The 143,486-nt window shown below is 45.8% G+C and overlaps 2 protein-coding genes across 4 annotated transcripts; both read left to right on the top strand.

The window, feature by feature from the left end:
* The first annotated feature begins 23,659 nt into the window (after positions 1-23,659).
* KIRREL2 (kirre like nephrin family adhesion molecule 2) lies at positions 23,660-81,409 on the top strand. Of its 2 annotated transcripts, none has more exons than XM_087939904.1 (15): positions 23,660-24,249; positions 49,216-49,365; positions 50,689-50,838; positions 52,706-52,863; positions 54,350-54,500; positions 56,445-56,550; positions 58,060-58,208; positions 58,979-59,106; positions 61,120-61,246; positions 63,279-63,379; positions 69,935-70,133; positions 72,222-72,332; positions 74,411-74,520; positions 77,763-77,846; positions 79,545-81,409. In XM_087939904.1, exons 1-15 carry the CDS (start codon positions 24,192-24,194, stop codon positions 79,989-79,991), a joined length of 2,229 nt encoding a protein of 742 aa, XP_087796030.1. In that variant the 5' UTR covers positions 23,660-24,191; the 3' UTR covers positions 79,992-81,409. The 2 variants fall into 2 exon arrangements, with proteins under 2 accessions (XP_087796030.1, XP_087796031.1); XM_087939905.1 differs by lacking the exon at positions 23,660-24,249 and adding an exon at positions 47,236-47,256.
* A 13,182-nt stretch (positions 81,410-94,591) lies between these two features.
* APLP1 (amyloid beta precursor like protein 1) lies at positions 94,592-142,994 on the top strand. 2 transcript variants are annotated; one of them, XM_087939896.1, is made up of 17 exons: positions 94,592-95,116; positions 103,155-103,322; positions 104,490-104,619; positions 106,892-107,004; positions 107,817-107,995; positions 109,242-109,531; positions 113,536-113,666; positions 115,085-115,159; positions 116,611-116,769; positions 119,339-119,467; positions 119,634-119,733; positions 120,956-121,090; positions 123,224-123,247; positions 123,392-123,459; positions 125,674-125,742; positions 138,462-138,605; positions 140,286-142,994. In XM_087939896.1, exons 1-17 carry the CDS (start codon positions 94,970-94,972, stop codon positions 140,382-140,384), a joined length of 2,160 nt encoding a protein of 719 aa, XP_087796022.1. In that variant the 5' UTR covers positions 94,592-94,969; the 3' UTR covers positions 140,385-142,994. The 2 variants fall into 2 exon arrangements, with proteins under 2 accessions (XP_087796022.1, XP_026558172.1); XM_026702387.2 differs by lacking the exon at positions 123,224-123,247 and having other exon boundaries at positions 94,599-95,116.
* Positions 142,995-143,486: the final 492 nt, after the last annotated feature.

Here is a 143,486-nt window from a genome sequence, read left to right as displayed (position 1 = left end):
ACAGCCAAAATGTCACCTGGACCTTGCCGGGACACCTTTGCCTGATTCTTGCCCACTCTCTCTTGTGCAATGTCTATTTTTCTCCTTAACCCTCCTCGTTTTAACACCTGGCGATATATTACTGTCGTTTTTTTACATCCGTTTTACGATATAGATAGTCCCGTCTTAATTGGGTGTGAGTGTCTGGGGGGAGGAAGGGGGAGGTCTTGCTTTTTCTCCGTATGGTAAAGCATAAGCAATCGCCTGTCACTTTCGTATCCCACGGCATCCTGCATTGCCTTATGTGCAGCTATAACAATAACCATAAAGATGATTGCAAAGCTGCCCTCGGGGTCCACTTGAACCAAAAGGTTGGGCTGTAAATTGAAAAGAAAGGGAAAGTTGGGGAAAGAGATAAAGAAAAAGGGGGGAAAAAAATCATCCCGGCTCACTCTCTTACTCACCCAGAGTAAGTGTGATGACTCGGGGCATGGCACAGAAGCAACAAAGTCGCAAAAGTAGGTAAAGTCCCGTTAATTCCTCCAACTTGGCCCCCATGTCCAGTTATCATCGGCTGGAGAAAAAAACTCTCCCAAGAACAGTTTTTAAACGGAAGAAATTCGGTCCGAACCCAAAGTTCATCCAAATTATAAATAAAAAACAACACAAACCATGCTGCAGCAATTAACAAGACAGGGCAGGATAAGGAATTGCAGACTTCCAAAAGATAATGAAACGCACACAGTTGGAAGGACACCAGAACCCAGATAAGAGTGACAAACAAAGATAATGGACGCTTTGCTTCCAGCAAGGTGCTGTGCACAAACGCCCTTTATTATTCCTGTTTTCCCAGCTGCAGCCAATGAAGGGAATCAGGGCCTTATTTTCCTCCGTAACCCATGTTGCTCCCTTATCCAACCTCCCTGCATGCCCTAGGATGAAGAGGGGGTGGGCTTGGGTCTTCCTCTGAATGCCCAGCCGGACTGTGCCCTTCCCCAGTTTCCTCCACAGCCACCGGAGCCACACTCCCGCTCCGTGTTATCTGTTCAACCTCCCCCTCAGAATCAGATTCCAACAGGGCCATGACAATAAGCTGGAGAGCCATCCGTCACTGGGTGGAGTGGCCTTTTGCAGGTATGTCAGAAACTTTTCCCTAGTTTTCTCTTCTGTCCTTCCATGACAGTAAGAGAATCAACCTGGAAGTTCTTGCCCCACCAACACCAATCTGCACCCTCTTCCCATCCTGGTGTTCAGCCTTCTAATACAGGTAGCCCTCAATTTATGGCCACAATTGAGCCAACATTTCTGTCGCTAAGTGAGACATTTGCCCCATTTTATGACCTATGGTAAGACCAGACCTAGAGTAGTCCACCCAGTTTTGGTCACCACGCTAGAAAAAAAGAGGTTGAGACTCTAGAAAGAGTGCAGAGAAGAGCAACCAGGATGATTAGGGGATTGGAGGCTAAAACATATGATGAACGGTTGCAGGAACTGGGCGTGGCTAGTCTAGTGAAGAGATGGACCAGGGGAGACATGATAGCCATGTTCCAATATTTGAGGGGATGCCAACCCCCTGCCCAAGTGGGAGACCCTACACCATTTCTGACAGATGGCAGTCCCATCCCTTCTTGAAAGCCTCCAGGGATGAAGCTCCCACAACTTCCAAAGGCAAACTTCTGTTCCATGGGTTGATTGTTCTCACTGTCAGAAAGTTTCTCCTTATTTCCAGGTTAAATCTCTCCTTGATCAGTTTCCATCCATTATTACTTGTCTGGCCGTCGGGTGCTTTAGAAAATGGCTTGACCCCTTCCTCCTCTCTGTGGCAGCCCCTCAAATATTGGAAGACTGCTATCATGTCTCCCCTGGTCCTTCTCTTCACCAGACTAGCCATGCCCAGTTCCTGTAACCGTTCTTCATACGTTTTAGTCTCCAGTCCCCTAATCATCCTGGTTAGGGGACTGGAGACTAAAACGAGTTTGTTTTTATTGTTTGCCCGTGTGTTATTGCGGTTGAAGCTGAAGTAGTCATTGACAGGTAGGACATTGTAGCAGACAATTTTGTGTACTAAACTGGTGGCATAGGTGGCATAGTTCTAGGTTGTCCAGGTCCAAAATTTCAAGCCTGGTAGCACAAGGTATTCTACTGCGAGCAGAGGAGTGGAGTTCTCTTCTCGTGAAATATCTCTGGACTCGCTCAATTGTATTAATGTCCGTTATACAGTGTGGATTGCAGGCAGATAAGCTGTATTCGAGAATTGGTCTGGCAAAGGTTTTGTATGCCTTGGTTTGCAGTACAGTGTTACCGGAGAAGAAGCTTCGCAAAATTAGGTTAACAACTCTTAATTTAGTTTAATTTAGTTCGGTTTAGTTTAGTTCACTTTACTTTATTGTCATTGCACCTCGTACAACGAAATCAAACACCATCTTCAGTGCACATCATGACCATGAAAATAAACACGAACACACATCCTTCACACTCCACACACTGAATTGAAAAACCCTGACACCGCACCAACACAGCACTATACAGTAGTGTCCGGGGATAGAAGCTGTTTTTCAGCCTGATGCCTTTTTGGCAATGCTGTTACAGTGAGCTCTGGGGCTTAGATCTTTTGAAATGAGTACCCCAAGGTCCTTGACAGGGTGAGTGTCGTCTACGAGGTCGTATCCGCCCAGTTTGTATTTAGTGTTCTGATTTTTGTGGCCAATGTGTAGGACAGAGCATTTGTTGGTTATCGCCAGCAGCGATGGCTGCGAGGCCCACGGAGGAGGAGATGTCCCATCTGGAGCAGTGCTGTTGCCCGTTTCCCCCCACAGTGAGGACCGTTCTCAGCCAGGCTGTTCCCGCATGGGAAGCAGATGGGGGAGCCAGGCGGACACCCCGTCCATCACGCCAGCTGTCATCCTCCTACGGAGGCATTCGACAGGGAGCAGGCCACCAGCAAAGTGCACGAGGAGGGAATAAGCCACCTGGATGCCGGAGCAGAGGCCTGGTGTGTGTGTGTGTGTGTGTGTGTGTGTGCGTGCCCTACGGTTTCTTTCTCTTCCGACAATAGCGTGCCTTTGTCTATTCTTTCTCAGAAGGATTGAGAAATTCCTTTCCTCTTTCTTTGAGTGGTGTTTTTGATCCTACTTTATCTGAAAGCGAGCAGATTCCATTTTCTTTTTACGTATAATCTTGTTTAATTGAATTGTCTAAGAACCTGGAACTGGTTAGGAGGCAGTAATTATGCCTTGGTTGTGCATAATTAATAAGTTTAAAGCAGGTGAGGTAAAATTCATATCATAACAGTTATGTCTCTTTCTCTTTCTCCTCCTCTTCCTCCTCCTCTTCCTTCCTCTCCTTCTGCTTCTCTTTCTTATTCTCCTTCTACAGTTCTCCCTTCTTCTCCTTCTCCTTTTTTTTTCCTCCTTCTTCGGCGTTAGCATAACATTTGTGTCTCTTTCTCCTCCCCCTCTTCCTTCTCCTCTTTCTGCTTCTCCTTCTTATTCTCCTTCTACAGTACTCCTTTTTTCTCCTTCATTTTTTCCTCCTTCTTCTCTTTCTATGACTCCTTCTCCTTTTTTTTCTTTAAGTCAATTGAAACTTGGAATGAAGCAATATTGAAGGACCAAGGCCTGTCTAATTCCCTGTTGGCCCACCTATCCATCAGAAGACTACCATTCTTCAGACTAAACAGAACAAGACCCAATGTGGTGTACAGGAAGAAGGCAGCAGAAGAATCACAGAATTGGGAAATGGACCAGAATTCTCACAGCTGAAATCCTCCCAGGGCATCCCTACTTGGACAGCCATTTTGAATTAAGCTCACAACTCCATCCTACGTATCCTTCCCATGTTCTGATCATGTGACCCAGAGAAAAGTCGTTACTAAGTCATTATCCTCCCTATCTTCCACAATCTAGAACAAGTGTTTCTGAACTTTAGCAACTGTTAAGAGGTATGGATCTCAACTCCCAGAATTCCCCAGCCAGTACAGCTGACTGAAGAATTATGGGAGTTGAAATCCATACTTCTTGAAAGTTTCTTCTCCAGAAGCGTAGGAAGAAAACAAGGCTGCTGTGAAAAAAGCAGGACATCCCCACACACTCTTGAGCCACCTGTTTAGTATGTAAGCACCGCATTCCACCTCCCTTTTCCCAAAGAAATTTTTTGGAAAGCAATTTGCTTTCTTCACATGAGAACATTCGGGGAGTGGAGGGCAGAATGCAAGAGAATGATTCCGCCTGGCATGAATGGAAAGCATGCTGAGACATATAAAATAAGTGGCCTTGTCCAAATCAGTGTCACATACAGTTTTTTTCTGCTCCCGAACAATCCTTTCAGGAATGGATCTGGCAACAGAGTGGCCTGCACTGAATTAAATTCATCAATCTGCACCCTTTCCTCACTTTGAAAAATGTCTTCTGATGTGTGAGTAGGAACAGTCCTATCAGTAGGCCATCTTTGTTGGCTATTTGTGCTTCTTATAACAGGTCAGGAAGCATTAGAAAAATCCTGATAGGGTGTGTGTGTGTGTGTGTGTGTGTGTGTGTGTGAGAGAGAGAGAGAGAGAGAGAGAGAGAGAGAGAGAGAGAGAGAGAGAGATTCCACAATATTTTGCCCAGTTTAGGATTTGTTGCATCTTGGATGAGATATTGTAATTAGCAAGCAACTTGGGTCACCAGAAAGAGATAGCTACCCTAGCTGTAGCAGCCATTGCTACCCAACTCCTATTTTAAATTGTGGTGAGGCTTTGCTCACAATGCCTTGTTCTGAGGACCTTTCAAAGACAAATCTTCAAGCAAGTTGAGGGAGATGACAGAGTCCTGGACCTAACCTATTGATCTTCTCAGTTGGTCATTTGAGGAACACACAAGACTTGATCACGCAGCCAAATGTTTTGACCAGCCTATGGTGCTGCATTATAGGTAATCCTTGACTGACAACTATAACCGAACCCAAAAATTTCTGGCTTAATAGCAGTAACTGTGAGAGTCTTGGTGGACAATCAATTAAGCCAGCAGTGTGCAGCGGCAGCCCAAAAAGCCAGTGCAATCCTAAATTGCATTAACAAAAGGATACAGTCAAGATCAAGGGAGGTACTAATACCACTCTGTAAAGCCTGAGTAAAAAACACACTTAGAATACTGCATCCAGTTTTGGTCAAACACACCACACTATAAAAAATTGTTTAGACTCTAGAAAGAATCCAGAGAATAGTAGCAAAGATGATTAGGGGACTGGAATAATAATGAATGGAAACTGATCAAGGAGAGATTCAATCTAGAAATAAGGAGAAATTTTCTGACAGAGGGAACAATCAACCAAAGGAACAGCTTGCCTTCAGAAGTTGTGGGAGCTTCATCCCTGGAGGCTTTCAAGAAGAGACTGGACTGCCATCTATCAGAAATGGTGTAGGGTCTCCTGCTTGGGCAGGGGGTTGGACTAGATGACCTACGAAGTCCCTTCCAACTCTGTTATTCTATTATATTCTTCTCTACTCTATTCTACTCTACTCTACTCTATTCCATCAGCAGGATCTAACTTGACCTCTTCCTCTACTAAAACTGATTGGAGCTAACCCAGAAGAAAGGAGGAAGGAGCACCAGAAAGAGGCCAAATTTCTAGATTTTTTGTGTGCGGTTTTATAAATAACATAAATATATAAATATGGTGGTTTTTTGAAGACTGGGAATGGACTTAGGAAGATTTTTCACCAACGCCCAGATGTTTAAAATCCCACCCCACCAAAATCCAGAAACAAAGAGGACGCATTCCACTGGCATGATTTCATCACACTTCTGGGTAGGGACCCTGTGGAAATTTGAGGGTTGACATGTCTCCCATTTCCATTCCAAATCTATTTTGGCAGAAGTAACCCAAAATCATGCTGCTGAAAAACCAAAAAAACCCCACCAGGTTGCTTCCCATTTGCCATTGCCACAGATTTGCTCCCTGTTGTTTCAATCCTCAGCACCTGCTGAATGATCTTCTTCACCCCTTATGCCAGAAACTATGGGAAATGTCAAGCATTTGACAACATAAAATCATTTATGATCATTCAATCACAGGAGCGCCTTTGATGGATGTTCCTTACCATGTTTTTTAGCCGTTTAACACACGCGTGCATCTGTCACTGAAGCAGCTCATCGTTGCTGTGTTCTTTATCCTTGTTTAATTAGACCGACTTCCCCTTTCTCTTCCCTGATATCTTTTCAAATCCTCAATCGACATTCCTCCTAATTAAAAGATTAAAGAAATGAATGAACAAATGAGACCGGAAGATTTCGCATGTCTGGGCGGCCTGGGCTACTTAGAATGTATTGGTGACCAAACTAGAGGTAGTCCTCGACTTCCAACAGCTTGTTTAGTGACCGTTTGAAGTGACGAAGGGACTTACGACCGTTTTTCACACAACCGTTGCAGCCTGATCAAAATTCAGACGCTTGGCCACTGACTCATATTTATGACGGTTGTAGTGTCCCTGGATCATGGGATCATCTTTTGCGATTTTCTGACCAGCGAAGTCAATAGGGAGGTCAGATTCACTTAACAACCGTAGAAGAAAGGGTTGCAAAATGGGGCAAAATTCACTTAACAAACGTTCCGCTTAGCAACAGAAATTTCAGGGCTCCATTGTGGTCATAAGTCAAGGACTACCGCTAGTCACATCCAGGGAACGTTTAATTGTGTGAAGTTTGAGCAGCCAGTCTATTCAACACGCCTGCAAGAAGCACAATAGCATCCTTTGCAATGGAAAATCTTCTATCCCATGAGGTGCGCAAGTTATTATTGTCTGGAAAATTGAGCTTTAATTAGCAATTCGTTAACATGCTGTTTATTTTTCCATTGCTCGTGCTTTCTCTCTTCCTTCTACAACTGCCGTCCGGCCCAGAACTTCAACTTCATTCATGGCACTAAGATTATATCCCACCGGAGATAATTAATGCCTTGGTTTTACCTGCTTCCTTCCATGAGCTCACCCTACAATTCCACTGAGCTTTGTACAAAGCTGGCAGGTGAAGGTGGGCAGTCGCAACTTAACACCTGCACTCCATTGAAGTGACAGTGATGCCATTCCTTCATCAGCTCACTGGCTTGTTCTGCACCTCCTTGGATCCTGTGATTTCCCTGCCCAACGTTCGAACTTTGGATAATGTTATTGTCCCATGCTTGGTTTTTCATACAAGGCAAATTACTGTATTACGAGCTCATGGCACTCTAGATGAGCACTTTTCATACTATGTTGCTTTTGGGTTGTGAAAAGTAAATGTTGATTTTCACACCAAAATGTGGAGAATGTGCAAAAATTACCAGGAATTTAGGATGGAACTGATGTCCCCTCCTGCCCTCTCTTTCTTTTCCTCCCTTTCTTTCCTTCCTTCATTCTTTCCTTCCTTTGTTTCATCATTCATTCCTCCCTCCTTCCCCTCCCTTCCTTCATCCCTTCCTTCTATCCTTCCTTCCTCCTCCCTTCCCTTCCTTCCTTCCTTCCCCTTCCCACCCTCCCTTCCTTCTTTCCTTTCTTCCTCCTTCCCTTCATTCCTTCCTCCTTCCCTCCCTTCCTCCTTCTCTTCTCCTTCCTATGTCATTCATTCATTCCTCCTCCCACCTGTCCTCCTCCCTCCTTCTTTCCTTCCTTCCTCCTTCCCACCCTCCCTTCCTTCTTTCCTTTCTTCCTCCTTCCCTTCATTCCTTCCTCCCTCCCTTCCTTCCTTCTCTTCTCCTTACTTCCTTATGTCATTCATTCATTCCTCCTCCCTACCTGTTCCTCCCTCCCTTCTTTCCTTCCTTCCTCCTTCCCTTCCCTTTCCTTCCTCCCTTCCTTCCTCCCTTCCCACCCACCCACCCTCCCTTCCTTCTTTCCTTTCTTCCTCCTTCCCTTCATTCCTTCCTCCCTCCCTCCCTTCCTCCTTCTCTTCTCCTTCCTTCCTTATGTCATTCATTCATTCCTCCTCCCTACCTGTCATTCCTCCCTCCCTTCTTTCCTTCCTTCCTCCTTCCCTTCCTTCCTTCCTCCCTCTCTCTCCCCCTCCCTCCCTGCCTTCCCTTCACTCCTCCTTTCCTTTGTTCCTTCCTTCCTTCTCCCCCCTGCCACTCCCCTCCCCTTTCCCTCCCTCCGTTCCTTCTTTTGTCTTTAGTACTTAGCCAAAATGCAATCTCACCACCAGTTTGCAATAATCAAACATGTGCCATCAACAATTTAACACTGCAGAGTAAAAAATCTAGAATAAAAGCATGAAAACAGATGGTGCAACCATTACCAATTAACAGTAATAAATGATGATGATGATGATGATGATACCACCCAGTAAATTTGGACAATCACTCGATGACATTCCAGAATATAATTGGATGTTCTCTACAGTTTTATCTGGCACACATGCTATGTTCTTGCTTGCTGACACGTACATTTCATGAGTTACCAGGCCAAAGACCTACTTCTCGGAAAGGAAGAACATGTAGACCAGTCAGCTTACAAAATCCATGATTGACATTGTCATTATTTGCTTGTGTCTATTCCAACATCACTTAAAAAGCGAAAGCTGTGCATATTAATTTGGCAATGTGTGAATTCCCCTATTCATGCTGTCACTTTACATGCTTTCCCTGCTAAATATATGCACGGTGCATAATTACCCTCTTACACTGGGTTTTACCGTTGCGTTGCTTCCACTCCATGGCTGACATTCACCTACTTTTGAATTGGCCTTTAAAAAAAATAAAAAATAGTGAGGCGGTTGGCTGGGGGCAGCGCACGGGACAGGCTTCGCTTCAGTGGAAGTGCAACATTTGTTGGTCTCTGTTCAATCTTTTTAAATAAGAGTAGAGAGAGTTCCAGCTTCAAAGATTTGGCAAAGGAGAAAAAGATGCCTTAGGATCTCTCTCTCACTACACGCAACACTGCAATCAGCACAAATGCTACAAAATCCCCCCTCCCCCCCCCTTCGTTTCTGTTTTCAACTGTCCTGAAATGCAAGATTACCGCTCTAAAAGGGGCAGCAACATGGAGCCTGGAGTACCAGTTTGATCTGGACTTAACCTTGCTGGGGTTTCTACTCCCCATGCCAACCTAGACTTGTGAGAACAACCAACCCATGGAACAGAAGTTGCCTTCGGAAGCTGCGGGAGCTTCATCGCTGGAGGCTTTCAAGACTGGACTGCCATCTGTTAAAAATGGTGTAGGGCCATGATGGCGAACCTATGGCATGCATGCCACAGGTGGCACTCAGAGCCATCTGTGCTGGCACGCGAGCCGCAGACAGACTTACCTCATTGTGCATGTGCGTGCCTCCCAGTTGATTTCCAGCCTGTTTGAGGCCTTTTTCGGCCTCCTAGAGGCTTGAGGAAAGCCTTTGCAGGCTGAAAAATAGGCCCATTTTGTCACTTCCTGTATTTCCAAAAATACCGGAAGTGATGAAACGGGCCCATTTTTCAGCCTGCAAAGCATGCAGAAGCTTTCCTCAAGCCACTGGGAGACCAAAAAAGGCCTCAAACGGGCCAAAAATCAGCTGGGAGGTGCAGTGCAGGTAAGGAAACGGCAGAGGGGGATCGCGTGCACATGCGCAGGGGGTGGGGGGGGCACATTGCCTTCTGGATGCTGGCACGCACACACAATGTTTGGCACAGGAGCCCCAAAAGGTTAGCCACCACTGCTGTAGGGTCTCCTGCTTGGGCTGGGGGTTGGACTAGATGACCTACAAGTTTCCTTCTACCTCTGTTAATCTGTATATGTATTGTGTAGCCTGACTCAGATACGTTTTATAAGCCTTCCAACGTTCAACCTTTTTTTTTAAAAAAAATAAGGTATTGCCTTTTGGAATTATTATCTTGAGTTTTCTCAAGGTCAACATGACTAACTAGGATGATCTTCTCTGCAACAGATTCCCGCTCCCTCAGATCAAAACTGAAGGGAAGCAAAGTAAGAATTCCACCATTGTCAATTGTTTCGACACATTTTGAAGATCAGGTGGTGGTGGGGGGATTATCAAACTTCAAACAATTGACTCACCAGAATGAGTCTGTTGCATGGGCTTGTGAGAAGTGAGAGGCGAGTGATAAAAGGTCAGAGAGGGTGGGTTGGAATTTCCAGGCTCAAAGCAAAGCAAAGCAAACAAGATTAGCTTAACTCAGAAACCGGAGGCTGATTTCTGAAAATGTTGGCTTTAGCTCTGCTTGCAAAACCAGCTGGGCTCTTCTTTTCTTCTAACCGTTTAAAACATAACCATAGTGTCAGCTTTCATGAAGTTGTGAACATTGCCCAGGAGATGAGACATAGGCAGGGCTCAGAGGTGGTATTCAGCAGGTTCTGACCATTTCTGGAGAATTGGTGGAGGAAATTTTGAATAGTTTGGAGAACTGGAAAATACTGGGACTCAAATTATCTGGGACACATTTTTTTTTTTTTTACATTTACATTTTATTTGATTTGTCAATCGCTTACAAGATACAGGTATAAGAATAAATATAGTTTTGAATACATGAGATAGATACTTATAAGAAAAATAAAAAACAATAGGACAGGGACAGTAGGCACGATTGATAACTGCCTCTCCGTTTTTGACTCTTAAGGTGTGACTCCATCACAGTCTCTCAGGAGTGTTGAAAGAGTTGTGCATGTATTTAAAGATATTTTTTTTAAAAAATGCACCATTTTTTTTTTAAAAAAAGAAACAGAGTGATCCTATGTGTAATGATGGCTAGAGAGGCTTCAAATCCAATTTAGGAAGATCATTTGTACATGTGCCAAGGCTCAGCATGGCTTAAAACCACGGAATAATTTTTATGAAGGCTCAGCCCAGACTGCAACATTGTTTTTATGCTATTGCAGTTGAGCATTAGACGAAATATAGTGCGATGACCCGGGAGTGTGGCACAAAGGCAGCACAGTTAAATAATCAGTAGGAGTCCCTTTCAGGGGTGGGATGCTACCGGTTCTGCCTGGCTCCATAGAACCGGTAGCTTTGCAGACATAGAGCAGCAGACATAGAACCGGTTCTGTGTTTGCTGCTGTTTGGCCCACCCTCCCACCTGGGCTCTTACCTGTCCTTTATTTCCTGCTTTTCCAACCTCAGCTGCTTTGCACAGCATGCGCGCGCAAAATATAAGTACCAAACCGGTAATAACACCGGTTGAATCCCACCCCTGGTCCCTTTATTAGTTCCAACTTTGCCCCCAATGTCCTGGTTACCTTCTGGCTAGAGAAAAACTCTCCCAGGAACAGCCTTTGGTTGCTGAGAATCAAGTCCAAAACGTGGTCAACAAAAACTGTAACTATAAGTCCAATCAAGGCAAAGTGAGGTAATTAGTCTGGCAGGGCAGGAACAAGAATTCCAGATGTGAAGGAATGGCAATAACTCAACACAGTTGGGAAGACACCAGGAACACCGAAAATCAAAGTCAACACAAGATAAACTGACATTTGCTCCCAGAAGCTGCTGCACTCAGCATGCATTTATTTTAAACTCTCTTCCCAACTGTGGCTAATGAAGGGAATCGGGTCCCTTTCCTCCCCCGTAAGCCACGCAACCCACATTGCTCTCTTCTCCGTTCCTCCCTGCGTGCCCTAGGATGAAGAGGGGATGGGCCTGGGTCTTCTTCTGAACTCCCTCTCTCTTGTTCTTCCTCTTCCCTGCTCTGCCCAGCTGGACTTTGCCCTTCCCCAGTTTTCTCCATAGCCAACAGAGCCACACTCCCACTACGTCAGCTGTTCGTCTTCCTCCTCGGATTCAGACTCTGACAGGGGCATGACATATAGCAAGACTTAGGTTTGTATCTCCACACAGCCCAGAACCTCTCTGGTCTATGTTAGGCCAACTACTAGCGGTCTATCTTAACTTAGCCCAGCAAGTTATTGTGACGGTACGAAGAAGAGACCGTGGCCATGCCTACACAGCAGCCTAACCATGCTTACTTCATTTATTTTAAACTTGGTTAAGGTGCTTTGGTTTGCTTTGTAGCTTAGTGGATAAGAAAAACCATCCTGTTTGGTTAAATAATAGTTTTTGTATCCATTAACATTTTTATTGAGTTATAAAGTATTATGAAACACAAAATAAATAGAAGAGCCGTGGGGTGGAAAAGGGGAAAAAGAAGTGAGGAAAGATAAGAAAAGGGGGGGAAAAGAATTGACTTCCGACTGTTACAGTAAAATAAGGCATTAACGTCAAATCACCGCTTCTTGTTTTTCAAAATAATATGAACAAGCCATTTCTATAAAGATCTATCAGTCTCATCAGTGAAAGTCAAATTTTCATTCTTCTCCACATCAAGCATGAAGTTCATGTGGAAACAAAAGCACTTATGTTCTTTTCTATAATCAAAGTGGGTCAATTTTGCCATTTCATCCATCAAATTCTGCAACCATTTTTGTCCATAGTAGGAATCGAACCCTTTGGTTAAGAAATAGTTCAATGCGTGGTGTGAATCTCCCAAATTTGTAAATGCACCAGCCAGATTACTTATGTACAGGTAGTCCTCAATTTACAACTGGTTCCTCAATGACCATCTGAAGTTTCGGCAAACCCGCAAAAGCTACTTACGGACTGTTTTTGAACTTACAATGGCCGATGGTCACCTTTTGGATGCTTGGCAATCATCTCAGCTGTCGTTTGCAGCACTGCAATCAGGTGACTACAATGTACAAAAAAAAAAATATTGCCAGTTTCCAGTGTTTACTTCTGGTTTCCGGCCAAAAAAAAACCCACTGCTGGGGAATATTGAATTGCTTAACTACTGTGGTTTGCTTAATGACTACCACAAAACAATGTCGAAAAATCACATCTATGATGTGTGGTTTTCAGGCCATGGAAAACCATTAGCTGAAGCTGCTTCAAGAGCAAAGGCCTCGTAGCACCTCATAGCATCCTGGGTGGGATGCAGCAGGGTTCTGTCCACAGCAAGACAAACCACCTTAAGGTAGGTAGCCTAGACAGGGGTGGGCTTCAAAACATTTTGCAAAGGGTTCTCTGCCCGGTTGCTGGTGGGCGTGGCCATGGTGGGCGTGGCCTAGTCATCCTCCTGCACCACCAGGTGTATGTGTGCTTTTGCCCTCCCTGGGCTCTGGATGCTTTCCTTGAGCCTCCAGGAGGGCAAAAATGGCCTCCCCAGGCTCCAGAGGCCCCTGGAAGCTGGAAACAGGCCCATTTCCAGCTTTCCCGAAGTTCCAGGACACCCGTTTTTCACCCTTCCTGAGCCTCCACACGCACCCTGCGCTTACCTGCATCCAAACAGGCCACGTGGGGACTTCTGGGAGGCTCAGGGCTGGGTGGGCAGAGCCAGCCAGGAGTGGGAATTGTGGGGAGGGGTTCTCCAAACTGCACAGAATCTTAGCTAGGAGCTCTCCCGAACCCCTGCAGACCCCCCAGCAGCCCACCTCTTGAGCATAGAGGAGCTCCTGGAGAGTACTAACAATCGTGCCCTTCCCCAAAGCCCATGCACCTTGGGGAAGGGCACGAGGTGGCCTTCGTGATTGGAAGCAGTAACACCAGGGCTGAAGGCAAGGCCTCTCCTTCAGTGCAGCAACAGTGCAGCTGTTCAGGCGGTCCAGATGTGGGAGAGACAGAGAATTATTTTTTGTTTGAGGGGTGGGCACGCCAATAGAATCAAGTGAGGCATTTTCCTAATTTGTAACTCGCCAAGTCCAAAAGGTTTGCCATTATTGAGATACCTTAAAATATATTTATTCCAGGATCCAACCCTATTCTATCCTATCCATTCATTCATTCATTCATTCATTTAGCATATGGCTTTGAAAACAGTATAACTCAACGTATATAGAAAGCTAGTTAACTTGATCATCTCCAGATGTTTTGGACTACAATCCCTCGCAGTTATGCACATGGGATGGACTTCTCGCTGTCAGAAAGTTTCTCCTCATTTCCATGTTGAATCTCTCCTTGATCAGTTCCCATCCATTATTCTTTGTGTGGCCTCCGGGTGCTTTGGAAAATAGCTTGACACTCCCCTCTTCTCTGTGGCAGCCCCTCAAATATTGGAAGACTGCTATCCTGTCTCCCCTGGTCCTTCTCTTCACTAGACTAGCCATGCCCAGTTCCTGCAACCGTTCATCGTATGGCTAAGATCTCACGGCATTTAAGTCTCCTCAGTTATGTTTCTTGGCCAGATGGAATTGGCAAAAGAGGAAAAGACTCGACCACATACTGTGTCTGGCCTAGCCTTTCACTTTCCCATCTTAAAAACCATCAAGCAGCTATAAAAAATTTAAAAAAAAAAACACTACTTGGTTGGCTGGACAGGGTTTGATTCATCCTTTGGGGAAAACCACAGCAACTTGTTGACACAGGAGTAGTTGAGAACAATCTTCTCTGGATCATAAATCTCTTGATTTCTGGAAGTTTTTCTTGTTCACTTATAAACCCCTCCGGGCTTTGCGGGAAGGACGTGTCCCTGGGACATAAATAATTAATCATATTCATAATAATATTCTGAGCCACTCCTTCTGCAGACCACACATTCTTCTCAGTCCCCGGGGGAATCGGCAAAAAGGCTCTTCCATTTTCCCAGACCGTGCCTCCCTCGTCTCTTTCTCACTATATAGTTATTTGGAGTAGCCAAACTGGGAGTGTTGAGGGGCAGCGCAAAGACCCCAGCCTCAATCTGACTTAAGTCCAGGTGTTCCTAGTGGAACTAGAGCTGGATTTCTCATCCATCCCCATTCCAAGAAACCTTGATTTTAACCAAAAAAACAACAACACCCACTTCCCCAAAACTACTCACTGCGCCCCTTTCTGCTCTTGTTGCACCGTTTGTTGGCTGCAGCCCAGCAAGACAGACACAGACTTCAAAGAATAATTAGGACTGCAGAAAAAACAATCGCTACCAACCTGCCTTCCATCGAGGACCTGTATACTGCACGAGTCAAAAAGAGGGCTGTAGAAATATCTGCACACCAAGTAGTGGGATTCAAAAAAATTTACTACCGGTTCTGTGGGCGTCGCTTGGTGGGCGTGGCAGCAGAAGGATACTGTAAAATCTCCCTTCCCTCCCCACTCCTGGGGAAAGGTTATTGCAAAATCCCATTTCCTCTCCACCCCACTAACCTGCTTTCCAGCTCCGTTCTCCTGTGCAGAGCAACAAAAGAATTCACAGCCGATCAGCTGGAACTCGGGAGGCAGAGAATAGATGGGGGCGGGGCCAGTCAGAGGTGGGATTTGCTGGTTCTCCGAACAACTCAAAATTTCTGCTACTGGTTCTCCAGAACTGGTCAAAACCTATTGAATACCACCTCTGCTACAGACCCCTCATATCCTGGACCTAAACTATTTCAACTCCTACCCTCAAAACAACACTATAGAGCACTGCAGATCAGAACAACTCGACACAAGGACAGGGTTTTTTCCCGAACGCCATCACTCTGCTAAACAAATAATTCCCTCAACACGCTCCAACTATTTACAAAGTCTGCACTACTATTACTGTTAATCTTCTCATCACTCCTTATCACCCATTCCCTTCCCACTTGTGACCGTATGACTAACTTTGTCACTTGTATCCTTACGATTTATATTGACTGTTTCCTAGTATGATCTGATTGCTTATTGTACCCTATGACTACTATTAAGTGTTGTACCTGATGATTCTTGACTCTTGATGAATGTAACTTTTATGTACAATGAGAGCATTTGCACCAAGACAAATTCCTTGTGTGTCCAATCACACGTGGCCAATAAAGAATTCTATTTGGTAAGAAGGGAGCCCAGCAATTAAAAAAAAAAAAGCCATCTGAAAAATCTGTTGGAATTCCCAGGCCAACCCGTGGCAAGGCTGTGCCCAAGCCTGCTCTCTCCTGCTGGGCTTCTATTGAGAGAATGCAGGATGGAGGGAAAGAGGGAGGGTGGGGGGGAAAGAGACAAAACCACAAAAGGGGTGCGTGAAAAGGCCCAAACTCCACCCTCCTCTTTGCAACCCGTCAGAGGAGGAGGAAAGAAGGCTGGGAGCTGTATCGTGCTTCTAGCCAGCCTTGGCAACATGTGGCTGAGTTCCCACCAGAACCCAGGCCGAATGCTCCGCAGTCCAGCTGCCATCAAACAGCCACTACAGCCATCAGACGGGGTGGCTGGAATGGGAATATCAAAGGCCTGGGGAGGTGGGAGCTGGTCCTACAGGCAGAAGGTTTTGGGGGAGGCTTGGGAATCCAAGCACCTGGGGAAGGGAGGCCCCAACTGCCTCCGCTGACCAGGTGCAAGATCTTCCCTTACTGTCCTGATTGGGGGGCGGGGGTGTAACAACTCAAGAATTTTCTTCAGAGCCAAGCCAAGGGACAAGGCAAGTCAGACATCAAAAGTGAAGGGAATCAAATGACTTCCCCTTGAAAGCAACAGAGCCGTGGGAAAACAAAGTGGGCAATGCTTTTGCTAAAATATCAATATGTACCCAGGTGCATTGCCATTCATATGGATTCGGTCCTGTCCTTTAGGGAATATATAGAGATTAAATTTCTGGCTTTCTGGTTTATGCCCTTCGGTGGATGGACACCTGCAAATACACCTTGCTTGGGTGCACACAGCTATGCACACAGCTACCTCCCCAGAAGCTGAACATTGATGCATGGCTCTGGCTGTCACTATAAATATACCCACATCTATTATGAGATTCAACTTGACGTGGTGCATAAATGCAGCTGCCGGATTAGTAACTGACCCGGTAAAGTGCATTGTGTGAATGGAATCACTTGTTAAAGAGTCTGGAAGAACTCCTGTGGCTGGTTTTCCTTTTCAAAGGAAACAAATACATTTATGAAGACACACTGCCTCCAAAGGCAATGTAGGAACGACTTACAAAGTACTGCAGCCCTTAAAAATCAGCATTTCTCAAACCTGGCCATTTTTAAGATGTGTGGACTTCAACTCCCAGAATTCCCCAGGATCATGCTGGTCAGGGATCCTCTGGGAGCTGAAGTCCACTCATCTTAGAATTGCTACATTTGAGAAACGCTGGTTTAAATAAATGGAACATGCAGCCAATACAAAGAAAGGGGAAGATGAAAGGTCAATCGGATGCTTGGCTTGGAAATAAGCTCAATAGAAAAGGCAAATATAATTGTTATTTTTTTTTCCCAACTGTGAAATACTGGACAGGTTCTCCACTGTTTCCATACTGTAAACCAGAAAAATTAGGTGTGTATGTCTTTAAAATAGGCAGGAAGATTCAATTCTTTGTCAAAGTAGATTCAGAAGCAAAGTGTACTTGTTTATATTTATATTACAAGTAATCCTTGACTTACGACCAATCCTTCAAGTTATAATAAACCCCCAAAAGTTACTCACAACCTATTTTCAAAGTTATGGTGGCTGAGCAGACACCCATCTGCAGTTATGTGATTGGATTTTGGGCACCTGGCAACTGGATCACCTTTTTTGGCCATTTGCAGCAACTCAACATATGACTGCAACATATTTTTTTGCCTGTTTCCAGCATTTACTCATTTACATTAGCAAAAAAAAAAAAACACCCCTTGGGGAAATTGATTCACTTAATAACCATGCTGCAAAAAATGTCCAAAAAAATGGGTTTGGTCAAGTGATGCCTTGATTTACAACTGTAATGACTTACAACTATAATTCCAGGCTTAATGTCGTAAATCAAGGATTACCTGTATTTCTGGAAAGGAGTGAATGGCAGTAGGCAAAATAGGCACTGAGCAAATATTTCATAATGGGATGTCTTTATTTTTCAACCGTCGTCCATCATGAACTTAGGGCAAAATAATGCCTAAAGTCACTTCTTCATCTACTAGGCAGAAATAAACAGCATGAGGGATTTATTGGTGTGTTTACGGACAACACCTTAACACCCAGGATATCTTTCCTTGCCCTACCAGATAGGGTGTATGAATGCATGCAGGATCCTGAATAGCAGACGTGATTGGGGAAAAACTCCCGTCTTTTTGCCTTCTGAAAATAGATAGTTCTGTGATGTTCACCATTTGGTGAGCACATCCTCCACATGCTATCAGAATGTCCAGACCCTGCCCCACCCCACCCCCCAAAAATATTACCTACCCCTAAATATTACCTACCTCTTTACTAGAAGACTACAAATATAGGAGCTGTGGTGGCACAGTGGTTAGAATGCAGTATTGCAGGCTGACTCTGCCCCCTGCCAGTTCGATCCTGACCAGCTCAGGCTTGACTCAGCCTTCCATCCTTCTGGGGTCAGTAAAAGAGGCGCCCAGATTGTTAAGGGCCCATAGGCTGACTCTTTAAACCGCTTAGAGAGGGCTGTAAAGCACTATGAAGTGGTACATACGTCTAAGTGCTATTGCTATAAATCACATATTTTGTTTATTTTCATATGCCACAACTTTTTCACTTGTCTGTTGGAGCAATATTAGAAATTAGAAAAACCATGCCGCTGGTATGCCTGCATATGGCTCAACACTTGTTACTAGCACTTCTTCGGCACTTCTAAGAAGCAAAAGATTTGTGAAAACAGAAGTCCTGCTTTCTGGGCCAACCATGCCAGGCATAATGGAGATACTCCTAAATTAACTTTCAGCTGTTCCTTGGCAGTTTTCTTTTTCTACAGGGAGTCCTCAACTTATAATCTCAATTGGGACCAAAACTTCTTTTGGTAGGTGAGACAGTCATTGATTCGTGCGTGATTTAACAACCAGCCTGGTTATTGCTGAGAATTCTGGGAGCCGAAGTCCTCCTACCTGGAAGTTGCCAGACAAGCAATACCATCTTCAATAAAGGCTTGAATCCACATTCCATTCCTTGCCTGTCATTCATGCTCCAGGTCTGGCAGAGTACAACCCTGCCTGCTCAATGCACATGCCAGTGCCCTCTTGCATGCACGCACGCAAACTTTATTCTCTAAATCTTCAGAATATTCTTTTCAAACCTCTTGGGCTGGATCTGGTGTCTATTTTGTTTCATGTCTTGAAGCTTCCTCACTACTGCCACTCCCAAGCCAGCTGCAATGCTCACTTTGAATTCTTTCTTACATACATAAAAAAATAAATAGAAAAGAAGAATCCTGCATTTACAAACACACACGCACCCATTTATAAATATAGGACCCGCAGTGGTGTGTGTGGCCCACTTTACCTGCCATCTGTCAATGGCTTGTATGTAAATACTGCTCAGTCAGAGGCAAGCTAACACAGGTGGGCGATTTAAGAGGTAAAGATGTTGGAGCTTTCAGCCAATATTGCTGGTCAGTTTACTCTCCAGCGCACAAAAGGAAAACAAAGTGGCAGCAATCCCTTTCAATGTCTTCCTCCCACCCGTTCATCAGCAATCTGCGATCTATTTCGAGGACTTGTGGCATGGACTAATTCCCATGGCATCTGGTTCCCAGTGGCCCTTGGCAAGGAGAAATTGTATTTATTTTTTAATTCTGCCTTTATTACTCCATAAGTCAAGGTGGTGAACATACAAGATACTCCTTCATCCTCTTCTTTTTCCCCAAAACCCTGAGAGGTAGGTTGAGCTGAGGAAGAATGATAGCCCAAGGTCACCCAGCTAAGCTTCATGCCTAAGGCAGGACTAGAACTCACTGTCTCCTGGTGATTGGTCTAATCGTGCAGCCAGCTTTCATGCCTGAGGCGAAACTAGAACTCAAAGGTCTGGTGATTTGGTCCAGTCACCCCACTGGCTTTCATGCCTAAAGCAGGACTAGAACTCAAGAGTTTCCTGGTTTCTAGACCAGTTCCTTAACCACTATACCAGACTGCTTCTAGCAGAACTGCATTTGCCAGAGAGGAGATTAAAAACTCTCCTGCATTCTGAGAGACTAAGGATTTAAGGCCGTGCCGGCTGGGGAATTCTGGGAGTTGAAGTCCACACATCTTCAAGAAGCCACGGTTGAGAAGCACAGGGCTAGACACTCAAGTCAGTTTGATTATGGACTAAATAATCAGGGAGTTGAAGTCCACAGGTCTTAAAGTCGCCAAGTTTGGAGACCTCTGGACTAGAGAGAAGATCTGGGTCCCATTGATGCAAGCTGTTTAAGACGGTGACATTTAAGACGGGTCTGGAGGTCTAGGAAAGTCTGCTGGGCCATCCTGAAGAGACCCCAAAAAGTCGAGGGGCACAGGACTCAATGCAATTATTGTAACACACCGGAGGGGGAAAGTGTCTCCCTACATCAGCCTCACACATAGACACACCGACACACACCCCTCAGCTGCTTAGTGTACACACTTCCAAGAAATAATTGGGAACAGATGCTAGTGGGAAAGGCGTATGGTAAGAAAAGAACTGGGGGGGCCTCTGGAGCCCCACAGCATTTCGGCTTGGTGTTTCAGAAGGTCATCCTACCGGGAACCAGGAAGCAGGTCAGCTGAGGGGCAGCTTCGATTTGGTGCTGTTAGAACAGAAAAGCATTGAAGACAGAAAGGGGAGGACAGGTGGGTGGGGGTGGGGGCTGCCCTGGCCTAAAACCCTCCAGAGATTCCCCCCCCCCCCAAGACCAGTCTCTGCACCAGCCTTCCTCTTTCCTGGGAAAGCAGGTAATCGGTTGAGGGAAATCTGGGAAATCCAACCCCAGACACAGTGTGAACCTAATTTAGAATCGGGGATGTATGCAGGATGCTAATCCCACATTCCTGCATGCTAATCCCTAATGCAGTGCCTAACCAGGAAAGCAACCGATGGGGAGTGAGGAAATAGGAACAGGGAGCAGACAGCGAGGAGTGTATAACATGCCTTCCCAAAGAAGGAAATCGTTGAAGGAAGTTGCCAGCTTGGGCAACCGGACTGGCCTTGCAAAGCATGTCTCTGGGCTGACACGAACAGCCTTTTTTCCCTTTTGCGTGCCCAGGTCCCCCGTCCCAAGCCAAGAGCTCCCACCAATCAGCCCAAACCCTCAACAGATGTAGATCCATCCATTTCCGACAGAAGCAAGGTCTGAAAAAAAACGTCCCACGTGGTTTGCCCTCGTGCATGTGAGAATGCTTCTGGTGCAGGCAAAAAGCAGAGCTATTTTAAGATCGAAGAAATATGATCATTAGATAGGCTCTCTGTTCAAATTCCAGGCACAGGAAATGCCAAAAAAATAAAGAATAACCGTCATTTTTTTTCCCAGAAAAGTATGACTTTCTCCTTTTTCTGAGCCACTCTTCGCTTCGCTGCATTTTCATTATAGAAAATACTTCATACAGCTTACCAGGAATCAGCAGGCAAGCCCCAGTGTCCAATCTCAGATGAAGTCCAGGAATAAAAATAGAATCCTTTCACCACCAGAGCACATCTGTAACTCCACATATGAAGGGAGTTCCTGGCCTCAGTTTTTCCTCATCCCTGCCTGTAATATGGGTATAAACTTATAGTATCCACACACACACCCAAAAGGATGACTAGGATAAGGTGTATGAACTGCTCTGAACACTTTAAAGCAGGGATCTCCAACCTTTTGGACCTCAGGGACCACCAAACTCATAATTTTAAATCCCGCGGACCACTAATATGAATTTTGACTGACGGTGGCTTGCTGATGTTGGTGGGAAAGTCGGTCCCATATTCCAGAGCTGGACCACTAATATGAATTTTGACGGACGGTGGCTTGCTGATATTGGTGGGAAAGTCAGTCCCCATATTCCAGAGCTGCAGTAGCCACAGGACAGGCCCTTTGGTCATCCCAGAGCAGCTGCTCCTCCACCTGGGTGCACAAGCCTGCCATGGACTGGAGGAGCTGCTCCGGGATGACCAAAGGGCCAGTCCTGTGACTCCTGCAGCTCTGGAATATGGGATGGACATTCCCACCAATGTCAGCAAGCCACCCCGAGGCGGATTTTCCTCCCCTGCCATTGGTCTTACCTTCCAGTTCCGGCTCATGTGGCTCTACTCAAGGTAAGGTTTGCGCTCGGCCGAAGGTGGGGCCCGGCAGGGGGCAGGCCATGTGGGCAGCGCAGCCTTGAGTTCCCGCACAGCCTGGATTAATTGCTTTGGGGGGAGTGCTTTTGGGTGGGGGGACATTTCTCTACAGACCACCAAATTTTTCTCGCAGACCACCAGTGGCGACCACTGCTTTAAAGCCCTAAATATATCCGGTTTAGAGATCACATGGCTCTCCTCCCAGAATGCTCCTTTCTCAAATCCCCAGAGATCAGGAATAGATTGCAGTTGCTGTATGAATTCACTGGGTACGTGAGGAGAAATAAAACCACAGGTGGGAGAGAGGTTAAAATCTTGAGCCTTGACCTTGACTGATCTTGAAAAGTTAAGGGGAATCCAATCTAATACTTGAAAGGAGAGCCACCAGGAGATCCAAGAGCTGCCCCAAAGTCCCCAAAAAACATTCCCTCAGAAGACAACTGCACCTTGTTGACACTGACTTCTCCATCCTTAAGCGATTCAAAGAGGAGATGCGCATATTTGTATTAATTAGGCAACCAAGGTAGCAATGCGAACTGGCTCTGCAGGTAATTTAGCTTCTCACAGGATACCGAAGTAAAGGAGGTGCAAAATCAGATGCATGCAAATGGGGAAGCAAGCAACCACCCCTCCTCCCACGGTCAAGAAAGCGCCTTGCTGCTGAGTGGGATTGTGGTGGTTGCATCAAGTTGTGATGCAGCCCGATTCTTCCCGGAGCTTAGGGAGAAATATATATATATATATTCTTTTTCTTGCTCTTCTTTCCCTGCGAAGCGGGTCAAGAAGAGTCTCCCAGCTCCAGTGCCCCAAATAAATAATGCAACTTCCACATTTTGCAGCGCGCAGGAGTCCGGCGCTAGAAACTACGGTAGAAGCGGAAGCCTGGAGGTTGGGGGGGCGGGGGGGGGGGGAGAGACACACACACAGCGGGTTTCAACAAAAGAGCCATTGAGGCAGAAGCAAGTGGAAAAAGGTAGCGAGGTGGAAAGGCGGAATGTCCGGTCAACGGGGCATTATAGGATTTGGGCCAACTTTCACCCCCCACCCCCCCTTCCAAGAGATCCGGCAGGCTGAGGGCAAGCAGCAAAAGCCCCTCCCCCTTATTTCTTCCCCATTCATAAAAGTCCCCCTAGGGCGCTTAGCCACTCATGATTGCAGATCCTAAAGATGCCACCTTTCCTGATTCTTTTTTTCCTTCCTTCCTTTCTTTCCTATTAGAACATAGAATCCCAGGGGCCCTAGAGGTCATCTAGTCCAACCCCCTGCTCAAAAGCCGGAGCAAATTAACTAGCGAATCGCGATCCACAGCAGCGCCCCGCCCCTCTGCCCCGAAGGTTGCAACCTCGTGCTGGTTTTAGGGGGATGATGGACCGGCCCGGGATTAAGTTTGGCGTTTTGCAAACCGGACCGTTTTAAGGAAGCGAATTGGCGGGCCCAAAAGGGACACGGCCACTGAACCCCGGCGGTCTACCTCCCACCCCACCCCGCCCACCCCGCCCCAACAGCCTTGCGAGCGCACACCCAACCCCACCACGCACGCTCTTCTGCAAGCGACGAGTGCTTCTTTCTTCACACAGCCCCTTCCCTCCACGGATTCTAGCCTGGGCGAAAGAAAGCGGAGAAGCGGACGAGCCGCTCCGGCCGCGGGTAGCCCCCGCTGGCCGGCGGCTTTCGAGGTTTGCGAGCGTGCGATTCAGCGCCCCCCACCCCAACCCCCGCCCCTCTTCCCCTCCCCCCCCCCCGCCTCCTCTCGCAGCCCGCAATGAGTGCAGCCTCCCGAGCAGCCAATCCGGAGCCGGGATGGGCGTGGTCACCCTCTGCCCTGCTGAATGAGCACGAGCTCCCTGGAGGTGGAGGGCGACAGTTGTGCCAAGTAGCTGGGGAGCCGCTTGGAGGGTCCCGGGCATCGGGGAGGGGGGAAAGGAGGTGCCCAGCCCGGAGGTTGGTTCTTTGGGACTCTCGGCCGCTTTCAAACCCCCCACACACACACACCTTTTTTATTTTTTTGCCGGGGTGTCTTTTTTTTCTTCCCTTTTTTCCTTTTTTTTTTTTTTCTGCTGCTGCTGCCCTCGGTTGAGCTGCGCTTCACTTTGGGCTTTTCCCACCAGCCCGGACTTCAAGGTCAAGAGTACAGAAGCGGGATCTTCGCATTGGGACTTGCAAAGGACTGTTTGGAGGGGGGGGGCAACCACCACCAACCCCCTCCAACAACCCAGCCCCGCCGGGCAGAGGACTTTGGAAGCCAACCTTTGGGGAAGCAGGGCGAAGGCGGCCGGGGAAAGCGGAGGAAGGGCTCCCGCAGCGAGCCCCCCGTCCCAGCCCGCAACACACGCCCTCACCGACCGGCGCCCTTAACCCGCTTCCTCCCTCCCTCCGTCCCCCCGCATCATGAAGCCGGCGATTTGGCTTCCTTGGACCGTCGCCCTGAGCTACTTAGCGCACGCAGGTACCGTACGGGCTGTTGCTCGGGCTTCTTGTTGCTTTGGGGCGAGCCGAGAAGTTCCTCGGGGGGGGGAGGGAGCGGGAAGAGTGGGTGGGGACGACAACCCCCTCCCTTCGGGGGTTAGGAGCCAGGGCGGAGACCCCCCCCACAAACCACCTCCTCCTCTTCCTCCCGCGATTCGTTCCTGCGTCCTGTTGGTTACCTGAAAGTACCTAGCACGGTGCAAGTTGTTCTAGGAAAGGAATAGTTGTTTTTTTTAGTTTTTTTTTAATGGCTCGGTTGCAAGGACTTTAAAGTGGGGGTGGGGGGGGAGGATCGCAGGGGAGGGTCCGCTGCAAGGGAGAGGAAGGGGGGGGGGGTGGGCTCAAGAGAGAGAACCTCCCAAAGGAAAATTGTTGTGGCTAAGGCTCCCGAACGGTGCGGTCCAGTGGTTAGAGCCAAAGTGTGGTGGGGGGGGCGGAATCGGGGAGTCAGGAGCATCCTGGCATCCTTCCTTTGGGGAGGGAGGGAGGGAGGGATGGACCGACCGAGGGGGTGGGGATTGGGTAGGAGAATGGGGGGGGGGGTGTTCCATCCCAAATTACGCCTGCCAGCCTTGAGTATGCATGTACTGTACGGGTGACCTTGAGGGAAAAAAAAACTCGCTCGAGGTACGGCGTGCTTCCCTCCCTCGCGAGCGTGGAAGGAGGGAGGAGGACGCGGTGGGCTTTCCGCGCCAGCCACTGCAAGAGAGAGGAGCTGTGGTTTTTTTTTCTCTCTTTCCTCCCGCAGCCCGGAGAAAGGAGGTCTTCTTTCCCTTCTCCCACCCCCACCCAACCCTCCACCCCCCCCTCTACTCCCCACCCACCCTCGTAGATGGGAGTTTCATCTCCGCAGAAGAGGGGCTTGGGGTAAGAGAAGGGGAGGGGGCGCGCAGAATTCGCCTCCTGCAAAAGCTCTGCAGGTGAAGAGGAGACTGAGGCGGGGGTCTAACTCAGTTTAGCCGGGGGGAGAGGGGAAAGTCTTGGGGTGGGGAGGGGGGCGTGCATGGGTCAGGGTTGAGCTCGTGGCCTCCCTCCCTCCCTCTCCCTCCCTCTCTCGGATGGACTCCCCCTCGCGGTTAACCTTGAAGACGCTACCTCGAAGGCAGTCGCAGCTCCGGCGCGCCCTTCCCCAGCCGCCTCTTTGCCAGCCCCCACCCCATCTGTAGTTTGGGGTTCCCCCCCCCCCCACACACACCGCGTTGTCATTCCGGGGCCGTTTGAATCGCTTGCCAGGCTCTTTTCCCCCTTAGAAATCTGCAGATGGGGCGGGGAGGAGGAAGTGGTGGTGGTGGTGGGGGCTCCTCTGAGAGAGCCCGATGAAGCCTCACTCTTTCCTGGAAGGGAAGATGTTGACATTGAGCTACGGGTCCCATAACTCTTTCTCTCTCTTGCCACCCCCCCCCCAAGCACACTCTGCTTCAAAGGCCTTAAACACCCCCACACACACACACCCCCACACCCAAACCAGGGCATCAAGGTGTAGAGCAGCCTTCTCCAACCTTGTGCCCCCCCCCATGTGTTGGGATACAGACCCGTTCCCCCCCCCCCCACACACACACACACACAAACCTCCCAGTCCAGGTTGCCTCCAGCCTGGGAATCCCCGGGGGGGGAGGGGGGGGGCAATGTTCTTAGCAATCCTATCAGCCTCCCCTTCCGACCCTTGAAAAATTAGCCCTTTGTTTGCCATTGCACCATCCGTGGGGGGGCGAAGTGCACTCTGCACATGCCCAGAGGCCATACTCTTTATATATTCTTCAGCTGATCCGAACCCAGAGCCATGGGGAGAGGAGGGGGGAGAGGAGGGGGGAGGCAGGCAGCCTCCCTCCATATGCCAATGCCGCTCTCGTTGGTCTGCCTTGACATGGGATGAGTCCCGTAGGTGGGCTGGATGGATGCCTGTGCAACACGGGAGCAGAATCCTGCCTGAGTTGCTCTCCTCTGGCTGTAGAGGAGGATGCAAAATAGGTTCTCGGCCCCCTTTTTTGGGGGCTACTGACCCACAATGTGCTCATTTTGGGAAGCTCTGTTGCAAACCTCCGCCTGTCCCCTTGATTGCAACTGGGTTAAGAGAGAACAATAGTGACTCTGAACTGCAGCCCAAGGGGCCTGGCGGATGGGTGGGGGGGGGTCAGAGAGCTGCCTTCTCTCTCCTATACAGACAAGGCTGCCTTCTCCCCTTGCTTGCAGCCGGCGTGCATGCCAAGGCTGCCCCCACCCCCACCCCGCAGGGTCAGCCTGGCAGAGGAGCCCAGGGAGGAGCCGGGTGGGTGGGGGAGTGATCCCTCCTCGGAGGAGAAGAGAGACCTCCAAAAAGGGGCTTGTCCAGTCGCAGTGCAGCCACCACCAAAGGTGCACCTGCTAAACTTCTCCCTGTCATGCGGACTGCAACTCTTAAAGGCGCAGCAGCCCTTTTAAGCAGGACAGAGAAAGCAAGCGGCACGGAGGGGAGAAAAACTGAACCCCGTCGTTTTTCCTTTTTCCCTAGGCTGGGTACCCCGGTAACTCTGCTGTCAGATGCCTTAGTGACAGAGATGGGAGTGTAGAAAAATGACACCCCCACCCCACCCCGGAAAGAGTTAAGGGGGGGGTCAGGATGTGTGGGGAAAGGAGGACAGAGTTCACACTTACACGCCTGGCTTGCTGTGGCTGCCCTGTGGCTACAAGTTCCTTTGCAGTAACACTAATGCTTGCTGAGTGGCCGTGGTGCTCTCTTATCCTGGGGTGCCTGCGACCCGCTGGAACAAGGGGAGGGAGAAGCAGCCAAGGGAGGGGACGATTCTTTAATGATAATATCTCTGGAGCAACAACTAGAGGCAGCCTCCGGAATAGGGTAGCCTAACAGGGCCCTGATTTTTTTGGGGGGGGGGGAGAGAAGGGAGGAATGGAGGCTGATTTCCAAAGGGTGTCACCTCTTCCAAGTTCTGCACTTACAAAGTGGATTATTACGCAGTTGGATGTGTGCTTTTTGGACCCGCAAAGAGGTCTGTGTCCTCCAAAAAGCCTGCCTAGTAAATGGCACCCTCCTTTGGTTGTTAAGCACATGCTGGTGATGATGTTTACCTTACCCGTTTTCCAGAGTTCACTTTCGGGTTTGGCAGGAGACCGCAAAGGCCACTAATGAAGGAAGTGGTCTACTTTGGTCGCTGGGAATCACCTGCCAATTGAATCTGTGCCGTGAGATTCACTTGACCGCCTGTTGTTCTTCTCCAGTGGTGTTCTTCAGACTTTTCTTGCCAGCTTGACACACAGCCCCCTCTCCCCCCCCCGCAAGGAACATACCGAGTTCACATGACACATTAAATCTAATTACTGGGTTAATCCATTTTCTGAATTTGGAGAATAAGTTGAACGGTCATCTAAACTGTGTTCGTGTATCACACTAAGCTAATCAACACCAACAAGTAAACAAATCTTAAGTTTGGGGCATTGTGCAAATACAGCACCCCCTGTTTTTAATGTACCTGGCATATCCTATGGTGTGAGCGTGGCACTGGTATACTTGGTTCTCTTGTCCGTTTGGCAAAGATTCGGAAAATATTCTAAAGCAGGGAGAATATGACCTAGTAGGTTATTCTTGGTTGGCCTTGAAGGATCTTCTTAGCTCCACACATGTAGAGGGATATGCCTGCATTCTACCCAGAAGGCCTCAACAACCAGTAATTATTTCATTTGATTGGTCTTGTCTTAGCATGTGGTGTGGCTGGAGCCACAGTTCATGACTTAATGCGTTATAAGTAGACTCAGCCGAGTTCGTCTGAAAAAAAGCTGTGATTAAAACGATCTGTAAATTAGCGTAATGGTTTTAATTAAGCCACATTGTCAGCTATATTTTCCCTATCTCATCCTGAGATATATAGATAGATAGATAAAATACTTATTTACTCAGAAGTTTGGATAGGTTTCAGTAAGGCTTATTCGGTGGTGGGGCGTGTCCCAGGATTTCTCTGCTGCCCTCCAGAAGTGCCGGGGTTTGCAATTCCAAAGCTTGGGAATTCTCATAACTCGAATCTCGACAATATCAAGGCTTGGAGAAAACAGGTTAGGAAAGGTTGATCTGCGGAACTGCGGGCTTAGGGTTACTTTGGCCACTGAATCAGAGATGGTCCTAGTAGTAGGTCAGAGTATCTCTCATGGTGCCAAGGTAGAGAGTAATGACGTAGTAGGACATCTGCATGCATTCCAAGGGAGACTTATAACACATTTCCTTTGAAACCTACCCATCCACGATTAGGATGCAGCGGTGGAGTTTCATCTTCACCTGACCGAATGAAATTGCAGCATGGACCCAAAGCTATTTCACAAAAGCTCAACTCTTTGGGTAACCTAGAATCAGGCACGTTGGTTCCTCTCCTTCTCTGTTTTATTTTACCCCCTACACGTCCTTACCCTCCCACCCACCCACCCCCCACACAAAATATCTTCAAGTTCTCCTCAGTTCTTCTCTGCAAAGGATCTCGCACAGGGGTGTCGCAGGAAAGGGAGCCAAAAAAGCCAAACGGCAAACCGCCCCACAATGTCATCAAAGCTTTAGCCTGTGTTAGGTAGACGTGAAGAAAAGGAATGGTGCTTTTTGGTAGCATGGATTGGGCCTTGTCATCTTGGCACGTTTTCCTTCTCCTCACGGACACCCCTGGGCTGGTGCCTATGATGCCCCACAATCTGTTCATGTGGCAGAAAGACAAAATAAATACACTGACTGTTTTGTTGTCGAGCCATTCCTATTCCCACCCCCCCCTCCATCCTGTAGGCTGACCTCCCCCACTTGCTTTAGTTTGCTCAATGTAGACCATGATAGATAGAGAGATAAATAAAGCAAAACAACCCCTTTCTCCTCCCCGCACCCCCCCCCTCATTTTTCCTGGTAAAATCCAGCCAGCTTTACAAATGATAGGAAAGGATTATTCTCTCTGTGTGTGTGTCTCTCTCTCTCTTTATAGATACATATATACAAATAATTTTAAATGCAGCCATCTCATTGAGATGCTGTGTGACTGAAATTTGGCAAGAGCAAAAGCTGGCCTAAGGGATGTGCCTTCTGTTGTCTCAGTGGAAATCCACTCAAATTTGCAGTGATCTCAAGTTGGCAAAGTTGCAAGGAGTGCATTTATGTGAATACTAATGCCCTGCCTTGCCTGTATTAAGCTATGCAAATGACTCTTCCCCATTGCCTATCACTGACACAGGCTGGGGAGGGGGAAGGGGAAGGGAAGGGAAGGGAGGGGAGAGCTGGCCAGCAACACCAGGGATGATGGAGAAAGGAAAGGGGACAACCCCCCCCCCACCCCCTGCAAAAGGCTCCTTGTAGGAAGAGCTGACAAAAAATGATCATCGGTGCAACCAATGAACTAAAAATAAGCCCTAAGCATAGCAGTAACTCAAAGGTGATCTTGTTAACACCTCTCTGGAAGCTGACATTGGGATGATGGGCGCATTGTTTCCCCTGCACACACACACACAAAACACACACACACACACAGAGAGAGAGAGAGAGAGAGAGAGCATCATTTCATCTGAACCAAATAACAAATCATTGAATGGCAGAGAGAAGCTATTCAACCAGCATGGCCCGCCTCAGCTTTGAGAATGAGAAATTCATGGTTCCCGGAGGTGGCACTGCATCCGCTCCCAGCCTCCTAAGCTGGCACAGCCATGGCGGAGAGAGGTTGCATGGGGGTTCCTGGAAGGTCCCTGGGTCCCTTTGACTCCCACTAAGGAGATGGCATGGGGGCCAACGTCTTCCCAAGTTCCCATCAACAATGTTAGGGTGACATTCTCTCTGGGAGTTGGGATCTCCAGATATCGGGGGGCCGGGGGAGATTTAGTGAGAGGGTTCCATAGATCGTCCTTTAGATACCCTGCCAGAAGTATTGGAATCCTGTTGCAAGAGATGTTTCTAATGAATCGAGTTGGAAATCGATGGACAAAAGGCCCCTGCTGGATCAGAACAAATTAGCTTCATCTTATCCAGCCCGCTGCTTTTTTCCCCCTGAAACCAAGAGTACTTATTAATTACATTTTATGCCCTTGCCTTTCTCCAGGAAGTTCAAGATTATCTTCACCAGGGATAGCCAGAAGGTAGATCAAGCTCTATTGTTAGACCTCCATGTGGCTTGCAGAACAGATCGCAGATCATCACGGGAATTCTTACTGCCGACAGTTTAACAACTGTCACAACAGACAGCACCCCCTCCTATAAATTAGGCTGAGGCGATGAAAATAAGCTAGAAAGAAAGAAAGAAAGCGGTTCAAGAGTGGATCAGTTTATTGATCTCTAAATTTGGGGATCCTATCTTTTCTTCACCTAAATGTGCTTCAGTGGTGGGATTCAAATTGTTTTACCACTGGTTCGGTGGGCGTGGCTTGGTGGGCCCACTTTGCGTGCGTGCACAGAGGGTTTCCTATTGTCGTTCTCCTGTAATCCTGAACTCTTCCTGTGTGTTAAACGGCCCAGCAGCTGATCATTGGAGAGAACCAGTTAGCTCACAAATGATCGTCTGAGCTACCGGTTCGACCAAACCAGGCCAAACCGGTAGAATACCACCCCTGATGTGGTTCCTCTCACCCACCCCTCTTTCATGGTCACCACAAACTGGTGAGGCAGAAAGATGGTGGCCGATTCAATGCTCCCAAGGCTAAATTAACACTTCCTCATTGTCGCATAGTCCGAGGTCACTTCTACAATACCTTTTTAGAGTATCTTCGTTGCATCACCCAAGTATTGTTGAAGCGATACAGAAGCTGTCCACATTTACTGCTTAGTTTGGCAGAGTAATGACAGGGAAATTTGAAAAAAAAAATGCTTTAAATCCGTAGTGTAGAAATTACCTTGGTACTCTGGCCATTACATGGCACTGACTTTCAATTCTTGCACTCAAAGCAACTTCTTGAATTAAGGGTGTCCTTTGAGATAACCTTGTTCCCTATTGCATCTGTACTTCTCCCAGATCCAAGGCCTTCTTTAAAACTAGCTCTGGTTAGGGACTCCGAGATAATAGTTGCCCAAAGTGGAGCCCACAGGTTTGTTGTCACTCTTTGTTATTGGCAAACTTGTGAAATAAGGGAAACTGAACGGTTGAGCTCACACAGTGCTATCAAAGTGAGGATGGAAAAATCCAAATAGTCATTAAGTGACAGCAAAAAAAAATAGAGTTAAAATTGTGGCTTTATAGTAGTCATCCAGAATTTGACAGTACAGATACACTAAGAGCACGCATAACCCTAAATTTGGAGTAAGACTGTATAATTACCATATTCATATAACACCAAGGGTGGGATTCACCAGTTTGTACCTATTTGCTAAAACCTGTTGTTAACATTCTAAGCAGTTCGGAGAACCAGTTGTTAGAAGAAATTCTTGGCATAATCCTGTAAGGAAGGCAGGAAGGAAACATTCTGGTGTTGCTTACAGAAACTGCCTCTTCATTAACCCTTATTACATTCTTGGCAGGACTAGACTTCCTGTCTCTGGAACTTCTCTGGAGTTTTTTTCCCCTCCTTTGCTGGTACTTTGCTTGTGTGGAGTGACCATTCAAAGTTACAGTGGCACTGAAACAAGTGACTTATGACCGTTTTTCACACTTATGACTGTTGCAGCATCCCCACCGTCATGAGAGGCCAGGCGAGGAGATGCATGCCTCGATGTGAGTGATATTGAGTTGGCCGTGCCCAGCCAATAACATGACCACCAAGCCATGTCCACCCAGTCACATGATCCTCAAACCACGCCCACCACCTAAGCCACACCCACAGAACCGGTTGTTAAAAAATTTGAATCCCACCCCTGTATAACATGCTATACCTAAACACATCATATTATGCCTGAAAGCAGTCACCAAGTTCACACAGCCTACTACAGCAGGGGTGTGAAACTAGGCCCATGGGCCACATCTGACCATGGGATGCTTAAATTTGGTCCGGGGGAAATAGCAAAGGACTGGCCTGTGATGCCTCTGGCAGCCAAAACGGGACTTGGGCGTCTGCATGTGGCCTCCTACCGGCATATAACAACCAGCTCAGTAATTGCACGCTTTGCTGCGCGTGCGTGCGTGTGTGCGTGTCCTAAGATTAAAGTAAAACCCCTGCACCTCTCAGCTGATTAGCAGGGCAATCCGCTCTGCTGTGCCGAACCGTTGGGAGGATAAAAAGGACATAGGAGCCACAGGCGGGTGGGAGGGCCCAACTGAAGATCTTCGGAGCAAGTCAGACCGAACTGGTTCAATGACAGCTGCTCTTGGGAGCTACCGGTGCGCCTGAACCGGTCCAAACCGGTAGCATCCCACCCCTGCAGCAAAGTGCTACAGGAGGTATCTGTCCCATCTCTCCCTCCGGCCGGCCCACGGAGAGCTACAATGCTGATCCGGCCCTCAGAGAAATCCAGTTTGACACCCCTGGGCTACAGCAGCTCTTTGCTTCTTACAACAGCAAGCTAGAAATCACCCAACTGCTTATAAGTTGAGGTTCAAAAGATAATGCTCTGACTTCCAAACGCGAATTGGAAATACAGGAGGTTCTTGACTTACAGCCATGATTAGGGCCAGATTTTCTCTTGCTAAGCAGGGTGGTGGTAAATGAGTCGCAACTGATTTTATGACCTTTGGTACCGCAGTTGTTAAGTGAATTGTTGCAGTTAACTGAAGTCCTTAAGTAAATCCAGCCTTGCCGGTTGACTTTGCTTATTTTAAATCAACTCTGAAGGTCGCAAATGATGATCAGGTGATCCCAGGAAGTGACCCTAAATTTTGATTGTGTGGCTGTGGGGATGCTACAACGGTTGTAAATGTGAGGATTACATTTATTTCAATGCTACTGAAACTTTGAACGGTTGTTAAATGAACAGTTTTAAGTTGAGGACTACCTATAATCTCTTCTCCTCTTCCTCCTCCTCCTTCTTCTTCTCCTCCTCCTTCTCCTCCTCTTCCTTCTCCTCTTCCTCCTCCTTCTCCTTTTCCTCCTCCTCCTCCTCCTCCTTCTTCTCCTCCTCCTCCTCCTTCTCCTCCTCTTCCTTCTCCTCTTCATCCTCCTCCTTCTTTTCCTCCTCCTCCTCTTCCTCCTCCTCCTTCTGCCATATCCATCATCAGACCTTGGCAATCATGTTGCTACTGAGTTTTATCGAAAGCAGTCCCTTCGATTTTCAAGCCACAATGATAAATATGATATAATCCCTGGCTTTTTAAAAAGAAAAACAAATCTATCATTCTTTCCACGTTGGTATATAAGTGCTTTGGAGAGGGAGCATTATAAAATCTGTCCCCACATAAACATGTTGATCTGAGAATACAGTTTGCAGGTGCCATAGAAGGGGATGGCCTATAGAAGCTGACCTTAGGCTAGAGGCCAAAGGGTAGCTGGTTAGAGTTTCTCCCACTCACCCCAAGATTTTCCTGGCATGCCCTTCTCAAACCCCTTTTTTTTTTAGGTGACTTGGGTTGCAGAGCTGGGTGTGTATCCTCAGATCTTGTTTCATCGCTGCAGCTGGCACGGGAAGTGCGGCATTACGGCAGAGAGGAACCGATGCCCAAGCTAATGAACTGTTAAGTCTTGGGGTGGAAATAGAGAGCACCTGTCTCCTCTCTGGAAAAGTGGAGCTGTTCTAAGTCCATTTACACTATATAAAGCAGGTGTTGCTGCTGGACCAAATAAAGCCTTTATTTCGGAGGCTGTGTGTGCATGTGTATTTTCCAAGCCTCGTTCTCTGTCACAAAGTAATTGTCTGTCCCCTTAATTTCCTGCGGCGGTAAACATTTGGATTGATTTTTAAACACGTCTGGTGAGATGCTTTAAGCTAGCCATTGATTATTACCAAGTAAAATTGTTGCAGGAAACAGAAAGATTGAATTTTCCCAAGAGGAGGGGAGGTGGGGGGTGGGGTGGAGATGCCGAAGACTTCAAAAACTGCAATTATTATATGCTTAATAGCTGCTAGATCGATTGGCAGGAGCCCAAAAGATTGGATGATTGCTGCACATAATTTCACAGGGAGTGAAGGATTCAAAAGGTTGGGTCTCTCTCCTCAGAGCTCCCCTTGTTTTCCAAATCCAGAGATTTTATCAGACATACCTGTAGAAATCTGTTTGACGGATAAAAGCCCGGTCCGGCCCAATAAACACAGACTGGATTAATGACAGCATTTGACATAAGGGGAGACTCTTGCTCCTAAGACATGGTTTATCCCGGGGCAACCCATTATTTTAGAGCAGTGCCTCACAACCTTGTCAGCTTTAAGATATGTGGACCAACTCCCAGAGCTGGCTAGGGAATTCTGGGAGTTGTCAGCATCTGAGAGTTGTCAAAGTTGAGAAACATCGAGTTCAAAAAAACAGGCAGGTCCAGGACAAAGAAAGGGATATTACTAGGACAGTTGCATTTATAGCAAGTCCTCGACTTGTGGCTACCATAGAAGCCAGAATTTCCGTTGCTAAGCCAGGCAGTAATTTGAAGTGATTTTTATCGCCTTTTTCGCCATAGACATGAAGCGAATCACTGCAAATGAATCACATAGTCGTTAAGTGAAACTGGCTTCCACTTTGCTCAAGGAAGTCAGCTGGGGAGGCCATAAAATGAGGATCACGTGAACTCCCCAGAACACATTGCAACTAGCGTAAATACACATCGGTTCCAAGCACCTAGATTTTGATCACGCAACTCTAGAGATACCGCAGCAGTTGTTTAAGTGTGCGGGCCCATCGTAAAGTCACCTTTTCAGTGTCTTGGTTGTAAAGAAACAGTTGTAACTTGTCATTTTTAAAGATAGGGCACGATGGTTGCCTTGTGCATGGATGGCATTGATGATTCCAGAGCTTGGGTGCCATTCCACAGAGTATGGGGTTTGATGTCTTGGCCGAATGTTCAGATTGGGAATCAGGATTTTTGCAGAAGCTCGCAAAATCAGTACTGCGTGCCTGGTAGCCTTAGAGGACCAGAAATTGTACTCGGTAATGAATGGAACTCCGCACAATAGAAAGAGCAAGCAGGTGATAGAGCACGGGGGTCGAACTCAAGGCCCAGGGACCGAATCTGGCCCGCAAGGCAGGGGTGGGATTCTACCAGTTCGGACCAGGTCTGTTGAGCCAGTTGTTACGATTCTGTGCAATTCGGAGAACCGGCAAATCGTGCCACTAGCTGGCCCCTCCCATCCCCTCCTGTCCGATTTCTGCTTTCTAGCTAAGCTAAATCACTGTTGTACTGCTTTGCCTTCACCCAGGAGGCTTCCCTGAGGCCCAGTCAGGGGTGGTATTCAGGGAGTTTGGGGGTGGGGGAGAAGTGGCCTGAGAGCAGAGCTGAACCTTCCTTAGGACTGAAGCTTCTATTTTTCAGTGCAGACTCAGGCAGCAGATTGCAGAAAGGTAGATCTCTGAGTGAATCTGTGGTTCTGCAAGCAACTCAATCTGCTTTGCCTGATTTTGGATAAAAATTGTTCCTTATATATATTATATATTATATAATATAATATTATATATATATGTATGTATGCATGTTTTCTTAAGTTTTTGCGGGTACTTACATGTATGGTATTCAGCTTTGTTCGGGTATTTGCCCACATCATTATAGTTGTGCTTTTAAAGTTGTAGCAACGTTTCGACAGAATCTCATCTGCCATCATCAGGCTTCTGTATTGTGTTCGTCTGTGAATGTCTGTGAAAGTCTGACTCGCAGACAAACACAATACAGAAGCCTGATGATGGCAGATGAGATTCTGCCGAAAAGTTGCTACAACTTTAAAAGCACAACTAGAATGATGTGGGAAAATGCCCGAACAAAGCTGAATACCATTTTCAATATTTACATAAATATTTACAATATTTACATACAAGCCACGCCCAGCCAGTCACGTAACCACCAAGTCACCCCCAGTCAGCAAGCCACACCCACCCTGTCACATGACTACCAAGCCACACCCACAAATTAGGCCGTGCCCACAGAACCAGTTGTTAAGAAATTTGAATCCCACCCCTGCCGCAAGGTGCTTAAGATCTGGGCTGTGAGCCTGCCCTGGAAACAGCCTGTGATGCCTCTGCCAGCAAAAAGGGAGTTTGGGAGGGCTGCGTGCGGCTCTCCCAAGATCTGTTTTGGGCTGTGACGGCCTCCTGCAACCCTCTGCCAGTGAAAACGGAGCTTGGGGAAGCTGTGCATGGCCCTCCCAAGCTCCATTTTCGCTGGCAGAGGACAGCAGGAGGCCGTCGCAGCTAAAACGGAGCCTCGATGAGTGACATCGAACTAGCCATGTCCCCCCTCTCCCCCCCCCCAGTCAAACACAATCCTGATGTGAAATCAAGTGGTAGAGAGATAGATGGTTAAGTATGCTTCCTCTACCTGTGGTTTGATTTGAATGCTAATTAGAGGTATAATGGCAGGAGACTGAAATGGCCTAACCTACCGTTGGTTTTGGCTCTGCCTATAAGTGGGATAGGTCTTGTTAGGATCTAAAGAAATCACTTTTTAAAGGGGGAAAAGGTCCCTCAGTCCCCATTCCTCAACGATAAGGTTGTTGTGCCTCTGACATTGAAATGTGAGACTTGTGGAGCAGAGCTCATGGATATAAGAGCCGTGGTGGCGCAGTGGTTAGAGTAGAGTACTGCCGGCTACTTCTGCTGACTGCCAGCTACCTGGAATTTGGCAGTTCGAATCTACTGCACTCTAACCACTGAATCGGTTGTGTTTGACCTTGGTGGGGGGCAAGGGGCATAGCTAGGATGAGTGTGGCCAGTTCGATGTCACTCATCTAGGCTCCGTTTTGGCTGCGATGGCCTCCTGCTGTCCTCTGCCAGCGAAACAGAGCTCAGGAGGACCACACAACTAACTCTGCCAACAGCCAAGAGTTTGATCCTGAGAGGCTCAAGGTTGACTCAGCCTTCCATCCTTCTGTGATGGGTAAAATGAGGACCCAGATTGTTGTGGGGCAAGAGACTGACTCTGTAAACTGTTTAGAGAGGGCTGTGAAGCAGCATATAAGACTAAGTGCTATTGCTACATGTTACGAATTGGGACATCACCAATCAGTGACCTACATAAAAGGCAGAACTGGTAGTTTGGGCAGGAACCAAGAATACGACTCGGTAATTTTTTTTAAAATAAAGAAAGAAAAATGAAAGATGGGAAATTAACAAATGCAACTTTGGCATTTGTTAGTGCTTTTGTTTGAGGTTAAATTTCATGGACATTTGGGGAAGATTTGAGAAGAGGGAAAATTCTGCCATATGCTATTTTCCAGAGCAATGTTTTAAAGTTTTGCCGGAAATGCTAGGAATGCTAGATCAGCGTTTCTGAACTGCAGCAGCTTTCAGAGGTGTGGACTCCAATTCCCAGAATTCCCCAGCCAACATAGGGGAATTCTGGGAGTTGAAATCTATATGTCTGAAAGTTGCTGGGGTTGAGAAACACCATCCTAGACCAAAATTCAAATGCAGCTGCTGGAGACCAGATGCTGATGATGAGAGCTATGCTTGCCTCTTTAAGTCTGAGAAGGTGGGAATGGGCTTCATAATGCGGATTTAAACCTAACCATGCTAAGAGATCGATTATTTACATCTTGCTACAGAACATTTGCAAATCTGCATGGAATTTTCAGAAAGTAATATAATTTGTGCGTGCCTATATCTCCTTAAGAAAATACTAGTGTTTCAATAGAAATATCCAAAATTCATTGCTACCATGGAAAAAACTGTGAACAAGGGACTTGTAGTTGCTAACTCCACTACCTGGTTACTAACAGCTTAATGGTCAGTGCCTATCTACTCCCTGTTCTCCATCCTGATAATTCTCTATGATTCAACTGGACTTGGTTAGTCTTTAAAATAGAAGGTTGTATTGAAGGTGACTTTTAGTTGTATTGAAGATGACATTACAATAAAACAAGCAATTATCCTCATGAGTTTGTGAGGAATCCAAGACAAGGGAGATCCTAACAGGAATCTGAAATCCCTCCTGCCATTTGTCGTTCCTGTAGTTGCTCTAAATTATTGTTGTTGTTGTTGTTGTTGTTGTTGTTTGTTATTATTATTATTATTATTATTATTATTATTATTATTATTATTATTTAGAATAGAATTCTTTATTGGCCAAATGTTATTAGACACATAAGCAATTTGTCTTGGTGGAAATACTCTCACTATACATAGAAGAAAAGATACATTTGTCAAGAGTCGAGAATCATAAGGTGCGACACTTAATGATAGTCATAGGGTACAATAAGCAATCAAATCATACTAGGAAACAGTCCATATAAGTCGTAAGGATACAAGCGACAAAGTTACAGTCATACAGTCACAAGTGGGAGGGGATGGGTGATAAGGAGTGATGAGAAGATTAATAGTAATAATAATAATGTAGACTTTGTAAATTGTTTATTGTGAAACTTTATGTTCCCTTCCACCATGCCAACACCACGTTGGCGGAGAGACACCTGGAGTTGCAGTCCCAACGCATCTAGAAGTATGCCAGGGTATTGCATAGATATCTGCTTCACTCCGTTTTGGAGGCATAAACTAATATATTGTTGGTATTTTGATAGAAACCATGCTTGATCTAAACAGCTGGACAAAGGGGCTGGACATAAGTGCTTAGAGGATTTTCATAGGCCATGTAACTCAGGGCAGAGGGGAAAGAGGAGAAGTAGCCAGCTTTACGGGGACAAATGCACAAAATTAACATCTGTTGGCTTCTGGGAATGACCTAATTTCAGGTCTGAGCTGATGCCAGGAAGCTATGGCAACATATACTGCAGGGGTCTGCAAAGCCTGTCAGCACAAAGGACTCATAAATAGCAAAGGTGTGTCCTTGCGGTCAAGTTTGGTACGTTTCAGTGCCATGACGAAAAGGCCCATATTGGCTTTTTCCCACCAAATCTGATGGTGAAGGGCTTGGAGCAGCGGTGGGATTCAAAATTTTTTACTACTGGTTCTGTGAGCGTGGCTTGGTGGGCATGGCAGGGGAAGGATACTGCAAAATCCACATTCCCTCCCACCCCACTAACCTGCTTTCCAGCTCCGTTCTCCTGTGCAGGGCCACCAAAGGAGACCCAGCCAATCAGCTGGGACTCAATGGGAGGCAGAGAATAGATGGGGGCGGGGCCAGTCAGAGGTGGAATTTGCCGCTTCTCCAAACTACTCAAAATTTCCGCTACCGATTCTCCAGAACGGGTCAGAACCTGCTGAATACCCACCTCTGGCTTGAAGGAGATCCAGTTGATCTCCCATAAGAGCCGAAAGGAGAATTGGGGAGAAGAGGGAACTATCCTCGCATCTTCCCACACCCAGATTGGTCAGTTCATAAAACTATATGAGGAATGTATTTATCCCCTCCTCTCAATTTTAAACATACAGGGAGTCCTCGACTTAGCAACGATTCATTTAGCGACCGTTCAGAATTACGACAGCAACAGAAAAAAGTGAGTTTAGGGCTAGTTTTCACACGATCGTTGCAGCCTCCTCGTAGTCACATGATCAAAATTCAGCCGTTTGGCAACCGACTCATATTTATGATGGTTTTGCAGTGTCCCAAGGTCATGTGGCTCCTTTTTGCGAACTTCTGACGAGCAAAGTCAACGGGGAAGCCAGTACCCTTCCCCTGCCACGCCCACCAAGCCACGCCCACAGAACCGGTAGTAAAAAAAATTGAATCCCACCACTGAATCAAATCATACTAGGAAGCTAAATAAAACAATATAAATTGTAAAGGTGCAAGCAGTAAGATTATAGTCATAAGTGGGAGGAGATAGGTAATAGGAAGGATGAGAAGAAGAATAGTAATACAATCTTTGTAAATAGTTTGTGTTGTGGGAATTAGTTGTTTAGCAGAGTGATGGCATTTGGAGAAAAACTGCCCTTGTGTCTAGTTATTGAACATGATTATCTATAGGTGGCATGACAAGATAGGTGGAATAATTGTGAACTAATTGGACAGATTCCTAACAATAACCAACACTTTGAATTGTCCCCAGAAGCGTACAAGCAACCACTGAAGTGATAATAAAATAGGTCTTATTTTGCACTAATGGATTCCACCAGGAGAACATCAAATCTACACTATATTAGACGCAAAATAGTCCTCAACTTTTTTAAAAAAACCTTTGTTTAACAACCATCTGAAGTTATGGCAGCACTGAAAAAGGTGACTTATGACCGATCCTTGCACTTATGACTGTTGAAGCATCATGATAACATCATTAAAATTCTGGCGTTTGGCAATAGGCTGACTCTGTCAACTGCTTAGAGAGGGCTATAAAGTGGTATATAAGTCTTAAGTGCTATTGCTATTAATGACCACAGCAAAAAAAAAAAAATACTGCTGTAAAATCAAGCATGGCTCACTGACCACATTGCATAATGCTGGAAGTTCTCATCCCAACTGGTCATAAGTCAAAGACTACTACCTTCATGTATGTATTCTATCTAAATCTTATACGCAGCATTTTTATGGGGCCTTTTCACGATAAACTACTATCTGCAAATTGGCAGCGGGAGCTGAAAAGGGCCCCGTTAACGTTCCCCCAGAATATTCTTCGAAGCCCAGATTCCCTTCTCCGTCGCTTGGTGGAACATTTCCAACTTACAGATGGAAACAAAAGGATGCAGAGGGGTGGTTGCCCAGGCGAGGGGCATGTGTGGGTCAGAAGTAGCGGCAGAGAGACCGAGTGGGAGAGGTATGTCAACCAGACAGGAGGGCTGGCGGAACTGATGGCAATTGAATGAGCCCTTGATACAAAGGGTCTATTATCCAGCCCCCCAACCCAGGCCCTCTCAAGCTGCCAGCTCTGGCAATTCTCCCTCCCAGCTTACAAAGTGACAATATGGCCACTCTCTCTCTCTCTCTCTCTCTCTTTCTTATGGCTCCCTTGTCATCTTTCTTCTCCTTCCTGGCTCCCTTGTCATCTTTCTTCTCCTTCCTGGCTCACTTCTGGAAGAATTTCTGGACAAAAGAGAATCCAAATCTCCAGTTTGGTGATTCAGCTCAAAACCGCAGTTCTGCAAAGCCCAGAAGCTCACTTGCGAGGGGGCGTTCTGGTCCAGCAGAGAAAAAGACACTGCTCAACCCCAAGTCAAGAGATGGTTTTTCCAAGAATCCATGAAATGGTTGATGAGTTTGAATGGGTGAGGAGATCTTTATTCTCCTTCTCCGTGCTGGAAGAGGTGTTCCTTGTGACTAAGAAGATTCCCACCAGCCAGAGTCCAATTCTCCTAAAAGATGTTCATGAAACACCTGGAAAGTCCTAGCTGACTTTTTTCTTGAATGAATGTCGGAAGCAATAGACCGATATTCCTATTGGTCTCGTAACCATTCAAAAAGATGGAGATCTGATGATAAGCATTGATTTATTTATTCGGGCATGACATATCCTTGCATCCACACCCACTTTTTTCTTCCTTTTTTGCCACTGATGGACGGCTCCTATTGTTCTTCCTTTTCTTTTCTTTTAGTCATTTTTTTTTTACAAAATGCAGCTTGGCCTCAAACTCCTTCCCCCCCCCCCACACACACACCCCACCCCCGATCTTCATCACGGGAATTTTTTTTCCTTAATTAGGTTGCCTGGCAGGGAATCAGTTTTGTGACTGCAGAGCCATAGCAGAGATGGAAGGAGCGAGATGGGCAGGAGGGAGAGAGAGAAATGTGTATACCGACCACATAAAAGATCCTGGGTGGACTTTTTTTTTTGCACATTCACACTTTTAAAGATTGAGGAGGAGAAGTAGATGTCCTGCTTTTTTTTTCCAGCAACGAGGGATGATCCAGAAATGGCTGAGGTAGAGAATTCGCTTCCTTTGGCAGGCCACAATATCATTCGCTCTCCATTCTAATTAATTCCCAAAGGTGAACCCTCTGGGCTAACTTTTGCCTGGGTGGAAGAATGACCCGCCTCTCCTCGGATGCCGCCCTAGTTCCGTGGGGTGGACAAGAGTTATGTGTGCTTTCATTCCCCCCCCCTCCCACTTTCCCCCTGCAGTTTTGGCACAATGGACTGCAGATTTTACGCCTATTACCAGGCAGAAATTCAGCGGTTCATTTTAGCCTCTGTGCCGCTTCAAAAAGGATTTGCTGTGAAGCATGGAAATACGAGGCAAGGGCGTCCTACAGCCTGAGGGATGTGATGTGGGGAGGAAGGGAGGGAGAGAACCAATGGAGGGGAGTATAAGTGTTTTGGAACGGGGAATACTCGGTTCTCAGCAGGCCTCCATTGCAGTAACCATTGGGCCATTGCTTCTTTCTCTGCAAAAGCAACACCAAATGCCTTCCAGATGTTTTTGGATTTATATCCCTATCAACTTCAGGCAGCATGGCCAGTGGCAAGAGACTCTTGCCTGTTGTGGTTTAAAATAGCAGCTCTTGCACTATAGCATATAAAGAGGAGAGGGCCCACCACACCCTTAGATGGTTTCGCGCGACGTGGTTTACCCATTTCCATATCTGGTGGCTCCATTCATGCCAAATGCTAAGCTGGATTGGTGGCAATCTTGGTTAGGTTTCTTATGGCTTGCCATGTTGCCTGAGCCCAGACCGCTAATTTACAAGCCAATACACTGCACAAAAGGGACGCGGTGGCTCAGTGGCTAAGGCGCTGAGCTGGTCAATCAGAAAGGTTGGCGGTTCGAATCCCTAGTACCGCGTAACGGAGTGCGCTCTCCCGTTGCTTGTCCCAGCTTCTGCCAAAGTTCAAAAGCATGTAAAAATGCAAGTAGAAAAAAAGGGACCAATTTTGTGGGAAGGTAACAGCGTTGCATGCGCCTTCAGCATTTAGTCATGCCGGCCACATGACCACGGAGACGTCTTCGGTAGAGCTGGCTCTTCGGCTTTGTAATGGAGATCAGCACCACCCCCTAGAGCCGGAAACAACTAGCACATATGTGCAAGGGGAACATTTACCCTTGCACAAATCACCCCCCAAAAAGTTAATTCAAAAACTAGATTAAGTTTTTTGTTATAGGATTGCAATGCTGAAGTATTTGGCTGCCTCTTACATCTGTCTTGATATCTGCATTCTTAGTGCCTCCTGTTGATCTGGGTTCATTGATCAAAGCCCCCCATCTATTTCAGGCGTGTGGGGACTGCCCACCTCTTGAATTAATCTGAGATGCCTTTGTTTCTCATCTTGTCTCGTGCAGGCAGCTGATTCTCATACCAACAGAACCTGCTCAACATAGATGATAGCCGTTTCTGCCTCTTCTCACAGTCTATTCCTGTTCTCCTGATAAGTCATTATATCCAGACACTTCTTGGGAGTCCTGCCTTCCCAAGCTGTCAACAGAACCCAGATCTGCTCACTTCTCACCAGCCTCAGAGATGTGTAGGCCCAAATATGGCTTTGTGCTCGGGACTGGAGGTCCTTCGTGGGATGTTCGTTCCATGATTTAAAACACTCCTCAGATGTGTTCCTAATGGTTCCTAGGAGAAGGTGAAACACAACAATAATTGAAACATCAAAACATCTCACTTTCCTCAATTTGCAAAACAGAGCAGACACTGCTCTGGAGAATGTGACATATACACACACGCATGCATACCCCCACCCCATCCCAAGCTCACATAATTATTCAGCTGTTCATCCTGTGAGTGACAGGCTGTCATCATTATTTTTGAGTTGGAACAGTGGAGTGTCTTTCAAAGGCTTGGAGTCACTTGAAAGACTCCACTTTTCCTTGTCCATTTCAGCTCTGAAGAGAGAAACAAATGTACGGTGGTTAGAAAGAAAGAGTTCAATCATCCCTCTTTCCACCCCGACCAGGGGTGGGATTCAAAATTGTTAACAACCGGTTCTGTGGGCGTGGCTTAGGTGGTGGGCGCGTAGCTTGGTGGTCATGCGACTGGGTGGACATGGCTTGGTGGTCATGTGTGGCCAACTCAACATCACTCACATGGAGGCACACATCTCCTCGCCTGGCCTCTCATGACTCTGGGGATGTTGCAACAGTTGTAAATATGAAAAATGGTCATAAATCACTTTTTTCAGTGCCATTGTAATTTCGAACGGTCACTCCACACAAACAAAGTATCAGCAAAGGAGGGGGAAAAAACTCAAGAGAAGTTCCAGAGGCAGGAAGTCTAGTCCTGCCAAGAATGTAATAAGAGTCAATGGAGAGGCAGTTTCTGTAAGCAACACCAGAATGTTTCCTTCCTGCCTTCCTTACAGGATTAGACCAGTAATTTCTTCTAACAACCGGTTCTCCAAACCGCTTAGAATGTTAACAACCGGTCTAGCTAATAGATGCGAACTGGTAGAATCCCACCCCTGACCCCAACCCTACTTGCCTAGTCTTTCAGCCACTGCACCCCTACTTTTCAGGAGCTGCCAGTGCAATCCCCTTCCATGGCCATGCATCTTCCATTTGTCTTCTGCTGTTTGCGGTGGCTCTTGCTGGCACTGTTTCTGATCTCATACATCGGAGTTGCATTGGCCAGAATTGGAAGACAGTAACTTCTCTATAGTAACCACCATGAAGTTCCTGGAGCAAAGATTGGCTTCTAGGGTCATAGGTAGGTGGTGAGCTGACCTGCAGCTTTTAAGTAACACTGCTGTATGTGCTGTTCTTGTGAGTGGTAGAATGCTCTTGAGGGTCTCCAGATGAAAACCTGAGTGGAATACTCAGTGGCATTCAAAAAAAATTTTACTACCAGTTCTGTGGGCATGGTTTGCTGGACGTGGTGTGGCTTGATGGACGTGGCAGGGGAAGGATACTGTAAGATCTCCATTCCCTCCCCACTCCTGGGGGAAGGTTAGTGCAAAATCCCATTCCTTCCCCGCCCCACTAAACCTGCTTTCCAGCTCCGTTCTCCTGTGCAGGGCAACCAAAGAAGACCCAGCCGATCAGCTGGGATTCGGGAGGCGGAGAAGAGATGGGGGTGGGGCCAGTCAGAGGTGGGATTTGCCGGTTCTCCAAACTAGTCAGAACCTGCTGCATACCATCTCTGGAGTCAATGCTTCCTTTGGTTGGTCACAAAGAGTGTCTGTGCGTGTATTTGCAAACGAGAGAAATGTAGACAAATTAGCTAGGAACACTGTTGACTCACATCTTAGGAGAACCTTTGACAAAATGGTCCCAACGGTACTGTGTTTGCCACCGCTTCTTTCTTCCCATCTCTATCTGGTCCCCAAAGGACATCCTTGCCTAGAGGAAACATCAAGGAAGATGGAACTGCTGATCCATCTCTGGGTTTTTGTCACTGGGTCCAAGCTTGAAGAGAACAGGTGACCCCCCCCCAGACAGCATCAGGAAAGATCAGAGGCCCTTGGAACTCAGGAACAGTTCTTCCTACCTGGAGTAGCCGATTGCCATCTCTGTTAGTCAAAGGGATGCACAATATAGGCTGAAACAGTACTTCTTTTTGGAGTGGTGTCACAGGAGTGGCTGGTTTGGCCTAGAAACTTAGTTCGACGTGATTCGATTTACAGTGAATTAAAGCAAATCAATTACGTTCGTCAATATGATTTGTTATGGACTCCTGTTCCATTAACCCACTGGAACCAGGTGCCATCCAAATGTGGTTCTGAAAGCCACATTGCAGCCCTCATGGCTCCGATCAGCCACCCCTGTTCTAAAGTCTCCATTTCCCCACTCCACTTAAATTGCACCCACAGTTCAGAGACCCGAAGTGGTTCTCAACACCACTTGCAATAACCAGACCGTTTCTGTGTTTCTTGATGCTCATGATAGGATTCATACCGGTCACAAGCAGAGTTCACTTCAATGTTTCTCAGAAGGTTGATCAGCTGGACTTGGTCTTGTCTCTCTGGGGCAACTAAAAGCCCAAGAGAAGTGGGTTATTCTGCCTGCCTGACTGCCATCCAGGCCTTTGTCATGAGCTGATTCTGTGCCTCAATCTTCTTGACCCTCTTGAAGGGATTATCCCACTATTCAGATCCTGGTGGAGTAAGTAAACTTCTTAACAATAGAACAAAAAGGCCAACCCTTATTGGATTGCAGTTAAGCAGGATTTACATTGGAGGGATCTATGCACCAAAACAGGTTCTCTTCAACTCCTTGAATCTTAACAGCTTCCTGGTGGTCAGAAGGAGCAGAGAGTAGATTTGTCAAGGGCAAACAGCTTTTCATGGGTAACTGGATTTATTTCAGATAGGAAATGATACCCTAACTTAAATCTTCTGGGTATATTGGACTACAATTCTCATTTTTCCCTAACACAACTCAACCTAATGGGATTTGCAAAACTACGTCCCTGGAGGACATCTGCGTGGGAACATTGTTTACCCTCAAGGTAACAAAGAACCTATATAGATCATAGAATAACAGAGTTGGAAGGGACCTTGGAGGTCATCTAGTCCAACCTAGCCCTAGTCCTTGGAGGTCATCTAGTCCAATTCTGGGAGTTGAAGTCCACAAGTCTTAAAGTTGCCAAGTTTGGGGACTCCTGCCCTAATTGTTCTCACTGTCAAGAAATTTCCCCTTCGTTCTAGGTTGGATCTCTCTTTTTCCATCCGTTACGTCTTGTCCATGCCCCCAGGTCCTTTGGAAAATAGGCTGTCCCCTTCTTGGTGACAACCCCTCAAATATTGGAAAACTCTTATCATGTCACTCCAGTCCTTCTCTTCATTAGACTAGACAGGCCCAGTTCCTACGTTTTAGCCTCCAGCACCCTAATTATCTTTTGCTGGTCTTCCCTGCGCTCGTTCTAAAGCAGGGGTGTCCAACCTTGGCAACTTTAAGACTTGTGGACTTCAACTCCCAGAATTCCTCAGCCAGCTGGCTGAGGAATTCTGGGAGTTGAAGTCCACAAGTCTTAAAGTTGCCAAGGTTGGACACCCCTGTTCTAAAGTCTCTCTCTTTTCTCGCTCTTTTTTTTTGTTGGGTCCTTTTATAAATCCATTTCCCTCTTTCATTAAAGAATGGAATTCAAAAGTACAGCTAATGTAATAAGATCAACGGGATCTACCCATCTAGTCACACGCGTGTCACCAGGATCCGTGTTGACTTCCCGCTCCTGCCTTCATTTAAGTGGAAAGAAGAATCTTGAGGTCTAGGATTCCAGTCGTCCGATGGTCCATTGGGGTGCACACTTCTGTCTGTGTACAGTCCTGGATGCCTGCCAACTCTGAGCTACCTTTTAAACGCATTTGCCAAGAGCGACGCAGGAAAGGCAGGAAAGAAAGTGGTTTCGTAGGAGTACTGTGGAGTCCAGCAGAACTTTCCTGGGCCGAAGAAAAAAACTCACAGGCTGCACCTGAGCATCTGTGTGGAGAGATAAGGTTGCGCCAGGAACCTGAGGGGCAACAGTGTCATCTTTTAAAGTAATAATAACATTAATAAGAATAAGAAGGCACGCTCTATCTCCCTTTTCTTCTCCTCCACATGTTTGCCTTTTTCAGCTCTCACAAAAGAGAGGGGAGAATGCAGCCCTTACTCTAGAGAGTAAGCCCCGTTGAATTAATTCAGTAGGAATTGTTTCGGAGTAGGCAGGCTTTGAATTGCAACGGAAAATGGCTCGGCCACTGGAAGAGAAATTACACCGGGAATAGGCAAGAAACACAATCGGATCATTACTGGGCGGCGGGTGGCGGCAAAACATAGGCTCTGCTAACGGGAAGATTTTTATTTTTTTATTCTACCAAAAGGAAAAAGGAGTCTCCGTTTTATTACCTTACATCCTATGCTTGGCGTTTCTTACTGGTTGCCCAGGCAGGGTTCGTGAGTGCTGCTGCGAGTTGCAGGGGGGAGGGAGGGGGCGCTGGGCTGTGCTTGCCTGCTCTACATCCCGATAGCTAAAAGGCCCATTGGCAGAGGGTTCTCTGCCCGGTTGCTGGGTGGGCGTGGCCAGGGTGGGTGTGGCCTAGTCGGCCTCCTGCACCGCAGCAGGGGCAGGGCGTTTTTGCCCTCCCCAGGCTCCCGAGGCTTTTCTCAAGCCTCCAGGAGGGCAAAAACAACCTCCCCGGACTCTGGAGGCTTTCTGGAAGCCGGAAACAGGCCCGTTTCTGGCCTTCCTGAACTTCTGGGAGGCCCGTTTTTCACCCTCCCCAAGTCTGCATGGGCCCTGCACTTACCTGCATCCAAAATGGGCCGCGTGGGGACTCCTGGGAGGGAGGGGAGGGGTGGGCGGGGCCAGACAGGAGTGGATTTGGGGTTCTCCAAACTGCACAGAAGCTTAGCGAGGGGCCCTCCTGAACCCCTGTGAGTCCCTAACAGCCCAGCCTTGCCCATTGGTGGAATTCTCTTTTGGCGCCTTCGCTTGGACTGCAGTGGAAAACCAGGGTGGCACCAGAGTGCTGACAAGTTGATTGTGCAACGGATAATCTCTACTCACTCACACCACTGCCTGGTCTCCTCACAACTATGAAAGTGCAAGATCTCCAGGACCCACTTGAGAGAAATTACAAGTGCGGTCTGACAGATCCTTGGCAAGGGCATGATCAGATGCCACTCCCATGCCACGAAATACCTCTGGTTAAATTCCAAATGAAGATCATTTTTAGTCTTACTGGACTGGAGTGGAGCTCACCTGAAATGCTTTGCATGCAAAGCAAATATCCCATTAACATATTGATAGGAGCATAGAAAATTTCCTCTTATTGATGTCTGCCAACACTGCAGCTTTTCAGATAGGGTGGATTGGCCTGATTCGTGTTACAGGTGGCCATCATTTTACCTTAAAGAAGATGTACTAATTTAGAACCGCTAATCACAAAAAAACACCTTACAGGTGGGGGAAAAACTTGCTTTTAGATAAAATAGCGATGCCGATCTTCCATGTATAGAAGTGGTACACCACTAGTAGCAGGCCCTGAAGGCAGCATTGGATAAGCCTGTATTTTCTCCATTCTTGTAAACTTTCCAAGATAAATGGGCCACTGGCAGAAGCGAAATGCTGCTCTTGGCAGACAATCAGTCTGAATTCAGCAAATCGGTTCAAGCGTATCTCCTCTGAAGCTCCAGCCAAAAAGTCCTGATTTCTTCATTAGGATCACTAAACTGTCTGACTTTAAATCTTCGTTTTGTTTTCGCAGGGTTGGCCGCCTATTTCTTTCAGCAGCCTATGGATCAAGTGATCGTGTCCGGTCAATCGGTGACATTAGCATGCGTGATCATGGGCTACCGTGGCATGGTTCAGTGGACCAAGGATGGGTTGGCCTTAGGGGGAGAGAGAGACCTACCCGGTAAGTCTATCATGACCCTATTAAGGGAGACATGGTAGATGGTTGGAGAAAGCCTAATTTACTTTACTTTACTTTACTTTACTTTACTTTACTTTACTTTACTTTACTTTACTTTACTTTACTTTACTCTACTCTACTCTACTCTACTCTACTCTACTCTACTCTACTCTACTCTACTCTACTCTACTCTACTTTACTTTACTTTACTTTACTTTATAGTCATCGCACCTCATACAATGAAATTAAATACCATCTTCAGTGTACAATTTACTACTATGAAAATAAACACAAACACACATCCTTCACACTCCACACATTGAATTGAAAACCCCTGATATTGCATGAATATTGCACTATACAGTAGAATTCTGTAGAGTTACTGCCCTGGGATAGAAGCTGTTTTTCAGCCTATTTGTCCTTGTATCCTGTATCGTCCGCTATATGGTTCAGAAAAAAAAGGGTGCTCAGGATGAGGTGGATCTTTGAGAATGTTTTGAACTTTCTTAAAGCAGCAGGAGTTATAAAGCTCTTCCAAAGAGGGGAGAGGGCAACCAATGATCTTCTGGGCATGATCTTATTGGGAGAAATACTGGCTTACCACAAACTGCCAAAGGTGTTGATCCTAATTCAATCTCATCCTGAGTGACACAGAACTGAATTTTTCAATCCTGGTTTCATTCAAGAGTTGCGGCTGCACATAGCATAGGATAAAAGCCTAAGCAAGAATCTTCCCCCCCCCAACTTATACAGTTCTGTTTTGTAACACCTCCAGCTCGCTTCCCATAACCATGTCCCCGCTCCTGCCCCCGTTACTTATGACAGCCGAAAGATGCAAAGCAAAGGAAGAAAATCTTGAAGGCTGACAGTAATGGTATGTGAGAAAGACCTTGAGAGACCAGGCAAAGAGAGCCTGCCTAGGGAATGATTGGGTAAGAGGGAGCAGAGCCCACAGCTGTATAGTGGACATAGCAAGAGACTCAGAAGAGACCACCCCTAAGTTACAGATACAGATTAACAGAGTTGGAAGGGACCTAGTAGGTCATCTAGCCCAACCCCCCACTCAAGCAGACCTACACCATTTCTGACAGATGGCAGTCCAGTCCCTTCTTGAAAGCTTCCAATGATGAAGCTCCTGCAACCGCTGTTCCATGGGTTGATTGTTCTTGGGCTGCAAAAAATAATGGTGGGAGATGCCTATTTTCAGACTTGCAAGATTCTATTAATTTAACTTTACAATAAAGTAGAGTTAGCTTATCTGGTCATGTTTCCTATCTGGCCTACCTGGTAAAAGGCTGATATCTTACCCTATGGCTTTCTCCACAGGTTGGTCCCGCTATTCAATTGTAGGAGATGCCTCTGCCGGTCAACACAACTTACGCATCGACTATGCTGAACTCGACGACGATGCTGTTTATGAGTGCCAAGCCACACAAGCAGCGCTGCGCTCCCAGCGAGCTAAACTTACTGTACTTAGTGAGTTTCCTTCTACCTTCCTGTTTTTGTTGGTGAGACGATCCCAGTTTTTCAAAATCCCAATTTGTGGTCTCCTGAACAGCTACCCCAGCTAATACACATCAAGAGATTCTTCTGGTTCAGGGGTGTCAAACTCAACGCCCGGGGGCTGGATCCGTCTCACAGTGTGTTTAGATCTGGCCTGTGGGGCTGCCCTGGAAACAACGAAGGACCAGCCCTCAGTGCCTCTGCCAGTGAAAACAGAGTGGCCCTCCTGAGCTCCGTTTTCGCTGGCAGAGGGATGCAGGAGGCCCTCCCAGCCGAAAACAGAGCTTGGGAGCCCATTTTTGCTGGCAGAGTGCTCACGCCACCACAGGTGCCCCCTACCACAAGTGCTGTGCCATGCCCACCCTGGCCACACCCCCACCCACCACCCAAGGTCAAACACAACCCTGATGCGGCCTTCAATGAAGTCGAGTTTGACACTGGTTGATCTTTCCATGAGAGTATCATGAAAGCCTAAATTGGACTATGAAGAAGTGGATATGGTTCGTTATGTAAAATCACTCCTGCAGACTCATGATGGCTTCTGGGGAAAGCTGGCCCATGCCCATGTTAAAGCTTGAAGTCATGTCCACTGAGGAAGATAACTTAGAAAGTTTGTAAAGGACAGAAAGTGTGATCTGGGGATCCCTGGGGATCCCACAAGATTCTCTCAGAGGTCCATGAAATAAAAAATTATTTGCCAGATATTAAAGATATTTGCTAAAATTTAAAATGGTATAACTCTTCTCACTACAGATACCGGTAGTTCTTGTTTAGCGACCGCAATTGGGACCAGCAACTTGGGTGTTAAGCAAAGCTGTCACTAGGTTACTATGCTAACAAACTTCTTTCAGCTTTCCTTTGCTTTACAGACCTGCGAAGGTTGCAAGTCATAAATGCAAGGATTGGTTGTATAGTTACCTTTTTACCACCATCATAACTGCAAATGATGGCTAAACAGGGCAATTACTAAATGTGGACTAACCTGTGTTATTGTTTATTTCATATAATATTGCACATTAGATATTTTGTTGCATGTCCGCATGTGTTCTTACAATATAAATGAGGTAATATCATTAGCGGAGGGCAGGGAGAACAAAGTTTGCTGGCTCATTGATGCATAAGAACATGAAGCCAGCAAACTAACCTGCATTGAGGAGGATATTAAACCTGGCAATGAAATATTTGCAGGCAGAGAAGCAGGCTCAGAGCTCAAGGGTTCAATCCTGGGTTACATACCATTCTCCATTATGGCAAGCGTAGAAAATGGACCAGGTTGTCTCTGCGGGTCTCTTGCTCCCATTTCTTCTCCACCCATATTTTTAAAAGCATTGTTGCAGAAAGGTAGTCATTTCACCCACAGATACGGGGGCCTTGCAAAGGGGCTATCAAGCTTACCTATTCTGGTTTAGCATAAGCCTTGTTTTCTACGTTTTTCCGAGCAGTGAAGATTGAATTATAAGCCAGTGGGGATAGTAGAGAGCCCGTAGAAATCAGACCAAGAGACAGAATGAGCAAAAGTGAATGAATTGTGGAGATATTGGTGCTGTCTGACTTGGTTGTTTCCTTGCAGACATTCCATTACCCAACTAGGTAACATCATCCAAGTTGTTGGTGTTAACTTTCAGTGCAATAAGATGTTCCCGAGCTGGATAATGAAACTTCTGCAAGATGTTTAGAGAGTACCAAGGACTCCACGGTTCAACCCCAAGCTATAAGTATTATCTTCTATTAGTGAAGGAATTTTGTAGTGCCAACAGTTGGTCGTTCCCAGGCCTGGTTGTCTATAGCCTCTTTCCAAGACATGGTAACCAACCATACCTCTCTGCCTGTGTTCTTGCAGTCCCTCCCAATGACCCTGAGATTCACAGTGGCCCCATTGTCCATGTCATATCCAACATCCCCTACAACCTTTCATGCCGCGCATCTGGAGCCAAGCCAGCAGCTGAAATCACCTGGTATCGTGATGGGCAGCGACAAGAATCAGCTGTTTACTCCAAGGTGCGTCAGTGAGTTGAGCTTTGGTTCCCACCGAGTGCGGCAGCGACCTGGGAATGGGGGTTTTCAAGTTTTGGGGTAAGCTCAGCCTGACGGTTTTCAATCGCTAGTTGTCAGAATTGCCCATTGGGCAATGTCAGAGGGAGATCCAATCTGGAAGTAAGGTGGGATTTCGTAGCACTGAGAATGATTAAACAGTGGAAGACCCAAAGGTGCTTTTTCCAAAAGGCAACTGGATGTCAGGATTCCGGCAGTTACTCCAATTAAATGATGAGCCTCGAGCCACACTCCCAAAACTTGAAAGGATTTATTAGAAATTAACATGCCGGCATAAGCCTGGGCATAGCCGACTCTGAGATACGTAATTCACTGTCACCCTTGATCCTGCTTTTCCGCCCCACCCTTCTGGGTGTATCATCCAACAAAACATGGCCATAGCCAAGAGTCCTCAATCATGCTCTCCAATTAGATTTTTGCCCAGCAGAAGCTTCAGTCATCTAATCAGTCTCTGAAGAAAATATGAATGGAATGTACTTTCGATTCCACACTGCTGCCTGCTCTTTGAAACACTCCCCTTCTTTTTGTTGACAATTATAAAACGCTGTACACAAAATGTTTTATGAGTTGACATTGGACTTGTCTTGGGTTTTTTTTTTTTCCTTTGAAAATGTTTCACTTCTCATCATCTCATTCGGAGGTCTGAAGAAGCTTCTTGGATGAGAAGCAAAACGTTTTGGAAAAAAGCACCTTTGGGACAACCCTGACTTGGATGATTGGTAACCTTCATAGACAAGCAGTGGAAGAGTTTGCCTCCTGGAATTGCAGATGCTGCATCACCGGAGGTTTTCAAGAAAAGTTTAGGATAACTATTTGGGGGGTGGGAATCTATGGACCTCTGTCTTGTACAGGGATTTGGACTAGAAGGCCTCCAAGATTTCATCCAACTCTATAATTCTATGATATTGACCAATGGGCAGGTTAAGGTGAAGTGTCAAAAATGTATGATGTAGACTTGTATGTAACAAAGAGAGGGATAGGGGAAAAGGCCCATATCCAAACCAATTGTGAGCAATCCATGGCATTCTAGGTCTATAACTTCTGGCCCGGTCTTCCTAGAGTCACTAGAAGTTTGGCTATAAACAGTGGTGGGATTCAAAAAAATTTACTACCGGTTCTGTGGGTGTGGTGTGACTTGGTGGGCATGGCTTGTTGGGCGTGGCAGGGGAAGGATACTGTAAAATCCCCATTCCCTCCCCACCCCACTAACCTGCTTTCCAGCTCCGTTCTCCTGTGCAGGGCAACCAAAGGAGAGCCAGCCAATCAGCTGGGACTTGGGAGGCGGAGAATAGATGGGGGCGGGGCCAGTCAGAGGTGGGATTTGCCAGTTCTCCGAACTACTCAAAATTTCCACTACTGGATCTCCAGAACTGGTCAGAACGGGCTGAATACCCACCTCTGCTCTAAATGCGTCTTCTTTGTTCTCCTGCAGTCCCTGATGGATGATGGCAAGCGGGAAGTGGCTGTCAGCACCTTCCTCTTAATACCAAGCAGCCGAGACATGGGCAGCACCTTCACCTGTCGTGTCAGCAACCCGGCAGCCCCTGCTGGCAAGCAGACCTCGGTCACCCTTAACGTTCAGTGTAAGTATCCAAGGCTTCTCAGTTCTTAGGAGGACGGGATGAATGGAGGGATGAGTGAGAGACCCCTGCGCTTGGCTTTGTGGCCAAGAAATGGTCAGGTAGACCATTGAGTTTGGAAGGACTCTTAATAGCAAGAGCACTTAGACTTATATACTGCCTCGCAATGCTTTGCAGTCCTCTCTAAGCGGTTTACAGAGTCAGCCTCGTAATTTAATGATTAGCTCAAGATAGCTGAGCTAATCCCCAGCCATGGATGCATTGATTACATTCGTGTCCTGCCCCTCCCTCCACCCCCACACAGTTACCGCAGGAAATCTTCACAAAGTATTGTTCCCCTCTACCGCTCACAAAACATCAAAGGTATCAATCCAAGATCTGGGCTAAGGTCATCTGAGAGGTGACGTACCCAGATGAATTCCCAGATTATAATTCGCTTTGTGAAGGGAGACATTCTTTTACCATTAAAGACCTGGAAACTCTTCAAGTGAAGAAGACATTGAGAATGTTTAACTTTGAGAAGAGAGGACACCCACACAATAGCATTCTTCAGATACCAGAAAGAAAGCCTGAGATGTTGAGCAGGACAGAAAAAAAAATAATAATTTGAATGATGGAATGTTAGGAAAACCTTTCTGAGCTGCACGGGCCGCTCAGTAATGGAGTCAGTGATCTGAGGATGGAATAAGCTGACCTTTGTCAGAAATGTCCAAGCAGAGAAGGACAGCCATTGGTCTGAATGCTTTAATTTGGATTCCTCCACTGAACTGTGGACCTGAAGGTTAAAAGTAATTTCTTCCAATTTTAGGACTCTGTGCACTTTTATACATATGAGCTGCTTATAGGAGCTGACCTCAGCATTCTAAGGCTGTTATTAGAAGCCCCGAAGAAGCAGGAAGAAGCCCAGTCAAACAATTAAGTTGGAGGCAAATACTGTATTTTACGGCAGCTGGGACTGAAAGTCAGGTACCTGATCCTTGAGAGAAGCCCAGGAAACCTGAAGCACAGCAAGCAACTGGGATTGTGGCTCCCTGGTTTTGGGGTAGCCCCTGAGAAGGTCTAACTCTACTTAGATGGAGCAGTTAACTCACAAGACAGAGAGCAAGGGATCCAACTAGATCCACAAACAGACGCAAGGGAGTGTTCTGACCCAAACCCTTGTCCAATAAAACAAACACGAACCAAAGGGAACAGAAACCTTTTAATGATTCTTACGAATCCCCCGGTTAAAGGCTGCTGCAAACTAATTAACCTTGATAAGCACGAGCCTCATCAAAACTGTGTGAGGCTGCCAAGAATCACAGATAAGGTTACCTAGAAATATTTTACAGCAAGAGTCTTCAAATACCAACTAAAATACTGCAATGTCCATGAGGCTGGAGTTTCAAAACGTCTTTGCTTCCTGCAAAGAACATTCGCTTCACAGCTGGCTTTTTATCTTCTTGAAGGAGGGGCCACATTACCTTGCAGCCTTACTGCCAAATCACCCATGCTGTCGCAGCTGCTCTTTCCTGCAAGCAACCCTGCATGCACGCACACTTGGCACAGGCTCCTCGGGAACCTCCTCATCGCTGCTGCCAGCCCCCACAATCTCTGAAGGCAGCAGTCCACTCCCTAATAGTCCTGGCCCTTCATCTGAGTCCTCGCTCTCCTCAGCCGTCTGCACCTGCTGCCGGCTAACCACAACAGGGAGCTAAGTCGCTGCTGGCAGAACTAGACACCACACCCCATAATAATTCTCCCACTTTTTTTGCAGAATTGGTTTCCCGAACTTGCTTGATGAAGACTAGGGTGTGAGAGAATTGTGATGCTAATGATCTTTGGGTCGCTGTATTGTACTGTGTACAAAACTATGTGCATAGTATTGTCTTGTGGAAAAATTGTACAATGGAGAAATAAAACAATTGGGATTTTTTTTTCCCCCCGTCCTTCTTCTTCTCCTTACAGATCCACCCATTGTGATCCTGTCTGTACAGCCACAAACTGTGCCTGAAGGCGGCAAAGTGAGCTTCCTCTGTACCGCAACTTCCAATCCTGAAGTGACAGGTTACCGGTAAGGAATTAGAGAGAATCTGAAGAAGCTGCAGAGTTCAAATGGAGCAATTGTGGGGTTGAAGTGCCCTCTAATGGCAACGTGGAGGATTGCCCGCTCAGTTATTCAGATGGAAGTCCTTGCTTACTGACCTCCATTGGGGTCGGCAACTCTTTTATCGCTAAGTGACGTAGTTGTTAAATGAAATGTCAGGTGACTTCACCGGATTTAGGATTGTCAGTTCCAGCTCCCGTCAGCAAGCAAACTCCCCGCAGTCATTTAGCATGATGTCATGTGGCTGTGACTCGTGACTTCCCACTGGCTTCCCCATTGAATGTACTTGTCAGAAGCTGGCTGGGAAGGGCACAAATGGTGATCATGTGACCATGGGGTGGTGTAGCTAATAAATGTGCTGGTTGCCAAGCACTTAAATCACTGAACAAACAGTTGGTAACCAAGGACTATCTCTACTTGTCCTGCTGATGTGTAAGAATTAGCTAACATGGATCAGTTCAAAAGTTACACTACTTCCCACTTGTATTCTCTAGTTTTCAAAAGTGTATGGTCACTGAATCTAGTGAGGGTTCATAATCCAAATGATTAGTAATCATTGATACCTTCCGCTGATTTTCTGTAGTCCAATTTTTAAGCCATCTTAATTTGGTAACCATCATCCATTCTTGTGGCAGGAAGTTCCCCAGGGCACCGCATGAAAAAAATTCTCTATTTGTCTGCTCTAAACATGTCTGCTCAGCTTCATTATGGATTTTGGCTTCTAGTATCATGAGAGAAAAGGAGTAACTTCTCCTTGCTCTCACACCTTTACTGATCTCTTGAGTAAATTTAAAAGGTCACTGCTTTTTCTTCTACAACAGGAATGGGCACACTTTCAGTAGCCGGAAAGCACATTAACATTTTGGGTGGAAGGGTGACAGGTTCTAATGTGGAGGCAATGACAACCAGGCAACCGAGTTCCTATGAAAAGTAGGAACTCACAAAACTCACAAAAGTAGAGTAATATTAGAGTAGAGTAATATTTGTGAGTAGGAACTCACAAAAGTAGAGTAATATTAGTTGGCTGTGTTGGTTGTGGTTGCAAGAATCTACTCCGCCAATGTTGTAACATGGAGGATGAACCAGGTCACAATGTTAAGCCAGACTGTGATTTATTTATTTGGACACTTCTATCAGCCTGTTGTGGTAGTCCAGACATGAAATCAAAAACACAAATACCAACACTACCATTATTGTAAGGTTATAGTAAGAGAACTTGCAAATCTAAAAATACGTCTCCCCGCCCTTACCCTGACTTTCCATAGAACAAAAGAGAATCCCTTCTGAGATGCTTTCTCGACCTCCATTCTTTGGTGGACTCAAACATCTCTTGTCAGACCCTTGACTAGTCTGCAGCTCTTCCTCCTACTCCCAAGTTATTCTCACAGCCTCATTCCACTGCCCATGACCCGAACCCAGATTTAAGAGTTTAACATGTTGAGTCAAGATCTCCTAAGTCCGTATCTCCCTTGACAGGTGGGCTAAAGGAGGTGTCCCCATCCCAGAGGCCAACGGTGACAGCTACGAAGCCACAGTTGACCAGTCTTTCTTCACAGAGCCCGTGTCGTGTGAAGTGTCCAACGCTGTGGGCAGCACCAATGTTAGCACTCTGGTGGACGTCCACTGTAAGTCAAAACTTTCAAAAAGGAATTAGGGAAGAGGTTGGGGGGGGGTCAGCAAGCATTTTTCCCCCCTAGCATTTATGAGCTGTGATGGCGCAGTGGTTAGAATGCAGTACTGCAGGCTACTTCTGCTGACTGCCAGCTGACTGCAATTTGGCAGTTCAATTCTCACCAGGCTCAAGATTGACTCAGCCTTCCATCCTTCCAAGTTCCGTAAAATGAGGACCCAGATTGTTGGGGGCAATAGGCTGACTCTTTAAACCCCTTGGAGAGGGCTATAAGAAGCGGTATAGAAGTCTAAGTGCTATTGCTATTTCCCTGGAGACTAAACCTGTAATTTCTATAGGTAAGCCAGGGATACAAAACTGGATGGGCCATTTGGGGAGGTTGAAGTCATCACATCTTAAAGTTGTTGAGGTTGAGAAACACTCAGAGAGAGACCCAAAGGTGATTTTTCAAGAGGCAGTTCGACTTCTTTGCTTTTTCCTTGAAGACTTCTCACCCAAGAAGCTTCTTCAGTTCTGGGCTGAACTAAAGAACTTCAGTCAGTGCTGAAGAAGATTCTTGGGTGAGAAGCAAAGCAAAGAAAGTCCAGTTGCCTCTTGAAAAAGCACTTTTGGGACAACCATGACCTGATGACTGAGAATCTCCATAGACACTCAGACCAAGAGATAAGAGATAGACTATGAAGTGGAATCCTGAGGCTTCTACCAACTTCTTGGCTGTTGTCATTGATGCTCAACTAACTCTTTTGTCTTTTTTTACTCCTATAGTTGGGCCTCACCTTGTCTCACAGCCTAAGCCCCTGACGGTGGACATCGGCTCAGATGCCTCTTTCACCTGCACCTGGACTGGGAACCCACCTCTAACCTTGGCCTGGACAAAGAAAGGATCCACTGTGGTGAGTTCAGCTTTGACCGTCAGTTTCCATTTTTCTCTCCTATTTTAATAGTGAGCACAAGCTCAACATCAGAAGGTAGACAAGAGATTAGAATGAGAGACTTTCACCAAAGTTTTAGCCCTAGAGCCAAACTCACCAGGCATCAGCCAAGCAACATGGATCTCCACAGCCTAAAGGGGCCTCTCAAAATTTAAGATGGTTTTTCATTTATTATGGTTACAACTTTAATAGGAAGAGTCCGGTATAGCATCTTTTCTGACAAATATATTGGATTAAACCGCGTCAGCCTTCGTGAGTTGTGTCTGATGAGGTGAGAACGTTGATGCCTTCCAATCACATGCCTTCATCAGAAAAGATGCTACCAGACCCCTGATTTCTGGGCATCGTAAATTAAGCCAGATCTCTTACAATGTCATATGAGACAGTCTTCATCAGTTAAGGTCTCCTCTGTAGTACATCCGTGTCATGCCCCTGGTGGAGACCGACTCTGAGGAAGAGGAGGAACAGCCAACAGGGAGTGGGAGTGTGGCTCCAGAGGTGGTGGAGGAGGCTGGGGAAGGGAAGAGGCCAGCTGAGCAGTCAGAGGAGAATCCAGGCCCATCCCCTATCCGTCCTAGTTCAGGCAGGGAGGAGAGGATCAGGGAAAAGTGAGGTCTACTCAAGAGGAGATTACCATGATCCTCCTCATGGCTTGCGGGTGGGAGCTATATAAGTTTGCAACTGCACAGTTAGAATTTGCAGGAGTCAATTTAGACTTCACCTTGAAAGAGGTTTATCTTTGCTGGCGTTCTTTCCATGGACTTTTCTCGGTTATTTTCCTGGAGTTTATGATTAGTTATCTTGGCTTGCTTCGGAACTCTCATCAATGCGGTTTGTTTTGGTTTTCTGTTTGCCTCATTATTTACTTTTGTGACTTTAAACTGTGTCTAATAAAACAGTGAAGTTAAGTTGAAGGCCTTACTGGATGTTAATATATTTTTTGGGTTTTGGGTTATTTTGAGAGACTACGGATCATCACAATCTCATCAATGATTAAAATATATTTGGTTTCTGCAGCATCGGCCTTGCTCTTCAAAGAAAGCTCATCCCCAACCCATCACAGACCTGTTATACATCCTAATGACATTCTTGCCAAGTTCAGCTATTCCACAGCCTTCTTCTTAGCACTTGCCAAATATTGCTCTGCATCGGCGTTTCTCTATTTGGCCACTTTAACAGGCATGGACTTCAATTCCCAGAATCCCACAACCAGCTGTAATTTTGGGAGTTGAAGTCGACACATCTTAAAGTGGCCAAGATTGTAAAACACTATGGTTGAGAAACACTCAGGGATAGACCCAAAGGTGCTTTTTCAAGAGACAGTTGTACTTCCTTTGTTTTTCCTTGAAGACTTCTCACCCAAGAAGTTTCTTCAGTTCTGGGCTAAACTAAAGAACTTCAGTCAGTACTGAAGAAGATTCTTGGGTGAGAAGAAGCAAAGGAAAGGAAAAAGAAAGAAAGTCAAATATTTCTCTACAGCAATGTTTCTCAATTTGGCCACTTTAAGAGGCATGAACTTCAATTTCCAGAATTCCACAACCAGCTGCAGTTCTGGGAGTTGAAGTCAAAGTTAAAGTGAGTTAAAGTGGCCAAGATTGTAAAATACTGCTCTACCTCTTCCCATGTATTAGACCTCCCCAGGTCTACGTCTGGCCCTGATTTCTATCTTTGCAACTGGTAAACAGTACCAAAACTGGGCCCATCACTAACAAAAGGTCTGTTCCCACCGATCCCTCATTGCTTTCCTAGGCGACATTGTAAGAGAAATGTCATGTTAATCAGCAGTAGCCCCAAATCAAGAGAGGTGTGGTAGCACCTCTTCCAACTTACAAATTTAGTCAAAAGATGCCATGCAATTGATGAAGGGAGATTGCAGCTCCTGAAATCTTACACCTTTTAGTAAAAAGTGGGAAAAGATGCTATCAGACTCCTTCCAACTCCTTCCAACTCGTTCCTTCCAACTTGTACCAACAGGTGCTGAGTAACGGCAACACACTGCATCTCAAGGCAGTGACACAAGAGGATGCCGGGGTGTACGTGTGCAAAGCCATCGTGCCTCGCATTGGAGTGGCCGAGAAAGAAGTGACCCTGGCTGTGAATGGTGAGGGTTCAAGGCTTGGAAGAGCAAATCTGGCAAAGGGTGGAGATGGTGCAAACCATTTCCCAAATTGGGGAGGGGGGAGGAATTGCTAAGAGGAAAGTAGGACTTTTCCCCCCTCATTTATTGAAACCATCCCATTCAGAGGCGGTATTCAGCCGGTTCTGACCAGTTCTAGAGAACCGGTAGCAGAAATTTTAAGTAGTTTGGAGAACTGGCAAATACCACCTGACTGGCTCCGCCCCCATCTATTCTCTGCCTCCCATTGAGTCCCAGCTGATCAGCTGGGTCTTCTTTGGTTGCTCTGCGCAGGAGAACGGAGCTGGAAAGCAGGTTAGTGGGGTGGGGAGGGAATGGGATTTTGCAGTATCCTCCTTCTGTCACACCCACCAGGCCAACCACCAAACCAGGCCACGTCCACAGAACCAGTAGTAAAAATTTTTTTGAATCCCACCACTAATCCCACGGTAGTCAAATCATGATTCCCTCTCAAATTCAATTCATTCGTTCAAGTTTATGTAGCCTTCCGTCTCACTGTTGGTGAATCTGAGCAGTGAACAGCACTCAGATTATAAAGAGCAAATTTGGCAAAAATGTTAATCCATATTACAAATAATAAGAGTTAGAAATACAAACCCCCAGGTGAGAGAGGATAAAGATGGCAACCTTGTCAGTGGAGCCACCTAAGCCAGTCTCCAGTTGTCTGGGGACCCCCAGGCCTAAGACCACAGCCAGCTCTTAAGGAGCTTTTCAATGAGGAGCTAAGAGGTTACAACTTCTAATTTCCAATAAAAGAGAATACACGCAGCTCAGTCTTTGGTGCTCTTTGAGTATGCAAGAGTTTGCAACACACAACCATCTATATTGTAGATGCATGGTAAATATTCAACATATTTATGTATAACATTGTATGTATGAGATACAGTGTTAAGGAGTGTTAACAAACCACCATGTAGGACAGGCAGGCAGAAGCCACTTTCATGAACACCAACGAGTAGTTAGAAGGCACGATGAAAACACCTAAATCTCACAACACCTGTCTATAGGCTCAACCATAGTTTCAACTGAGAAACTGAGCATCCAAGACCAAATCAAGTCCAAAAATGCTAAGGAATTCCTGAAAGCTTGGCATTCACAGTGGCACAGTGGTTAGAGTACAGTACTGCAGGCTACTTCTGCTGACTGCCGGCTGCCTGCAATTTGGCAGTTCAAATCTCACCAGGCTCAAGGTTGACTCAGCCTTCCATCTTCCAAGGTTGATAAAATGAGGAGCAACAGGCTGACTGTGTAAACCACTTAGAGAGGACAGTAAAGCACTGTGAAGTGGCATATAAGTCTAAGTGCTATTGCTATTCAGACAAATCAGCCATCAATAAACACATAGAGATAAATCAAAGTTAAAAGAGACAATTTAAAAGCTACCAATTAAACAAAAAGACAGGATTCCATCCAACAGTTGACACCAGATAAACAATCAAGCAGAAAACAATACCTAATCAAGGAACTACCAAGGATAAAGCTCCCAGAAACATTGACAGGACAAGCTACTTTATATAAAGAGGGAGCAAACCCCACACTCACAAGACACTGATGTTAATTATCTACAGTAGTTTCATAATGAAATGTCTAGAACTAAACAACCAGGCTCAGAGAGCGCCGAGGACTCCAAAACAGGGGTGGGATTCTACCGGTTCGGCCTGGTTCAGGTGAACCGGTAGCTCCGAGGACCAGCTGTGAGCAAACTGGTTCACTCCGACAATCAGCTGTTGGGTCCACCAGCCCACTGCAGCTCTAGTCTGTGTTTTATATCCTGATTTTCCAGCTCAGCTGATTCGAACGGCACAATGGATTGCCGCATGTCAGCTGTTTAACACACAGAGATTGCTAGAGAAGGTCAGTAGCAAACACTGTGCGCGCATGAAGCACATGTTTGGCTCACTGAACCTTTTGTTAACACTGGTTGAATCGCTCCAAAATTGAATCGCACCCCTGATCCAAAACCTCTAATTTGCTCAGGTTGGGCCTTTGTTTCCAGGTCCACCCATTATCAGTGCTGAATCAAGCCAGCAGACCGCAGTGGGAGCCAAGGCCCGTCTGGAATGTTTGGTGGAAAGCGTGCCACGGCCGGACCGGATCGTAAGTATTACAATCTTTTAATGACCTTCCATTGGCCTTTCATTAGATCTTTGCCCAATTAGTAAGAATACAATAAACATTTGTAAATAAAAATGGTGTGACAGTTCACAAAGATTACTAGGTACCAATAGAAATACATCCTATTTCCATAGCAAGCAGGGATGGTTAAACTGAATACTTTATCTAAAGAGGAAAATATGTTCTTATTTAGATACCACTTCTGGAATTTCTGCTTGTGAAGAATAAAAAATGAAACTCTGATTTGGGTTGTGTTGATCAGAAAGATTTGGTGTTATAGAAATGGCTAGTTATGTGTTAATATGTCAGAGCAAAAAGTTGAGGTTGAAGTGTGTTTATCTTGTACTGGGCTAGGAGGAGTTGCAAGTCAATGCTCCCTTTTCTTTCTTTCTTTTTCTCTTCTTCATTGTATTTCACACACCTTTTTCCCCTTCCCCTTCCTTCCTTCCCTTAAATTCCTATTTTCTTTTCTTTTTTTTGTATTTTATACAATAAAAATAAAAGGGGAGAGGGCAAGATTTTTTTCCCAATTTGCCATGCAAGCTTAGAATTCAGCGCCCAAGGAAATGGCAGTTCTTTAAGTGTACACAGATTTCTAGTTTTGAAGGCACACTGTATATAATATCGCAAAGCTGGCTCCTTCCTTAGCTTGATGAATTTCCTAGCCAAGATCAAAGCCATCTTTAAGGTATTTTAAAATATAAAAGACAAGTTATAAATACAGTTGTTTGATGGACGAACTGGCCTGGAAAGAATTTCCCCGAGAGCATTTGAGAGCCAGCGGAAAAAAGTTGCTTCAGAATAATACCCAACAATTTAAAAAGTTCAATGACCAATACCTATGTCAAAAAGGAAGCTCGGATTCATTAGCCATGTAAAAGAACAGATCAAGGCAAGCAACATCAGCGCCAAAATAAATAATCCAACGATAACATAAATAAGATGCAGATAAGATTCTTGACTTACAAACTATTTAGCAACTGCTCGAAGTTACAAAGTCACTGGAAAAAGTGACTTATAACTTGCAATATGGTCCAGTATGGTCATGTGATCAAAATTTGGGTGCTTTGTAGCGGACATTGCAAACTGTCCTGTATTTATGACTATTGCAACATCCTGGGCAGTGGTGGGATTCAAAAAATTTTTACTACCGGTTCTGTGGGCGTGGCTTGGTGGGCGTGGCTTGGTGGGCGTGGCAGGGGAAGGATACTGTAAAATCCCCGTTTCCTCCCCACCCCACTAACCTGCTTTGCAGCTCCGTTCTCCTGTGCAGGGCAACTAAAGAAGACGCAGCCAATAAGCTGGGACTCAATGGGAGGCAGAGAATAGATGGGGGCGGGGCCAGTCAGAGGTGGGATTTGCTGGTTCTCTGAACTACTCAAAATTTCCACTACTGGTTCTCCAGAACAGGTCAGAACCTGCTGAATACCACCACTGATCCTGGAGTCATGTGATCTCCACTTTTTCACCTTCCCAATCAATTTCTAACAAGCAAAGTAAACAGGAGGAGCAAGATTCACTTAACGAGTGTATGAATCTTTTTAACAATTGCAGTAGTTCACTTAACAACTCTGGCAAAAAGTGGTCATAAAATCGGGCAAAAACTCGCCGCCACAATTCTGGGTCATAAGGACAACCTGTACTCTCTTTTTAATGATGTTTTTATTTCCTTTTATTTGAAACTAAATTAAAATACAACATTGCACAGGTAGTCCTCAACTTTTGTGGCCCTCCATGGACCACAATGGAGCCCCAAATTTATGTCGTTAAGTGAGACATTTGTTCAGTGAGTTTTGCCCCATTATACGACCTTTCTGGCCACGGTTGTTAAGTGAATTGTTGTGATTGTTAAGTTAGTAACCCAGTTGTTAAGTGATTCTAGCTTCCCCATTGACTTTGCTGGTCAGAATGATGCCACATGACCTTGCCACATGACCTGCAACTGTCATAAATGCGAGTCCCTTTTCAAACATCCCAATGTAAATCATGTGGGGATGCTGCAACAGTTGGAAGTGTGGAAAATAGTCATAAGTCACTTTTTTTCAGCACCATTGTAACTTCGATCACTAAGTGAACTGTTGTAAGTCAAGGACTACCCATAGTTTTCCTTCAGAACTCTTTGGATGGCTAACCTTGGTGGGGCCATCAGCAAAGTACTGTGTTTCTCTGAAAATAAGACCCTGTCTTATATGTTTTCTGCCACCAGAAAAGGTACCAGGTCTTATTTTCGGGGGATGTCATCCACTAACCTCACTTAAGCACGTCACCCCCAGCCTCCTTTTTGCTGTCAGAGGCCTTCGGGAACTTCTTCTGCAGCTGGCAAGGCTTTCCTGAAGGCCTCTGCAACTGATAACCGAGCTCTGGATTGATCTGGAGCTTTCTTATCAGCTACAGAGGCCTTCAGGAAAGCTTTGCCGGCTGCAGAAGAAATGGGCCAGCATGGCAGGTGTCGGGGTGTGCGAGGCCTGGCTACAACTGTCCAAAGATAAGTAGTAGGGCTGCTCCATCCCCACCTAGCTTAATTTTTACCAGTGCACTCTGGAGTGGGCGGGATCCTAATTAGGGCTTATTTTGAGGGTAGGTCTTATGTTGGGCACATGTGTAAAAAAATCAAGGTAGGGCTTACTTTCAAGGTAGGTCATGTTTTTGAGGAAACAGGGTACATTACTGCAGAAGATGAGGGGCCAACACCAAAAAGGCCCTGACATTAAGGCCCAACAGGGATTCAGATCTTCGTATCGTACCAGCCTAAACTGGTAGATTCGGACAATGTGGGCAGATCTTCAGCTAAACCAGATGAAAGGACATTTAGCCCCCAGGGATTTCTAAAAGGAGGATCTATTACATATAAGCCGTGAGCTCATTTGCATGGCTGCTCCAGCTTCTGCCTGGCTGACCAGGAAAACTATGGCAACTGTATTTCTCCCCCTGCCCATTCATATCCTTGTCGTGTGAGAGAGAGCCTCCAGGCCACTGGCAAACAATGAAGCGCCACCTTTTTTTTTTTTAAGTGTAATTGATAGGTGTACAAACAGTTAAAAACAGCAAGAAGGCTGGAGTGGAATTATTAATGAAACAATAAGTCTAAAATCCAATTTCTCATCTCCCCCCAAAGCCCAGCAGGCTTAGGCTGCAAAAATACTCAGGCTTACCTGCTTGTCTCCGTGGAGACTTCGCTGGGTGTAGATGTGCAGCGATGTGCAGTCTTGTTATTGCTCTTCTCCAAAAAAAATCAAAGCTATGCAAGACCATTAAATTACTGTAGGGAAGGGCCTTGGGGAGCGCCAAAAGAATCAACACCAGAAAAGCTGCAGACCACAATTACACAATGCAGGGCTTCGTTTGAGGATGCAAACTAGCATTGTCCAGCCGGAGAGAGGGAGCCCAGGGTGTCCAACTGCATCAGATCAGGGCCCGCTTTGATAAGCCAAATGAATCCTAACCTGCGCTCCAGTCTCTGTGTTACCTATCCAGAATTTGCCAGCCCTGCAGAAGTTGAATACCAAAGTTATAACTGCTAAAACTATTTCGATTAGAAGGGTTAAGGAACAGAATCTTGCAACTCTGAATGGGCCTCCTCCCATCCTCCTTCCCTTTAGCTGCAAGGGAACTAGGGAAGCATGCAAATGAGAGTAGATAAATAGGTACCCCTTTGGTGGGAAGATGACACCACTCTTTGAAGATGTTTCGCTTCTCATCCAAGAAGCTTCTTACAGCTCTGACTGGGGGTGGTGGGGAATAGAAGGATTTATATTCCTTGCGGATCGCTGGTTGTTCGCATTCTTTTTAGAGCTGCGGTGTCAAACTCACAGCGCCAGTCATCACGTGATGTATTGTGACTCTTTTCCCCTTCGCTAAAACGGGGGGTGGGCGTAGCCAGCGCATGATGCATCTGGCCCACAGGCTGTTTGACACCCCTGTTTCAGAGAGTCATTGAGGCCACTTGGAGGTTTATCTGTGTCCTCAGGGTCACCTGAGTAGTGCCAACCTATTCTCCACACCCATTTGCACTGTGACCCTCAGGACACAGATAAACCTCCAAGTGGCCTCAATGACTCTCTAAAAAGAATGCAAATAGCCAACTGTCCTCAAGGAATATAAATCCTTCCGTTCCCCACCACCATCCAGTCAGAGCCGAAGAAGCTTCTTGGATTAGAAGCAAAACATCTTCAGAGGAAAAAAACAACAACCCAGAAAGTCCAGTTGCCCCTTGGGGAAAAAAAAGCACCTTTGAGACAACCACGACCAGACATTTAGGTCTCAGTGCAGGAACTCAACCCATCAGCATTTTCTTCAGCTGCCAAGCCAAAGCAGGATGAATTTTGCAAAACTGAAAGCCAGCTGTCTGGGCAAACCTGTTTTATCTGCAGATCACATACAGGTCACCGAATCCAGATTCCTGTGGCCCAGAACGCCGATGCTCTCAACTGCAGGGAACACAGCCTTTTTCTGCCTTTGATTTCTCCCTGAACAAGTAGATGAGACAGCATATTGCTGGCTGGTGCTGCTTCTTCGTGTGCTCGGTTTTCTAAGTAGCCGACGCAGCCGGAAGTCCCTGATGCAGCTCACGATAGCACTGTTCTCCGCTGTTCACATTTTTCTCTCTCCGTGCATTTTCTTTTCTTTTCTCTCTCTCTTCCTCTCTCTGAAAAAAAACCCATATCACCAGCCAGCCACTAATACAACTCCAGGCTAAAAAGAATTTTTAAAATAGAAGTGGAATCCATGGGAGGGGGAGGGGGAGAGGGGGAAGTGAGCTGGCTTTGCTCTCTCCATACCAAATAGCAAAAAATAAACCCAAACAGAACTTGCATCTCCAAATCACTTTCCCAGGTGGCTTCATTTTCAAATCCCAGTGAGGTTTTTTTTCTCCCCCTTCCATTAGCCTGCAAAAAGAAAAGACAAATGAGATTAGCAAATGTATACAGGTAATAAACAGCTTTGATGAGCTGGTGATGCGCAATCACCACTTAGAAAAATGCTTTACCCAACTCCATTGTTACAGCCTCAACCCCTCACAGCTTCAATGTCAAACTGTCTACCATGGACCTCACCCCATTCCTCAGAGGTCCTTAAAGGGGGCGTGCATAAGCGTACCAGCCTGCTTACCGCTCCTGTCTTACTGTCCCCATTTACCTGTATTTAATTCCTTTGTTCTTGTTTATGTTCACATTTATACTTGTTATCTTGTACATGTTTGACAAACAAACAAATAAAATAAATTCAGTGTGAGCCGTGAGTGAAAAAAAATCAGCCAAGAGGTTTATTTTTGTAAAAAGGACGTCCAAGTGGCAGCTTCTACCTAGATGCTCTCTGTGTACACAGGTAGTCCACAGCTTACGACCACAATGGAGCCCCAAATTTATGTTGCTAAGTGAGAGATTCATTAAGTGAGTTTTGCCCCGTTTTACAGCCTTTCTTGCCACGGTTGCTAAACGTAGCGTTAAATTAATAACACGTGTCAGGATTCCAGCCGTTAAACTCCATTTAAATCATGAGTCTCGAGCCAAACTTCCAAAACTTAAAAAGGATTTATTGAGAGTTAACATGCCGGCACTGCCTGGGTGTAGCTGACTCTGAAATACATAATTCATTGTCACCCTTGACCCTGGTTTTCCCCCACCCCCTGAGTGTATCGTAATTCATATTCTCCAATGGGACACATCCATAGCCAAGAGTCATCAATCATGTTCTCCAGTTTGAATTTTGCGCGGCAGAAACTTCAGTCACCTAGTTACGATCTTTGAAAACATTTATAGAATGCACTTTCGGTTTGCAAGCTGCCGCACTGCTCCCCCCTCCCTTTCTGTTGGCAACTCTAAAAAGACCGTATTTTATGAGTTGACAACATGGTTGTGAAGTGAATTTGGCTTCCCCATTGACTTTGCTCTCCAGGTCTCAAAAGGGGATCGTACCAGACACTGCAGCCACCATAAATATGAACTAGCTGCCAAATGTCCGAATTTTGATCATGTGGCCAGAGGTATGCAGTGGTCGTAAGTGTGAAAAATGGTCCTAAGTGACTTTTTTCAGTGCTGTTTTAACTTTGAATGGTCACTAAATGAACTGTTGTAAGTCGAGTCTTACTTGTACAGGTAGTCCTCGGCTCCCAGCCATTCATTTAATGACCGTTCCAAGTTGCAACGGCACTGAAAAAAGTGACTTATGATTGTTTCTCATACTTACGTCCCCTGCAGCATCCCCATGGTCACGTGATTAAAATTCAGGTGCTTGTCCACGGGTTCATATTTATGACGGTTGCTTTGCCCTGAGGTCACGTGACCTTTTGCGACTTTCTGATGAGTGAAGTCAACGGGGGAAGCCAGATTCACTTCACAATCAGGTTGTTAACTTATCAACCGCAGTAATTCACTTAACAACCGAGGCAGGGAAGGTTGTAAAATGGGGCAAAACTCGCTTAACAAATATCTCACTTACCAAGAGAATTTTGGGGACCTCACTTGTGGTCGTAAGTCGAGGACTACCTGGAGTTTTCTCCCCGGTGTCACTTGGTCTCACCTTTCTCTTCTGCATCAGGCCTGGGCGTGGGGCGAACGGATGCTGGACACTGGCTCCCTGGACCGTTTCACAGTGGACACCGTAGTGACTGAGCAAGGGGTGCTCTCAGCTCTGCTGATCGACCCAACCCATGACGACGACTTCGCAGTGCCCTACAACTGCACGGCGTGGAACCGCTTTGGCGCCCGCTCCGTGGCAGTCAGCTTACGCCGACAAGGTGCGTCTTCTCCTTTCGCTGGGCTAAGCTTGGTCATTCATGGCTGTCTGGACTCAGTAGCCTGTGGTTGTAGCTCGTTGGCTGGGTTCCTGCAACACACAGTCCATCTTCATGGCACAGAACATGATTATTGGCAGGACCACTTATCGCCAATCAGTCAAAGGATGGGCAATGCTCGGAGATCGTTTGGTAGAATACAGTGGCGGGATACACATTTTTTAGTACCGGTTCTGTGGGGGTGGCTTGGTGGGCGCGCTTTGTACATGCGCTTTGCACGCACGCAGAGGGTTTGCTACTGACCTTCTCCTCAATCCTGCACTCTCCCTGTGTGTTCAACAGCTGACACGCACCAATCTGCTGTGCCGTGTGAAGCAGCTGAGCTTCAAAACCAGGAAAAAAAGGTCAGATCAGCAGCTGATCATCGGAGCAAACCAGTTCGCTCACAGATGATCCTCGGCGCTACAGGTTCGGCCGAACCAGGCCAAACCAGTAGAATATCACCACATGACATTTGATGAGACTGCTTTCCTTGTTGCTGTACCTGCTGCGTGGATCAGCATTCCTGCTGAGGTTCTTTGGGTCTTTAATAAGGCTGTGAAAGCCTGGCTTTTCCCCCAGACCCTGAGCCAGGATGTTGTAGATGAGAGCCCCATCTGAAAGGATTCAGACTGTCTTTGGCCTCAGATGTACTTTGATTATTGTTGTTTTAATTTGAGGTTATTTGTTCTTATTTGTTTTAACCAGATGTTAGCCAACCAGAGTTGCAAACTGAGATTTGGGTGGGTGGGTGGTTGAGGAAGGAAAGAAGGAAAGAAGGAAAGAAGTTAAGATAAGGGAAGGGGATAATGAAGTAAGGACAGGGAGGTAAGGAGGGCGGAAAGAAATAAAAGGAGGGAGGGAGGAAAAGGAAGGAAAGAAAGAAGATGAGGGAGGGAAGAAAGAAAGAAAGAAAGAAAGAAAGAAAGAAAGAAAGAAAGAAAGAAAGAAAGAAAGAAAGAAAAAGAAAGAAAGAAAGAAAGAAAGAAAAAGAAAGAAAGAAAGAAAGAAAGAAAGAAAGAAAGATAGATAGATAGATAGATAGATAGATAGATAGATAGATAGATAAAGAAGGAATGGTGGGAGGTAGGGAGGGAGGACGGAAAGAAGGAAACAGAAGGAGAGAGGAAAGAAGGAAGGAAAGAAAGAAGGAAAGATAAGGAATGGAGGGTGGAAGGAAGGAAGGAAACAGAAGGAGAGAGGAAAGAAGGAAGGAAAGAAAGAAGGAAAGATAAGGAATGGAGGGTGGAAGGAAGGAAGGAAACAGAAGGAGGGGACAAGGGAGGAAAGGAATGAAGAGATCATTTGGAGTTCAGTGTATTTTAGAAACGATAGAGCAATGCATTAAAATATCAATGTAGTGAAATTTCAGTAAGAGTCCAGTCGCAACACCTTTTGAGACTCATAGATTTTTATTAAAAGGAAGGGTAAGTGTTGAGTGGTTCTCTTCATCAGATGCAGGTGATCATCCCTTCCTAATTTGAATCTCCTCCTCCTGAAAGATGTTTTTTTTACCCAACTTAGATAAAACATCTGCCAGATGCAGCATCTATCTTGATTAGCATCCTGTGCCAACCCAGACCCTTGGGCTGGTTCGGTGTCTTGCGCTTTGGCTCCCCCCAAAAAGAGTTAATTTAACAACCAGATTAACACCTTGATGCTGCTGTTTTCTCCCTACAAACCAAAACGCTGCAAATTCATTACCGCATTCAAAAGAATCTTTGCCGGTTTGTTTAAAGCCTTTGGAAGCAGGAGAAAAAAAAAATGAGGAAAGCTTCTAAGAATAGAGTAGCTTTCTCCAACCTGGAGTCTCCAAGCGGGAGGAGAACAGAGGTGGTATTCAGGCGGTTCGGACCGGTTCTAGCGTACCGGTAGCAAAAATTTTGACTAGTTCGGAGAACCAGCAAATACCACCCCTGACTCTGACGCGAACGTGCATAGAATCGCTTATAGAACCAGCAGGAAAAAATTCGGAAACCCACCAGCGGTGGAGAAGATCATAGTAGTCCAGAAATGAAACTAACCCAAGCCATGTTTTTTTTTCCTACCAAGAGGTCCTGTCTGTCCTGATGTTGGGTGCTTTGGCTGCCTCGGGCGTTGTGGCTCTCTTGCTCTTAGTGGTCTTCGTCTCTCTCTGCTATCGACGTAAGCGCTGCGGAAAAGGTGAGGATTTCTGCAACTTTCTCTCACTCCTTCCCCTTCTTCACTCCCTGGACTTTGCAGTCCTTACTTGAGTCAAAGCCCCAAAGGCTAAGCCAGTGCTTCTTAGCCTTAGCAACTTTTAAGATGTATGGTTGGACTTCAACTCCCAAAATTCAGCCGCCAACATGCAGAAACACGGAGCTGAGCCAAATCCTCTCCAGGAACACAATGGCATTCAACAGTGATTGTCAGGGCCACCTTGAGTAGCCCCGTGAGATAGGAAAGCATGGGGTGGAGCCCTGAGTAGGACCTTTTTTGGCTTCGCTGTAGAACAAGGGTGTCAAATTCAAGGCCCAGGGGCCGGATCCGGTGAGCCTCAGTGGCGCAGTGGTTAGAGTGCAGTACTGTAAGCTACTTCTACTGCAATTTGGCAGATCAAATCCCAACAGGCCTAAGGTTGACTCAGCCTTCCATCCTTCCGAGGTGGGTAAAATGAGGACCCAGATTGTTGGGGGCCATAGGCTGATTCTGTATACCACTTAGAGAGGGCTGTAAAGCACTGTAAAGTGGTATATAAGTCTAAGTGCTATTGTTATTGTTACTCAGATCTGGCCTGCAGGGCCCCCTTAGAAACAGCAAAGGACCGGCCCACGGAGGACCGGAGCTTGGGAGCCTGTTTTCACTGGAAGAGCACTCGGGCCACCACAGGTGCCCCTAACATGAGTGACATTGAGCTGGCCACACCCACCCTGGCCACACCCACCCAGCGCCCCCGCAAGGTCAAACACAACCCTAATGTGGCCTTCAATGAAATTGAGTTTGACACCCCTGCTGTAGAAGGGGGAGAAAATCTCAGTTGATCAGTCCTTGATACAACTTCATCCTGTGTACAAGGAACGCACTTCCCAAAGCAGCTCGTGTCCTCTGTATAATGACAACATCTTTGTCATTGGCCTCCTGATGCCATGGAGCCAATGATCTCATTTCCATTATTGGAACAATGATCTCATTAGGCAGCTGACATAATGGGCAAGGTTTGCCTAGTAGCATCATCATGCAAACAATGTAAATCATTGGGGTGACGTACACTCTGATTTAATGAGCACTTCGGAATAGTGAACTTCTTTTAGACTCATGTACCACAGCCCCTAGCAATAGCCCTTAGACTTATATACTACCCCAGAGTGTTTTACAACACTCCCTGAGCAGATTATAGAGTCGACATATTTCCCCCAACAATCTGGGTCCTCAGATTTACCAACCTCGGAAAGTTGGAAGGCCGAGTCAACCTTGAGCCGGTCAGGATCGAACCCCTGGCATTGGGCAGAATTAGTCTGCAGTATTGCATTCTAACCATTGTGCCACCACCTCTTCATCTTTCACGAGTCATGTTGGTGCAGTGGTTAGAATGCAATACTGCAGGCTAATTCTGCCCAATGCCAGGGGTTCCTAGAACATGCAGGGAGGAACGGAGAAGGAAACAACTTGGCTTATGAGAGAGGAAGCGGCCATGATCCTCCTCATTGGTTGCAGCTGGGGAGAATAGTATGTAAGAGAGACGGTTAAAACATAGTGTTGCCAGAAGCAAAGCGTGTGTTATTCTGGGCTGAAGTTATCTTGGTTCGTGTCTTTCCAACAGACTATTTGAATTTGGTAAATACTTATCCTGGTCCGAAATTTTGTCATTGTAGTTTGTTTTGGTTTTTTATTTCACCTCTATCTGCTCATTAAGTTCGGACTGTATTGCTCTCTTTTGAAGACTATTTTTGAGTACGTTTTATCTCCAACTGAGAATTATTGAACAGTGGGGCCAAGTTGGAGGCATTAAAGGACATTTATTTACATTTTGGATTTTGTTATGTTTGTGTTACACTCCGAGTCATCACATTTGCCCTTTTATCCATACTCATTTCATGTACTCTTAATCATGTTTCCAATTATATCTGTTATCTTAAAACATGCTTGATAAAATAAATAAATATAAATAAATAAATAAATGAATGAAAAATAAAATAAAACCATTGTCCTTAAGAGTAACTTCCTAAGTGTCAGGGAGCATGGTCTGACCTCCGCATCTCCCCTGTCTGTCTCTTCCACAGCCAAGCGAGGGACGCAGCTGTCTAAGGCCGATATCCTCGTGCAGATCACCACAAGCGAGAGCAGCCCCAGCAGGCCCAGCGAGGTGGAAGATGACGCCAAGGAACCCATGGTAAGCAGAGATGGGCACTCACGAGGTTCTCTGGTTCTGTCAAGTCCCTGTTTCTGCAACGGCCCTGACCCAAACGGGTTCCCAGAGAGCAAACACAGACAAAGGCAGCAGCCCCCACCTATCAAGGTTTAATCATGAATGCTGTTCCTTTACAGATAAAAGGCTGCTTTCCAGCAATTATCTCCGGCAAGAAAGAGCCTTGCCAAGTTGTTTGTCAAGGCTGCCAAAAACCCAGAGATAAGAACTAATTTACAGAATTCTCCAAACATGAACTAAGATGTCCACCAATTGAGTTTCAGAGCTTCTTTGCTATCTGCAAAGAACGCTTTTCCAAACCTGGCTTTTATCCTCTGGAGGGAGGGGCCATTACCTTGCAGCCTTACTCCTGAGTCGCCTGTGCTGCTGTAATTGTTCTTTCCTCCGAGTAGTCCTTCGTACACGTGCACTTGGCACAGGCTCCTCGGGAACCTCCTCATCACTGCTGCCAGCTCCCACAATCTCTGAAGGCAGCAGTCCATTCCCTGATGGTCCTGGCCCTTCATCTGAGTCCTCGCTCTCCTCAGCCATCTCCTCAGCCAGCAGATGCACCTGCTGCCGGCAAACCACAACGCTAGCATCCAGTCCCAGCTAGCCAACCCTGCCTGCTTTGGGGGGAATAGAAAGAGAGAGAGCACTTATCTTTTTTTTTCATTGTAGCCACAAGCAAACGAGGCATATGCAGAATTCAAAATTACGCACTTGGCGGTGGGGGCAGAGAAGGAGCTGTGGCTAAATGTGGCAGAATAACACGCAGCTCTCCAAATGCTTGAGGCAAAGAGTTCTATTATTTTCCAGGAACATCACTTCCCAGTTACCGATCCCGGCGGCTGTTTTTTCCTCCCCAGTCAATAATACTCTTTTCCCATCTGCTCTGCAAAGTTCCAGCCAGACTGTTTACGTTTTTCTAGGATACTCCAGTTCATTGGCCCTGGACCCAGCTTAGTGTTTTTTGACCTCGAAAATAATGTGGACCATATTTAATAAATATGGATTTCAACTCCCAGAATTCCCCAGTTAGCATGGGAAGTCCGTGTTTCTTAAAGTGGCCAAGATTGTGAAACACTGATTAGCCGGCTAGAAAATCATGCCGTACCCCTGTTTGTTTGTTTGTTTTTCAGCATTAAATGCCTATTAATGTCAAAGTGGATTTTTTTTCCAATTTCTTGCTTAAGTCTCTTAGCTGTCAGTATAGGAAAAGGAGAAAAAAAAACCAAATCTTTTCCCTTTTCTCTCTCCTTCGCAGCTTAAAAATCTTCTTAGGGAGCAATGTTATTGTTGTTGTTTTTTAATAGTTTCAATTCCAGGGTACCTTATTGGTTGCTTTTGCTGTTTGACCTGGTCAACCAAAACTTTCTCTTCTTATCTTCCTCCTGCACATTCTTTTCCGGTCGAGTTCTTCTTTGTGGTGGCCATTTCTGACCACCGCTACAACCGCCTTCGGGAAAGGGAGTAATGGCCAACTGGGGAGGAGAGATGCGGCTCTCCTCAACCCTGCAGGCAGTCTCCCCCTTCTTCACCTCCTCTACGGGGTGGCTTAGCCCTGAAACCAGCCGGCTCGGGGTGCTCCAGCGGCGAGCACGGATCGAAACCTTGCAGAGACGAGGCTTCTGTCTGTTGCCGAAGTAGCTCAAACCGGAAGTCGCCGTACCCCTGTTTTTTGCTGTCTCCTCCATTCATGGATTCCTTCCATGCTCAGTGTGTATTGAGGAAATCCCCATGCACCGATTAAAAATTATAAGGTCCCCCACAAACCTTCAGCTTGTTCATCCCATAGCTTCCTTTGCCATAGAGGCCACTGTTTTAGCCACCTAGCATGCTTTTTAGCCATTATTTTAGCCCTGATACTGGCACATGAATTTGAATCTGAAATAAAAGGAGTGAGTTGCATTGAACAAAAACAGTCTAATGTTTATTGGCTGCCCACTCAGTCTGGTTGGTGAATAAATCTCATTTCAATTCTTTGTACTCTACTTGATTAAATGGCCATCATTCACACAACACGCTACCTTCCCCACAACCCCAAAATAATTTAGATTAAAACTGATCAAATCTAGCATGTCATAGAAATGCAGCCACTCCATTTGAGGGTGTGGCATAAACGCAGGTGTCATATCTCACTTGGCCTCTGTGGTGGAATGTAGTCTGGATTCCCAGGAGGGCGGGGCTGCATTCCAAAGGCCAAAGGGAAAACAAAGCATGGAAAATTTGGTTGAGAGGAAGAGAGTTAAGAAGGTTTCTCACTAGCCATTCCCAGAGTGCTGTATGTGGGGCCCACGGGCCATAACCAGCCCTTTGGCTGTCCCTGTTCAGCCCTTGGCAGCTGCCCTGTTGATCCAGTCCTCTATAACAATCCCAGTTTTACATGTAGCCCCTTGGGAAAATATAATTGCCCACCCCTGATATGCAAACAATTTAGTTTGGCAAAAATTCTGTCTATAAGTGAGGAACAATTTAAAAAATTACTGAGAAGAAACTCCACATGCCTTTTTGGACCCTGGGGGAACCTGACACTCCCAGAACATAGAATGGGCCACCAGGAAGATCCACGTGGCCTCCAAGTTCTTGTTTTGTGACATCTAAATTTCCCTGTCCATGTTTAGCTCATATTCAGGCCCACAGTTTTGAGTGGCAGCTCCCAGTGGTCTGGCAACCACCAAGTGAGGTGTTATTGTTTTAAATTTGCCTTTATTCCTTCTTCTCCTCCTCCTTCTCCTCTTCCTCCTTCTCCTCCTCCTCCTCCTCCTTCTCCTCCTCTTCCTTCTCCTCTTCTTCCTTCTCTTCCTCTTCCTTCTCCTTCTCCTCCTCTTCTCCTCCTCCTCCTCTTCCTCCTTCTCCTCCTCCTCTTCCTCCTTCTCCTCTTTCTTCTCCTCCTTCTCCTCCTCCTCCTCCTCCTTCTCCTCCTCTTCCTTCTCCTCTTCCTCCTTCTCCTCCTCTTCCTTCTCCTTCTCCTCTTCTCCTCCTCCTCCTCCTCCTCTTCCTCCTCCTCCTCCTCCACTTCCTCCTTCTCCTCTTTCTTTTCCTTCTCCTCCTCCTCCTCCTCCTCCTTCTTCTTCTTGTCCCCCTCCCTCCCATACACTAGCATTATTGCTCCATTCTACTTTAAGGTCCTACGCCAGGTGGGCAGTTTCAATTCTGGGCCCCCAAGCTGTGCAAAGCCCTCTTGGATACCAATTGCTCACCTTTCCCCCTTCCTCTGCCTCCAGGCTACAAGCAGCGAGTCTCCAGCCACATCGCACACTGAACACAGTGAAATCCTGGAGGATGACGAAGGGAGTCAGGAGCTGAAGGTGAGCTCGGCTGAGGTTGCTGTGTGGGATTTTCCCACATATCTGTCTGAGCCAATGTGGTTGCAGAGGAATTTGCCTTCAGGTTCCCCCCTCCCTGGTTCTGGGTCTACCTGGGGAAGTGTAGACCACTCGCTCTCTTTCAAGCCATCTTCCTTCCCACAATGTGTTGGTGGAGAGGAACAGGAGAAGGCCTTCACCAGTAGGCTCTTAGAGGGAATGGAAGCATCCGCAATGAATAAACAAATGAGGTAGAAAGGAAGTTTGATTTCATTTATTTATTTTTGTCAATTGCTTACAAGTTAACAGGTATAAGTATAAACATAGTTATGAATACATGAAATGGATATGTATAAGAAAAATAAAAAAAGAAACAATAGGACAGGGACGGTAGGCACGTTGGTGCGCTTATGCACGCCCCCTACAGGCCTCTTAGGAAGGGGGTGAGGTCAATAGTAGACAGTCTAAGGTTAAAGTTTTGGGGGTTTGGGAAAGAAACCGCAGAGTCAGGTAGAGTATTCCAGACATTGACCACTCTGTTGCTAAAGTCATATTTCCTGCAATCAAGTTTGGTGCGGTTAACTTTGTGCGGGAGAAGATTCCTACGACAGATGAGATTTAGGTTCACCTGCGAACGATAGTTCTTAAGCATGGAAAACTGTTCTGCAGTACTACTGTATCCTAAGAAATACATCACTGAGACTTTCAAGAAGAGATTGGACTGCCATTTGTCAGAAATGGTGTAGGGCAGTGATGGCTGTCCTTTTTCTTGTCGTGTGCCGAAAGTCCACGCACATGTGCCTGCACCCATAATGCAATGCATGTGTGACACCCCACCACCACCTGCGCACATACCGCACGCCTCTGCACTTGATGCATGACTCCTGCGTGCACCCCCTGCCCCTCCTGCGTATGCACGGCTGGTGGAGGGTGCGCGCCCACATGCGCTGTGGGTCTGTTCCGGCCAACCTCCCATGCGCCAGCAGAAATGGCTCTGCATGCCACTTCCAGCACGCATGCCATAGGTTCACTGTCACGGAAATAGCCAGGGGTGGGATTCAAATTTTTTAACAACCAGTTCTGTGGGCGTAGCTTAGGTGGTGGGCGTGGCTTGGTGGTCCTGTTATTGGTTGGATGTGGCCAACTCAATATCACTCACATCGAGGCACGCATCTCCTCGCCTGGCCTCTCATGACTATGGGGATGCTGCAACAGTCGTAAGTGTGAAAAATAGTCATAAGTCACTTTTGTCAGTGCCATTGTAACTTTGAATGGTCACTCCACACAAGCAAAGTACCAGCAAAGGAGGGGAAAATAACTCCAAAGACGTTCCTGAGACAGGAAATCTAGTCCTGCCAGGAATGTAATGAGGGTTAACGGAGAGGCAGTTTCTGTAAGCAACTCCAGAATGTTTCCTTCCTGCCTTCTTTACAGGATTAGGCCAGTAATTTCTTCTAACAACCGGTTCTCTGAATTGCTTAGAATGTTAACAACCGGTTCTAGCGAATAGGTGCGAATTGGTAGAATCCCATCCCTGGGTGTAAGGTCTCCTGCTTAAGTGGCGGGTTGGATTAGATGACCTACAAGGTCCCTTCCAACTCTGATTATCTGTATCCTAAGAAAATGGCACTGCTTCTGGCTGGCAACCTAAAACTGAGCTGTGTCCACCTCTAATGTCATGACCTTCTTTTTCCCCCGCAGGACCCCACCAATGGCTACTACAAGGTGCGTGCCCACGAGGAGCCCTGCTTGGGGAGCAGCTTTTCAGAATACACGCCAGCCCCCCGGCCTTTGTTTGGGCCAACATCCCTGTACCCTTCCGCGGGGCCGGTGCAACCAAAACTCTTTGACTACACCCACCGCTACACCTTGGGCACCCCCAGTTCCCGCTCAGCCTACGACACCACCCACGAGCGGCTTTTCCCTCCAGAGAACATATACAGCGGGGCGACATACCTCACCGCTCCCTACAGCCGGGCGTTCACCAGCTACGTCAAGCCGAGCAGCTACGAGAAAGCTGAGAGCGGTTACGAGCAGTCCGACCAAGCCAGCAAGGCTTCGGGCTGCTCCCGTTTCTCCTACACTTCCTTGTCTCAGCAGTCTGACTATGGGCGCCCTGCTCAACAGCGCATGCAGACCCACGTATGACGGAGCCCCACCCCTTCCGGACTCCTTTAGTGAAGAAAAAAACGGAAGTGGACACTCACTTCGGGTGGGGGAAACCGGTTCCAGTGGGGACAGTCTGGAGGACCTCAAATCTCTTCCTGAGGGCCCCAAACTCGCCTCGCCCACTGGGGACCTCAACAGGGGACTGGCCTGGGGAGTGGGAAGGCCACACCGGCAACCAAGATGGCCGACCTCCTTCTTGCCTTCTTCCGACCGGAACCTAGAACTGTGAAACAATCGATAGACAGACTTTCTTTGGGTCAGGACACAAAAGCGGACCTGGGATGCGCTGTGATCCCCCCTTTGGGTCTGGACCTGACCTTATTTGGGGGGTGGGGTGACTCAGTCTGTAAGAATCCAGATTTCACATGGTGGCCAAGCTTTCATGGGAGATCAGCCATAAGTGTAGCTTACAAATCCATTGGTGATCGAGCTGCCTCAGCAGAGTGAGACTGACTGATGCGCCACCTTGGCTCCCCCTTCCCCCTTTCCTGCAGTCGCATGATTCTGGGAAATCTTTACGCATGGGCACTAGTGCTTGTATTTTCATTTTCCTGGCTCGATGCTGTGGTTTACATCCGTGTTTCTCACACCTCAGCGATGTTAAGGGGTGTATGTGTGTGGACTTCAACTCCCAGAATTCTCCCACCAGCAAAGCGGCCGGAGGAACTCTGGGAGGTGAAGTCCACAACGCCTTAAAAAGTGGCTGAGGTTAAGAAACCCTGGTTTAAATAACTCCCATCTTCCCTCTCTTTAGCAAGCAGGGGGTGGACTCCCTGGATGGATAAAAAGGCAACTAAATTCTTTCCTCTTTCTTAGGTAATGGCAGTGCCATGTTTTAAGGGGAGGGAAAGGTGTGCTATTTCCAAGCCCTTGCAGCACCTGAGACTCGCCAGCAGGTGGCGGTGGTGTTTAACCACGAATGCCAAGAGAAAACCTGAAAGGAACTGACAAAATAAAACCAAACTGTCGGAATAAAATCTAATTTAAGGGGAAAAAAGAACAGAAAAGCAGAGCATGGAAGAGAGCAAGAAGCCAGCAACGGGCAAGATCTATTGATCTTGTTTGTGCATCTATGGGGGATGGATAAAGCTGTCGGTTTTCTTTAGAGTTAAGTTATTCCTCCTTTTTCCTTTCCTTTTCCGCCCCCCCTTTTTGCCTTAAGTGTATTTTTATGCTCCTGTAGGGCATTTCCAAGGGGAGGACATTGTTGCTTTCGTGTCTTCGGAACCAACGGAGTTTGGTTTACTTTTTTGTTCCTTTTTTCCTTCTTCTTTTTTTGCATTTTTCAAGCCAGATCCCTGAGAGGCCATTTGGAGCCATGCCTGCTAGAGCCTGTGGTGCTTCAGAGGTGAAGAGGGAGAAATGTATGGACACTTGAAATATTTATATTTAATTTTTAAAAAAACATGAGATAAGAGTGAGGCTGGATTATTTCTCTCTTTGTTCATTTGGTAGCACTGCAGCCAAGAAACGGCGAACACTTCAAAGGGGGTTAATTTTAGAAAATTGGAAGCTGCCTTTTGTGATGACAGACAGTACAGTCCGATGCTGTTTGTTCTCCGCTTCTCCCATGTGATGTTTTACGCAGGTATCACACCATATGTCCCCATTATAGCCTAGATGGTCATAGACAGCTAACAGGTACCTCTGTGCTGTTAGAAAAGAAAGAGAAAAATGAAAATTCATTTGGATTCTTCTCCAAGAACTGAATTCTTAAATGGGTTTAGATTATATGAATTATGGAGACCGTTTTACATTTTTCCCAGCCATTTCTGATGTAGCAATAGCAATAGCACTTAGACTTATATAACACTTTACAGTGCTTTTCAGCCCTCTCTAAGCGGTTTACAGAGTCAGCCTAGGGACCCCAACAATCTGGGTCTTCACTGTCCTCACTGGGACCTCAGAAGGATAGAAGGCTGAGTCAACCTTGAGCCTGGTGAGATTCAAATTGCCAAATTACAGGCAGCCGGCAGTCAGCAGAAGTAGCCTGCAGTACTGTATTCTTGCCACTGTGGCTCTTGTAAAGGACAAAACACTTGTAGCTTCTGCTCTCCTATCTTGGGCTTTTGGCGTTTCTGATGGTCTATTACCCGTTACAGGTAGTCCTCAAGTTACAGCCACAATTGGTAGCAGAATTTGGGTCGCTAAGTGATGTGGTTGCTTTAAATGGGTCATCGTGTGTGACCGCACCCAATTTTACAAACGTTTTTACCAGGGTCTTTAATGTGAACCTCGTCTTAGTTAAGCAAATCACGCAGCCATTAAGCAAATCTAATGGACTTTACTTGTTTCGAAGCCAGCTGGGGAGGTTACAGATCACGATAAATGCAACCGTCATAACTTCCAACATGGGTTATAATAAAAACGCTTTTTCTGAGACCATCATAACTTCGAACCGCCTTTGAGCAAATGGCTGCAAGTCAAGGTCTACCTGTACTTTTCAGAATCACCTTTGCAGTGCATGAGGACTAGAATCTTAACTTTTAAAACTGAAAGGCAGATCTTCTTTGGATGCTACTGTATACATTGCCCTGTTTGTTTTGCATTCTAAACGCCCCCTGCCCCAACCCTGAAATGTGAATGGTATATATCCATGGTCTTCCACAAGAGGGCAGTCTCGTGCCGCTTGAATTTTTCTTGGAACAAAAAAAACATTATTTCTAACCTGTACATTTTCCTTTTGTCTGCCAAATATATACCTTGACCTTCCTTCCTGAGCGGCAGGAATTTCCTTTGGCCAGAGATCGCAGCTCCTGTGGGTCACACAGGCTTTGCATGCCTTAAGGTTTTGGCTTCAAACTCTCGTCCGTTTAAAATCGTGGAGTAGGGAGGACACCTGCACCTTAAACTCGGCAGGTTGTGATGGATCCAAGTCCTGATGAATTGCAATGTGATGCATTTGCATATTGCTCAGCATGATGCGCCACCAACACAGTTTCTCAATTACATTGATGGCTTCTTGTTGGGAAGCGGCAGGGCACTGTGGTTTGTTCAGCAAACCAAAGGTTGAGCGCATGACTTGTTAGGAAGCATATCTGGCAACAACGGTCAGAGGAATCCAGGGTCGTCTTCACTTAGAATATCGTCCAACCAATCCCGATTCTGAAAGTGGGAAATTTCAGAGCTACCATATCGGCACTTGCCACTTATAAAGGCTGTATTTTTCCCCTATTACTCGAATAGCTTCTAAAAGTGCGAAGCATGCACAAGTGGTACCTTAGTATATGTTTATCTTCCCAACATGGGTGGCTTCCCGTCTCCTTCCTATTGAAGCTCATCAGGTACTAAACAAACACCGAGTACTGGAACAATCAAGTACCAAAATGGAAGCAGTATGCTCCGTCCCATATTTGGACAGACCAGGTTGCCCTGATTAAAAAAAAAAAAAAACAATCTCTCCCCTGGTATAGCTGACAATGCTAGGAGAGCCTGGGGCTTAGAGGTTAATACATTTACCTAATATGGAAGCAGCCCAGGTTCGAGTCCCAGAAGGGTATGGCTAGCTGATAAGAGCTAAATAGCTTGAAATAGATCTATACTAGTCTTCTTTTATTTCTTGGTCGGTAAATATAAATTTAACACAAACATAGTTTGTTGCGAAAGCAATTGCCTGTGACGGCTCCTGGATCGGGACTGAAAGGCAAAAGCAGAAGCCCCATATTTAGGCAGACCAGGATGATTTAAAAAAAAATTAAAGTACCAAATTGGGCAAGTTTTGAAGCGGTTGAGTACCGAGGTATCACTGTACTACTACAACTCTTATTGTCATAACCTTTTAACTGGTCAAAACTGTTTCTCATAGGCAACAATTTTTGTAACAACATACCTGAAAAGGGCTAACATAAAGAATGTGTCCAAAATCTAGGATTCCCAAGGGAGTGACATTTGAGAATGTTATGGTTGATTCAATAGTAGTGCTACCAACTGACCTGCTGGACTGCTACCGCATTCACGTAATCTTAATTTTCAATGTTCCATGACAGTTTCCCAGCCAGTCTAGCAATCCCTTGCTGCCTCCCTAGCCAACAGCAGCCACTTACCTATCTGCTGGAAAGAGGAGGGGAGGGAGGGAGGAAGCAAGGAAAGTTTCCAAGGCTCCCTGCCAGATTCCTACAAGTAAGCTTAATGGGAAAGCTGGCAGGAAGTTGGAAGTCAGTTCTGCTCCCGCTGCTTTTTGGGGCGACCTTGGTCATTTTCTTTCTCTGTTTGAATAAGGAAATGCCTCTGAAACAATGATCCTTTGGGGCATGGGTTATCTAATCTCATTCAAAGGTTATGTCATTCCTGAGTTTCCTCATTTTTGGAGAAAGGTGGAGCTTTATGACGTTTTAGATGTTTTAGGACTTCAGTTCCCAAAATTCCAAGCCAAGAATTCTGGGAAGTGAATTCTTAGTATATCCGGACAACACCCTTAATATATGAGGCAGACAATGTTTTTTCTATTATATACCAGGAAAGCAAAATAAATTATATCATTCAGCAATATACATTGCTACATGGTTTGTATTCTTCTTAGGATCTCTCAGTACATGTGCACATATTTCACAGCAATTCTGATGTGCTACTGCTTTTAATAGCAGATGGGGCTGATGTCACACTATCTTAATGCCTGGGGGGAAAAATAGAAGGGAGAATGAGGTATTGCTGACTCTCTCTGCTTCTCACCAGCATAATCAGCCACGCTTAAATGATCTAAATGGCTTCATTGTGATCTTGTTATTGTTGTTGTTAGCCAAATATATTATTTTTCATCACGGCTGCATAGCAAGAGCTTGTGAATGCTTCCCATGATGCCTTTGGGGACAAAGACATAAATGACAATGGGTTGCCACACACAAAGGGACAGTTGATTTTCAGTCTCATTGCAAATCTCTTTGCAAGTCCTCAATTCGGAGAGCAAGTTAATTCTGAGATGTGAGTTGAAGGGCAGAAGAAAGAGAATCAAAGGGAGAAAGGAGGAAGGAGGAAGGAGAGAGGAGAAGAGAAAAGGAAGTAGGAAAGGAAAGGGAGAGAGAGAGAAAGAAAGGTGAAAGAAAAAAGGAAAGGAAAGAAAGAGGAAGGAAGGAAGAAAAAAAAGAAAGAAAAAAGAAAGGGAAGTAGGAAAGGAAAGGAAGAGAGAAAGAAAGAAAAAGAAAGGTGAAAGAAAGAAAAAAGATGAAAGAAAAAAAAAGAAAAAAGGAAAGGAAGGAAGGAAGAAAAAGAGAAGAAAGAAAGAAAGGAAAGGAAGGAAAGAAAGAAAGGAAAGAAAGAAAGAAAAAGAGAAAGAAACAGAAAGAAAGAAAGAAAAGAAAGAAAGAAAGAAAGAAAGAAAGAAAGAAAGAAAGAAAGAAAGAAAGAAAGAAAGAAAGAAAGAAAGAAAGAAAGAAAGAGTGATGGATGTCTCTGCCCATTTTTGCTTCAAACTCCATTCATTACTATGATAAACTGTGGGCCTCAAAAAAATTACGTGTGTAAGAGTTGGCCTTCTAGTGAAAATAAAAAATAACCCAATTGAAGGTAAAACTGCCAAGAGAAATATCCCGGATGCAACTGAAAGTGAACAGGTTATATAAACCCAGAAAGTCAGAACTAGATTATCTGTCTTGTATATATCGATGCACACTAGGAAAACAAAATGCACAGCATGAATAAATCTGACAGTCTACAAGTGGCAATGTACACGTTTTCATATGTGCTTTAAAACGTACAAGACAGGACAAATGATTTTCCAATAACACAATGGACTATGTACTAGTATAAAGCTGTTCAATGGTGTTAAATAGAGCTTGTGCTTTAATCATTTCAGTGATACATTGATCATCTTAAACCAGGGGTGGGCAATTAACTTTACGTGTGCCTGGCTCAAGAATTCTGGGAGTTGAAGTCCACAGGTCGTAAAGGCATTATAACTGCCCACCCCAGCTTAAACTAATTCCTTCAGAACAGACCCACTAGTGAATTCACTTAATTTACAAACGTTTTTTTGTCTGAAAAAAGCAGACAAACCCTAAATTTACCAACAGTTTGGATTATTAAACCTTATTTATTATATAGATTACAGCCTGCTCTGTTTTTAATTTGGAGACGCACCGTTGAGCCACATCAGATCATTCTCTTCCATGCTTGAGGTTGGACTGTGGATTAAGTTTTGAGGACCCAGATGGCATTGGCTGACATAGCTAAACAGGCTCCAACATGGTTAGTTGTTGAATGGGAGACCACTAAGAAATGCTAGGCTTGTAGTCCAGGCTGGTTAGTTGGAAAACAAACAAAGACATTGTTCTGTTGTTTTCAAGAAAAGTATCAGATGTTATGCTTCACCAGAAAAAGCAATAAATCTCTGATCCCCAGAAACGCAATCTTGAATCCAGTAAGGCAGAAGCTTCACAAACGGAGACAGTTGGATAAATTGCCTTGCTATCAAGAAAGTCAAATATGCAGTACTATTTTTTCTTGGCAACCAAAGGCTGACTATAGCCTAGCCTTGAACATATGGATCGTGAGCTTTTTCCTCCTGGTGATTCACGTAACAAATGTGGGAATCAAAGTCCCAAAACTGGGACAACAGTCATTTCACAAATTTCCCACTTAGCAACTTAAATTCTGGGCTCCATTGTGGTCATAAGCCCAGGATTTAGCCTTTTTTTACTTTAATATCTCCAAACTGGAGCGGGGAGGGGGGCTAGATTCCTAAATTTCCACACGGGAGGAATCCATGAAGATTCCTTCCGCATCCCCTTCCTTTGACGCATTCACCATTTTTATTCTTCTTCTCTTTGGGTGCCCGCACTCCCTTCCCTGGGCTCGAATCCACTCGATGGAAACAATAGGTTTTCCTGCTCCGTGCTGCTACAAATGCTGCATGGCGGGTCGAATAATTCCAGCCCTACAGGACTTCTCCCTCAACAGCTGCAGACGGTGACTTAATTCAGCCGAGTGGAGCAACGTCATGCACGATTAAGTCATTGCCAATAGGGAATCACCAATGAGGAGGATTGATTTAAAAAAAAGAAAGATCAATCTATCAGCAGGGCTGCAGGAGTAACCGGCAGGCCTCTGGAGAATGAGGTCAGCCATTGGATCAGGTTTTCACTGGATTCAAAGACTGGATGCAGCATTCTAAGCAGCCCAGTGCTCACAATAAGGTTGCAGGGATCTAGAGATCAGGGGTCCACAGAGATCTAGATATGAGGAGTCGTCTGATCAGGAGTCCACAGAGATCTAGAGATCAGGGGTCCACAGTGATGTAGAGATCAGGGGTCCACAGAGATCTAGAGATCAGGGGTCCATAGAGGGCTAGTGATCAGGGATCCACAGAGATCTAGAGATCAAGAGTCCATACGTATGGAAGGATTGTCTTCCCTGCCTTCTCTCTTTGGAGTGTGCAACCTAAGAGCAACTGCAAGTTGCAATTTGGTGGGTGTCCCTTGGGGCAAAGTTAGGATGAGCAAATTGTGGGTTGTGTATGTGCATGCATGCCACACACCCCTATCCAACCGTTGAGAGCCTTTCCCCTTCCCCAGTCTGAACAATACAATTGGCATATTTTATACAGCAACGTTTCTCAGCAACGTTTAAGTTGTGTGGATTTCGATTCCAACCCACCTAACTGTGGAATTCTGTGGAAGTTCTAAGTCCATACATAAAGTGGCCACATTTGAGCCATATAGGCTTCTCTTTGCTGGCATCTAGTGGCTGGCTGCAGTTTTACAGCACAGCTGTGTCCGCTCCAGATAGCAGATGCTCTATTTGCAGTAAGCAAATTTGGCGGCCTCTGCATCCTCCATGGAAGGTTAAGATTCTTGCAGGCAGAGAAATTGCTTTGGTAACCAGGATTGTCTCTTTAAGGGGAGAATAAATTGCCTGGATTCTGTGGTAATATCCACAGGCCCCTCCCCCTTCTCAAAGATGATCAATAGTACAGTAGTTTCAGTGGAAGCATCTCACCATCTGCTTGGTAACCTGCCTGAAACTTGGGAATGTATGTAGATTTGGGGATGGGGGAGCCATGCGACAGGCACAGTTACCGTATATCGCTAGCTAAGAGATAGAGGGCAACATTCTTGCACACTCCCGGGGGGGGAAAGCTAGAAAAGCGATCCATGGCTTGAAATCCTGAACCGATCAGGATCGAACTGCTGGCAAAGTCAGCCTGCAATACTGCATTCCAATAGGAAGGAAGGAAGGAAGGAAGGAAGGAAGGAAGGAAGGAAGGAAGGAAGGAAGGAAGGAAGGAAGGAAGGAACTATCAATAGCATTTATATCATGGTGACCAAAACTGGATACAATAGAAATAGCACTTAGACTTCTATACCGCTTTATAGTGCTTTGCAGCCCTCTCTAAGCAATTTACAGAGTCAGCCTATTGCCCCCAACAATCTGTGTCCTTATTTTAATCACCTTGGAAGGATGGAAGGCTGAGTCAACCTGGAGCCCAGATGAAAATCAAACTGCTGGCAGTGGGCAGAGTCAGCCTGCAATACTGCATTCTAACTACTGCACCACCAAGGCTCTAAGCAAAGCCGTTGTTGGGTGAATCACTGCTGTTAAGTGAACCATGTGGCCTCCCCCACTGACTCTGCTTATCGGAAGACGACTGGGAAGGTCACGATCGTATGACCCAAAGATGCCACAACCATCGTAAATACATGCCAGTTGCCAAGTGGCTTGGAGTGGTTCAGTGGCCTAGAGTTGGAGCTCTCGCTTCACAATTGGGAGGCTTGTGAGTTTGATCCTAGGCAGAGGCAGATTTTTCTCTCTCTGGGCACAATGAGAATATATCTGCTGAATATAACTCTGCATTGGCAACAGGAAGGGCATCCGGCCAGTAAACACTCAGCTTCATTCAGTTGCCCAGACTCCACCCCCGAAAGGGATTATGGGGTCATTAAAAGAAGGTAATGAATGGCTTGTTTGGATGTGAACATTAATGTGTATTTTTTTTTAAGCCTGGGTTTAAAATAAAGTATTGTGGAAATCCAACCAAGCCAATTTTGTTTCATACCAAGATGGTGACATTGGTAGGAAAGCTGTAAATTTTGAAAAGATGTCAAATTATGGCCCCCAGATAGCGGTTCCCAACCTTTTGGGCATCAGGGATCAGTTTCATGGAAGACAATTTTTCTGTGGACCGGAGCTAAGAGGAGTGCACAACCTAAAATCCTGTGCGTGTGCAGTTTTGCTTGTCCATCACTCACCCTCCAGCTGTGCAGCCCAGTCCCTAGCAGGCCATGGGCCAGTACCGTGGGGAGCCCTGTTCCCAGAAACCCTCGCTTTCCTAACCATTGAAGCTCGGATTGCTGGAAATTGTAGTCCAGCAAGGAAGACTTTGCTCACAACAGAATACCCTATATCACCAGGTTTGAGATTTTGGGCTTGGACAACCTTGAACCATGCTGCCTACGGTTGGACCTAAGTGTAGCACACAAAATTATCTGCTACAATGTCCTACCAAGTCAATGACTACTTCAGCTTCAACCACAACAATACAAGAGCACACAACAGGTACAAACTCAATGTAAACCGGTTCAAACTGGATTGCAGAAGGTACGACTTCAGCAACAGAGTGGTCAATGCCTGGAATGCACTACCTGACTCTGTTGTTACATCCGCTAACCCCCACTCCTTTAACCTCAAACTAACCACTATTGACCTCACCCCATTCCTAAGATTCCTAAGTAAGGGGCGTGCATAAGTGCACCATCATGCCTCCCGTCCCTGACCTATTGTCCCCGTTTATTCGTACCTATTGCCTGTATTCTTACTCATGTTTATACTTATATCTATTATCTTGTAAGCGATTGACAAATCAAATAAATAAATAAATAAAATAAAATAAGAAAACCCCATAGCTTCTGCTGGGGGAACAGTCAGGTGGTATCTTTTCCTTCCGTCTTCCATCAGCTGCATTCTGGCGTTAGGATAATTTGTTCATACGGTGGATCGGAGCGGTGTACTCAAGCAATGAAGTGGAGGGATGAAGCTAGTTGGCTTTTGAATCTACATTTCCTGTGCTGTTAATATTTAAGCTGCAAGCTGGATAATTTTGTTGTTTAAGAGGATTTGTACTCTGGGTCAACTTTCAGTCTGTTGGTTTTCACGTCCTTATTTGCAAAACGTATCACGCCGCCATTTATTGTGTGTTTGTTTGTTAACAGCCCAACTGACAATACATTCCCTGCTCGGAGCCCTCTGAAGCAAACAAAATGCATTATACACACAAACACAAAATGAGCCCAAACATACTAAATGAGTTCAAAAAGCCTCAAAATAAAACAAGCAAACAGCAATGCCCAAAGTCTAAAAAAGCGTTAAAATGGCACTTTCCCTCAATGGGACATAGGCAGGAAACCGACTATACACTTCCCAATAACCCATCTGAAGCCTTCTTAATCTTGATCTTCAATGCTGAAAAGCAAATTCCTTCCTTTATTTAGATTTATGTGACTGCCCATATCACCTTGAGCAGCTAACAAGCAACCTTTATAAATATACTAGCTCGATGCCCGTGCTTTGCTACAGACCTATGTGGTTGGGCTTAGTTTTGGGGGAGGAAAATAAGCAGGGGGCAATTCTGCCTCTGCCTACCAGCATCCATCGGTATTCATCTGGCTAGCATCCTGTCAGTGTGTGAGAGAGTTGAGGGCTGTTTGGAAACTGTAACAGTATTTGCTGTGTGAGCAAGGAGAAAGCAAGGAGCCTGGGTGTGGCTTAGTTCAACTGTTCTGTACTAAAGCTATTTGGTGCACTGAAACTGAAACCAGAACTCCTCTCCTCTGCTTGTGTTTTGCATTTGGAAGAGATTTCTTTTCAGATGGGGAAAGGGAGTAGAATTCATTAGCATCAAAGCGTGTTAATAATAATATAGGAAATACTAATGCTCTGATGGTCATTTTGAAAAATCCTTTCTTGTGAGTACCTAGAAGCCAAGAGGAACGTATGTGCCAAATTTCGAAGTTTGTAGGCTTTACAGTTCTGGAGATTTTGTGATGATGAGTGAGTGGTATTTTGCTTTTATATATATAGATTCGAAAAATTAAGCAGATCCCCCACAGGATTAGAACCATCAGCTCAGCCAAGGTACCATTAATAATCCCATACCAAGCTACACATATATTGGATTCAATTTCCCACCAGTCCCAATGCCTGGAAAACAACCGGGCCTTGACACACTTCCAGAAGGTTTTTTTTCCCATTAAAACATGTCTGATTCTTGGAGATTGGCTGGACAAAGCCCCTGCAGTTTTCCTAGCAAGATCTTTTAGAAGTGGTTTGCCGTTGCCTCCTTCCTAGGGCCGAGAGAAGGTGACTGGCCCAAAGTCACCCAGCTGGCTTTGTGGCTAAAGCAGGACTAGAACTCACAGGCTCCCGGTTTCTCTGCTGATGCTTTAACCGCTATACCAAACTGGGTCTTAACAGAAATATTATATCTCCTAAAAAAAAAAAAAACTTTGTCTCTAGCCACCTTCAAAATGCATAGGCCTCAACTAGCAATGGCACTCAAGAAAAGCAATCTTAAGGTTCAAACAGATGCCTAACAGAGAAACTGAAATAAAGATGGAACCAGTTTGGAAGCCAACACAGACTGGAAAGTCCTGCTGCACTGTGTGATCCTCTAATTTTGCTATCCTGTGCCACCCAGCTGAACTGTCTGGATCCTTTCCAAAGAGAAATGCATATATAATTGACTGCAGTCCTCCATAACACACCGTTCTCGTTTAGCAAATCCCAAACAAAAACTTTTTGCGTAGTACCGTAGTGTATGAGAGAAGAGGGGGGGGGAAATAAAGAAAACATGTTTACATTTTGTTTGTTTATTATTTATTTATTATTTGTATCATGCCTTTATTATTTTTATCAATAATGCAGGAAATAATTAGGAAACACCTAGGTTCCAAAACGTAAAAGAAGCCTGGATTTTAACCTAAACTATTTTATTTTCCAAAATGCCTTTGAACCCAAGCATTATTGGAAGTAGAGGTGGTATCTGAAATTTAACTAAAAAATCTATATGAGGCAAGAAACATTTGGCAAGTATATTATCATCTCTGGGAAAAAGAACCAACATTGTTCTCTGACAGTTGGTTCCCAGCGTCTGTCTTCTCGCACGATGCTCAGATATCAAGAGAAGCTCCAAGGACACAGGATGTATCTCCAATTAGATGTGAATTAATTACGGCCCAGGACTTGGAAATTAAACTACAGATAGTTCTCGGCTTATGATCATAATTAGATCCAGAATGTCCAATGCTAATCAAGGCGGTTAAGTATTTCGTGCCCGATCTTACAACCTTTTGCGCCGTGGTTGTTATGTGAATCACCGCGGTGTAAAGTGAATTGTGGGATTGTGAAGTGAATCCAGCTTTCCCCATTGACTTGTGAGAAGTTGGCTGGGAAGGCCACAAAAGATGATTACAGGAATACCTTGGTACTTATCCGGGATTTGTTCTGGGAGGCATGACAATGGGTATCAAGCAAGCCACAATGTGACTCTTTATTTTGGCGCCAGCAAGTTCTACCTTGTGCAGAGCGCCTAGAGGTGGAGCTCTCGCCTCACAATCAGGCGGCTGCGAGTTCAATCCTGGGTAGGTAGAGGCAGATATTTCTCTCTCTGGGCACCATGAGAATATATCTGCTGAACGAAACTCCGCATTGGTGACAGGAAGGGCACCCGGCCAGTAAACACTTGGCTCCATTCAGTTGCTCAGCCTCCACCCTGCAAGGGATTGTGGGGTCATTAAAAGTCGAAATTCTACCTTGTGCAATGAGTACCAGGAGAAAGATGAATACTGGGACAAGTTTTTTGCTTCAAAAGGCGGGAAGTACCAAATTCAACGAGTTTTGAAGCAGTCAAATACTCAGGTATGACTGTACATGAATCGAGATGGTGCAACCATCCTAAATATATACAGTGTGCAATTTGGCCATGTGACCTGGGCATGCTGGGATGGTTGTAAGCGCGAGGACCAGTTGCAAGTCTCTTTTTTCAATGCCATTGTAACTTTGAACAGTCGCTAAACGAACTACCCAGACTGACACCAGAATTTGGGCTGCTCTTTTTTTTATTTTTATTTTTATTGGAAGAGTCTAAATCTTGTGCGTCCCTTAGAAGGAAGAGGGTGCCAGTCTGCACCAATGGGCCAAAAAAATCCGTCAGAAAACCAGGAAGAGGGGAGATCAGCCCAGATCCCATCGGAAGACCCATTAGAAAACGTTCCATTCCAGTGTTCACACCTGGTGAATAATCCGCTTTAAGACAGAGGAAAAACAAGATTAAGCCTTACAGTCACTTCCACTTCCTAGCGATTGAAGTCATTTTTTCCTTGGCCCCGCAGAGATGGATTCAAAGGTGGCAACACTTTGATGGGGAGGCTGTTAGGAAAGGCATCTCCCCCCACCCACCCACCCACAACATAACAGCCACCTCCCCCTTCACCTCTTTTGCTACTCTACACGAGTTTTGGCCAAATTTACGTCTTTGATCAAAGAACAGGCATTATCTGACTTTATGGCTGACTGGAAATCCCCTTACAAACATTTTGCATGAAACAGGGGGGGTGGGGTTGAACTTTGGGTATATGGTTTTGATGATGGTTTATAGAAATGGATTGTAGAAAAAAATGAAAGTCATGCTGTAACTAAAGTATATTTACATACTCTGTAGTGTGTATATATATATTGTATTGCATTGTATTGCATAGTCCATTCTATTCTGCATGCTATTCTATTCTATTCTGCATTCTATTCTATTCTGCATTCTATTCTATTCTATTCTGCATGCTATTCTATTCTATTCTGCATTCTATTCTATTCTATTCTATTCTATTCTATTCTATTTGCATTCTATTCTATTCTATTCTATTCTATTCTATTCTATTCTATTCTATTCTATTCTATTCTGCTTTCTATTCTATTCTATCCTATCCTACACTTATTATTACTTGTAAAGAAAATCGGAAAGCACTTCTTTCTATTTTCTCCCATTTCTTTTGTATTTTTAGCTTTGCTTTTCCCCTTCTCTTTTCTGCTTTCTTTACTAAGCATTACTTCCGTCATTTTCTTTAAAAAATCTTTTTTATTAAAAAACTTTAATAGTGTTCCCTGGGGAGGGGAGGGGGGGAGGAAAACTGGAAAACCAGAGTTCTCTCCGGCTGGCCCGATCCAGCCCTGGGATGGGGAGGGGGGGAGGGCTGATCTATCTACAACCCCCCTCCCCGCATTTAGCTTTGCTAAAGAGAACCACGCCAAAGCCGCCCCTCGGCTCTGTCCCAGCCCCGCGCGGTCCAGCGGAGGTTCCCTCGCCCTCGGTAACCGGCAGAAAAGGCGGCGCCTTTCCCCGCCGTGGCGGAGAGTCCCTGCCTGGCCGCCTGGGGGCGGGGAGGGGAGGGGAGGAACTGTCCGAAAGGAGCTCCCCGCCTCGGTCTCCCTCCCGACCCGGGAGCAGCGCGTCCCGACGGTCTCCGCATCTCCAGCCGCGCTCCGCCCTCGCGCGCTCCGCCTCCCGGTGGCGGCGGCGGCGGCGGCTCCGGCGGTCCCCTCCCTCCTGGGCGGTTCCGTGGCTGCAGGCAGAGCGGGCGGGGCCAGGCAGGAGGCGAAGCGGGGAGGGGCCGGCCAGAGGCTGCAGCCGCAGCAGCGGGGCAGGCGATCGGTGGCAGCAGCAGCAGAAGCAGCGGCGGGCGGCGGGGCCAGCTCCTCCTGTCACACAGCCCAGCTGGCAGCAGCAGCCCAACAGCAGCAGCGGCGGCGGCGGCGGCGGCGCTCCTGACTTAGCGCAGCGCAGCCCCGGAGAGCAGCCGCCTCCATTTGCAGCCGCCTCTCTCTTTTGCCTTGCGGCCGCCTCTCCCGCTCCAAGGAGGAGCCCAAGCCGAGCGAGGGGATCGGGCCACCCGCGCGCGCCGTCTTTTACCCCGGAGCAGGGGGGACACGAAGAAGCCCGAGCCCCTCGGCCGAGCGAGAGCGGACGGGGGGCGAGAGCCATGGCTCCTGGCTCGACGGGATGCGCCTCGGCTGGCTGGGCGGCTGCTGCTAATGCGGCTGCTTGGGCGGTTGCGGCGCGATGGCTCCTGGCGCCCCTGCTCGTGCTGGGCTCTTTCCCCGGACCGGGAGCCGCAGCCAACACCCAGGTGAGCCCCGGCGCGGAGGTGGGGCGGTTCGAGCAGCCCAGGGTGCCTGGACCGCAGCAGCAGCAGCAGCGCCGCCCGTTGCGCGTGAGGGTGGGGGAGGCGGCGGCTCGGTGGGGACGGGGGCGGGGGGGGGGAACCATCGGTGCGCAAGGTGGGGTTGGGAAGAAGGAGAAGGGGCTGCAGCCCAAGGTCACGGCGGAGATCTGCTCGGAGACCCTTCCCCGTCTCGGCTCTTTCCAAGGCATTGGGCGAGAAAAGGAAGCGCTTGCCGGGAAATCCCAGGAGGATGGGGCTTGGGGGGGCGTGGGGGGGGGGAAGGTGGATAGAGGAAAGCGCCCGTCTGCCTTCCACGCCCCGCTGCCCTCCAGCTGGGTGGGGACTCCACCGTCTGTCATCCCCAACCCTCGAATCCGGTGGGCGCCCGGTTGGGAAAGGCCACCGGTAGACCGGGGTCTGGTAACGGGGGTGGGGGGTGGGGGTGGGCCTTTGTGGCCGTGGGAAAGGTGCCTCATCATAGAATAACAGAGTTGGAAGGGACCTCGGAAGGTCATCAGTCCAACCCCCCTGCTGGAGCAGAATGTAGCTTTGCCCGGCAGCAAAGCTTAAGAAAAAGCTGCCCTTGGCTTTGTGTGATATTTTTTTTTTCTTGGCTAGAATTTGTGGTAGGTGAAGGACCATCCAACCAGATGCTTCAAAGTGGGAAGTGATCTGGCCCTGGCTGGTGCCCTGTCCTTAATCAAATCACTTCCTCCCAAAAAAAAAAAAAAAGGCATTGCAACCTTGTCCTCAAGACTAGGCGACTGTGATCAGCATTTCGGAGCCAATGGCCACCTTCTCATTTCATAAGCTGGTGGCAGGTTTCCAAGTCACATCCGCTGGAGGTTTATTGCTACAAATGAGCCCCGTAGACTTACTGTTGGCTGGGTAGGCGGTTGCGAGGAAACCCGCAATCTTTTTGCAAATCCCTCCATCTTCACGGAGGGATAAGTACGGGGAGCCAACATTGGCCCAGATCGTCCAACACGGAGAATCTTGCTGTGTCTCGGTCTGGGACGGGCTCTTTGAAAAAACAGATGCACTCAAGCAAAGATGGCCAGAGAGCCATAGCTTCCCCATAGTCTGGTCGAGGGAAGGAGATGCTACCCTACTTATAGGGGGCAAATAGCCATCAGATGGCTTTGAGATGAGACTAGATGACCTCAAGCCAAAGGATGGGTCTCCGCTGTCTGACTGCCTAGTGGATACTCTGCCTGATGTGCTCAAATCCTGCCAAATGGGCTCACAGGCCTGCCATTCTCATTGGGGAACAACCCAGAAAATCCTGGCTCGATGTTTGCAGGGAGGTAAATGAGCTTGTATAGGGTCTCCCGCGTCGTTTATTCCTTCCATGGCGTTATCAGCATTTGAACGTATTGAAGCAGAATCCATTTGTGTGGGGTTTTTTTTAAGATTTTTTTTTTTAGACAAACTTACACAAACAAAACATAAAACCATCTTTCAATTACATACAGTGTGTCAGTTGGTATAAGTCTTTTGTGCTTCATCTCCATAGTCTTCGCTTATAGTTTGTATAAATTCTCATATTATCAATCTAATGCACATATACATACATACATACATACATACATACATACATACATGGGCTAGGTGTGTTCGGGTCTTTTCCCGTGTAAGATTAAGAGTATCTTGGCGACGTTTCAGCGAGGTCCCACTAGCCGAAACGTTGCCAAGATACTCTTAATCTTACACGGGAAAAGACCCGAACACACTTAGACCTACATACCTGTACCCGTGAAAATCTACAAATATATATATATATTCTTAAGTTTTCATGGGTACTTACATGTATGGTATTCAGCTTTGTTCGGGTATTTTCCCACATCATTATAATTGTGCTTTTAAAAGCACAACTATAATGATGTGGGAAAATAACTGAATAAAGCTGAATACCATATAAATATATATATATATAAAATCATTATTAATCATTTATTTGACTATTACTATTTTCCATCATTTTATGCGAGCTATTCCCCATTTTAATTTAATTTAAGTTATAACATTCATTTCATCATCATAAATCCATCCAATAATAGTATATCCTTAAAGCAGAATCCTTTTGGAATCATTGGTTAAATGCATCTCATTTTAGCCCATCTGCTCCAAAATCTGGAGACGCCCTATACATATTCCAGTTTTAATAAGAGGCAGTGGCATCAGCAGTTTTCCATCGCAAATATTGCAGACTGTGTGTGACATTGGCCCTAGTGCAGCCCCTTCTCTCCCCGCCCCCCAGCCCTGCGTGATAGGACCAGCCAATCCTCCCCAAGCTGGGATCATTAAAAGGCCTCATTCAGAAATGTGGGAAGGGGGCCCTTCAAGCAAGAATGAGAGGATCTGCCAGCCTTTCAAGGCTACCTGGCCCATGATATGAAGGCAGCTTTCTCTCTCCATCAAAGGATATGATCATCAAATTCTGCACCGAAGGGTTAATGCCTTGGTTTTATACATTTGAATTTTATTGATGGGGAGAAGGTTGTGGTTTTTTTTCCCCCCTTTTGTGAGGAAGCGGGCTTCGCTCTCTTGCAAAACTGTGTTGGCATCCTAGGGGATCTGGGGGAACCTGGCTACGAGGTGGAATTTCTCCTGCAAAATTGCCTAGAGGGAACTATAGAAAATCTGGGTTGAACAATAACCGAGTTGCAAACATGTTTCTCGAGTGAGGCGTAAGTGAGCCTTCCTCTCCCACTTCTTATGGCTCAGCGTTCTGGAACTAAATGCTGCTTCCTTTGTGGTTAGCAACACCTGCCACAGTTTCTTTCAATCCCACAAAAAGGCAGGTTGTCAGTGCATTCCGCCAATAGGAAAAGCCACGAGGTTAGGAAGAGTCTCAGTCTAGCCATCCCACTGCACCTGGACTGGTTTTCAGGTATCCGAAATGATGTGGTCCACTCCTAGGAGACTGGTACCACTGGAGATCTGAAGAGTTGGCAAGTAGGAAGGCAAGCAGGCAGGAAGAAAAGAAGGAAAAAGGAGGGGGAAGGAAGGAGGAGGGAGGGAGGGAGGAAAGAAAAAGAAATAAAGAAAAAGAAAGGAAGGAAGGAAGGAAGGAAGGAAGGAAGGAAGGAAGGAAGGAAGGAAGGAAGGAAGGAAGGAAGGAAGGAAAAGAGGGAGGAAGGAAGGAAGGAAGGAAGAAAGGAAAAGAGGGAGGGAGGAAGGAAGGAAGGAAGGAAAGAGAAAAGGAAGGAAGAAAAGAAGGAGGGAGGGAGGAAAAAGAAAAGGAAGGAAAGGGAGAGGGAGGGAGGGAGGGAGGAAGGAAGGAAGGAAGGAGGGAGGGAGGGAGGAAGGAAGGAAGGAAGGAAGGAAGGAAGGAAGGAAGGAAGGAAGGAAGGAAGGAAAAGAGGGAGGGAGGAAGGAAGGAAGGAAGGAAGGAAGAAAGGAAGGAAAAGAGGGAGGGAGGAAGGAAGGAAGGAAGGAAAAGAAAAGGAAGGAAGAAAAGAAGGAGGGAGGGAGGAAGGAAGGAAGGAAGGAAGGAGGGAGGGAGGGAGGAAGGAAGGAAGGAAGGAAGGAAGGAAGAAAGGAAGGAAAAGAGGAAGGAAGGAAGGAAGGAAGGAAGGAAGGAAGGAAGGAAGGAAGGAAAAGAGGGAGGGAGGAAGGAAGGAAGGGAAGGAAGGAAGAAAGGAAGGAAAAGAGGGAGGGAGGAAGGAAGGAAGGAAGGAAAAGAGAAAAGGAAGGAAGAAAAGAAGGAGGGAGGGAGGAAAAAGAAAAGGAAGGAAAGGGGAGAGGGAGGGAGGGAGGGAGGAAGGAAGGAAGGAAGGAAGGAGGGAGGGAGGGAGGAAGGAAGGAATGAAAAGAGAAAAGGAAGGAAGAAAAGAAGGAGGGAGGGAGGAAAAAGAAAAGGAAGGAAAGGGGAGAGGGAGGCAGGCAGGCAGGAAGGAAGGAAGGAAGGAAGGAAGGAAGGAAGGAAGGAAGGAAGGAAGGAAAGGTAGTATATGGGAAATGGCTGAAAAAGCTCAGTGAAGAGTGACAGAAAATGCCTGTATGGGGAGAAGTATGTTGGAAGGGGGCATAGCTGAACAGAATCCTAAAGGAGGAACATTTAACGTTGGCATAGTCTGTCTCTTCTTCATCAGTGGAATCAATGGTTCCAGAGGATGGGGTGGGGGCTCCAAAATTAGGTTTATACACCACGATTAGCCATAAGATGGTTTGCTTCGTTTTGGTGTGATATTGCACGTCAACGGAACTCCATCTTGGTTGTGTATAAGCTGTGCTTTCTGGTTTCACGGTATGTGTGAACCCAGGCAGTTGCAGCTTGGGTGAATAAACTGTGCTTTGGGGGAAGCTTTGCTAAACCACGATGCATGCACCCTGTTAGTGAAAGGGCTGTGATTTGTGTGCATGCCCATCAAAGGCACAGGCAGGGTTGGTTGAGAATGCAACGGTGTTCAAAAACCACACAATTCTTGTCCTCCTCCAGCCACACAATTTTTGTCATCTTTTCATTGGGCAGCTCTCCAAGAGATTCCAACCCAACCTTTTCCCTCTTGGAGGAGACAAAGTCAACCGAGGCTGCACCTACAACCCCCAGGCCGCCCTTACGTGTCCCTGTTTGATTTACAAGTGTTTAAGAAGGCCTGTGACTTCACCTTTGTTTCCCTTAGGAGGTTACAGGCAACAGCTAAAACCGCCTCTCCATCCAATCCTTAAAAAAAGGAGGGGGGACAATAAAAGGGAAGCCCCAAAATAAATGCGATCACGTGATTTTTACTTTCATAATTGGACTATAGCTTGAAGTACTTTAAAAGGCCGGGAGGAGGGACAATTTCTAGTGCAGCGGCAATGGGGGTTGGGGTGAGACTAGATGGCCTTTAAAGCCTCTGGAGGGACCTTTGAAGCATCTTCTAATCTAGCTGGATGATGCTAACATTCCCCAGATCTGGCTTTGCAGAGTGGGAGGAATTTCTTTCATTCTTCTCCAAAAGAGGCCGGAGAAGAGATCCTCCTGCTACATAGAGGTTGGAAGAGAGCGTCCACCTTGTGTGGTCACTTCTTCCCCAGCCTTCAGCCCAGGCCCTTTTCCGTCCATGTTTCCCCCTGACTTCTAACAGAGACGGAGAGGGAGGAGGGAAGAAGCTCCCTTAAAGGCCACAGCCCTGGAAAAGGTTGGGAAAATTCTCCCACCGCTGCCAAAAGGGACATCATCCAATCGCAAGGGACTTCATCGTTTCCCCTGCTCCTTCGGTGGGCCAAAGGACCGGCAACCCACCTCGCCTTCCTTCCGCTCACCCCTTCCCAATTCTTCAGGCCCACGGGAGGGCGGTCTTCTTTTTATCTCTCTCTCTCACACACACACACACAGGCACACCTGCCCTGCTGCTGGGTTGGCCAGAAGCCCAGCCTTCGCCATCTTTGCCTGGTCATCTAAAACCAGACACCTGGCCTTCCATCGGTGGGAGAAAGGGAAGAGAGCGGAATGGGAGAGCCCAGAGAAAACAGGACCCAATGGGCACGCGGAGGAGTGGGGCAGGGGGTGGGGAAGGATGGGTGGGGGGGGGAAAAAACCTTTTCAGAGGCTTTTTAAATTCCTTTTGAAAGCTTCCTCTTCCTGCCACCCCTTTGGAAGCCTGCCCTTTCCCCTGCTGCAAAAGGCAAAGAAGAAGGGGGAGACCAGCTCAGCTCACCCAATGCCAGGTTGGGCATGTGGGGGGTGGGGAACAGAGGCAGGGATTAAAGCTCATTTATTAATCCTATCTCCATTAACCACTTCCCACCCGAGCCAGCATCCACCTTCCTGCAGTGCCGTCCCTGGGTTATTTACAGAGACAGCTCAGGCAGGCAGGCAGGCAGGCTGGCAGGCTGGCAGACCCTCAATTGGAAATCCACTCCACTCTTTTCTTTTCTCTTCCTCTTTCTCTCCCTCCCTCCCTCCCTTCCCCAACCCTGCATTTGATGTAGAGTCCAGTGGTCAGCCTTCCATCAAACTGCAGCGGCAGCTGCTTAATCACTTAAAGCGTAGGCTTAGCCAGGAGATCTAGCTTAATCCAGGCCTGATTTCTCTTTTGCCCCTCCGTTTTTTTTTTTTTAAATCCATTAGGTGGACCCCGCCCTCTTTTTTCCTCCATCCTGCCCCTCCCCAGGAAAAAAAAAAGCCAGCTTCGAACTAATTCTCCTAGCCTGGATATGCAGGCCACTTGCTTCTCCCTTGTATGCGTCCCACCTCTGTTTTAGGGATGGACAACAGGGGGGGGGCAGGGAGAGGGGGTATTTCCCGATTTTTAAATTAAATTGTGGCTTTCCAGAAAAGAGAAATTGATGCACTGGGTGGAATTCAGTCCAAAGGTGGGAGTGGCAGGGCAGGAAAGAGAAATTGGCAGCTACCTCGCTGCCTCTTCTTTCTGGTCATCTGCAACCCTCCAAATCCCCTTTTTGTGGGGATAAACCTCAGGATTCTTCTCAAGCATTCTCATCCTTAAAAAAAAACCAAAGCATTTTCCCTGCCTCTTCCAAGACTCTGCAATTCACGGCCTTTTCCAACCCACAGCCAGCCTCTCTCTTTGACTGCGTCCAGTATTTTGGGTCCCGAGCTTTTTCTGATTCAGCTAGCTCGCTGGTGAGGTTGTGTGAATGGATGCTTGAGGTCTGTGTCAGTAGCTGTCAAAGGGCACTCCTTACTAGCACTGAAGATGCTACTAGTTAGGGTAATGAAAGGTCTGCATGAAAACAAGCAAGCTCAGTGGGCACCAAGGCCCCCACAGTCCTCTTCCTCCCCCTCCTCTTCCTCCCCCTCCTCTTCCTCCTTCTCCACTCCACAATCCCCATCCCCTTCTAGCACTGAAGATGCTACTAGTTAGGGTAATGAAAGGTCTGCAAGAAAACAAGCAAGCTCAGTGGGCACCAAAGACCCCACAGTCCTCTTCCTCCCGCTCCTCTTCCTCCCCTCCTCTTCCTCCTTCTCCATTCCACAATCCCCACCCACTTCTAGCACTGATGATGCTACCTAGTTAGGGTAATGAAAGGTCTGCAAGAAAACAAGCAATCTTAGTGGGCACCAAGGAGCCCTCACGTCAATCTGGAGCTACAACTGTTCTTTATTGGAATGGAGGCTTGTTTCTTGCTTTGGTACGTAGGATGCAGTCATGGAAGCAGCTTTGATGTTGAAGCTCAGATTCCTGTGAGAAGGAGGAACAGCTAGAACTGAGAAGAACAAGGACCTCGCCAGCTTTTGCTACCCTTCATTTTGCCCAACCCACGAGGCTAAGATAAATTAGGTTTCGATAGTCTTGCCAGAGAAGGCGACGTGCCAAGGGAATAGCATCTTGTGGGAATGCAGCCCTTGCGTTTCGCTAACTCAGGTACAGGACCAAAGGTCCAACCAAATCCAGCCCAAATTGGCCAAGCTGTGGCCTCTTTCTGAGAGGTGGTCCCCAACATCGGTACTGAGATGCTGCAAGCAGCTGTGGCTGGAGGGGCAAATAAGAGGAAGGGGGTGCCTTGCTGAAGAAGGAGCAGAGAGAGGGAGAGGAAGAAAGGTGAGGTGAGGAAGAAAGAAGGAGGCGGAGGTGGAGAAGGAAAACCTGTCAATTGTGGGGCGGGAGGGGGGTTTGGACCCTGTGAAGAGAAACAGCAGAGAGGGAAGGGGCTGGTGATGCAGTATTAATTTCCATCTGGGAGCTGGTCTCCATGGCAACAGAGAAGATCTGGCAACTCCATTGGGAGCGGTTACCACAGCAACAACATCCTGGTGGTTGCTGGAGGAGGAGGAGAAGCCGGAAAGAAAGATGGTGCAAACAAAGATGGGAGGGGTGGGAAAAGAGGAGGTTAAAAAAAAAAGATAAAATAAAATAAAGGAGCGGCGGGGGGTGATGGAATTTGCTGAAGTGGCAGAGCCTTGCGTGACAGACGATGCCCTTTGGGTGTCACCTTGGCTGCCGTCCTATCGCAGTCACAATGCAGGCCTAGAGCATCCGCTTGGGCGTTTTTGGCCAGACATGTTGACTAATCTTCCCTCCCCCGCCCCTTCTTTTTGCGCTTTCAGGGGATGGGAGCAGCCCTTGGGCCCTCCCTGGGGACCCCCCAAGTGGCCATGTTTTGTGGGAAACTGGTCCTCCATCTCAACGTCCAGACAGGCCACTGGGAGCCTGATGCCATCGGCACCCGGACTTGCTTTCGTACCACTGAGGAGATCCGGAGCTACTGCCAGGAGGTATACACACCAGCATGTGCACACACACACACACACACAGAGAGAGAGAGAGTCATAAATATGCATAAGCGTGCATAAGTGCACAATGGCACCTACCGTCCCTGTCCTATTGTCCTCAATTATTAGTTCCTATTTCTTATATTTAAACTTATGTTTATTCTTCTTTCTATTGTATTATAAGCTTTTGACAAAATAAGTAAGTAAATAAATAAATAAAAATGTACTCCCCCCATTGAGCTCATTTTTCTAGTACAGGTAGTTTTTTTGACAATTGAGCCCCAAATTTTCGTGGCTAAGTTAGTTGTGAGTTTTGTCCCATTTTACAACCTTCCTTGCTCCAGGTATTAATAGCAATAGCCCTTAGACTTATGTACCGCTTCACAGGGCTTTACAGCCCTCTCTAGGCGGTTTACAGAGTCAGCCTATTGCCTCCAACAACAATCTGGGTCCTCATTTGACCCACCTCAGAAGGCTGGAAGGCTGAGTCAACCTTGAGCCTGGTGAGATTCGAACTGCCAAATTGCAGGCAGCCGGCAGTCAGCAGAAATAGCCTGCAGTACCACACTCTAACCACTGAGTGGGCATCACTCCTTTTTTTTTTTTTTTTGGCAGCACCCCCTCCTCCAGGGTTTTTTTTGGGGGGTGGGGGGTCTCCTGGGCCTCAGGGAAGCCTCCTGGGGGCTGTTTTTGCTCCCAGAAAGCTTCCCTGGGGCCCAGGAAGGCAAAAAACAGAGCACGGTGGCGGGGCGGCTGTGCACCCCTTTTTGCTTCCTGGGCCTGAGGGAAGCTTCCTGAGAGCAAAAATGCCCCCCCCCCGCAGACTTTTCTAAAGTCCAGGAGGCAAAAGGGGACGAAGCAGTAAGACAGCGAGGGGGATCCCGGCACAGCTGATCATCGGAACAGCTGATTGTCTGGAGGGGGGAAAAGAATACAAAACGCAGTCAGCGATGTCGCGCATGCACGATAAGGACTGACTGGGTGGGGAGGGGAGGGGAGGGGCAGGTGGAGAGGGGTGGGGCCAGCCAGGGGCACGATTGGCCAGTTCTCCAAACTGCGCAGTATCACAACAACCGGTTCTGTAGAACCTGTCCAAACTGGTAGAATCCCACCGCTGCTTTCAAGTGTCCCCTCTCTTTGATGTCCTACTAACAACCGTTTGCCCTGCAGGTATACCCAGAGCTTCAGATCACGAATGCTGTGGAAGGTACGCAGCCAGTTACCATAGACAAGTGGTGCAAGAAGGGACGTTCATCATGCAAAGGCCAGATGCACATTGTGGTACCCTACCAGTGTCTTGGTAAGCACAGAGTCCAGCAGCTGCTCGACCTGTTTGCATTTCCAGTTGGGGATGATAAGGACTGGCTTTAAAATTGGGAATGAAATAATGTGTTGTTGTTGTCATTTTTCTATGTCCCTTCTGCTGCCTTGGGAGGTTGTGCCTTTGAAAGCACCAGCTAGAAGGCAAGGAATGTCTTGCTACTGATAAACGCAAGGCCCCTCCCCACTCCTTCGGGAGCCTTTTGGCAGGTGAGGGCCGAAGAAAGATTAAAAACGTGTAGGGTAGGCCAGTGTTTCTCACCCTGGATGGACTTCAACTCCCAGAATTCCCCAGCCAGCATGTTGAAATCCACACATCTGAAATCCATCCATCCGAAAGCCGCTGAATTGAGAAACACTGATGCTGACTCATGCTAGAAAGTTATGGTCAGTGGTAGGATTCAAAAAAAAATTTTTTTTTTAACAAATGTTATTAATTTTCAAAGACAATGCACAAACATAAAACATAAAAACATAAAACATCTTTTCTGAAAGCTGCTTGATCCCGGGTTACATCTCTTCAAAAAAATTTAATACTTGTTCTGTGGGCATGGCTTGGTGCGCATGGTCTGGCTTGGTGGGCATGGCAGGGGAAGGTTACTGTAAAATCCCCATTCCTTCCCCACCCCACTAACCTGCTTTCCAGCTCCGTTCTCCTATTCAGGGCAACAAAAGAAGACCAGCCAACCAGTTGGGACTCAAGCGGCAGAGAATAGATGGGGGCGGGGCCAGTCAGAGGTGGTATTGGCCGGTTCTCCGAACTACTCAAAATTTCTAAATGTAAAGAAACTCCAAGTGAAATAGAAATAATTCGGAAAATCTGGATATGTGCAGAAATGGGCAAATTGACAAAAAAATTTAAAAAATAAGGATGAAAGTATTGGATAAGTTTTATGGTTGGTTAGAAAAGAGATAGGATCAAGATAATAAGAAATGATTAAATTTATGTATATATTATATACTATGTATATAGAATGTAAACATGCACTATTTTTATATGTGATTTAGCAATGTAAGACAACTATGTGGGTTAGGAGGATTGTACCATGTTCATTGTTTTTAATGTTTCTTTTTGTTTTTGTGTTTGTTTGTTTAATAAAAAAAATTAAAAAATTTCTGGTACCAGTTCTCCAGAACTGGTCAGAACCTGCTGAATACCACCTCTGATTACGGTATACACTTAGCTCTGATTTAGTGGAAATGGAAGTTACATGCGCTTAGACCAATTCAGTGGAACTTTATTTTTGAGCAGAAATGAAGAAGCTGCTGTTGGTGCAGAAATTGATTGTGGACAAAACTCCTGTGTCATTCTTTTCCAGGAGAAAGTGCTGTGATAGCATTATTTTATTTTCTAAATGTTTATTGCATTATAATTAGCAAAGCCACCTGAAATCCTTCAATAGTTCAGAGCCTCAATATCTGTGGGATACAGTAGAATGACCAGTGACAAAGGAATTAGAATAGAATAGAATAACAGAGTTGGAAGGGACCTTGGAGGTCTTCTAGTCCAACCCTCTGCCTAGGCAGGTAACCCTACACCACTTCAGACAAATGGTTATCCAACGTAGGAGTTGCTTGCCATCTAAACTTTGGTGTAGAAGACCCCAAATTGTCTATCTCTGTAGTTTAACATTATTTCACCTATCTTGGAGTTGTACTAAAGCTGGTTGCTGTTGTGAAAGTAAAACTGAAACTCCTCTGCTTGTGTTTTGCATTTGGAAGAGATTTCTTTTCGGGTGGGGAGGGGGAGTAGAACTCTTTAGCATCAGAGGGTGTTAATAATAATATACGAAATACTAATGCTCTGATGGACATTTTGAAAAATCCTTTCTTAGTGAGCACCTAGAAGCTAAGAGGAACATGCATGCCAAATTTTGAGTTTGTAGGCTTTAAGGTTCTGGAGATTTTGTGATGATGAGTGAGTGGTATTTTGCTTTTATAGAGATTGATTGATTGATCATGAACAGCATGTTGTCTGGGTACAATTAGTTTGGAGAAATAATAGTAATAATAATAGCAATAATATTCATAACATTAATAGTGATCACATAATAATAGCAGTATTTACTTATCTCTCTCAGTAAACCTTCTATCCCGTCATCTCTTATTTTTTTACTTTTTAAACATACAGTATATAATGCTAATCTTAACTTCTAGCCTTTACTTGTACATATTAACTATAATAACTTTCTTTCATCATTACTCCTTGATAGGGCAAAGTGATAAACCTACTTGTTGTTCTCTTTCCCCAGTGGGCGAGTTTGTGAGCGAAGCACTTCTTGTACCAGACAAGTGCAAATTCCTACACCAAGAGAAAATGGACTCCTGTGAGACCTACTTGTATTGGCATAGTGTGGCTAAAGAGGTGAGTAACTGTGGGCTTCTTACCAAGCATTTCTACTTGAGTCTGGTTGTCTGAATTAAGCCATCTCCTAACTTAGTGTTAACTTAGATCAAATCATTCTTAGTTGCAGTTAAACATAGCTGTGGTTAAGCTATAGTATGATTGCCTCATCCAAGCAGGTTTTGTAATGGTATGTAGGAAACACCTTGGGAGACTGGATCCAGAGATGCTACCTAGGGAAAAGCCAGATAAGAGACGGCATAGCCCACAGCTGCATAACAGGCAGATAAAGAGGCTCAAAGAAGACCCTCCCTAGTTTCTCAGTCTGTAAAGGGTTAGGAATGGCATGGTGGCCTAGAGGTGGAGACTGTGAGTTTGATCCTAGGTAGTGTCAGATATTTATATTTCCGGCCCCAAAGATAAAATCTCTGCTGCAAACTCCATGTAGGCTCAGTTCCATTAAGTCATCCCCACTCCACCCCAATGCAAAAGATTACAGAGTCCTTAAAATAAAAAGAAATAAACCAACAAGATGGGGGTAGAATAGTATTTTCAGATAGATGCTGTTAATATAACTTCACAGTAAAGTAGAATTAGCTCATCTGGCCACATCTCCAGTCTGCTCTACCTAGTAAGTAAGGCTTGACAAGTTTTCTCAGCATGCACTGTGTTAAGTGAAGGATACTCTTTTCATGTTATCTGAGTTCACATGATAAAACTCAACTGTATGGCCTAGGTTTACCTGGCACTCTAGGCAGGTTCACCGTATCGTGTGAACCAGTCTCGGGCTGTTGCATCGCAGCATTTTAACCTTGTTCATATCCACCTTTCAGGCCTGCAGTGGTGAACATCTTGAGCTACACAGCTACGGCATGTTACTGCCTTGTGGAGCTGACCGCTTCCGAGGTGTGGAATATGTGTGCTGCCCTTCACGCCCGCCAGCCATCAGGGTGGAGCAAGCTACGGAGGGCCCCCCGGTGGTTGCCCATTTAAGGGAAGAAGCCCTGCGCAGGTGAGACGATGAGTTTGAGCAGATCCAGCTGCATAGGAAGGCGGTTAGGATTCCATTGGAGACCAAATTTTACCCCTTGCAAAACTGATTTCATTTAGAATGTTCCTGGATCTGGCTCTTATAGGGGAAATCTGCAAGGAAATGTTTAGATATATGTGTGTACGTATCAGTGGTGGGATTTGAAAATTTTTTACTACCGGTTCTGTGGGCGTGTGGCTTGGTAGGCGTGGCCATGTGACTGGGTGGGTGTGGCTTTTTTTTTTTTTTGCCTTTTTGCCGCTCCCACCCATTTTTGGGAGCTTCCTAGCCTCAGAGGAGCCTCTAGGAGAGGGGGCGTTTTTGCTCCCCAAGGCTTTTCTGGGGCTCTGGAAGGCAAAAAATGGAGGAGGGGGCCTGAGCTCCTCCTTCCATTTTTTGCCTTCCTGGGCCTCAGCAGGGAATCCTGGCGCAGCTGATCTATGCACAGCTGATTGTTGGAAGAGGGAGGAAAAAAGAAATACCTTAGGCAAATGTCAGGCGAGCGGGTAAGCAAGCATCGGGTGGGAAGGCGACCAGATTGGGGGCGTGGCCAGCCAGAAGTTACTACCAGTTCGGCAACCCACGCCAAATTCTTGCTACCAGTTTGCTCGATCTGGTGCGAACCGGCTGAATACCGCCACTGGTGTATGTATGTATGTATGTATGTATGTATGTGTGTATATATATATATATATATATATATATATATATATATATATATATATATATATATATACACACACACACACACACACACACACGCACACACACACACATATATACAATTGATTGCTTTATTAGCGCAAAATTGAAGACTGGTGCAGTGGCCTAGAGGTGGAGCTCTCGCCTCACGACCTGTGAGACTGTGAGTTTGATCCTAGATAGCAACAGATATTTCTCTCTCTGGGCACAATGAAAATATATCTGCTGGAAAAAAAACAACTCCGCATTGGCAACAGGAAGGGCATCCGGCCAGTAAACATTTAGCTCCATTCAGTTGCCTCGACTTTAGCCCAATGTAAGGGATTACAGCATCATTAAAAGACCAAAAAAAAAAATAGCACAAAATTGAAGACATTGCTCATACAGGATTATGTAGTTGAATAGGAATATTTTCCTTTTCTCATGGGGAAAAGTCTCCCTAGTGGCTTTCCCCTGCTCCTCAAATGCATCTTCTTGCATGATGGATTTGTTTGTGATCTTCACTCGATGGGTCTTTTTTTTCCAGCAACAAAGTACCAACAGGGCGTATTCCAATAGAGGAAGAAAGTTTAGAATTGGAGGAAGACAGAAATATGGATGAAGAAGAGGAAGAGGAGGTGGAGGAGGAGGAGGAAGAAGAGGAGGAGGAGGAGGAAGAGGAAGAAGAGGAAGAGATTCCTGGAGAGAGTTCTCCTGACTCTAACCGTTTCCGTGCTGCCTGGGATGACTATTATGTGGAACCAGGTTACTACGATGACAGCATCACCCAAACCACCATCACCACTACGACTCAGACCACAGAAGAAGATGTCAAAGGTAAGCAGTGGAGGCAAAGACCCATCTTAAGAGTCAACCTCATAGAGCACCTTCCAAGCTCCGTGTTCTTTCTTGCTCTTCCTTACCATCTCAACCATGACCCAGGGTTGGGCTGCTACGGATTCGCCCGGGTTCAGGCGGACCTGTAACTAACGTTACGTCTGGTTCGGCGAACTGCTAAATCCCACCCCTGGCTGGCCCCTCCCATCACACCATGCCCCTCCCCACCCCTCCCACCACGCCCTGCCCCTCCGAGGAGTCTCTACACGGCCCATTTTGGATGTGAGGTAAATACAGGGACTACACAGAGGCTCAGGGAGGGGGGGAAATGGGCCTTCTAGAAGTCCGGAAACGGGCCTGAGGGAGGCAGTTTTCACCAGGAAGGGACTGGCCTGTGGTGCCTCTGCCAGGGAAAACGGAGCTCAGGAGGGCCATCCTCCCGAGCTCCGTTTTCGCTGGCAGAGGGTTGCAGGAGGCTGACACAGCCGAAAACAGAGCTCAGGAGTCCTTTTTTGCTGGCAGAGAGCTCTGGCCACCACAGGTGCCCCCGACACGAGTGACGTTGAGTTGGCCACACCCACCCTGGCCACACCCACTCCAGCCCCCCCCCTCCAGCCCCCCCCCCAGGTCAAACACAACCCTGAGGTGGCCCTCTTTGAAATCGAGTTGACACCCCTGCCATAGGCAACGATTACAAATCTGCGGATTGCAGGTAGTCCAATATTTAGTGACCAGTTGAAGTTACAACATCACTGGAAATAGGGGGCTTATGGCCGTTTTTTCACGCTTATGACCATGGCAGCTTTCCCATGGTCACGCAGTGAAGATTCAGATGTTGAGAAACTGCTATGTATATCCCAGGATTGAGTTATCACCTTTTGTGGCCTTCTGACAATCAAAGTCAGTGAGGGCAGAAACAATCCTGTTGCTAACTTAACAACGGCGGTGATTCAGTGAACCAACTGTGGCAAGAAATGTCATCACATGGGGCGAAACCCACTTAGCTTGGACGGCGGGGTTGGAAGGGTTGGACTGGATGACCGACAAGGTCCCTTCCAACTCTTTTAATCTGTTACATGTCTTGCTTAGCAACAGAAATTTTGGGCTCATGTGTGGTTGTAAGTAGAGGACTACTTGTGCATCTAGAAGAAGAAAAAAAGGCCACCTTATGAAGACTGGTGTTGTTGTTTTTTGTATGTATTTATTTTATTTTAATTATAAGAATACAACACAGTGCAGCCGTTCTGGTGTTACAATTGTTATACAGTACATATATAAATGTTACTTCACCATTTACAATCCTCTTGTTTGATACATGGTTTACTAATTATTCTAATCATCATAGGTACTTATGTTCTGACCATGCCTTCTTCTATGCAACCACTGATAGAATTTATTCCACATTTCATAGTTTATTTATTCATTTATTTGATTTGTCAATTGTTTACAAGATAATAAGTATAAGTGTATACATAGTTATGAATACATGAAATGGGTACATATAAGAAAAATAAAAGAAAAATAAAAGAGACAATAGGACAGGGACGGTAGGCACGTTGGTGCGCTTATGCACGCCCCCTAGAGACCTCTTAGGAAAGGGGTGAGGTCAATAGTAGACAGTCTAAGGTTAAAGTTTTTGGGGTTTGGGGAAGTAACTACAACTAGTTGACCACTGGCTACTCAGATTCCCCCTTGTTTTTTAATTCTAATTTTAATTCTGCACAGGCCATAATTTTCCTTTTTATCTCTGTTTCTGGCGGTATGCTTTCCTTCTTCCAGTATTGCACATATATTATTCTAGCCGCCATCAACACATGTACTATTAGATAAATTAAGTCCTTCTGGTATTATTATTTCTAGGAGAAAAAACTCCGGCTTAAATGGAATACACTCTCATTGGCAGCCATGGTAAAAATCATTGCTCAAAGACAGATCAAAAGAAAGAGGAATATAGGCCAGAGGTGGTATTCAGCAGGTTCTGACCAGTTCTGGAGAACCGGTAGTGGAAATTTTGAGTAGTTCAGAGAACTGGCAAATCCCACCTCTGACTGGCCCCGCCCCTATCTATTCTGTGCCTCCCATTGAGTCTCAGCTGATCGGCTGGGTCTTCTTTGGTTGACCAGCACAGGAGAACAGAGTTAGTGGTTAGTGGGGTGGGTAGGGAATGGGGATTTTGCAGTATCCTTCCCCTGCCATGCCTACCAAGCTACGCCCACCAAGCCACACCACACGCACCAAGCCATGCCCACGGAACCGGTGGTAAAAAGTTTTGAATCCCACCATTGTTGCAAAATAGGGACCTCTGGGGCACAGAAAGTAGAGGGGCAAGATGCCAGCTACTACTAGGTTGAGAAAGCAGGAAATGCTCAGCTGCTCAGCTGTTTCTCTGAGTGCGCATCACCTCCTCCTCTTCACAATGGGAAGTCTGTTTTGGAGACAGCGCTGAACCTAGCTCTCCCTGACACTAAAGGGTAGAGGATGCTTAGAATCAAAGCCTCAAGGGGGCTCGCCTGCTTCTTTCTGTCCTCAACCAAATCACTGCGGGACGCCATGCGCCCAAATAGATTTGCATGCATGGATGGTTTTAAATATTCGAGATGGGTGACTTCTGCAGGGTCAGGCATATTTTAACAGGGGAAGCAATTGCATCTGCTTTGGGATGCAAATCCATCGATGTTAGGCTGCCGCAGAAATTGGGACCCACGGAGGAGAGTAATTGAATCTTAATTATATTCCAGGAAGAGTAGGGATTGCAGTTGAATCTCTGAGCAAGGGAGAGAATCCTGTCATAATTACACCGAGCCAGATCTCAAGCCTTTCGCTAACTCTTGCGGTGCCGCCCTCTCTCAAGGAGAAATTGGATTGTCTCTTATATCCCTAGTCCTAATCATGTCCGTCAACAATGGATGAGTGTTTACATTCTCTGCATTCCTAGGATCCCTTTTTAGATAAGTCCACCTTTTGAGACTGGATTCACCCAGTAATTGAGCCCTGGTATGTAGCAATTGAGCCCTGGTATGTAGCAATGTACAGGGACGTGGTGGCTCAATGGCTTAGACGCTGAGCTTGTCGATCAGAAAGGTCAGCAGTTCGAATCCCTAGCGCCACGTAACGGTGTGAGCTCCCGTTACTTGTCCCAGCTTCTGCCAACCTAGCAGTTCGAAAGCATGTCAAAAATGCAAGTGGAAAAATAGGGACCACCTTTGGTGGGAAGGTAACAGCATTCTGTGTACCTTCGGCGTTGAGTCATGCTGGCCACATGACCAAGGAGACGTCTTCGGACAAGGCTCGTTCTTTGGCTTTGTAACAGAGATGAGCTCCATTGGGGGACACTGCTTTACAGCACTCTCTAAGCCAGGGATGTCAAACTCCATTTCTTTGAGGGCCACATAAGGACCGTGGTTGAACTTGTGGGGGGGCAGGTGGGTGTGGCCAACTGGTGAGTGTGGCCAACTGGGTGGGCATGGCCAACTTGATGCCACTCCCCGAACTGCTGGCATGTTTCCTCTTTGCATTGGGTAGACTGGGCCAAAGCCACGCTGGACCGATGTTTCCTCTTTGCATTGGATAGACTGGACCAAAGCGACATGGGCTGGCCCCTTACATTTTCCAGGACGGCCCTGTGGGCTGGATCTGACCACATCGTGGCTCAGATGCAGCCCACGGGCCTTGAGTTTGACACCCCTGCTCTAAGCGGTTTACAGAGTCAGCATATTGCCCCCAACAGTCTGGGTTCTCGTTTTGCATGTCCTTGGAAGGACAGAAAGCTGAGTCCATCTTGAGCCAGTGAGTATCGAACTTCTGGCAGTTGGCAAAATTAGCCGGCAATACCGCATTCTAACCATGGTGCCATCACAGCTTTTATATAATCTTTTCCATGTGCCCTGCTGCCTGGAACTGGAAGTTCTTGTTCAAAACAGTTCAAAGGCAACAGCTTACGTTATCTTTGCTTTAAGACAGGTAAGAAGGCCTGGTCTTGTCTAACACGATTGCTGTCTATACAGTGACCCCAACCCCTCGCCCAACGGACGGGGTAGATGTTTATTTTGAAATGCCTGGAGATGGGAATGAACACGCCAACTTCCTGCGAGCCAAGATGGACCTGGAGGAGCGGCGCATGAAACAGATCAATGAGGTAATGGCTGGACAGACAGGAAAGAGGATTTGCTCAGCTTGCAGATATGCAAGCTTTCATTGTATGGTTCCGTTTGATGAGTTCAGACACACCCATGGGGCCATCAGAGGATTTCTCTTGACAGATTGCACCCCTACAATGATGGAGACGATCTAATCCTGTTAGAAATGATGGATGTGCAATATAAATCATACTGATTTGTAGGAGCCATGTCTAAGTCTTTCTTTCTTTCTTTCTTTCTTTCTTTCTTTCTTTCTTTCTTTCTTTCTTTCTTTCTTTCTTTCTTTCTTTCTTTCTTTCTTTCCTTCCTTCCTTCCTTCCTTCCTTCCTTCCTTCCTTCTTTCTCTTTTATTTATTTATTTATTTGATTTGATTTGTCAATAGCTTACAAGATAATAGGTATAAGTATATACATAGTTATGAATACGTGAAATGGGTACATATAAGAAAAATAAAGAAACAATAGGACAGGGACAGTAGGCATGCTGCTGCTCTTATGCACACCCCCTACAGACCTTTTAGGAAAGGGGTAAGGTCAATAGTAGACAGTCTAAGGTTAAAGTTTTTGGGATTTGGGGAAGAAACCACGGAGTCAGGTAGAGAGTATTCCAGACATTGACCACTCTGTTGCTGAAGTCGTATTTCCTGCAATCAAGTTTGGTGCGGTTAACCTTGAGTTTGTATCTATTGTTTGCTCTTGTGTTGTTATGGTTGAAGCTGAAGTATTCATTGACAGGTAAGTCATTGCAATGTATGATTTTATATACCATACTTAGATCAGACCGAGGACGGCGTAATTCAAGGTTTCTTAGGTCGAGAATTTCAAGTCTGGTGGCATAAGGTATTCTGCAACGAGTAGAGGAGTGGAGAACTCTTCTTGTGAAGTATTTCTGGACTTCTTCCCTTTCTTCTTTTTTTTTCTTTTTTCTTTCTTTCCTTCCTTCCTTCCTCCCTTTCAACCTGCAGCAAGGAGAAGACCATGTTCAATGTCCCAAAGGTCCTTTTTTTCAAGAGGCACTATCTTGACTAGATGGTGGGAGCTGAAGAAGCTTCTTGGATGAGAAGCAAAATGTCTTCAAAGAAAAACCAGAAAGTCCATCTCCCTCTTGAAAAGAGCACCTCTGGGACAACCATGACCTGGATGACTCCATAGACTATGCTTAATGGTTAGAGACAATGGCTCAATGGTAGAGGGATAGAAGGATAGTCAGTATGGCCATCCTGTGATGAAGCTTCTTGGATGAGGAGCGAAATGTTTCCTTCCTCTTCCTCAAGGAGGAAAAGCAACTTTGAGACAACTATGGCCTGGATGATTGAGAATCTCCACAGATAACAGAAACTGCTTCTCCAGAACCAGTTTCTACAGCAGAAAACCCTTGTATGGATAACACCACTGTCCTTTTGTTATGATTTCATAGGTGATGAAGGAATGGGCTGAAGCTGACAACGAAGCCAAAAACTTGCCGAAAACAGACCGGCAAGCACTCAACGAGGTGAGATTGGCCAACCATCTCATTGGACTCCCATCCCTTTGTATTTTAATGTTTGTTTGGGGAATTTAATAACGACATTTTAAAAAAATTAAATCCATGTCAAGATTAGGTGAACTAGTAGATGGACCAGCAGATCCTTCACTTGTGGGGTTTCTTGACCCAGGGCAATACCGTTTGTCCTTTCCATTCAGGTGTTAGAATTAGCTTTCAATTTCCATGGATGCTGTTTCGGGTTTTGTAGGGTTTACAATTCAAGTTAGTTTCAATGGCTTGTTTTAAACGGTTTAGCTGAGCTGGAATGACAAGGCCCTTCTGTTTTCTCTATCTGTTGTTTGATTCTATTCTGTGTTTATAATAGTTGCATTCTTTTTTTATTATTATTATTCGAAAACAACTTGAATGGGTTCTACTCTGAGAGAAAGCCCAAACATGTTTTTACCAAAAACAGAAGTTGAATCAACCCCATGGCTTCGTATCTGTTTCTTTTGGCCTGTCTGCGAGCAGATGTTGTAGCTTGTCTTTAGCGTACATCCATTGATAGCTGCCAGTTTCTAAACATTGATTTTTTTTTTAAAAAAAAGAGTAATTTGTAATAAATTATACTCCAAATATCTTGGAGTAACCTCCCTTATAGAAATTGGTCTCGCAACCTCCCCTGATGATTTTTGGTTCACTTCTTAAAAACCTTAAACTTAGGTATCTTAAAAAGCTGAGGTGTTCATGCTGCTCTTTCAAAATTTTTGGAATCTACCATTTTTTCATACAGTAGAGTTGTTAAAATGTGTGGCAATCGTTTAATTGTCCTTTTGACAAAGTATTTTAAGCCATCCTGGCTTTTTATTTAACAGCCAGGATATAAACCCTCTAAACACATTCGAGTTAACTTAAACATCTGCTTCTAGGAGAATAAGCTCTGCATGGAATGCTTTGTTGTGTTTGCATTTCATTGTCTCTATAGGTGGCTTGAGTAATTTTAAGCCTTTAATGCTAATTTTATTGCGTTTCAAGGAATCCGATGCTGTCGCTTTGCTACTGAACTATCCTGGCCCTTAGGGAGGAAAAAGGGAGTCTGTATATGTCTGCTCCAGGAACATAATTTTATATTTTGCTGTAATAAAGCTTCCAGAGTCTTTCACCCAAAGTTTTTCCCAGGTCCATGTTCACCTACCTTTTTTTAAAATAGATTTTTATTGTGTTTTTCCACCAATACAAATCTCATTCATGTTTTTAAAAGTACAATGGCATCGACAAATATATATATATCGTATAAATCTTATTCTATACATTTTTTTCTTTATATACATCAACACATATCTAGTGTATCTATCTATATTTGTCTGACGTATGGTTTCCTACCTAGGCAGGGGGTTGGACTAGAAGACCTCCAAGGTCCCTTCTAACACTTCTTCTGAAATATTCTGAATGGCTTCTCTCTTCTTCTTGCTTTCTAGCACTTCCAATCTGTCCTCCAGACACTGGAAGAGCAGGTGGCTGGAGAACGCCAGCGGCTGGTGGAGACCCATCTGGCCCGGGTGGTAGCACAGCTGAATGATAACCGTCGGGCGGCACTGGAGAACTACTTGACTGCTGTACAGAACGACCATGCCCAGGTAGTTCAAAGGGTAGAGGAAGGCAAATGTTAGCTTGGAGAACAGAATGCGTGATTTGTACGTAAGCTGAGCTGAGAGAATGAGAAGCAGATCCTGCATGTGGATTGCAAACAAAGTAGACGGTGATCTTGGGACAACACCTATTCACACCAGAGCAAGTGTTCTGACCTAGGCTTCCCAAAAGCACAAAACCGACTCCTCTTCCCGATAAAACCCCTTTTATTTAGTTTAAAGTGAATTCCTCTCCCGCAAAGTCCCAGCCAACAGTCTTTTAAGAGATTTCACATCTACAGACCTTTATCAGGCTTGGAGAGCTGCCAGGCCGATATCTTTCAAGTGCCACTCTGTAGCAGACAATAGTTGGCAAGGAGTCAGGAACAGATCTTCACCCTAATGAATTGAACTAATTGCCTCCTGCAAACACCACTCCCTTTTCGCTCCTCTTTATTCCCTACGGGAGGGGCCATTCACCATCCACCTGTAGCTTTACTCCCGAATTGACCCTTGTTCCTTAGCTGTTCCCTTCTCCTGGCAGCTCTGTGCATGCGCACACTGGGAACAGGCTGCAACTGTTCTTCTTCCCCACTGATGTCTGACTCCGAAGGCAGCTGATAACTGTCAGGTGGCCCTGGCCCCATCTCTGCCTCCGATGCAGAGCCCTTGTCAGAGCCTTCCCGAGACTCCAGGACTGGCCCAAGTTCCTCCCCAACCCCCTCACCGTCTGAATCTGCTGCCAATTCTGCTGGCCACTGGCGGGCCACAACAGCAAGTGTATAGAAGAGAAAGATTCTTTTCCCTGGCTTTCTGTTTCTTGCATGCAAGTGGCGCAAGAGAGAAACATTATTTAAGCAATAGAGTTCAAGATCAGGTAAAGAAGTATTTTCCAACCTTCCCAGCTCTGCGGACCACCAGCGACAGCAGGGAGGGGGAGCGGATGGTTTCGTGCACACACCGTTGATGCAAATGCAACTTTGCATGCTTGCACACTCGGCCACTTCTTGCACAGACCGGTTCCCAATGGGCCACGGACCAGTACCAGGCCACGGACCAGAGATTGGGGACCCCTAATGTGAAGTGTGGTCATGCAGTGAAGAAGCAGTTAGTGGTGTCACCACCCTATAATGCCCTGAAAGTGGCAAGGAGCAGAAATATGGAGCAGGAAAGTGAGATAACACCCATTGTGCATGTGGCGTTAGTTAGAAATTATCTGTTCCCTTGTATGAACAACTTATGGCAATACGCTACATTCCAGCTCCTGAAATCCTCAGCCAGAATACAGAATACCAAAATGGGGATCCTACCATGTTAAATATATCCGGGTCCATATGGAAAGCACTCACAATTTTTCCTTTTCTTGTGGCCCCACTTATTTATTTATTTATTTTTATTTATTTGATTTGTCAATCACTTTCAAGATAATAGGTATAAGTATAAACATGAGTAAGAATACCCGAAATAGGTACGATTAAATGGGGACATTAGGACAGGGACGCTAGGCATGGTGGTGCACTTATGCACGCCTCTTACAGACCTCCTGGGAATGGGGTGAGGTCAATAGTGGATAGTGTGAGGTTAAAGGAGTGGAGGGTTAGAGGACGTAACAACAGAGTCAGGTAGTGCATTCCAGGCATTGACCACTCTGTTGCTGAAGTTGTACTTTCTGCAATCAAGTTTGGAGCAGTTTGCATTGAGTTTGTATCTGTTGTGTGCTCTTGTATTGTTGCGGTTGAAGCTGAAGTAGTCATTGACTGGTAGGGCATTGTAGCAGATAATTTTGTGTTCGACGCTTAAGTCCAACCGTAGGTGGCATAGTTCAAGGTTGTCCAAGCCCAAAATTTCAAGCCTGGTGATATAGGGTATTCTGTTGTGAGCAGAGGAGTGTAATACTCTTCTCATGAAATACTTCTGGACTCGCTCAATTGTATTAATGTCTGATATACAGTAAACATATCCTGTCAACATCATGCAAAGTCTAGTCTCCCATCACTTTTGTTAAGCTCCTGATGGGCACATAGATGTCCATGATCCATGTTGTCCATCCAGGTTCTCTCCAGGATGGCAATACGACAGAGGGTTACCACTGCCTTCTTTCCCCAGTCTTTTTCAGCTTTCCAATCTAGTGCACAGCCCTTCCAAGTCACATATTCTGTTTAGCTTTTTCAAAACCAACCAAAGATTGGTTTTTGGTTGTGCTTCCACCTGTATTTACCTGTGCCTGAAAAAGGAGGAAACCAAGAGAGGCCAGTAAGAGAATCCATCTGCTCAAAGGCCAACTACAGTAGAACTTCTGATCACGACCATAATTTGTTCCATAACTTCGGCGATTTCTTCGTCTTCTAATGTTTCGTCTGCAGGAATTTCTGGGTCAGGGGTCATGTTTGATCACCACCTGAGTATGCGCTCGTGACCAGTTTCAAAAATTTTGTGAATTTTTTGGTCGGAACCCGATTTGGTCATGGTCGGAAGCATTCGTAACCAGAGGTTCTACGTGTATTGAGAATCGGGCAAGGAACGGTAGACAATCAACCAAGATTCAACTAATTTAGGCCACACTCCTCTTTTGACACAGCCTGATCGCATCCTGGCAGCTCTGAAGAGATACGTACGGGCCGAACAGAAAGATCAGCGCCATACTCTCCGCCATTACCAGCACGTGGCAGCGGCTGACCCCGAAAAGGCCGAACAAATGAAGTTCCAGGTATGGTTTTCATCTGCCTATGGCCGCCATCTTGCGTCTTTGCAATTAACATGTTTCATGCTGGCTGGGGAAGTCTGTGAGTTGAAGTCCACATATATTCAAGTGGCCAAGGTTGAGAAACACTGTTCTAGAAGGAACCATTTTCCGTTATTGTGTGTTTTCCCAGGTGTATACTCATCTCCATGTCATTGAGGAACGGATGAACCAAAGTCTTGCGTTGCTGTACAAGAATCCCCAGCTAACTCAGGAGCTCCGAGGAGATATAGGTACATGGGTCAGATCCTTCATATATCCCAAATATCATCCCTTCTCAACTCTTAAATTAAGTCTTCCATTCTTCACTCGCCCTATTGCTTGTAGACTAGTCAGCCTGCTCTTAAGTACTATACCAGGGATCTGCAACCCACAGCTCTGGAGCCATATGCAGTTCTTTCATCCCTCTGCTCCAGCTCCCTGTCGCCAGTCGGCACTGCAATTGTGAAAGGAGCTTCCGGTTAGGGAAGGGAAAAGCACAGAATGCCAGGAGGAAATTCTATGGCAAGGGGTGGGTTTTCCGGTCAGCTGTACAATTGATAGAGCTTTCAGTAAAGCCCTAGGTAAAGGAAAAAAGGATGCCAAGCTAGGAGGGGACTCTATGGTGGGGGAAGTGGACGTCCAGTCGGCACCAGTATTGAATGGGGGGTTTCCAGTTAGGACCTTTGTGGCTCCCAGGAGACACGTTTCCTAGTGTGGGAAATGGGTCAAAATGGCTCTTTGAGTGTTTAAGTTGCTGACCCCTGTACTATACCAACAGCAGATACTTCAGTACTTAGTTTGATTGGTTACTTAAGTTGATATTCTCATAGTATCATTTCTACTACCCAGGGTGAGTCATTTTCGAAATACTTTTATATGTATCCAGAGGAAGGAAGAGGCACTGTAGAACGGCCCAGATTTTACTGTTATGAACTGAAGAACTAAAGAAGCTTCTTGGATGAGAAGCAAAATGTTTTCAAGGGAGAAAAAAAAAAACAAGGAAGTCAGTTGCCTTTTGGGAAAGCACTTTTGGGGGCAACCAAGATCTGGATGATGGAGAATCCCCATGGATACTGTAGAATGACCTAGTATGAGAAAAAGGATCTGTATAAAGGGAAATGATAGGTGGATCACACAGGTCATCCAGATGTTTAGGCTGAATTTAGCATTTTTATACACCTTGAGTGCTTCCCAAAAGGCCTGGAATTGCTATTTCTTCTTCAATTGTAAAATACCTCGGTTTAGCCCAGTTGTTTATCTGCAAAGTGCATCTGTCCTACGGGTGAAGGGCTAGATTTTTCTCAGAAGGGAAATTCTCTTATAAAAGAATGAACGAATCTGAGCATCTCTTGAAATAAAACCTTTGCAAAAAAAACAAAACAAATTGGGACATCTTGTAGCAGGCGAGGTAGAGTCTCAAAACTCTCAAGATAGGGCTCCAAACAATCTACTTCCCATTTCTCTAACTTCTAGAGGAGCTCCTGCGATCCGAACGGGTGTCCACCAATGACCTGCTTACTACCTCCATCTCCGAGACCCGCACCACTGAAGAGTTCTTGCCCATGGACAGTGGGGAGGATCTAGCTGCGGAGACCCGTGATGGAGAAGGTGGGTCGGATAAGTTGCTCCTCACTGCTTTCTCAAGTCTTTGCCAAGGGTCAGGAAAGTAGAAAGAGAAAGCCCACCTAGAAATGCAACGGTGGGATCCAACTGGTATAACAACCGGTTTGGGGAAGCGCGCGCATGTGCATCGGGGTCATAAGTGTCTTCTTTGCGGTCCATCATAACTTTGAATGGTCAACTAAGCAAGTGGTACTTAAAACGAGGCCTACTTGACATCACAGCCTTTACTTACGCTGTCTGGGAATGATGTAAGAAGTTTTTCAATGCATCTGTTTGAGCACCAGATTGTAGAAGGTGCCTTTGTGTATGAAAAGCAAATGTAGGAGTTGCATTCACCCCGGGGGTGGGCTTCAAATTTTTTTAGCAAGGGGCTCTCCGCCATAATGATTGGCTGGGTGGGTGTGGCTGGGTGGTCATGGGACTGGGTGGGTGTGGCCAACTCAATGTCGCTTCTTTGCCCTAATTACCTAAAAAAAGGTAATATACCAAAAAGTTGTTTACTATTTCGTGCATTTAATACTTAAATAAAAGACTGGGTGAAACCAGCTTAATAGCAGTGACTGTGAGAGGAATCTTGGAGTCTTAGTGAAGTTTCTGGTGAGTTACGTGATTCTTATTATTTGGGAATTCATCCCCTCGGAGGCTAGTGGCTATGTTATCTGATTTTTTCAATGGCTCTCCCTTGCAAACACTGAGTGGATTGTTTATCTAGCTTGCAACACTTTTACGAGGTGTGAAATGCTCTTGGCTGAATGCCCAGAAGTTCAATTAAGTCTATTAAGAGCTTTCCCTTGCTGCTTGTCTTTCTGAGGTTATTGGGAGCTCTTGGAGCCCCACAGAGTCTTAGCTAGGGGGTCTCCCGAGCCCCTGTGAGCCCCCAGCAGCGCACCCCTGCATTCACCCTACATGCAAAACATGCATACTTTGAACCTCGATTGTTTTGTTTGTTAAACTCAGAGTATTGTGTGAATCCAAATCCTTTTACAGGTAGTACCCTCAGGTTACAATGACGCATTCTGTGACCATTCAAATTATGCCAGCATTGAACAAAGGAGACTTATGACTGGTTCTGTAGCAGCACCCTTGTGATCAAGATCCAGGTGCTCAGCTCACAATTACGATAGGAGGGTATGTGTGGTCATAGGATCGCCACTGATGATCTAGTCTGCCAGCTTCTCACAAGTAACAGGGAACGTAATAAATAGATCCCATAAGATGCTCCTGCTGCATTTTCTCCCAAGGAGCCCCGTTATGGAGTACAAGATGCCAGAAATCTTATGTTCTGTAACATCCCTGCTCACTTGCACTTCGTAGTGCCTGCCCACAGCCTCCTCTAGAGTTGAGCCCACTCACGCTCAGAGCCCACCCATGGCCCTTGCCAGCCTGCTTGCCTAGGACTCAGTCACATCATCATCATCATCTTTTAATGACCCCATAATCCCTTGTGGGGTGGGGATGGGGCAACTGAATGGAGTTGAGTGTTTACTGGCCAGATGCTCTTCTTGTCTCTAGTGAGGAGTTATATCCAGCAGACATAATCTCAACATGCCCAGAGAGAGAAATATCTGCCTCTACCTAGGATCGAACTCACAACCTCCTGATTGTGAGGTAAGAGCTCTACCTCTGGGCCACCACACCACCCAGGACTCAGTCACATGAGGTCCTCTTTTAATGACCCCTTTCCGTGGATTACAACTGGGACTGCCAGGGTTGCTGTCCCTAAGCGATGTGAGTACATGACGTCCTGCTTTATGACTGCATTATTTACCGATGGAAATCCCCATCCCAAATTCCATCACAACCTGAGGACTACCTGTATTAGATTTTGGCTCAAGGTATTTTATAAAATTAGAAAACGAGTCAACTCAGTAGCTAGTTAAGTGAATTGTTTTAAGCAAACATTCTTTTTTTTCCCACCAACTTGTTGGAAAAGAAACGAGGAAAAGCGTGCCCCTTCTTTCTGCTCCTGCGGTTTTGTCTCCCGGCCTCAGCATCGTGTTGTGTGTCTTTCGCCTCTTCTTCTCAAAATTATCTTTCTTTCTCTGTTCTCTTTTTCCTTTCTGCCATGCTCTCCTCCTCCTCCTCCTCTCCTTCTGATGCTGTGTGTGGAATGGGCAGATTCTGACTCAGCCGACAAGAAAGGTAAGTTCTCAGCTCTAAATCTTCGTGGAGTCCTTCTCTGTAGGCTTTAGTAGCAATGACTGAGACCAAAGGAAATGGGTGTGTGGATTGTTACCAACCGAGGCCTTTGTTCCTCTAACCCTCACCCGAATCTCTTCTCTTCAGCTTCAGGGCTGGCAGAATACGACTATCCAACTAGTGACAAAGCCCTGCTGTATGAGTATGAACATAAGGTAGGTGCAGAGGAGACCTTCTGGCCCCTTTTATTGCTGTTTATTACAATTAAAATGGAGAGAGGTCCTCTAGGACAGTGGTCACCAACCGGTGGGCCGGGAAGCACTGGTAGTCTGCAAGAAAATTGGTGGTCCGCAGAGAAATGTCACCCCCAAAGCAATTAATCCAGGCTGAGCGGGAACACAAGGCTGCGCCGCCCACATGGCCCGTGGGAACACAAGGCTTGTGTCGCTTGCATTGCGAACACCACGAGGTAGTGAGGGGAAAGAGGAAAGGGTGGGGGTAAATTTGCCCCATGCGCCCCACGTGCCTTGCCTGGCCACCGGGCTGCTTCTTTCCGCTTCTTTCTTCTTCTGCTTTTGGCTGCACGCAAGGAAAGCAGCAAACGTCTTTCTTTCTGAGCCCCAAAGTCTGCCAGAAATAAGTCTTTGGGACCCTGCAAGGCCTCCTGCTCCAAGAGGCTGCGCAGAGTTTGGGGGAGAGAAAGAAAGACTTCTGCTGCTTTCCTTGCATAAAGCCAAAAGTCTCTCTCTCTCTCTCTCTCTCCCTGAGAACGGAGCTGGAGACAATATCCTGTGATCCCAAATAAAGAATGATCAATCGGTAGGAAAACAGGGTGGGGAATTTTCCTGCAGACTTTTTTGGGGGGATTTTCCCAGGGTCTCTAGTCCGCGGGATTTAAAATTATGAGTTTGGTGGTCCCAGAAGTCCAAAAGGTTGGCGACCCCTGTTTTAGGACAATGCTTCTCAACCTTGAAGATATACATTACATAAACCATGACAAAATAAATACAAAATTATGCATTAGATTGAAATTTCGTTGCCTATAGCTGTCAAAGGGTCATCACCTCCACTATGCACCATATAAACATGACAAAAATATAAATAAATACATGAATAATAAAATTATGTATACACCCACATATATAGACTTCGGACACTAGTGTCAAGCAAAATTGATGGAGCTGTGTTTTAAAAAAACCCTTACTTTGTCCTGAGTAATTCAGAGCAATATTTGTGATTTCCATCTCTTGTGGGGGTTTTACCCCCTCCTTTTTATTACGTTGTTACGAATCGTGATGCAGTATATTATTCAAAGGCAGTGAATGTTTATGTAACATCAAATTATTTGTTGCATAATAGAGGTTTTTGATTTTAAGCTGATTACTTAATATTGAAGGTTAATCTCATGACATCACACAGAAAGAGGTCAGATTAGGAGACGGCTCCATCCACTTTGCTTGAAATTGGAGGCCAGAGACTACTGATTCTCTTTATCATTTGATGTTCTAGGTCAGTGTTTCTCAACCTCGGTGACTTTAAGATGTATGGTCCCTTAACTGGCTGAAGCATGCTGGCTGGGGAATTCTCACACATCTTAAAGCCACAAGTGGGGGAAAAAAAACCCCAATATTTTGGGCGATTGATTCAACCTGGAAAAATGGCAACGGGCTTCTTATATGCAGTTGATTTGTTTATTTAGCATATGGCATATCATACATGGATTAGCAATACATATTCACATTTCATCTAGATTAGTAAAAACACAATAAAATATAAATGTTAAAATGATCAATCTTCAAATACCAATGTCTAGGCCATCTAACCATTGAAGCATAGCTACTGGGTTAATAGATGCCCTCAGCTTACAGCTGATCACAATGTGGATCTACAGTTTGACATGAGACCCCACAGTCACACTGAGGGGAGGATAATATGCCCCATTTATACATGGGCTCCCAACAGATGCCATGTGAGGTGCAACTCTTATTCAGGATTGTCCATTGCTAATGTGGTAGTTTAAAGCCTGGCACGTTATTTTTTAAAATGCAGTGATACGTACTGAGTCCATCTCTTTTCCATGTATTCACTTTGCTATGTCCAAGGCGACGTTTGAGCTGCAAGCGCTTTCAAAAGAATAATTGTTGTCTTGTGAAGGTTGATGCATTGCCATTATCCCATTAGGTGGAAGACCGGGCCATGTTTCCCCATGTTCCACCTTGAAAAAGGGAAAATGCATCTCAATTTAGGTTAGATATTGGAGTAAAGGAGCTATGTACTCTGTAAAGGAATGAGATTGCGATTGTCTCGTGTGACTGGAATGATTTTGCACTAAGAGGAAGAAAATGTTGCTGGATTACCCATCCAGCTTTGCACCCCTGGGACTGTATGACTTAAATCAAAAACCATCCCCCCCCCCATCCATCCCATAGGTCAATGTGTCTGCCTCAGATGTCAAAGGCATGGTGTACAAGTCCCAAGAAATACAACGGGATGAACTGGTAAGTAGCTTTCAAGGCACATCCCCTTCCACCTATCAAGTGGGTTTCAGCTCCCCTAATCTTCCTTGTGAGTCATGTCTACCCTGCCAAAAAAAGGCCAACACAGTTCTAGGTTGCATTAATAGAAAGAGAGAATCAAGATTCCATGAAGTGTTAATCTATATACAGTATATAAAAGCGAAATACCACTCACGCATCATCACAAAATCTCCAGAAACGTAAAGCCTACAAATTTGAAATTTGGCACATATGTTCTTCTTGGCTTCTAGGTGCTCACTAAGAAAGGATTTTTCAAAATGACCATCAGATCATTAGTATTTTTTATTATTATTAACATGCCCTGATGCTAAGAAGTTCTACTCCCCCTCCCCACCTGAAAAGAAATCTGTTCCAATTGCAAAACACAAGGAGAGGAGAAGAGTTATAGTTTCGCTTTTAGTTTCACAGCAGCAACCAGCTTTAGCACAGAACCGTTGAGCTAAGCCACCCCCAGGCTCCTTGCTGTCTCCTTCTTGCTCATAGAGCAAATACTGTTTCAGTTTCCATGTTTCAGTTTCCAAACAGCCCTCAACTCTCACAATGATAGAACACTATCCAGATGAATACCGATGGATGCTGGTAGGCAGAGGCACAATTTTTTTTCCTTATTTTCGTCCCCAAAAACTAAGCCCGGTCACAGAGTTTCGTAGCAAAGTACGGATATAGAGGTAGTACCAATTTATAAATGCCCTGGTAAGACCACTCTTGGACTATTGCATCAAGTTTTGGTCCCCACAATATAAAAACGATTTTGAGGCTCTAGAAAGAGTGCAGAAAAGAAGCAACAAAAAAGATTAGAGGCTGAAGGCTAAAACATATAAAGAACAGTTGCAGGACTTGGGTATGTCTAGTCTAATGAAAAGAAGGACTAGGGGTGACATGATAGCAGTGTTCTAATATCTCAGGGGCTGCCACAAAGAAGAGGGAGTCAAACTATTCTCCAAAGCACTGGAGGGCAGAACAAGAAGCAATGGATGGAATGGAAACTAATCAAGGAGAGAAGCAATTTCGAACTAAGGAGAAATTTCCTGACAGTTAGAACCGTTAATCAGTGAAACGACTTGCCTCCAAAAGTTGTAAATGCTCCAACACTGGAAGTTTTTAAGAGATTAGATAACCATTTGTCTGAAACAATTTAGGGTTTTCTGCTTGGGGTTGGACTAGAAGACCTCCAAGGTTCCCTTCCAGCACGGTTATTCTCTCAAAAGTCTTCTTCAAACCAAGAACCAGACTAGATATAACAATGGTTCCCTGCTAAATTTCAGTGGCAGCGTTATATTGCTCATCCCTGGTTTAATACATAGCCTTTAAAAACTATATAAAAACACAGGTGACATGGGGTCCAATCTATACTAGGATCCAACTTTGGCAATGGCAGGGTTTTTTAAAAAAAAAATCCTTTAATCTTTTGGAAGCAAGAGACAAATAAGTGCTGGGCTTCTTTCATTGGTTTTAGTGCAAAGCCCCACCTTGATGTAACCATGGAAAACTTGACATCCCACTTGGTCCAGAGAATTGTGTGAAGTGCTCTTCATATAGAAACCTTAAAAAAAAAAAGTTAAAACAGAAAAGATAATAGGCAAAACTCTGGTTTCTCCAGTTCATTGTGTGTAAAAGTGGGGTAAAACTTTTAAGTACGGGACACTTGGTGGGTCTGTGTTTGTTTTAATTTTTTTTTTTAATTTAAATACTGAATGAGCCACCCTGCAAATGAACCCCCATCCTTGAGTAGGTTCACCTCTTCTGTGTTTGTCTTATCCTGCCTGCGTGGTTGTCCTCATCTATTGGGCCCAAGATACGCAACCACCCAAAAGAACAAGAGAATGCACTAATGATCAAAAATGGCGAGAACTAAGTCAGAAGGTTGGCTACAGTGCTCCTTTCACTAGTTCTGTAAGGAAGTTTCATATATTCTGGCCACTTTTAACAATATATCATCTACGCTAGAGTTTCCCAGGCTTGGTATCTTTAAGAGCCTCTGTGGCGCAGTGGTTAGAGTGCAGTACTGCAGTCTACTTCTGCTGACTGCCAGCTGCCTGCAATTTGGCAGTTCGAATCTCACCAGGCTCAAGGTTGACACAGCCTTCCATCCTTCCGAGGTGGGTAAAATGAGGACCCAACATTGCTGGGGGCTGTAAAGCACTGTAAAGCAGTATATAAGTCTACATGCTAGTGCTATTTAAGACCTGTGGACTTTAATTCTCAGAATTCCCCAGCCAATGTAGTTGGTTTGGCTGATCTACACAAACATTATCCTCACATTATGGAGGAAAAAGAGGGTGTTTAGATTCAGAATTTCCATTCCGGGAATAATTCTGTATGGAGACATATGTCACACATGCGTTCACATCTGATTAGACTTCACCATAAACCTGTAAATGTTAGTTTGACTGGAGCATCTGAGCATCTAAGCCAGGGGTGTCAAACTCAATTTCCTTGAGGGCCACATCAGGGTTGCTTGACCTGGGGGAGCAGGGGGCATGGCCAGGGGGCGTGGCCAGCTTGTATGGCCTTCCCAAGCTCCATTTTCATTGGCAGAGGGCTGCAGGAGGCTGTCATGGCTGAAAACGGAGGTCCATGCGCGGCCCTCCTGCGCTCTGTTTTCACTGGCAGAGGCACCGCAAGCTGGTCCTTCGCTGTTTCCAGGGTGGCTCTGTGGACCAGCTCTAAGCACCCTGCAGGCCAGATGCAGCCCATGAGCCTTAAGTTTGACACCCCCGATCTCAGCAGTCCTAGCTGATCTTGGAAACTAATTGGAATGAAATCTGGTTCATACTTGGGTGGAGATCACCAGAAAATACCATCGCTGTAGACCAACCTGAGGATTGAGAAAACATCCTTCTATATTGTTGTCAAGAGCAGGGGTCTCCAACCTTGGCTACTTAAAGACTGGTGGACTTCAACTCCCAGAATTCCCTAGCCAGCAAAGCTCTGGGAATTGAAGTCCATAAATCTTAAAGTGGCCAAGGTTGGAGACCCCTGGTCAAGAGATAGATAGGATAGGAGAGAATATTTGTAGCTTACGATTGAACTGTGTGGTTCTTGATGCTCTCTGAGCTTGGTGGTTTCCTTGCAGATGTTTCATTGCCAAACTAGGTAACATCATCAGTGCTGTTGATGAACTGTACAGAACTATACAGACATGTCCATGAAATCTGCAGGAATCTAGCTTGCCTTGAAAAAGACCTGGCTACAACTTGAAGAAACTGCTTTGCTTACATCTGTATATCTTAGATAACCAGGCCTCAGCTTAGTCCCTCTTGGCCCCTAGTTACACGCATTATTTCCTTTTCGTTTGGGGCTGCGTCAATGTTCATAGTAGCATCCTATACAGATGAGAGAGATCACGTAGTCAGTCCCATCACTGCCAGTCTTCATCAATGACATTGGTTTCAAGTGCCTGGGGTTTTCAAAGGTATACCATTTAGAGGGCAGGTTGTGTTGGGGTTTTTGTTTTGTTTTTTTTGGCAAGGTGGGTTTAAGGAAGCTTGGAAAATGCCAAAAGGATCTTTGCAGAGTTAACAAGCCAAACAGATATTTGACATCACCAGCTTTTGACTGGGAATTAGCTAATTTCAGATCTTCTTCTTCTCTCTCTCTCTCTCTCTCTCTCTTTCTCTCCATGAAAATTGATTGAATGGCAGTGCCTAGCATCTCTTTGGCAGGTTCTTGTGCGATCCCTGTTCAACCGTGTAATAATTCTGAGATGTAGGGTTTGGGGCGGGTTTTTTTTTCTTCTTCTTCCTTTTCTCAGACAGAAGGCACAATCGCTTTTCTTGAATTGGGTGTTATTGTTACAGCGAGCTCATATTATGTGTTATTTCAGGACTCTTGGGAGAATTCCATCTGCTGCCGGTGATTTATGAGTTTAATCTATCTGTTTGTTCTAAGGTGTCCTCTAAAGATGATTCAGTTTGTGTCACTTCTTCAGATTTATTGCCTTGGTGAAAAATAATTTGGATCTATTTTGCCAACCTTGCCTTTGTCTTGGGCAGATGCAAAGCAGTCATTTAACTTCTCAATAATATTTCTCTCTTCCCTAAGTGCTCTTTTTACATCTAATGACCCAAACCATTATGTCTGGCAGACTTCCTGCTTCTAATGCAATCCTTTTAACATTCTTCTCCTTGGCTTTTATACCTCTTATCTAGATTATATTTTCTTTCTTCTTTCTTGGCCCAACCTTATTAGACATTTTATTATGTTTCAACTGATAGTATTTCAATTTTTTGAGGATTTTCCCCACATGGGCAATAGCTTTAATTTTTTTTCCCTAAGGGGCACATTTTTAAAATTCTATTTAGTCACTCCAATGTTTTCTTTAAAACTGTCTTAGAAGAAGTCAAGCAAGATCAAATTTGTCAAGCTGTGGCTATATTTTTGTGCACAGGTTGTTGTTGTTTTTTGCATATATCTTAATGGATGATTTATAATTTGTTTTACATCGAAACAACTATTGTAGGTGTTGGGAGCTGCAAATATTTGTGACTTTCGTGTCAAGCTCTACAGTACACTTGGCTGAATTGGAAGTAAACAGGAGCAGTTTGAAGCCGTCAGTTTTAATTATCTTGAGTGCTTACAGTAGAAAGGTGGTGCTTAAATCTAGCGAATATATATACACGGCTTCAAAATCCAGCTTGCTCAGCCATTATAGAAAGTATAACTGGGGAGTTAATAGCTCCAGGATAAAGGAAAAGCTTCAAGGCTATTCAAAGCTGAGTTGCAAAATGCAGAGAAAATAGATTTTCCTATCCATATGCACAGTTGGAGCCTTCTCAAAGCAGCACGCAAATATATTAAATCAGGCTTCCCCAGCTTTGGTGCCCTCCAGCAATGCGGAACATCCAGAGCCTAGAAAATTCCCAGTCCTCTCGGTTTTGTGAAGCTGAAGACCCAAATGTCTGGAGGGCATGAGGTTTGGAGAGGTTGTAATCAATCAAATGACAAAGTCAGTTTTAAATTAATTACAGGAGCAGAAGAAGCAGGAGCAGTTTTGGGGAAAGCCTGAGAATAAAGAAAAAGCCAGATGGAAACCGATCAAATGCTTATTTAACATCACATCCTTGCTCTGATAATGGCCAGTGTTCAGAAGAAAGTCATCCAGTAGAAGCATGATTGTGTTTTGTTTTCATCAACTGAAATTGAAAAAGATACTCTTTCTAAAACTAGAGAAAATATAGTTGTATTTTGTCTTTGACGGATATCTTGACCTCCGTCAATAGTTGTGGGTGGCCCTCCATCTTATGATACTGAAAATGTAAATAGAATAACAGAATAACGGAAGGGTGTTTAGAGGTCTTCTAATCCAGCTCCCTGTTTGAGTAGGAGACCCTATACCAGAGGTCAGCAAGCTGCAGCTCTGGAGCCGCATGTGGCTCTTTTATCCCTCTGCTGCGGCTCCCTATGGGTCAGCTCCACAATTGATAGGGCTTTTGGTTAGGACAGGACAGGTAGAGGAAAAAGGACACCCCACTAGGAGGAGACTCTATGGTGGGGGAATCGCCATAGAGTCTGGACAGCTCCAGAATTGAATGGGGGGCTTCCAGTTAGGATCTTTGTGGCTCTTTGAGTGTTTAAAGTTGCCGACCCCTGCCCTATACCAATCCAGACAAGTGGCTGTCCAGTCTCTTCTTCAAAGCCCTCAATGATGGAGCATTCACAACTTCTGAAGGCAAGCTGTTCCATTGGTTCCTTTTCCTCCCTGAGGAAATTTCTCCTCAGTTCTCGGCTAGTCCTCTTCTTGGTTAATTCCCATCCATTATTTTTTTGTCTTGCCTTCTGGTGCTTTGGAGAATAGGTTGACCTCTTTTTTGAGGCAGCCCCTAATATTTGAGCATTGCTATCGTGTCACCCCTAGTCCTTCTTTTCTCTAGACTAGACATGCTATAGACACATAGGCCAGGCGGTAGTGACAAAATATGGCTCATTCCTATAGAAAGCCATGGGCCTTTCCCATGGATGTCAAGGGAGTTATTCATTTGAACCCAAGGAAATAAATACATCCTGCTGCTCCTTTGCCTTTTCATAATTGCCTCTTATTTACCAGGGATTCTTGAAATCATGTTCTGAACAGATCATCTTTCCTTCACCTGGGATTAAAAACTATGGGGGGGAAAAAGAGATCTTTGCCTCATCAAATTGTTATATGTGCTTTGTCTAACATCTTCACTTTTCCCTCAGTTGCATGCTTAATTCCAGGTCCCCATTCTTGTCAGTTGATTTTGTGCCCTGCGTACATCTGTTGTAACATAAAACTGTTTATACTTGGCCTCTGTCTTCTGGTGGTTGATTGTTAATTCAGCTTCTTTTCCCCACAATAATCATTGGCGTTGTATTATTCAGCCGGAAGCAGAGAAAACTCGTTTGCATCTTAAAATTCCCTCCAAAAGAAAATTTATCCTAGGGAGATTTCATCTTTTTTTTTTAATCATTATTCTTTCCATGCCTGAGCTCATCTCTGCTTCATATCCCATTCCACTTCATTTCTTATGATTTTCTTTTAATTGTGTCAGAAGAATAAGTAATTCTTCTGATTTGTGGACCCGTAAGGATGATAGGGAATTGAGAGAAGAAATAAGAGGTAGAAACCTCTTGCGTCTATGAAAAACAAACATTAGAAGCTTGTAATCACAGCTTTGTTCTCTGCAAAATCCAGAGAGATGACAACAAACTCCAACCTTTGCTACTTTGGTGAGTGTTTGTGAAATTGGAGGTTGTTTTCAACAGCAAGCTAAAATGCCAAATACAACAAATTGGCATGAAAAACACTGTTTTCAGAACTCCGATAGGCCTTCAGACCCACGCAGCATTTTACATCTGAATTACAGATGCCTCAAGTGGAAATATTAATGTAAGCATTATTTGTAATCTCTAAAGTCTCTGAAAATCGTACACAACTGAACAGATGAAGGCAGATTGTTTGTAACAGTGTCCTGGGGCGTAAGAAGAAACCCAGTTCTCTATCTGCTGTGAATATTTAACAAATGCTTCAGGGATCAAAAGCTTACTTCAGTTACTCCTTTACTTGGCGATGCTTGTTGTAACAGTTGCTAATCCCTTTCTCCTTAAAAATAAGCAGTGCCTTTTGTGCGCAGATTCCTCGGGCTTTATCCCGATCTCAGCTTTATGAATAAATCATAAGTTCTTGTCACAGGTGAGAACTGAAGTAGCAAGCAAGCAACCCTTAGTAGTCATTTCAGAATTCAGTTGGTTGAGGAACAGAATATATGTGAGGCAAAGCTAAATCAAAATTAAATGTAAAATTAAATTTATTAAATGTAAAACATTTATTAAATTTATTAAATGTAAAATTAAATGTAAAGTAGCAATGTCTCCATATTGATGGAAACTTACCAGTGTAAACATTTATAAGATAATAATAGAATAGAAGAGTAGAATAGATCTGGAAGGGACCTTGGAGGTCTTCTAGTCCAGCCCCCTGCTTAAGCAGGAGAACCTGTACCATTTCAGATAAGTGACTGTCTAGTCTCTTCTAAAAAAACCTCCAGAGATGGAGCGCCCACGATTTCTGAAGGCAAAGCTGTTCCCCTGGTTAATTGTCCTCCCTGTCAGGAAGCGTCTCCTTAATTCCACGTTGCTTCTCTCTTTGATCAGTTTCCAACCATTGTTTCTTGTCCTGCCCTCTGGTGCTTTGTAGAATAATTTGACCCCCCTCTTCTCTGTGGCAGCACCTCAAATACTGGAATATTGCTATCATCTCACCACCTAATTCTTCTTTTCTTTAGATTAGCCAAACCCAAATCCTTCAACCGTTCTTCCTATGTTTTAGTCTCCAGGCCTTTGATCATCTTAGCTGCTCTTCTCTGCACTTCTTCCAAAGTCTCAACAACTTTTTTGTACTATGGTGACCAAAATTGATATGGCCTTATTAGGGTTTTATAAAGCAATTCAATATCGATGAATGAAGTATTCAATATTGAACTGTAACTCTGTAACTATCAAGGATTACAGATCAAAGCCAGGTGAATCTATAGCTCAAGGTGCAGTAAGGCTGAAATATCCCGTTTCTGTTTAACTCATTGTAGAATTGGGATCTTCGGAGCAAAATAAGTGGTTTGGGTCTTGGAGAACGTTAAAGCATCCATAGAACCACAGCATCCATAGAACCACAGCCTAAGAAGAATTGCCTTGCCAAGGTTGATAAACTCTGGTTTGGTGTAATTTACTCCATCCCCTGATGATTAATCTTTAAGGATTCTCCAAAGCCTCTTAAGCAGGGCTGGGCTGCTGGGGGTTCGAGAGAGCCCCTCCTCACTAAGATTCTGTGCAGTTTGGAGAACCCCACAAATCCCACTCCTGTCTGGCCCCGCCCAACCCTCCCCTCCCCTCCCCAGAGTCCCCACACGGCCCGTTTTGGATGCAGGTAAATGCACGGAGGCTCAGGGAGGGTGAAAAGTTCAGGAATTTTTCCAGAAGTTTAAGAAGGCTGGAAACATGTTCATTTCTGGCTTCCAGAGAGGCTGGGGACGCCATTTTCACCTTCCCGGAAGCTTGAGGAAAGCCTCCGGAGTCCAGGGAGGGCAAAAACCATGGTGCAGGAGGCTCACTAGGCCACACCCATGGTGGCCACGCCCACCCAGAAACCAGGCAGAGAACCCGTTGCTATAATTTTTGAAGCCCACCCCTACTCTAAAGCATTCTGTACCTCGTACTTTCCTAGACTTCGGCTCCTGGTCCCCACAGGCGGTGACCATGTTGGTTGAGATTATGATTCTGTAGAGATTCTCAGTCATCATCCAGGTCATGGTTGTCCCAAAGGTGCTTTTTCAGGAGGCCACTGGACTCTCTTGTTTTTTTTTTTCTTTTGAAGGCATTTCGCTTCTCATCTGAAGAAGCTTCTTGGATGAAAAGCGAAACGTCTTCAAAAGAAAAAAAACCAAGGAAGTCCAGTGGCCACCTGAAAAAGTACCTTTGGGACTGAGGTGATGAGGTTGGGATATCTGGAAGTTACTGGATTGAAGACTCCCAGTTTGTAACTTTTCCTCCCTTCTTCTCTAGCCTTGATGGAAATGCCAGTCTTGTTACTAGACTTGTCACATGAAGTGTTAATACCGCTTTATAAGGCCTTGGTAAGGCCACGCTTGGAATACTGCATTCCGTTTTGGTCACCAAGATGTTGAGACCCTAGAAAGAGTGCAGAGAAAAGCAACAAAGATGATTAGGGAACTGGAGCCTAATATGGACCTGTTCCCCATAGAAAAGACAACACCAGGAGCCTCAAAACCTGGGTGGGTGTGGCCAACTCAATGCCACTCCCACCCAGTCACACGACATACACCCCAGCCATGTCTAGCCAAGTTTTGTGGCTCCTAATGTTTTCTATGGGAAATGGGTCTCTCTTCTTCTCACCCACCCTCTCATTTCTGTTTTTTGTGTTTTTCCTTCTCAGGCCAGGGGAGGAATGACTGAGAGGGGAGGGCGAGGGGCTGGGCCAGCCAATAGTGGGATCACCCAACAGGGAGCGGCAGCAGAGGGCCCAAAGAGCCTCATGCAGCTCCAGAGCCGCGGGTTGCTGACACCCGAGCTGAAGGGAACCAGCAGCCATTTTGGAAGACATGATAGCAGTGTTCCAATATGTTCCAATATCTCAGGGGCTGCCAAAAAGAAGAGGGACTCAAGTTATTCTCCAAAGCTCCTGAGGGCAGGACAAGAAGCCATGGGTGGAACCTAATCAAGGAGAGAAGCAACTTAGAACTAAGGAGAAACTTCCTGACAGTTAGAACAATTAATCAGTGGAACAACCTGCCTCCAGAAATTGTAAATGTTCCCAACACTGGAAGTTTTTTAAAAAGATGTTGGATGACCATTTGTCTGAAGTGGTGTAGGGTTTCCTGCCTAAGCAGGGGGTTGGTCTAGAAGACCTCCAAGGTCCCTTCCAACTCTGTGATTCCATTCCATTCCATTCCATTCTATTCTATTCCATTCCATTCTATTCTATTCTATTCTAGGCTTCATTGGCAGTGGTTGAGCCATGCCAAGTTTAGAAGCAAATCAGACCACCCAAAACCAAAATTATAGAACTCCTGGAAGTTTGAAGTGGCAGTTGAAGGAAATTCCCCACACCCCGTCTCCCCGAAGATTAAGTGCAATCTCAGCCTGTGGCCTCCACCCAATATAAAACCAGTTTCTGGGTTTTTGGTTTTTTTTTTTTTCATTTAAGCACACGTATACAATTTCATTGAGTTCCTCCAGGCAGTTTTTAATAACAATTCACATGCATGCAATTTTAATACCACCAGATGAAAAAATAATAATTCAGGAGCGAGCAGGAAAAAAATTGACAAAATTGGGCATTTAAAATGTTGTGTGGTTGTTTTTTGGACAGACCTCTAGCCGGTGACACTTTTTTGGGTGTGAATTAGTGAGCAAAATAGAGACCCTCTAAGATGTTCAATAGGCACGGCAGAAAGAAGGATTTTCCCCAAGCCATATGTGGTACTGGTGACTTATGGCCAGTTGAGCCCAAAATTTACATTGCTAACAGCTGTAAAGTGAGTTTTGCCTCATTTTACAACCTTTCTTGCCATTGTTGTTAAGTGAAGCACTGCAGTTAAGTTAGCAGTGTGGTTGTTAAGCGAATCCGGCTTTCCCGTCGACTTCAATTGTCAGAAGTTTACAAAAGGTGATCACATGACCCTGGGACTCTGCAACTGTCATAAGTACATGCCAGTTACCAAGCATCCAACTTTTGATCACATGATCATGGGGATGTTGCAATGGTTGTAAGTGTGAAAAATGGTCAAAAGTCACTTTTTTTCGGTGCAGTTGTAACTTCAAGCGAATTCACTAAACAAACAGTTGCAAATCGAGGACCGCCTGTGTTCCTGGCAAGCGTGGATGAATAATTCCCTTCCATCAGTTATTAATAAATTGGTATGGCAGAAAGATGGCTCTGACTTGATATTCTGGTTCTAAACTCTGGGTTTAAGCAGAAAATTATGGTAGAGCCATTGAAATGGAGTTGGTTTCTTTCTTCTTCTTGTACCATATCCGTCATTGGACGTTGGCAATCATGTTGGCGATCCTACTTTTATCAACAGCCGCACAAAAAAAGTGCTGTTGAGTTTTGTCCAAACCTTAGATTTTGAAGCCCTGATGTTCTTCTTCTGCCTGGACCTTGTTTCCCTTCAATCTTTCCCTGGAGGATTAAGTAAAGGATGCCGTATTTTTCCAGGTGTCGCATCCCATGTCCGAAATATTCTAATTTTCGCTTGTTTATGGTTTTGATGATTTCTCTTGGGCTTTCCCAGGCAGCTTATCACCTCCTCGTTTCTGATTTTGTCAACCCAACTTATACATAACAGTTGGTCTTCATCCTGAAGAAAAAAGGGTGTTTTTTTTACAGAACTTTTCACTTAAACACAGGGTCACTTTGTGGCAACTTTGAGCGTCGGATAACCCAATTTGTCACTAAATCAGCCTTTGTAGCTCTTTGATCGAACATTCTAGCCATAAGCACATCTGTTCTTTTATTTCTTTCAAGGGATCCAGACATCTTCCCGTAATATTATAGGACTAGGTCACCCCACCCCATTGCACCCCCACCCTATGCTCCAAAAGCAATATTTTGTTACCAAGGCAAATTTTAGGAGGGGGAAAAGTTGAATTATCTGCCAAATGTATTTCATTGCAGATGTTTAGACATCTAGAGGGACTTAGAGGGATGTTCAAAGTTGCACGTCATGGTTTAGACTAGAGGTGTCCAACCTTGGCAACGTTAAGACTTGTGGACTTCAACTCCCAGAACTCCCCAGCCAGCAGGGCTGACACCCCTAATTTAGAAAATCTTTAACCTCTGCATTGGGTTTTGAACTCAAATTTCTGTATCTCTGGTGGTCTCAGCTACATCAAACAGGGAGAGCATCCGTTACCATCCGTTAGGAGCCAGCAGTGTACAGCAGCTGCCACAAAAGCCAATACAGGCCTAGGCTGCATAAAGAGAGGGATAGAATCAAGATCATGTGAAGTGTTAATACCATTTTATAATGCCTCAGGATAAGACCACACTTGGAATACTGCATTCAGTTTTGGTCGCCACGATGTAAAAAAGATGTTGAGGCTCTAGAAAGAGTGCAGAGAAGAGCAACAAAGATGATTAGAGGGCTGGAGGCTAAAACATATAAAGAACAGTTGCAGGAACTGGCCATGTCTAGCTTAATGAAAAGAAGGACTAGGGGAGACATGATCGCAGCCTTTCAATATCTCAGGGACTGCCACAAAGAAGAGGGAGCCAAGCTATTCTCCAAAGCACCTGAGGGCAGGACAAGAAGCAATGGGTGGAAACTTATCAAGGAGAGAAGCAACCTAGGACTAAGGCAGAATTTCCTGATAGTGAGAACAATTAATCAGTGGAACAGCTTACCTCCAGAAGTTGGGAATGATCCAACACTGGAGGCTTTTAAGAAGATGTTGGACAACCTTTTGTCTGAAGTGGTGTAGGGTTTCCTACCTAAGCAGGGGGTTAGACTAGAAGACCTCCAAGGTCCCTACCAACTCTGTTATTCTATTCTATTCTACCACATATGTGTCTTTTATCAAAAGTCTGTTCTTTTAAGGAAGTATTTCCTTCCATCGTCCTTCACCATTGTAGATATCTAAGGTGTCTTCTTTAGCAAACAGGAAGATTGTCCTGAAATCACACTGATTCTGTTTTTCTACAGGAGCCTGACACCTTGGTAACCATCAACCGAGGAGCCCTGATTGGCCTCCTCATCGTAGCAGTGGCTGTTGCCATGGTGATTATCATCAGCCTCCTGATGGTTCGCCGAAAGCCATATGGGACCATCAGTCACGGCATTGTTGAGGTACCGTTGGGAAAAATAAGCTATCTGCTTTTGGGGGGTCCAGGCCAATTTGCAGGTTTTGAGGAGAATTCGAGACTTCATGAAAGTTTTTCAATGCTTTCGCCCACACTAGGTTTTCCCCACTCTGTTTATCTATATGGGAGCAGTGTTGTATGGAGGAGAGCATTGTCCGCTGCTCTGAAGCCTTGTAGAGATAGAAAGCACATGGTGGCTTCCTTAGAGCTGTGAAGGGATGAGCTTCAAAAATTGTAGCAATGGGTTCTCTGCCCGGTTGCTAGATGGGCGTGGCCTAGTTGGCCTCCTGCATCACAGGAGGGGAGGGTGTTCTGCCCCGGGCTCCGGAGGCTTTCCTCAAGCATCCAGGAGGGCAAAAACGGCTTCCCCAGGCTCCGAAGGCTCTCTAGAAGCTGGAAACGGGCCCATTTTGGGCCTGCCCGAACTTCTGGGAGGCCCGTTTTTTATCCTCCCAAACCTCCGTGAACACCCCGCACTTATCTGCATCCAAAACAGGCCGTCTGGGGACTCCTGGGAGGGGGCGGGGCGGGGTGGGAGGGGCCAGCCAGGAGTGGGATTTGGGAACTGCGCAGAATCTTAGCTAGGGGCTCTCCCAAACCCCTGCAAACCCCCAGCAGCTGCTCGAGCAGTGGTGGGATTCAAATTTTTTCTACTACCGGTTCTGTGGGCGTGGCTTGGTAGGCATGGCAGGAGAAGGATACTGTAAAATCTCCAGTCTGAGGCGGTATTTGCCACTTCTCCGAACTACTCAAAATTTCCGCTATCGGTTCTCTAGAACTGGTCAGAACCTGCTGAATACCCACCTCTGCCCTGGAGCTGCGGCTATGGTAGCTTTCTTCTTGGTGCATTGTTCTGCAGAGACGCAGGAGAAGAGATTCCATTAAATGATATCAACAAGAAACGAATGCAAGTTTGGACAGGACCCAATGAAAAGCATTTTTGTGAATCAGGGACATCGACTGGGATGGTCTTGGGAAACAGCCAGGCAGCATGGAGGTCTCAAGTGAGGAATTAGCCTCCAATTTTCACATAGGTGTAAGAGATCCAGAAGTGACTTCCAGTGGCAGCTGGCAGTCTGGGGAGATTCCTGTATTATAGGCAGAATATAATAAAGTAATTGGTTTGAAGCCTACGCATGTGGATCTGGTTGTTTGTGCCTGGCAGATGATACTAGCATATGATAATCATCATCATCATCTTTTAATGACCCCATAATCCCTTGCGGGATGGAGTCTGGGCAACTAAATGGAGCTCACAGAGTGTTTTATTTACCAGATGCCCTTCCGGTTGCCAGTGTGGAGTTTTGTGCAGCAGATAAATTCTCAGTGTGCCCAGAGAGAGAAAATATCTGCCTCTACCTAGGATTGAACTCACAGCCTCCTGATTGTGAGGCAAGTGCTCCACCTCTAGGCCACCGCACCCCTCCATATGAGGATAATGAGGATGAGGATGATATCATTATTCTACTGCTTTGCACATACACTGAGAGCTTTTGCACAGGAGACAAATTCCTTGGCCAAAGAAAGTAATCCATTCAATCCGTATCCTTAAGAACTCTACTGATCCACATTCCAAGCTCCAGACATGTTGGTTAGAAACTCAATGGAGACCCATTGCTTGACTTTAATTAGCTCTCTTCTCCTTTCTTTGTTCCCCTTCTGGCAGGTGGACCCCATGGTTAGCCCGGAGGAGCGGCAGTTGAACAAAATGCAAAACCATGGCTATGAAAACCCCACGTACAAATTCTTTGAAGAGATGAACTGAGTTCCTTGGGGATGGGGCTTGTGGCATGACCAGGGTGGTGGGCATGACCATGTGGATGGAGGGGTTGGCATGTAGAATGGGAGAGGAGTGTTTTCCACTCAGAGTCCTTCTCCTTTTCCGTGCCCCGTCTGAGCTTCGCTCCTAACCCCTCATCCGCCTTCTTTTTGTTCTTCCATTTGCCATCCTGCTTCATACTTTCTGGGCTTTCTAGCTACTGCTACTACTTGTCATTTCTTCCACTTCTTCAATTTCACTTCTCAAGGTCTAAATGCCTATCGCAACACACGTGCACCATGGTTGCGTTCACACAACATGCTTTAACCAGCTTTCTTACAAACCTAGGGGCTACCTTTGCTGAAGCACTCGGCTCGGTTCATTTTAATCTTGCGTTGTGTTTCTTTAAATGGCTTAGCATGTTGGGCAAACACATCCGATTTGGTGAGTTTTCTGGTTTGATGTACTGTGGAAACCCACCACGTCGGTTAATTCAATCATCTAGTTCGGCATGTTGTGTGAACTGAGGCATTCCCACCAAGCTGCCAGCATCAGGTTTCAACTCTTGTATTTTAAGCCAACTCATCCCAATGGGTAAACTGCATGTTGTGGAGAGAAACAGTTGAATCTACAGAATCATCATGCAATTTATGGGGGCACCAAACGTCACATCATACACTCTTAAAACCTATATGTTCCAATCAGTAATCAGTACTCATTGTGTGACTTTCACACGTGCATCTTCCTAACTTACCTGAAGCCAAACCTCATGTTACAAGGACAGCCCATAAACTCAGTATCCCCACAAAAAACGTATCACCACCAAGCCCCTAGAGACACTGATTACGTGGTTTTCCACAAAGCAGAAAACCCTACATATTCCATGGCACACATTTGTGACTTCACTTTGCAGGGTTTTGTTGAAAAATGGAACACTTCCAGCATACCTGTAAGACAAGGGTTCCCATAGCATGCTAAAATCGCCCATTGCTAATCTAGCTTGCCTCTGGCCTAGAACCCAATTCCCATTTTCACTTGCTTGCCTTTTTCTATCTCTGTTTATCTTCTGCTTCTTTACTACACTGAACGCTTCACTCCTTGCACCTAATTTATTGGAAAGCCAGCTAAAGGCTGAGTAGATTGGGATAAGATAGCATCCATCAGCACTTTACTTGACTAGTTTGGAGAGGGAAGACACAAAGATTGAAGCTCTTTTTCTACACAGACACAGCTGTTCCTTCCACTTCCCTTCTCGTACTATGTAAAGCATAAAAGCAGGTTTGCTGAAACAGATTTTGGCTATGTTCACACACCATCACAGTTAACCAGTCCAGTTTACAAACCTCACAGCAGCTGAATTCATACAATATGCTAAGCGGAATTTAAGTTGTTGGTTTATATTTCTTTTTGGTAGCTTAACAAGTTGTGTGACTCATCATTTTACGGTAGGTGATTTGCGCAGGCCCCAAAAAAAACCCAGGTTAATTCAGGAACAAAATTAAGCTTCTTGTGTGAGCACAGCCCATAAGGCTGATCCTTCTCCCAGCCCAGTAATGTTAAGTCCCATTATAGGGCTAAGCTCATAAGCATATATGCTTGTTTGTTGTTGCTTTGTTTCTTACACCGGGAAGTTTTTCTTCCAGTAGCAATTTTGCCACATGTCTTGATCACTTTGCAAAAGTATCTTCTGAGATCAACCATCTCAGCAATCCCAAATAGAAGGAGGTAGGGGGCCAATTGGACCATCTCTGGTGCCATCTCTGCTAAATGATCTGTAATTCCTGGCAGCTACTAGACAGAATGGTGTGGAGTAATTGTCCTATCGCTGCCTTGTTTGGATTGAACCATTTTGCCATGGGGGAGGGGGGGTGTTGGACCAAGGAAGATACCTTTCCTACCAAGGGTTCCTGAGATCACTTAGAAGAGGCAACCTTAGAGATGCTTTTATCTCGGTTCCCCTTAAGCCATAATCCAGCCTTCTCCAATCTGGGTGCCCCAGATTCCCCTAGCCAACATTGCTGCCAACTCTGGGAAGTTGAAATCCACACATCTAGAGGATGGCCAAATTGGAGAACCATCAAAAATTGAGAAAGGACCATTCAAACCTGCTGCTGTGCATAGAAAACTCACACTGAAGCATCCCTAACAGATGATGATAAAACCTATGCTTAACTACGTTCAGCAAATGCGAACATAACGGCCTCTTTGGTGAGGCTGGGAAAATTAGTTTGGGACAGGCAGGCAGAGAAGTCACTGGGCTAAGAACCACGCCGGAGAGATAAAAGGGATCCGTTCTTTTTTTTTTTCATTTTCACACAGTGGAAAAAGTTATTTCCAGACTCAAAAAAAATCTGCAGGTGTGAGAGGGCCTCACCTCTCACCACCGGCCTCCTCCAACTTTGAGGAAAAAAGTATGTCAAGATTTCTGCCTTGAATGTCCTCTTCTGTGTTTCATAGTTACCTTGTCATGCCCTGTACTGTTTACCGTTTAGATCTTGTTCGTTTTTAAGCTGAGGTTTTTTGAAATCAAAAAGCGACGTCGGAAAGACAAGGCAGGAGATGGAATTCAACTGCCAGCCCTCCCACCAAACTAATAAAATATTGTCACTTCTCTAAGATGGCGCTGGACCTGGACTTTTCAATAATTGGGGGGCTGGAGGTGGCTGGGAATTGGAAATAAATTGATTGGAGAGAGGGAGATGTTTGTCAAGCTATTCTCCAAAGCACCTGAGGGCAGGACAAGAAGCCATGGGTGGAAACTAATCAAGGAGAGAAGCAACTTAGAACTAAGGAGAAATTTTCTGACAGAACAAGTGATTAGTGGAACAACTTGCCTCCAGAAGTTGTGAATGCTCCAACACTGGAGGTTTTTAAGAAGAGATTGGACAATCATTTGTCTGAAGTAGTGTGTGGTTTCCTGCCTAAGCAGGGGGTTGGACTAGAAGACCTCCAAGGTCCCTTCCAATTCTGTTGTTCTGTTGTCTACTTGCGAGAAGGATGCAGAAGAAGTTTAAAGGAGAACTTTAGAAGACCAACTAAGTTCCCACATTTGGGGCCTCTTTCTACCTAAGCAGTACGTGGCTGCCATGACTTTTAAGGAAACCTGAT

This window comes from Pseudonaja textilis, chromosome 10 (genome assembly GCF_049901715.1).
Source record: "Pseudonaja textilis isolate UNSWEBS1 chromosome 10, rPseTex1.2, whole genome shotgun sequence".
Lineage (NCBI taxonomy): Eukaryota > Metazoa > Chordata > Lepidosauria > Squamata > Elapidae > Pseudonaja > Pseudonaja textilis.
Note: the sequence above shows the minus strand (reverse complement) of the source record. Positions and strands in the feature narration are given on the sequence as shown.

Excerpts from the sequence above, each read along its gene's own strand:
- KIRREL2 (XM_087939904.1), top strand. The coding sequence starts at position 24,192 with ATGAAGCCGGCGATTTGGCTTCCTTGGACCGTCGCCCTGAGCTACTTA. Across the intron at positions 74,521-77,762 it reads ATGACGCCAAGGAACCCATG|GCTACAAGCAGCGAGTCTCC; the intron begins GTAAGCAGAGAT and ends CTCTGCCTCCAG. Across the intron at positions 77,847-79,544 it reads AAGGGAGTCAGGAGCTGAAG|GACCCCACCAATGGCTACTA; the intron begins GTGAGCTCGGCT and ends TTTCCCCCGCAG.
- APLP1 (XM_087939896.1), top strand. The coding sequence starts at position 94,970 with ATGGCTCCTGGCTCGACGGGATGCGCCTCGGCTGGCTGGGCGGCTGCT. Across the intron at positions 95,117-103,154 it reads GAGCCGCAGCCAACACCCAG|GGGATGGGAGCAGCCCTTGG; the intron begins GTGAGCCCCGGC and ends TTGCGCTTTCAG. Across the intron at positions 107,005-107,816 it reads GGCATAGTGTGGCTAAAGAG|GCCTGCAGTGGTGAACATCT; the intron begins GTGAGTAACTGT and ends TCCACCTTTCAG.